Raw genomic sequence first — 119,811 nt, 5'->3', positions numbered from 1 at the left:
GTTCAGGCGGAGAATAAAGGCACCATTTTCCTCTGCAGCGATGGAATTTATGGAGCAAGTTGAGGTTTCAGATTGATGCGAGTTTCTGGTTCACACGCAGGGATGTGGATATGGATCCTGTGCATTACTGTATGAATTGGATTCCTTAGGGGGACGCACTGTTTGGCACTTTGAAAGAATCACTAGGAGGTCAGGGAAGGCAGATGTGGATGTTTCTGTAAGGGATGAACAATAACTGCTGCATGCAGGAAGCTGGGAGTTTCAGACAGCTGGATGATTTTTCACTGTGACATGAGGCACGCTGGTGTTGTAGTTCCCAGACTGCAGTGGAGACGGGAGAAAATTGTGCAGTCAACAGTTGGAGAAAAAATGAAACATACTGCTGACCAGAATGTACAGCATTTTTTTTATCCCACACCCCTAATCTGTTTTTCATTCTGCTCTACAAAGCCAGGAACTGCAGATCTATCATTTTCATTACAGTCTATTCAGATGACTAGATCAGGATTTAATCTCCCCGTGTCTTACTGTGATCGCAATCAATGTGGTGATCGATACTGCTCACAGAGACATACAGGCCTAAAAGAACTGCCACCTGGTTATTGTAAGAGGCACTCTCATTTTGTGGCAAAGCTAAAAGAAGGCATTTGTAACCAGTGAAAGTGCCGCTGTGCACTGACAGTGCGACGATGCTCGGAAGCACTGATAACATTCGAACTGCGCCACCTGGTGACGCGAGCATGCAACTGCAAGACAATTCAAGAACAAACACCATTGCGGACTAAAGGGGTCATTTGATTAAATTTCAGAAACGGTCTGCAGGAATATAGGAATTGCAATGAAAATATTTTATTTTAAAATAAAGACAAAACGTCTAGATTGTTACCGCTTGAAATCTGTAAGTTTTGATTACTGCAATTGAAGAACTAAATACACACCGTAAATACCCAACAAAGGTCGCATATATTTAAGCGTTATATTTCAACCCACCCAGTTTCTCACTGCTGTATCTGGTACAGTGTCGCAGGGGAGCAGGGAGCACCCTGGACGGGACACTAGTCCACCTCAGGGCAGGCAGGCAGACAGAGCAGGGCCAATTTCGAACTCAGTGACCCAGTGCTGCAACACAGCAACGCCAACCACTGCGCCACCATGCTGCTTTGCTTTTTCATTGAGGTCATTTGTATTTGAATAGAGGTTGGAGACAACTGCAATGCACATGCTGGACTCCTACCATACTGTAGCTGGAACTTACTTGCACATACTGTATGTAGAGCAACCGCGTCGCTGCGTGCGTGAACCTGGTGGGGATGTGGCTCCAACAACGCAACTCCCAGCTGTCGGGGTACACATTCGAAGCCCTAACCCCTAGTAATGACCACACTAAACTCCAGCGCTGCAGCCCTGAGCAGCGCAGTATTAAAAAGAAAGGAATAAGTGACGCTGCCCACTGACCATGAATCCGAGAAAAGCTGTCGTCTCGGCTGTTCTCGCCCTGTCTTCTGACAGACGAACCCCATGCACTAAAAACACACGACCTGCCCTTTTCACTGTATTGCAACGCTACAGTATTTACAGTACACTTCATCCAGCAATCAGTTTAATCGGGAACGGAATTTTGTGGTGAAAACTCAATAGTTGACATGACACAAGAGCTCATATGGGCATCTATACCAAGACAGAACACTGAGGGAATGCCCTGTTTGAGAAAAGGGCAGGAACAGGGGGCGTGCACAGCTTTTCCAGCCCATCACAGCTACCTGCCACTCTTCTTTGCGGGAATCGATGCTCCCCCTGCAGCGCCACCCTGTGGGCTCTGGAGCAAAGCGCTGGAAAGCATCAAGATGCTGGAGTGCGGCATTGCCTGGGTGTTTGGTGTGTCGTACACAACCCGGCCATACGTGCCCTGGTGGGCCGCAGAGGGCCAGGAAGTGGGCTGCAGTGCTCCAGGACGTGGGCTGCCGTGGGCCAGGAAGTAAGCTGCAGAGCCCCAGGAAGTGGGCTGCAGTGCTCCAGGACGTGGGCTGCCATGGGCCAGGAAGTAAGCTGCAGAGCCCCAGGAAGTGGGCTGCAGTGCTCCAGGAAGTGGGCTGCAGCCATTTAGTGTTTCGATAACAAATACTGTCCCCCATCGGCAAGATTATACAAGACAACATCTTGCCCCCGGACCCTTCTGGCACTGAATCCAAGGGTCTCACCTCCTCACCAGACAAGACCCGCAGCGATGCACTCCAGGTAACGAGGGGAAAGGCTGCGCTCCTCTGCTCTGCTCCATCCCATCGGAGTGCAGCTGCAGCCGCCTCCTGGACCACAGGGCTGTGAGCTTGCTTCTCCTTTTCATGGAAAGGCAAGGCTAGCAGGAGCAGTAAAGGATGTGCGCTTGAAGAATCGCAAAGGTCAAAACTTGTCCTTGAGCGCTCAGATGCACATGCAATATATATATATATTTGATTGCCGTATGTATGCATGTACACATATAGAAGTGCCCATGTCTGAGAGAGTGTTGCTCACTATACACTACTGCAAAACACAAACAGCTCTAAGTCTACGAAAAAGGACTTTATGTTTGCGTCCAGTGCAGTGTACTGGAAAGGTGTGGATTGCAAGCCTGCCTTTTGCCTCTTTGCCTCCGCTGACCCCTGTAAGCAAATTGCTCACAAGGGAAGTGATCATCTTCTGTGACGCCCCGTAACAGTTCCATTTTCACAGCGACGCACGAGACTTCGTACTGAACTTGCCAAAAAAAAAAAACACATATTGCATGGGTCTGTACGTGCTGTGTATTGTGAGTCTACTTAGTGAACTGCGTTGTGCTTTGAATGTATATTTCAAATTATTCTATATTTCAAAAATTCTGCTGAAGGAACAACATTTTAACACACCAAGTCTGGCTGGGAAGAAATGGTGCAGGTTGTACCTCCAAAGATATCTTCCCGAGGAAACAAAAACAGAGCACAGACCAAATTAAATGAACATCCGTTTACAGCTAATGGCGAAGCCATAAATAAGAAAAACTGGGACAGCCTGCTTAGCATGGCGTTGTATCAGGAGGCCAGCTTGTTACATCAGCACTGCTGAGGGGATGTGCAGAGTCACCCTGATTGGGAGGTTCACCCGAGACAAAAACAGTTGTCTTAGTATTCACAGACATTTGGTCATATTCCTGGCAGGAGATAGATCTTTATTTTAAGGTTTGTGTATGGGAGAGCATATTTATTACAGGAAACATACTTTTATAGGGCATCTTTATTGGAAACTGCTCCCCATGGTGCCCACAGTCCATCTGTAGTGGTACCCAAAGCCACTGCATTTTGGAGCTTTGCAGCTTGGCAAAAGCCCTGTATGTTTAAGAAAAACAGCCCTGCTGACACCCAAATACAACATCCTCTCTCATATTCTAGAGTCTTGTGACAGTGCTCGCCGGATGAGGGGAATAAAACCTGCTTTTGCTGTTAGTGCACACACATCTTATTTCCCAGGAAGAAACAAAGGCGTCTTGCAAGCAACAGTACTGTTTTACCGGCATTATGTGAGCTCCATTCTGGACAAGCCAGCCCCAGGTCTGAATCCGACCGTGCAAATCACACGGCACAAATTGGTTGGATTCCCAATGTTGTTCAGGAAAGGGTCATTGTGGTTCAATCACACCAAATTTTTGGGGGTGTTTTTTAAAAAAAGGTAGGCACCTTAGCAGGGGAGACAGGCCGGTTTCTGCTGAAGAGGAACTTTGCTGCCGGAATGAAGTGCAGCGCAGCACTTTGGGTAAAAAACGCAGAGCCGCTTGCAGCTGCAGTCTGCAGGGGGGGGGAGGGGGGAGAAATATTCTCCTGACCTTCCCTTTTAGTGAGAAGTACAGTACGAACCCTTTATTGCTTCCAAGGGGTACAACTGCCTAATTTAGAGAGATGAAGAGGTCCACTGCACTGCGCCTCCAGCTCAGAGCAATCGAGCAGGAGCAGGAGGCTCACTCTGTCAGGACGTCCCGTGTAAATGCACACCTTTACGCTGTTCTGCATTGCTTGTCACCCCCCGCGGCGGCCATGCCGAGAGCTGAGAGCTGGCCGAGATCCTGCACTGAAGGAAAATAAACTCTTCACTGTCAAGACTGTCTGCCAACGTCTGCTGCAGGAATCACTGTAACCAAGGCGAAAACGCTTTGTTTTTTTTTCAAAGAAAAACGGGAAGGCTCCTTATTACAAGAAAAAAAAAGTTTTACATTTTAAAATAAATGTTTTAAATTTAATTCATATGAATAATTATGTGGAGTTATTTAACTATCTGAGTTTTCCCATCTCTGCGTTTCACCTGCACCCTCCAAAATCACATTTTCCGGACAATTAGAAATCGCACTAAAAAAAAAAAACATCACTTGAAAAAAAAATGGTTCCGTTAATTATGCGCTGCTATTTTGGCCAAAGTAAAAGTTAATTAAAGCGGAGTTGTTATTAAAAATAAATAAATGATGAGACGGTAAAAATGCAGTTTGATCCATTTCGCTCCTGATGGATAGATGCGATCGCAGCACAATTTGCTTAACTGACCCCTTCCTGGCCAAGCCCCCCCCCCCCCTCCCAGAGCCCCCAACCAGCAGACAGTTCATCCATCATCACTGTCTCAGGTTTGCGGAGTACTGGGCCAGAGGAGACGGAACAGAAAAAAACTGGTGAAAAGATCCCAGAACACTGGAAAGTTCAGAATCTGCTGCAATGCTTGCATCATTGCGTCTCAACAACAGAGTGTGACAATGCACCACTGGCGCAAAAAAAAAAACCCTACTGCTAATGTGCCCCCTGTCAGCTCCCCCTTTACAGATGGAGGGCACTTTGGACTGCCAGGCTAATTGAAGTGCCCAGGACGTCTGGAGTCGGAATGATTTTTTATGTGATTGAAGTTTTGCAAGACCGTACCTTGGGATCTCTATGCGAGCCCAATGACCACAGACTGAACTGCGCTGCAGAAACTTTGCTAGCTCGCCACTGTCCTCTCTGGCCTTCACTACACAAGATGGATTTTCAAGCAATGCGGTGTGTGCTGCGTGGTTGTATATTGAGCAAACGCACGTACTAGGCATGCACACAACACACTACCACAACAGCTTTCTCTCTCACACACACATCTGTATGTCCACACAATATACTGCACTTGTTCTCTTGAGAGTTCAAGGGAACTGCAATGCAAGTCAGGTGAGTGCTGAGCTGCAGCAGTTTGCTCTCAGCCATTAGCTGGATCTCTTTTGCGATTTAAAGAGCCCGTTAAAACACGGGCTGTCCAGCTCTCAACTCACTTGCAGGCTGCAGTTCTGCTACATTCATGATTTAGCAATTGAGAGAGCACCTGACCTTATAAAATAAAAATGTCTTTTACAATCCTACAAGGATGTCAAAAGCACTTGGAGCACAGTCTTTTTTTAAAGACAGCACCTGAAATAAAATAGTTCCGCCTGGTCAGATTACAATCCGACTGGATTTATTAATGAAATCGTTAAAAATCTCTATATATAGTATACCATGCAGCTTTGTTGAACTGGCTGCACTCAAAGTGTCATTTCATCATGCATACCTTCTGGATTCTGCTTTCATTTCTACATGGCTTTGCAGAAACTCCAGAAATCAATTAGACACTAGAAACTCATATCGATGGGTTTCCCATGCAGTAGGTAATTGGATCATACTAACCCATTTTCAAATGCCGCTGCTGGAATAATTGTGTTAAAGAACTCAGGAATAAAAGCTGGCAAAACTCTTTTTTTTAAACATCATTCCCTGGCTCGGAATTTGCACCGACATGCGATTTAAGGTTTAGAAACGTCTGAGCAGAAAGTGTGACATGCACCTAAAGGGGTTCCTCGCTCACAGATCATGGCAAGAAAGGTAAAAAAAGACAGAAGCGAGTCCCGCAGCAATGAGGAAACTGAGCTTTCTGACCCTGTTACGTCAGACAGAAGTAGAAATTCTGAGGCCTATGCTGGTCTGACAGAGGAAGGCGCCGCATTATTAGAAAGATGTCAGTGTCCCCACTGCTGAGTGAGCATGCTGCGGTTTGTACTTCACGGCCAGGAGGCTGGGCAGTCAAGAGAGGCCACCCTGTATCCCCATCTTCACTTCTGAAGTCAAAGCGTTTAGCTCTTCCCTTGCACACGGTTATTAGCCGGTACAGTGAGGCTCAACTGCACACTCTGACCCTTTGCTAATGTGACAATCCACACAGCTCTTTAAGAATTAGTTTATGCTTTCTTCAGTCACACATGTGTATGTAATTTAAAGTAATCTGGAAAGACTGTCCTCCTCTAGAACTGACTCTTAAAGGTCAGTTTAAGTCGTCTATATTGTTGCTATGTCTAAAAACAGTGCACAGTGTAAAGCATACTTTTTTCACAATTCAATTATTTTTCATTTTCTCAACAGCTTACATGGGACATGCTGCTGCAACTTACAACCATGCTCTAAATCGAACCATGGCCAACACAGCAGTTTAGCAGCACACCGACAAGACACTGGCGCAAAGATAAGGTCATTGATGTTAACACTTGTGATGTGCAAGCTCGGTGTGGCACAGGGACAATAACAATAAAATAAACACCACGCCACTTTAAGACTTCTCATCCTGCCCCGGATAAGTATAAAATAATAATAATAATAACAACAACAACGCGTTCTCCAAAGTCTCAGCATCCATTACAGGATGAGATGAGGGACAGCCCTGCAGAGAAAAGTTGCAAATGATTTCCAGAAGACAAAGGAAAAAACTTCCGTATACTTACAGCAATCCGGGACGATCTCTGAAATCGTAACGAGTGCTCATCGCACAATAAAGTTGACTGCAGCACTGCCTCCTGAACAGAATGACATTGTTAGCTCTCTCGCTCTCTCTTGTCTCCCTCGCTCCCCCCCCCCCCTCTCCTCTCCCTCTCTCTCTCGCTCACTCACTCTGGCAGCACAAACTGCACAGCTCAGCAGTGCTCCTCACTGCCGCAGCATCGACTGCATGGGCTCTGCATATCTGTGTGTGCCGTGACTTTTAAAGGGGAATGCAGCGGAGCCCAGCTCCAGCGTTTCCACGCAAGCGACGGAGAGGGGAACAGGAAGGGCCGAGGGGTCGCCCCGGACCACGTTTCGGGTAGCTGGAGAAGAATTTCAGAAATAGCTGGATTTTCCCCATGGAGGTGAAGGAAAAAACCCCCAAGTCCTTCCTGAAGGAGGCACGGCGCACCGTGCCACTGTCATCTGGAACAGTGAAAGCGCCGAGTCGGAAAATTCTATATTTAGGGTTTTCTCAAATTTTCAGGGGCACCTCATCACAGTTCCCCATCCCAAAAAACACCACATGACAGCACCTGGATGGAAAAATCAGTGCGTTCCTCTAAAATCCTTGTTAAAAAAAAAAACACAGGCAAAGTTTATTTGAACCAAAAGAACAAAAAGTGATAACTTACAGTAAATTCATTGTGACCGGATTATCATGTGGCTCTCTGTGCAGTCACAGCTTGCCACAAACAGCCCGACTGATGTACACAAGGATCACAGTGTCTGATATCACCAGAGACATCCGTCTGCTTGCAGACAGTTTGCTCTTCTGGGGATTGGTCTAGTCATGACAGCACTAGACCCATCCAAAAATTGTCTTAAAAATATTTGGTTTTCTTGTGCAGTGTGTCTGGGATATTCTCAATGACCACGATTCCCCTTCCCACAGCCTATAGACTTTTTCTACATCTTTACACAAGGAGTTGTGAGGGTCTGGATCAAGTGACCCAGCCATGCTGTTGAAGCCGATACCCTGGCTTCTTTTAAGAAATGGCTGGGTGAGACACTGGTAATAATCAGCTACTAAAAAACACAAAACCCTTCAGAAAGGCCAGATGGGACGAATTGCTTCCTCTCATTGGCAACTGTTCTTATGCAATGCTTTTGAGCCAAGTGAAGCTTCTTCCAGGACGATCTACCTTGAAGAACGTCCTACGTGCCCACCATCGTGCACAAGCTCCACCGGTCTACTCTGAACTGGAAAACGCCATGGGGAAAAACAAAATACACTCCCTGTCTCAGTCCAAACAGGCCCAGAAAACGGACACGTACTGTACCCGAGACCCAGGAACTAGAAATGCCACTTGGAAAGGAAAACTTGTTAGCCCTCCATCCCTGAGAAACCGGTACACATGGGACTGAGTAAATACACAAATCACTGGGACTATGTAGAAATAGGCATAATGGGGCACTTTAATAACAACAATTGCTCTGTTTTCCCCTGTGGCTCTAGAGCTGCTCCGTATCTCTTTTTTGATCTCTGCAGCAATGTCAAAGTGTTCAGGAACTGCTTGGGAATTACGCTTCCCGAGAAAGATTTCACCAACAAGGAAAAGACGGCTCCAATGTCACACCACTCTCTATTCAAAGGCAAATTCAGCTCGGCAGCCCAAGAAGGTTTTGTCCTGTGACAGGTCCAGCCCGGCAGTGTAGCTGGGCGCTACGAGGGGTGGAGGGAGCCGTGCAGGGAGATCAGAGTCAATACCTCGCAGGGCTGTGGTGCAGATTCCCTGGCCCTTCAAGCCCAGCTTCTGCAGAAACTGCTGACCCCTTTAAAAACATTAAATTAGAAAGAGCAATTTCACTCTCCTGATATTTCCCATTTAAAAAAAAACAACCTTTCTTTATCTTTCAGATTCTTTCATTTGGCTAATCCCCTATTAACAGCGGGGTTTTAATAAAATTAATTCTCTTCATTATTGGGAGAGCAAGCTCCGGTATGAAGAGCATTTTTTTTTTTTAAAGTTTTGTCGCCTGGGCAGATTTTCTTTTGCAATCTGATGGGATGACTGGGTGGCTGGGGCAGGAGTGGAAAAAGGAATTTAGTGGGAACTCACAAAGCAATGGCGTCAGTTGTAAACGAAGAAAAATGTTCATTTCTGGTTGAGAGAAAAAAAAAACGATCTTAAGTGTCGGGCCTGCAAGTCTTACATTAGCCTCCTACGTTACAAGAGTAAAATGAGATGTGATCCTTAAAAGCAGAACCTTGACTAGATGCTTTTGGTTAAAGTTTTTCTGAGAGCTTGGCACCCTGTTGGAAGTTCTTTTCAAGCTGCACAAATGCACAGTGTTGGATCCTAGTTAGAGCCCAGCCAGAAGTAGTAAAGCACACTAAAATCGCAGTAAATGTATGGTAAATCATAGTGTAAAATACAGAAACCGTGGTTAAGCAAGCCTATGCATAGGCAATGATGCCTGTAGTCTTGGCAAAATATCATGCACAATACTTGACAAACTTTCATAAGGGATGAAGAGAAAACATGAGCACAACACGAGCTTTCAGGACATGCAAAGAAGAAAAAATACAAAATGAAAAACTTGTAGTGAAGCTGTGCTTTACATCTCTCTACACGTATGGTATATCTTAAGCTCAGAAAAGGGATTATTACACTAAACCGCATTCTTATCTGTCCCATTAGCTCAAATATTCCTAAGGGAACTAAAACAAACAAGCTTCTTCTTCTTCAGAACCTGCAACTGTATGGAGATGAAAATAAACCACAACAATAATCTCGGACACTGCTCACATGATCTGCTTTAATAAATGAACCATGTGGCGGAAGAGATCAGGGAACAGCTGGATATAACCTCTGCCTCCCTTCCGAGTCTGCTGTTCATTCAAACTCCGACGAAGATGAAGGCATGTAGCCCAGGCAAGGCCCCCTCATCTTCAGTCACGCACCCCGAATTTCACTTCCGTGCAGGCAACTGTAAAATCGCCACCCCTCAATCCTCTTTCAACAAGTGCCTCTCAATGGCACTTTTAAAGGATGTAGACAGGCATTAAAAGAAGAAAGAAATCTATAATTATATAATTTTGCCCTTAAGGGCAGAGCGTGGGGTCTATTAAAAAAATTTACTCTAGGGGAGACGTCTGGACTGGTGCTTTTTTAAAGTAGCGCAGTGCTACACCATACGTTAAACAGCTTTTGCAGTGGTATACAATGGTAAGTTAAGTGCTGTAAAACAGCCAAATTGTGCAGAAAAATGATGAGACAACAAAGTGTGACAGACTGCAGAAAAGCATAGCAAGGCTCAGTTAACACACAGTGCAACCATGACAAAGCCATGGAAAACTGCAGAGATTCTGTACGATTTTACTGGGGTAAACTGCTATTCAATAGTCCAGTCAAACCACAATTAAGGCAGAGAAGAGGCGTTTTTCAAATTGTGATCAGTTTTGGGGTAACCTGTCTGTCTGAGGAAACAACAACTTGCCCATAAGATCTCCCACTTTAATAAACGATGAGCTGCAAAGGTTTATTTCAACATGAATTTGAAGCTCTCTGTAAAGTACACAAGGTGCAGGCTGAAATCATCTGTTACCGCAGGCCACCCGTACTGCACTGAGCAGCGGACACTGACCGGACAGAATGCGTAAGTCTTAACGAGTCTTGTGAAAGTTTACTGTGAAATCAGCTCGGTACAGTGAGGTAAAACCGGGGGAAAGAGCAGGTGAAAACATGCTCAAGCAGTGGAAAGCAAACTGCTACTGTGAAAAGAAGGTCAATGTGTTGCACAACCATATAAGCATAAACACGTCAAGTGTGAAACCTCATCGAGGACGTCGACTATGGGAATCACTCCGAAAGGCTTGGCCATCACAGTTTATTAAACCCGGGGAACTTCAGATTTCGACAGGGTGCTGGCGACGCCCACACTGAGTCACACCGATACAATGAAACTTCTGACACAATCTAAGCCATCTGTTCTCCATTATTCTAGTCCCCTTTTCCTTCTTCCTTTCTGTCAGCACATGGATGGTGCAGCAAGATGATGAATATTAATTGATTTTGAGAGCCAAGAGGGCAAAGATATTAACATCACAATACAATGTAAAGAAGGGGTAAGTACAGTGCAGTTCACATGGCGATGAACCAACCAGATCAAGAAATGACCTTTTTTCAAGCCATCACTTTCAACTGGGACAGCCTTAAGTTTAATATGAACAAACCAGATAACGATAAGCTGTTCTGGTTTGCTTGCTATGGAGTGAACTGACTAAGCTTTTTTGGGAAACTTTTGAATGTTCTCTTAATCCCCCAATATATCTTTGGAACCCAGTATGGGAGCCATTGGCCTATGATCATATTTGATTGCTTTTGTGTGGGATTTTTCAACTGAATGGATCCCTAGGTGCTTGACTTACAGGGGAGGATCCACTACATCCACTACTGAAGAGCTGCCCCCACCTGGGTGACAAACGGCAGCCCCACTGCACAGCAGACCAGCTGGAGAGGTGAGAGACTGCTTCACTAACTGCATTACAGAACTTCACACAGGGCTAGATTGAGTGTGGAAGTCCGAAGTGTTCTATCTATAGCCCATTTAGTACTTAAAGTATGGAAATTAAAGAATTTGTGGATTTTGCCAGCTGGAAGAGTGCCCCCTGCAGGTCCACCAACACCACATACAGCTGTAACCTTGCTTTCACTGGAGGTCTCCTGTCCCAGTACTGACAAGACCCAAGACCCAGTCTTGGTGTGGTTCTACAGAGGTTGTAACACTGCCATCAATAACACTTTGGGCTACAGCTGCAATTTATCAATGATTATGGACTGTAACGCTGTATAATACTTATCTAGAATGCACTGTACTGAAAAGGCAATTCCGCAGTAATTATGGTCACTAAATACTGTTCGTTAGAATTCAGGAATATTAGTCTCTTAGTTGGAGCATTTAAATGTAATTCAGTAATCTACGTTGTTTCAGTATAATTTATAAATCCTGATCTTTATCAGGTCAGTTGTGTAATGCACTATAACTGGATTTCAGTTAAAACCAGTGACCTCTGAATGTACTATACTGTAGTCCTAGTTTAGCAGCAGTGTACTTCAGTGGTGACACTGGTCTATGGTATACTGTACAGCAGCTGCCATACAGTAATGACACTCTGTTATGTAGAGTACTGCAGTTGAAACTCATTAGTGGTAATGGTCTGCACACAAATACTGTACTGCAATGTATAACTGAGAGAACACCAACACTTCAGCTTTGTAAATTGTCACATTAAGACTATTTACCAAGTATGCACTGATGTACTGCAGAAACATACATTAGTTCTTAACTGTGCGTGTACTGAATAATGCATGTCTTTTGATGTGCCTTTAAATAAAGGTCTGAGAGAAGCCCTTACAGTCAGTCTGAGGTCAAAGCCTTTTAAAGCCAGCTCCAGTGCGGTCTGCTCCAGGCCTGTTCCCGCACTGCATTAATCTGCAGGGAAGAGATAATCGACCAATTGATTTTCTTCTTCAGCAGACTGCTTGCTTTAATTATCAGCCGAGCTAATTCTCTATTTCAATCAATCAGTGGAGGATGAAACCAAGGTAAGTTTGCTGAGCTGCAGCTTCTCCACCCGGGGCCACGGCTCCCAGCCCCTGACCCCCACCCTGCCGACTGCAGGCATCAGGACGGGGCAAGTCAGCAAACCCCGAGCTCTCCCGAGCGAAAGAAAAAAAAATGAGGGACGTCAACAAGTGGTTAAAGAGCAGTGGGAATGCCGTCTAAACTGGGGAAAATTCCAATTACGTCTAAAGGATTCAGTGATTTGTTTCTGGGAAGTTCCCTGATGTAGGCCCTTGCTTTTTCTCACGCAGCTCCATTTCTTCAGTCCCTCCACTGGCTTTGTAGTGCTGCACGCGATTCAGGAACCTCACTCTCGCAGACACCCCTGTTCTCGACTGCCTGTCCGTCTTGAGTTCTGGATCTCTCATGCCCCCCACTCGGCCATCTCCGCTACTCCTCTACCACCAGATCTCCTCCTGCGACCCCCCCCCTCCTCTACCACCAGATCCCCTCCTGCGACCCCCCCCCTCCTCTACCACCAGATCCCCTCCTGTGACCCCCCCCCTCCTCTACCACCAGATCTCCTCCTGCACCCCCTCACCCCTCTCTGATCTCTTGTGCTCCCTCTCCTCTCCTGGGCTGCTACTGTACAACTCCAGAAACGCTGCCCTTGCCCTTGCCTGCTCAGTGGTCTTCAGCACAAAAGGGAAACTCTCTAGTTGAACTGCCAGTCAGTGACCAAGATGAAATCTTCAAATGTGGGTTTGGTGACGAGCCTGTCTTTCCCCAAACCAGAATTGGTGCTGCATCTTACAATACTTTTATTCTTCTATACATTTGAAAGGAAGAGGCACTGTCCTGGCTTTGATAACAATCAGAGTGCTCTATTAAAACAGCTGCATTAGCTTCTGATTCTCTGCAAAAGAAAACGCAAAATAGGATCATTTTTACCACCAGAATTAATCTCACACACTCTATAATTAAATAACAAGCTTTTCCAATAAACATTTAACACCCTTTCTGCAGGGAAAGAAACACCTTTAAAAACGAGACAGCAATCATAAATACAGATGAAAAATTGCTCAGCATAAATAGCGTTCATTTTAGGTCAACGTTTTATTAAGTGGGGAAAAAAGGCATTTTACTGCTTGTTGTGGGAAATGAGCCATTTGCCTGCGATTTCATTAGAAGCACACTGCAGCTACCTGGGGAAGGAACACACTCTGCCCCACATAACACACACTGTAAACAGATCATTACTCAGCCCACTTCCACTGCGTGTTTGTCTGGCGTACTGATATACAGGTGTGCATTTTAATCTAATCCTGCTTTGAGCTCAAAATATGCATTAACGTCCTGTATGAGTCCCGAACAAGCAGAACAGTAATAAAGCTGTAAAGGCACAAGGTACAGTACAATCAAACACACTGTATTTGGGCTGAAGTTTCTGTGTCTTGGGTGCTTCGAATACCTGAGATAAATTTAAAGAAAATGACCTGGATAGAAATGTTTGACATCAGTATCGAAAGTCGAACAACTGTCTTTGCGAGAGTAATAATACGTGAACTAAACCTAGGCCCAGTTGCCTTAAATGACTCAATGCAATTGTATGAAAATTGAGTTCTTTTAACAGGAGCTACTAAAATACAGAAATGTTAAATAAACATAAATACTCTGGAAGATTTTGCCTTTTTAAACATATTATTGTTTCCAAAGTAATACATAAAAAATTATTTATCTTACTTAGACTTAAATTATATCCCACGTGGGCTACTGCTGTTGTACCCTTGAGCAAGGAATTTGTTCTCAACTGATTTGGTTAAAACACGATTAAATATACAGTATAGTGACGCCCTAACACGGTCTACTGTCTCCACCTGCTGGACGAAGCTGGAACTGCACAAGGATGTAAATTGAGGACACGCATATGAACTAAAAGAGAGACGTGATCTGGCCGGTGCTGGCTCTCTATAGGGTGTCGTATGAAGTCCAAGGGATCATCTGAAAATTCTGGAACGTTTTCACTCAAACTTTCAAACAACACATTCCTTTTCATAATTAGTGCTATTATAGTGGACAGAAAGCATCAAGAAAAGCTGCTAATTCTTTCTTCCAGTGCCAGTACCTGGTGCTGCATGGGCTCAGTCATAAAAACAGTCACTACTAAAAATCTCTCTATTTGTAATTTGCCTTTTGCATTATGAAAAATCTGGAATTTCTTGTGGTAGTCCTTTTTACGTCTTACTGTACTTTAAAATGTTTTCCTGAGGTTATTTTAGAGTGCATGTAGTCTAACACGTGCACGTGTAAACAACACATTCACGAAGCAGGGACACCAGTGCATAAAACACACACGTGGAAACACAGCAACAGTTAACGTGCAGAAACTTGCTCACCTCCTGGAAAAGCTACAGCCATACAGAATACCCAGTTTTCCCTGAAACATTTATAATTTCATCAATAATGCCATTAACAGCATTGCAATACAAACTGAACAGAGGAAGAAGAAAGCACGACAGACTGCACACTTGCACAGTTGTGCCAAAGTGAAGGACTGTGTGATGTTCTGCTTTTTCATTCAGTGCTTTTCCTTCTTTACACAGAATCACAGTTCTGTTTGACCTGTTGGCTGAAATTTTATCTCATTCTGATTTAATCTCATTTAGTCGTAACAGAGCTGTATTTGTTGCAACAGATATTTTTATTTTAACTTTGCCGGTGTGCAGGAAATGATGTCAACGATGAGGTCCCCCCTGAGAATGAGTCAGTAAGATCTGTTAGATAACTGCAACAGCCAGGGCTGGATTTTGGTGTCCGTAGGCCCTCGGCACTTTCACTCCGAAATGTGCAAAAAGAAGGGTGAACGCCAATTGGATGACGTCTATTGACACGATGCTCTTTAAACTATTCTAATGCTAAAGCCTGTAATTGATGGAGCGAGTCAAGTGACCATCACTTCGATCTTTCTGGTTTCTAGAACAGCTGCTAGATAGCGCAGGATTATTGATTTGGAGCACCTGGGGTCGATCGCAAGCGTGTTGTTCCAGCGCGTTTTTCGTCAGTCACGTTTCCCTCCTTCGTAGGCCCTAAAACTTTCGTAAGCCCTGGGCGCTGTGCCTACACTGCCTCATGGGAAATCCGGCATGGGCAACAGATTAGCTACTCCACCACTTCATATCAACAGCTCATTTACCATAACCTGCAGATGAGTTTTGAAACCGAAGATTTCAAATTGAAATAAAGATTAACTTTCTAAATGTCATGCTGGTCTGCCTTCAGATAAAAAAAAACAAACACAATTTAAACATTTTCAAAAGAGCTTTCAAAAAAGGAACAGTTACCATTAGTGCTTTGATGCTGTGTTACTGTGCTAAGGACCCATGATCCTGTATGAAGGTGACAAACTACACCTTGTGATTAAGGAGAGGGGGAAAAAAAATGCATTTTGTGCTAAAGGTGCTGGTGTCAACAAAATATCCTAAGAGCATTCTGGGAAGACTCAAGGGCAGTGGAAAGGCAGCAGCAGATGAAATAAACACCACCAATCCGTACTGGCCTCACACCGCGGGACAGGTACCGTGCGTCTGGAGAACTAGAGGAGATGTCTCGGACGTATACAGTGTTGTCTCTCCTTCACACACAAGCATGCGGGTTTGTCAGGAAGGTTACTGCAGTGTGATGAACTCATGTATTCTACAGCGCATCTCGGGGGGGCAGCACCTGGTCCTGGATACTGGCAGGCCAGCTGCTTTTAAGATGTTTAAAGATCTGGAGCACAGGGTGTCGGATCAATTCAGCAAGCTGAGCTGCTTAAGAGCGGCCAGATGCGAGTGTCGCTTTCACAGAAAAACTGGCTGCTTCAGTAGTCAATTTGAAAGCATCCCAAGTGGGCAGATGTTTCTGAGTTTACTGTGGAAAAACAGAAGAAAAATATAGTAATATATTAACTCCGTCAATCCTGCTGGAATGTGGCTGACCAAGACCAGGGTCACCTGATCTTGGTATATATCAGGGATGTCGGATTCCTGGAGCGCCTGGCGTCTAAGATAATTGCTTTAGTGGTCTAAACTCAGGTCAAAAACAGAAAACATCAGTCCCTGCAGGAGCTGCGCTTGAGAACGTTAACGCTTCCTTCTACAATCTCTTTCAACAGTCTGATCCTCCTGCTCCCTATAAATCCTCTCTGTCCCGATCTCCTGACTTCACTGGGAAGACGCGCTATTCCGAAGATCCTGGTTACAATCTGGATACTTTTTTATTCCCACAACAGCGTGGAAGGTGTTCCGCTCAGACGGGACAGGTGAAATCAGCCAGTTTTATGACTTCAATCAAGTCCAGGATCTGAGTTCAGGGGTGTTTGTTCAAAGAACCCTTCCGGGGAGCTTGCTCGACTTGTGACGTTTCTCACGAGACTCTTTCCCTTGGCCTTTATAAGTGTGTTTCTACATTTATAGCAATGTACATTAATAGAGTTGCAGTTTAAAAAATAAACATCACGTCAGCCTTCAGCGAAAAAAAATCTTAATATCCGCAGTATAATACAGAGAAAAAGTGTATTATAATCATGTACAGTAGTGTCTGTTTGGACACAGGCTGGTGCATGACTTTTATAATACTTATTAACAACAATAATAAAACACTATCACTATTAATCAGAAAACCGTGATCTAACCGTCAAAGGGACGTACCACCAGTGACTTTTTTTTTTAATGAGACAAGAGAAAAAGTCATATAGCCTTTGATCTTTCAGGTGCGTTTTTACGGGATATAAAGACAAAAATAGCGTTCCTGCACGTTTGCGGAACTTCAGAACCAATTAGCTGCGTTGAGGAACAAGCAGGGGTGATATTTCACATTACTGCACTGTTAAAGGAGCCGCGCGCCGTCTCCTCCATTCACATTCCAAGAAATTACCACGCTTAAAAAGAAATACGTTTTCTCTTCCCTCCCCCCCTCCGCATACGATAAACGTAACCACTGATCATAAAGATAAGGAAATACGCTTTAACTGTCATGACACGAACGGTCTGACAATGAAATACAACAGGGATGATCAGAAACATGACTATACCAGAGGGTATATAGATTGCTCTCCTGCGGGTCTTGGTTAATTGCTGCACGAGAGCCGAGTTTTCTTTTCGCGAGGAAACTCAATGACCAGGCTCTTGGACAGCGACTCGTCCCTGCCGGAGACCCGTCCTTTTGTGTTTGAATTAACTATGCAGCGGCTGACCAAGGTTCCAGCCAGTGGCGTTATAACGCAACCAGTAATGAACCGTCTTTGAGCTTTTCCCAGTGCAAAAGCCCCAGTCTGTTTAATCCCCCCCCTCAGGCCACAGCAGTGCTCCCTCTTCACTGAAAAAGCAGATGACTTACCTTCCTGTGTCTGGACATTGAGGCTCTCAGCAAACCCCCTGCAACACAGCGCCACCCGAAAGTCGTCTAAACTTTAAAGAAACAGCCGTCCGGTTTGAACCCCTTCTGAATGCTGCAAATGACGTGGTGTGTAAAAGACACGAGTGTTAAAAACGGCGAGTTTTTCCAGACACTCGTCCGTCCGTGGACATTCTTCAATTGAAATAAATCTGGTGTGTGTGTGTGTGGGGAGGGTTGGCAGTGTTTCTTAATTCAAAGGTTATAGAAGGTTACAAGATAGCGCCGCAGAACATGTTGGAACTTGTTCAAGAACTCCGACACTTGCATGTTCAGGCAGAGACCCGACTGTCCGAGAGCCCTCTTCGCGTTCCGGGTCTGCATCTTTCAGATCGCTTAACATCGGACGTCGCTGGCGAATGCAGTTTTCTTAGTTATTATTTTAAAATCAAGAAAATCAGCTGTATTCTTCACGAAGGAGTTGAGCTCAGAAAACAGCGATGATACTTAGTTTCTGTAGTGGTATAATTCATTAAAAACAACAACAACATTATGGCTCCACTGCTACCCAAAATAAGCCCACCAATAAGAACACGGAAAAAAAAATCGATTGAATAAGGAATCAGTTGATCCGTCACGATTATATGCTTATGGACAGTATTTTAACGCCAGAATTTCTCTCGGCGTTCGCAGATGACCGTGTTTTGATATTAAAAAAACTGGAAGGACACGATCTCTTGAACCACAACCCGCACAGTACAGCCTGGCCAACCCGTCACAGCAGTCAGCCTAAAACTCGCTCCACTGCGTGATTAAAAACTCGGGCGGAAAGAAACGCTGCTGATAAATAACTGTTAAATATGTTAAAAAATGTTCTTAAATATTTTAAAAATTAACATTTTCCAATTTAACCCTGATAACGAGTAATGAATTGATTGAAAATGACGATCACCTGCAGGTTTTACAGGTGCCTGTCAATTAGCACCTGATTAAGACAGCTGATTTCACTTTCAATTAACTGGTTCAATTAAATCTTTAAGGCCTGAGGTGGAGAAGGGTGTCTCTCCAGGACCCAGGTTGTCCACCTGTGGGCTTCTACTACACCTCGAACTGACAGTTCAAGAATAGCTTCCCTCCAGCTGCTGTGATCAGATAACAATCAATGAGATTGGTTACTTCTTACTCAAACACAGATGTATTAATAAAATCCAATGTTGTTATAATAGAAAATAAAAGTGGAGACTTTGCTGATGCCCTTTACATACCTATATTGTAACTCCTGATTGTGTCTAAGACTTGTGCAGCGGTGTAGTTACTGAACTACACAACTCTTTACGCTGTTCTAAGAGTGATATGTTGTCATTTTAAATGCTAATTACATTCGAGTTTTGAGAAATAATTCAAAAGATTGAAACTAGGAACTGCAGTTAGCTGTGCCATGCTCTGTGTGTAGTAAACTCAGAAGTAAAAGCAGCCTGCAGTGTCACCGAAAAAACTTCAGATTTCATCTGGCACTTTAACTTCAGTCTCCAATTAGAAAAAAAATAGGATACTTCAGTATCAAATGCACAGCCTAGACTGGGTGAAAAGTGGAAAAAAGCGCAGTCTTCAGATGTAAGGTTTTTAAGGAGAGTCTAGTGAGAAGGGATCGCTTCACCATGATTATTTTGCAGTGTTTAGAAGAGCTCTGCTGCTGAAAGACCCCCTATCCAGGGAACACCCCCCAGACAGTGGAGACAAAGACTTCAACAACAGCTTGATCTCATCACGTGTTCACAATAATCCACAATGTATATTCATAAATTAAAGCTGACTCTCACCACACGCAGACTTTAAAGCCTTTTGATCAGACTTTAAAACCTTTTGCAGATACACGATGACATTTCCCTGTTTTCCAGGAGTTCTGGTAACATTTTAAACCCTAGCCCACAGGAGCAGCTGGTTAGACACGAACTCAGTTAAAGTTTTGCTTTAACTGATGCTCCTCGTTCTCACAATCAGTAATCCAATGCAAGGAATGTGCACAATCTTGGTGCCAGTGTTTAAATATTTTGCTGCCTTGGAAATGGCAGCATCCCATTTGTAATTGAATGGTGCTTTGTATGGATTTTCCAAATGAACGTGTCTGCTTATGGATTTCCATTTTCTCTTGTCTAGTCTTTGTATTTGGAAATGATTTTAAAAGGTCATTGGTTACAGTGATAAATAAACTGTTTGTAGAATTAGTTACTATGTAAATACATTACCTCTTAAAAATAATTTTCCCCAAAGCTCTTATTTCTTTAAAAGGTAATCCCCCACACAATAAGTAAGATTATTTCTTAAAAGTAATGTAAAGTAAAATGGAAATAGTTCCTTGCTATCTACACACATTAGGATATTCTATATTTGGGTTTTCTCTTGCTCTTCTTTATTCTAGACTGATGAGATTCGGCTAACATTTTAAATAAACACCTCTATAGAAATGCAGTGACAAAATGTAAAAAAGAGACCTACTGTATTTGTGTCTTTATTTACCTTATTATAAGTTAATACAGGAGTGACCCAACACTGAAGATCTCAAGCCTGCAGGTTTCCCATGCTGAGCTGGTGGTGAAGCCCTTTGCCTACAGTGGAAACAATCTCACTCTCAGCCATGTGAGGAGCTGTATCCAGCACCTCCCCAGTGCCTGTATCCTGGACGACAGTGGGAATCCAGTCTCCTGGTGTCTCTCTGATGAGCTGTGTGAAATGAGAAGGGCTTTCACCTTACCTGAGTATCGAAGGGCTAAGTACATGCGATGGGCTTCCCAGTCTATGCCCATGTTTCAGAAGAGAATACTGCTGCAATTAACATGTTTACATTTTTGGCTTCTGTAATTATTATGGTGTGACAGAACCCTTTTTGTTTATAGTCAAACCTGGGGGGATCTGTATACATTAATCTCTGTTTAATCTCGGTTAAGGTGCTGACTGGGCCATTGTGTTGCATTTAACCTTTTCACCTTGCATCTGGTCCATCACTTGTATGCCTTACTTGTCAGACCTTGAAGTAGTAACAGTGCAAACTTCCTCAACTGGGTGATTTCTGTCTGGCTGGACTGGCATTTCTTTGTCTTTAGAGTGCCCTCTGGTGACTTAACTACACTTTACACTTCAGATCTAACTAAGAGAAGATCACTTTATTGGCCATATACAGTTTCTTGTATTAGGAATCTGTCTTTTTGCATACCCCAGCTTGCTCTCCATGAGACACACAGACAGGGAGAGAAGCTGGGGGTCAGAGCGCAGGGTCAGCCATTTATACAGCACCCCTGGAGCAGTTGGGGTTAAGGGCCTTACTCAGGGGCCCAACTGAGTAGGATTCCTCTGCCGGCCTTAGGATACGAACCGGCAACCTTCCAGCCACAGGCGCAGATCCTGAGCCACAGTGCCAACAACTAGCAGCACGTCTGAGGTAGGACACACGCAGACATTGACACGTTCACAAGGGCCGATTTTTTTAACTTACCTGTATGTCTTTGAACTATTCCTTTACCCCTCAATGGTCCTGAGTTTGATTCCAGGGTTCCTGTCTGTGTGGAGTTTATATGTTCTCCTTGCGTTTGTGTAGGATTTCTCTGCTGTCCTAAACACACGCAGGTGGGGTTTAGAGACCAGTGGTTTTATGGCTCTGACCCCAATTGCTGAATTGAACTAATCAGTTGGATAAAAACTCAAATCACCTGTTGTTTTCTATTTGCTAATTGGGAGTTTTATTGTATACCAAAAATTCATGGATAACTGTGTTGTGATGTGCAACAGTAATTGCTCTGTGGGAAACCACGAAGGTGTGTGATCAGAAACAGTTCATGGAGGTAGCAGTGCTGATTCCAAACATGAGATTAGATCCCCTCAGACGAAGGGACATTTTTGGATGGAGTAACGATCACATCTGGGCTCTTTTACTATAGCTTGTGTGTATATTTATCCATCTGTAAATCATTAAACACCAATGTTATCAAAACCACTGATATGGTGAAAAGGGACACTGTGCTGTAGAATGTACTGTTCTTGTGATGGAACATTAAACCAAATTCCTTACTATTATTTATTAAATATCCAAATGCAACAACGTGTAACACCGGTATCCTTCCTAAATTCCACCTTGGGTTTGCTAATCCGGTCAACCTAACTTTTCCCCCAAAATTCACTGGGTGATGAAATTCCTCACTTCCCCCTGATCTGTACCTGTCAGGCAGGTGCGTGATGAACTTAATGGGGGATAAAGTGGGTCCCTCCTGTATGTCCAGAGCTTTGGGATCCTTTGGGATGTTAAGCGTCTTATGAAGACAAGGAATGAATTGTAGGAATGAATCGTTAAGGACTGTGAAACATAAATAATCTGTATAAGATATACAGTATACGTTGATTTTTTTTACCTTAAATGTTAATTTCTAGGCTTCATAGATAGACCTCATAGTAAGTGCATTAGCACTGCTGTCCCACAGTTCAGGGATCATGAGCTCAAGACCTGGACAGGTGTATCTGTCTATGAGGAGACTGCTTGACTTGGCTGTGTTTAGCTTTAAATGTTTTTTTTAGAATCTGGGGGGCATAAGTACTTATTACTCATGCGTACAGCATATTGCTTGATTGCAGAGAAAAATGGTAAATATGAGAAATTTCTATTCAGATTATTTTTGAGGATAGGATTTTTGAAAATTTAATATTTTTTTCCTATGATAAAATACATTTTAAATGTCTGTTGTTTAATGGTGACATCTTTGTCAATAATATTTGTAATTATTTTGTGATAAAATTTTTCTTTTAAGACTACATTCAAAAGCTGTAATACATTATTTTAAATTAAATGACTGTAATAGTTAAGACTTCATCCATCAGTCTGCTTTATCCAACACAGGATAATGGAGGGTCGTGTCAAGCAACAGCTGCAGGGCAGGATACACCCTGGATGGGACACCAGTCCATCGCAGAGCACACACAATACACACAAATACACACACACTCACACCAGGGCCAATTTTCCAAAAAGGTATTTAACTTACCAACATGTCTTTGGATTGTGGGATGGAAGAGGAGCACCGAGGGGAAACCCACAAACACAGGAAGAACATGCAAACTCCACACAGACAGCACCCCAGAAATTACACCCAGGGCCCCAGGGCTTTGAGGCAGCAATGCTAACCTCTGCACTACCATACTTTTTTAATCCATATCTTAACATTTTATTTACCAGTTTTTGTTTCCATACATTGTCCAGAAGGGGTATATGTGTCATCACAAACACTAACGCCTATTTATTAGTAGCCTCTTAGAAACGTCTAAGAGGCTACTTATCCAACATTAAATATTAAGCCGTACCAGAATCCAGATCCAGGCAGGGAACTCTTCAGGTGGAGACAAAGTCTTCTGGCTCAGACTCGCTAGTGGGGCTGGACTTCAGAGGTTCCAGGTGTGCCCGGTGCACAGAGATTGGCAGTGAGAGCAGACGGGTCAGAGTGACGTTGCAGGGGACCCTTACCAAACCAGGTCTGAGCAGAAGGCAGAGCAGTGAGAGGACCTTAGAGATTCAGGACATACTGTAGAGTTCCAGTCCAGTTAGCAATAGAGATGTTTATTCTAAAATCATTAAAAGATCTTTCAACCTTGAAAAACATCCTTCTCAAGCAGATTCCTCAACCGATCACAGTAACGTATTTTATATTTACGTCTGATGGGTATTGCTTCTGATCTGAATTTTTTATTATGAAAGATGGCATTTTAGTGCTTGAGAGGTTATTATATTAACATGCTATAGCAATAATATTGACAGTTTTATAGAATGAAAATGCCATGGATGTACACTTATTACAAAAGTTACAAAGTTAGATAACTTTTGTAGTCTTATTGTATCTTAGTTACAATTTGATTTTATCTTATTTTATTTCATAATTGTTGAAAGGTGTTTGTTTAGATAAACAGGTGTTCTCCACAGGGAAATTATGTCAACATCTGGGAATGCAGTTAAGACACCTTTTGTTCATATACTTACTGTCCATGGAAGGGATTACTGTGTCTGTTGTGTTCCTGGAGCTCCAGAATGAGCAGTGTGAGAACACCTTGTACCTGCTGCATGATGATGTGCTCTGTATTATTCAGGTGTATGGGGGTCTCCTCCACATCATGAACAGTAACAGGTGCAGCCTTGAGATCTGTGTGGACTCTTGGCCAAACTTCAACACTGTCATCTGTAGACGTCAAAACAAGGTACAGGATGACAAGAGAGATCTGAAAATCTGCAAAGAGCAAAGACTAAAAATAACCTAAATAACAGAGAATAATTCAGTTCTTTTTGCAAAAACCTGTCTGATCCATAAACCAGTTTGGGAAGGAGAAATGCCAGATGCAAAATTAGTCAAAGTCGATATGCAGTAAAGCCCTTTAGTGTCTGCTGAGGTGGCATGATGATTTGAATTTTTCTTCTACACCTTCATGGTCCTGAGTTTGATTCCTGTTTGTGTGGAGTTTGCATGCTCTTCTTATGTATGTGTGGGGTTTAATCAGGGTCTCCTGTTTTCCCTCTAAGTGCATGCAGGTTAGGTTTAGAGACCACTGGGTTTAATCACTCAGAAACTAATTGCTGAATTGAACTGATTCTTCAGAAATTCTTCAGTTTTTCATGGATACCTGTGCTTTGGTGTGCTGTCCAACGTGTGGAAAACCATGAAGTGTCCAATAAGCACCAGTTCATGGTTGCAGCAGTGCTGATTCAAAAGGTGAGGTGAGATCTGGGGTAATCATCACGGATGATCTCTTGCTCTCTAACTACTGTCATGCCCGCGCTGGACAGCACACCTCCCGGCGCTGTTAGAACAGCTCAGACAGACTTTCACAGCGGTCTTCTAATTAGTTTATTATTTCATTATTAGTTTCATTTCCTTTAAACTCTTCCCTCGCTGAGTTGCTGTGCTCCTGTTACCTCGTCGTTTTTTCACCCGTTATCTTTTTCACTGTGTTTTGCGCCTGCTTTGTTCTTTAAGCGCTTCCCTTATTCGTAGCCTCTACCGCTTTCAGACCTGAGTGTGGGGTTTATTTTGTGTGCCTTTATTTCATTTTTTGCCACCTCTTTGTTGCGGCGCTCCGCACCTCGCCGCTGCCCGAGACGTGCTTGTCAGCTCTCAGTCACACGCTGCTATTTTCCATCTCGCCGCGTCATTACAGCTGCAGCCTGTATACAGGCTGTGTATTGAATATGTTCTACAGCTTTAATTCATTAAATATCAATGTTAGCAAAATCTCATTGTATTAGTATACAGGATATTTTCAAATACTTTGCTTTTGACAGGCAGTACTGCCTTCTTTCCTAATCTCATCAGATCTCGGATGCTATGTAAGGCTGTGACCAGTCAGTACTGGGCTGGGAGACCAGGTTGCTGCTGTAAGTGGTGTTGCTGACCATTAGGGGGTGCTCTTCTCTTTACCATTAGAATTTCCAAACCAGTGCCACAGTAGTCTGCTGTAAGAGGCATTGTCCTTCTGCTGAAATATTAAATCAGGTTTCTGACAACTTGGTCTTTAAAGGTCCCATGGAACACTTTGTATACTGTTTTATGTATTTGTAGGATTTGCATAATCTGTCCCATTTATAACACATAAAATTACTTTGGTGATGTAATTCTTCATTTTCACCATGATCTACATGTGCTATTAATGAAGGTGATGACCTTCATAGGGGATAAAGAGCTTCTGGATTCTTTCAGATGAAAAGCATTGTAAACATGCAAGGGTTAAAGTTGACTGTAGTGAATCAAGACTTCTATAAAGCTGGAAATATCTGGAAGACACAAGATTCAACAAGAAACTTGGGCCACCTGCTTTCTGCTCCTCCTCCTTGTAAACGATTGTACATGTATCTGACTGGACATTGTGATGATCACAAACTAGAAGTGTCCACACTCATGTCCTACTGATCACAGAGAAACTCAGGACTGACGAAGGGTGAGACTGGTGGAGTTTGGAGTTGGGGAGTACCTGGATCACTGTGGTATAAACAGGCAGCAAGTTTAATTATGTAAGAAATTATGTGAATTTGAGTTTTGAAACTGATGTCTTTTTTCCAAGGCCCTGAGAAGCCATCCAGTTCAGTTCCCTAATCTGTGCACGATGTTCACCAAGGATCTTGAGAATCTGCGGGCGATGCTGATGGATGACAGGGTGATAGACTGGACACAAGACACCATTGTGAGAGGTTCTGTATCTCATTAAGTGATCATAATGATCCATAATGTATAGTAATGAACTGAAATGGACTTCAACTGACTCACCTGGCACTGCAACTGTACTGCCCAGTCCTCCCACAGAAACAGAACATTCATCGCACTTTTAAACCTTGTTTAAATGTTCCATGTTTTTCCAGAAGGTCTGTTATCATTTTGAACATACATGAATAGCTGGTGACACATTAATTAAAAGTTTTGTGGAACTCCTCATGCACAGAATCTCTAATCCACTGCAAGGAACGTGCACAACCATTTGTAAATGAAAATGTTTGCCTTCTCAAGAAGCTTTTTGTCTTTTTCATGAATAGTGTCAACCAGAAAATAGCTGGTTTTAATGTTCATGTGAAAAGGATTCACATAATTAGTTTTTCTTTTTCTTTTACCTGTCAGAATTTGGAAGGTCGGTCAGTTTCAGCACACATTTGTATGTATTTGAACAAATATGGAATTAAAAAAACAAATATAGAAACTGATACTAAATGTGTTTTTGAGGATTGTAATGATAGCAGCTTTTCTCATTTTTCAAAATTACATAGATATTTCCTATGATAACATGAATTTTAAAGGTGGCACCTCTTTGTCATGAATGTTTGCAGTGATAACAATGTACAATCTTTCTTTGAAAAAGGTATTCCAGGCGCTTACCGTGACTTAATAAAAGAATTTGCTACCAGCAGTGGAATGGATGTGAAAGAACTCACAAACTGCAATCTGATGGTTCATCACAATCCGGAGAGTATTCTATACAATGAGTGAGTGCAAGATTAATTACAAAGAGAATAAAGTCTCGTTTAATTATTAAGGTAACCTTTGTAGGTGTAAAGGAAAAATTAAGCTTTTTTCTGAAACTTGAGAAACTTGAGGTAATGAGTTTGAGATACATACTGTAGGGGAAAGGGAAAAGTATTTTGGATTTCTACAGAAAGTGTTACACAGCTTTAACTCTGCAACTATTAATATTGGATACCACATTTATTTGGAGATAGTCTAATTTGTTTGTTCTATTATTCTCTTCAGAAATGCAAAGGCATAATGTAAAATCAGTGATATAATGTGTTATGTACTTTTTTTTGCTTACTTATTACTTGTTATAGTGACCCAGCACTGAAGATCTCAAGCCTGCAGGTTTCCCATGCTGAGCTGGTGTTGAAGCCCTTTGCCTACAGTGGAAGTGATCTCACTCTCCGCCATGTGAGGAGCTGTATCCAGCACCTCCCCAGTGCCTGTATCCTGGACGACAGTGGGAATCCAGTGTCCTGGTGTCTCTCTGATGAGCTGTGTGAAATGAGAATGGCTTTCACCTTCCCGAAATATCGAAAGGCTGGGTACATGAAGGCAGTCTTGAATGCTTTTATGAAACAGATACATGTTATGGGTTTCCCAGTCTATGCCCATGTTTTAGCAGAGAATGCACCTGCATTGAACATACTTAAATCTTTTGGCTTCTGTAACTACCCTGGTGTGACAGACCCCTTTGTGTTGATATTTAAGAGTGGACCAATCTGTGCACATTAACCCCTGTTTAGTCTCAGTTAAGGTGCTGACTGGGCCACTGTATTATATTTAACCTTTGTCACCTTGCATTTGGAGCTTCACTTGCTCGCCTTACTTATTGACCCTGAATTAGCAGCAGTGGAAACTCTCTACCTTACCGGCAGGCTGACATGGGACAAGCGAGGCTGCTCGTCTGCGACAGTCTCTTCACTGCTGAGGCTCAGGAGTCTTCGCATGGTGGCAACTCCTAAACTGGAGGGGTGTGAAGGCTCAGATGGCGATTTGAAGGATCTTAAGAAAAGCAAAAAGATTTCTCCAAGTAGATCACTTCTTCAAAATAAACATAATACAACTTTACCTATGCTGCTACTGTCATCTTTGCAAAACTGAATTTAAACTAAAATGTTTTCTTTGACTCTACCAACATCTTGGGTTTTACCACACTTGGCACAAAGAGGCACAAACACACTTATATGCACATACATACAACATCATAAGAAAATCATATTTCCATCAGTTAATTTAGCAATTATTCTATAAGACAGATGTTGCGTTTACCAGAATGTTAATTCACGTTCAGGTGGCCTCTAGTGGCCGAAATACTTCATTACAGCCTCATCCAGGGGCGGTCTGCCTCAGACTGGTAATCAGCCAGACAAAACCCACACGAATACAGGGAGAACATACAAACTCCACGCAGACAATAGCCCAGGAATTGAACCCAGGGCCGCTGTACTGTGAGGCAGCAATGCTCACCACTGAGGCACCTTGCTGCCCTACTTTTCAATCCATATCCTAACATTTTATTATATACCTGTACTGCTTCCCCGCATTGTCCAGAAGAGGTAAATGTAAGAACACAAACATCAACACCAAGAAACATCAAAATCTATTTAATTAGTAGCCTCTTAGCAGTTTTTAATATGAACTTTTCAGCTCTACACTAGAGTACATTCAGCACCCCTGTTACTACGATCCAGATTCAGACACAGAGGCCTCCAGGTGGAGACAAAGTCTTCTGGCTCCGACTCGCTAGTGGGGCTGGACTTCAGAGTTTCCAGGTGTGCCAGGAGCACAGAGATTGGCAGTGAGAGCAGACGGGTCAGAGTGACGTTGCAGGGGACCCTTACCAAACCAGGTCTGAGCAGAAGGCAGAGCAGTGAGAGGACCTCAGAGATTCAGGACATACTGTAGAGTTCCAGTCCAGTTAGCAATAGAGATGTTAATTCTAAAATCATTTAAAGATCTTTCTACCTTGAAAAACATCCTTCTCAAGCAGATTCCTCAATCAATCACGGTAACGTATTTTATATACACTTCTGATGGGTATTGCTTCTGATCTGAATTTTTTATTATGAAAGGTGGCATTTTAGTGCTTGAGAGGTTATTATATTAACATGCTATAGCAATAATATTGACAGTTTTATAGAATGAAAATGCCATGGATGTACACTTGTTACAAAAGTCACAAAGTTAGATAACTTTTTGTAGTCTTATTGTATCTTAGTTACAATTTGATTTTATCTTATTTTATTTCATAATTGTCGAAAGGTGTTTGTTTAGATAAACAGGTGTTCTCCACAGGGAAATTATGTCAACATCTGGGAATGCAGTTAAGACACCTTTTTTCATATACTTACTGTGTATGGAAGGGATTATTGTGTCTGTGTTGTGTTCCTGTAGCTCCAGAATGCGCAGTGTGAGAACACCTTGTACTTGCTGCATGATGATGTGCTCTGTATTATTCAGGTTTATGGGGGTCTCCTCCACATCATGAACAGTAACAGGTGCAGCCTTGAGATCTGTGTGGACTCTTGGCCAAACTTCAACACTGTCATCTGTAGACGTCAAAACAAGGTACAGGATGACAAGAGGGATCTGAAAATCTGCAAAGAGCGAAGACTACAAATAACCTAAATAAATAATTCAGCTCAAACTAGAACTGTTTTCATTATTCCTGCTAGGAGGTTTTGTAACAGTACAGTAAGTGTACTGTGAAATACAGTCAAGTATGGAGCTTTTAATAGTCGTGTGCTGATACATAAACCAGTTTGGGAAATGTTTGATTAATATTAGATGCAAATTTAGTCAAAGCAAAAAGCACTTTAACAGCTATTTTGATGTAGGAATGTAAAACAATGGACTTGGTGCATAGAAACAAAGACAGGAAGATGAGGCAGGTATTAACACTATGTAGAAACACCTGAAAGTAATTTGTGCTGTATAGATACAATATAGACATATATTAAAACACTTCAGTGACTACTGAGGCAGCTTGATGATTTGAATTATTCCTCTACACCTCCATGATCCCATGTTTGAGTCCGGGGTTTCTGTCTGTGTGGAGTTTGCATGTTCCCCATGTGTTTGTGTAGGTTCTTCTCAGAGACTCTGCATTCCTCCCAAACTCTCAGGGTTAGGTTAGGTTTATAAACCAATGGCTTTCATTCCCCTGACCTGAATTTGCAGTACTGAACTAATTAGTTGGATAAGAATCACTTGTTTTCTGGTACATGTGAAGTACAGTGCTGGGGCTGGACACCTCTGATGTGCAAATTGAAAAGAAGGATCATGCACACATGACAAGTGCTCTGCCCAGAAAATTACAAATTAATGTGACTAGAAAAATAAAATTACTATTTCAGAGAACTGTTTATGTGCATTTGTGCTTACTTGATGTATCGTAGCAGAAAAACAACCCCCCCCCAAAAAAAAAACAAAACAACAGCAGTGTGTAATAATATTGTTAGGTTAAACTCAATTTGCCTCTTCCAGTTTTTTTATTCCAGGAAAATGTTCCATATTGTACAGATCCACACCAGAACCTGAGGTCAGAGCCGAAAGGCATCAGAGCCAATCGTGATCGAGACAGTGAGAGAGATGCAAACTCCACACACAACAGGATGTGCAGTCTGAATGGGAAACCAGTTGATCCATTTTAAGTAACATTTTGGTAACAACTTGCTGCTGTAAGTGGTGTGTTGACCACTAGGTGGTGCTCTTCTCTTTAGCACCAAAATTGCCAAACCCGTTTTATAGTAGTCTGACTCTGTGCTGTAGGAGGAACCATCCTTCTGATGACACATTAAATCAGGTTTCTGACTAATTGGTCATTAACAATCCCATGGAACACTATGTATTTTTAGAGCTTGAATAAACTGGCCAACCTTTATTTTCCCATAAGATTACTTTGGTTTCATAATTCCACAATTGAATGTGATTTTGACAGTTTTGAAACTGATGTCTCTTTTCCCAGGTCCTGAGAAGCCATCCAGTTCAGTTCCCTAATCTGTGCACGATGTTCACGAAGGATCTTGAGAATCTGCGGGCGATGCTGATGGATGACAGGGTGATAGACTGGACACAAGACACCATTGTGAGAGGTTCTGTAGCTCATTAAGTGATCATAATGATCCACAATGTATATTAATGAACTGAAACCAACCACACTCACACATTCACACAAGACTCATGAACAGAGTGCAACTGTACTGTCCAGTCCTTCTTCAGAAACAAAACATTGCTCAGACTTTAAAACCTAGATTCATTTCGTGTTGTCCATTTTTTTCACTTTTATATTTTTTAACCATGAGCATTACCTTCTAGGCTTCATGTCTCTGAGGTTTGATTCCCCCTCCTCATTAATCCATCCTGTCTGGAGTGGTACAGTGTTGACCAGTAAATAGCTGGTTTAAAGTTCTTGTGAAAAGGATTCCCGTAATTGTTTTTTTTTCTTTTACTTAGCTGTCAGAATTTGGAGTTTTAGCCAGATTCAGCACAAACGTATCTGTATTTAAACATGAATATGGCAATAAAAAAATAAATATAGAAATTGATATTAAATGAGTTTAAGAATTGTAATGATAGCAGCTTTTGAAAATGTTCCAAACTTCCATAGATATTTCCTATGATGACATGAATTTTAAATGTTTGTTGTTGAAAGGTGGCATCTCCTTGTCATTAAAATGTTTGCAGTGATAACACTGTACACTCTTTCTTTAAAAAAGGTATTCCACACACTTACCGTGACTTAATAAAAGAGGTTGCTACCAGCAGTGGAATGAATATGAAGGAATTCGAAGTCTGCAGCCTGATGGTTAATCACAACCCGGAGAGTCTTCAACACAATAAGTGAGTGCAAGACTAGTTACACAGAGAATGAACTCTTGTTTAACTATTAAAGTAATATTTGTAGATGTTAAGATAATATCTAAAGGCCTTTTAAACCATTAGCTTTACTTGCAGTATATTATAAAGACTTTACTACAAAAATTGTTTGTTATAAAAAGTCACATGTAAATTTGCAACTATTTGTTTTAGATGCCACATGTATTTGGATATGTTAACGCATTGAATACATCTTCAAATAAATTAATTATTATTTTCTGCAGAAATTCAATGACAAAATGGCATTAGCAGAAAGCAAATTAATTTTCTTCCTTATTTACTTACTTATAACTTACAGGAGTGACCTAGCACTGAAGATCTCAAGCCTGCAGGTTTCCCATGCTGAGCTGGTGGTGAAGCACACTGCCTTCAGAGGAAGTGACCTCACTCTCAGCCATGTGAGGAGCTGTATCCAGCACCTCCCCAGTGCCTGTATCCTGGACGACAGTGGGAATCCAGTCTCCTGGTGTATTTCTGATGAGCTGTGTGAAATGAGAATGTCTTCCACCTTACCTGAGTATCGAAGGACTGGACACATGAAGACAGTCTTGATTGCCCTTAGTAAACAAATGCATGCGATGGGTTTCCCAGTCTATGGCCATGTTGTAGAAGAGAATACTACTGCAATTAACATGTTTAAATCTTTGAACAACACTTTTGTCCCTGAGAAGTATGCTGTACAAATCCTTGTGTTAAAAAAGGCCAGTTAAGGAATCCCTATATTATCCTCTTATGGATATATGTATTTATATCTTATGGTGATGTTTTTTGTGAAATAATCGTTCTACAGAAAATGTCAAATTTGCTGTATGCAGTATAGGGTTTACAAGATGCTCACCCTGTTTTAAAGCTTAACTAACAGCTACTAATGATGTGTGTACTCTCTATATATAGTAATATAGTAAATTTTTAAAGAATTTTGACAAAACTGCATAATGGTTATCCATTTTTATTGTTGTAGTTGATGAGGTCATAAAATTCATAACATTTGCTGATAACATTTGGAAAGTTTGTGTCACAGTGAACCCTACGGGCGAGGAATGTTCCTGCCTCGTGTACGACTACGCCACCTAGCATTACCAATGGGGTGCTAGGCCCCTCTACTTTACCACAGGTTCTGTTTAACTCCCAGAATCATTAATGCCCACACAGACCAGCGACAAGCATTTGTATTGTATAAGTGCCCTTTTTATTTTCCAACTACATTCACATTCACTGTCAACCAAAAACACAACGAAAACAGCATTCACAGCAGCAAAAGGACCTTCCCAGGGTCATAATGAATACAGAGGAGCAGCAGTCTTTCCTGTAAAATACTGAAGAGAGGCCACTCGAACGTTTCTACTTAGTACTTGTAGTCTCCGATGGCCCAATTGGAGGAGAGGGGTATCGCCCAGTCCTATTTCCCCAGTCTCTGTTCAGGTAACAATAGGAATCCTCTGTGGGCTGTATTACATTCCCCTCAGTTTGAATCGGCTAGCTGTGCCAGTTTCCTTGTTCCTCGCCTTCAGGTGTTAAAGGTCTCTGTACAGTACCTCTGTTCCAATGCCAATGTCTCCCGTGGTCGTCAGTTACTGAACCAGTAGTTCCTTGCCTTCAGGTATTAGAAGTCTCTGCGCAGTACCTCCGTGGTCTCGCACTCTGCAGCTTCCCTTGTGCTGCCTGTGTCATCTCAAGGGTCCGGTGGGAATCGGGAGCCCCCTCTGTCCTGTCTCAGGTTCTGTCTTCTCTTTTATCTTTCCCCTTAGCCAATCCCTCTAAGGGGATTGTCCACTGTCCCTGTCAGAATCGGGTTTGCCCAGTATTTTTCCAGGAGGAAGCTTTTGTTGTTTGAGGGGTGTGTGGGTGCCGAGCTAGGTGTTATGGTCCCTTATCACCTGTTCACTCTCCAGCTCTCCCTCATCCTCCCTTGGTCTGGATAATTACCTAACTGCTTCCTGAAACTTGGGTTTGTCCATTGTTACTGACTGTTCCTGCTGGACTATATTTATTAGAACAACTGCAGTTGCCACCATTGAGTGAGAGGAAATCAACATAACCTTATCAATCCCAGCCTGCTACTGCCTCACGGGAGAGGAGTCAGAAGGATGATGAAGGAAGAGAGTTATAGAGACGGACAGAAGAAGAAACACCATCATCCTCCTCTTCCTCTGAGCTTGTGCCTGGCGAGAGGACCTTGTTCTGCTCAGTCTGGGAGACCAGATTCTGGCTCAGTACTCTGAACCTTGTTATAGAGAGCTCAGTGTCCTATATATTTTTAGGAAATGCTGATTTCTTTTATTGTGAAATCCACAGACTAAAGACTTTTCTCTCCTTATTTGGTGATGCATGTTTAGAATGGGACAGCAGAGTCCCATTGGCAGCAATGTTGTAAGAAGGGAGTATTAGTCTTGGGTTGTTTTCTTTCATATATTACTTAGTGCTTTAGATTAGAGGGTTAGAATTTTGTGTTTCTGGGTCTGCAGGACTTCGGCTTCTGAAATAGTCTTGTATGAAGAGTAACATTTTGTGTTCTTTAGTTATTTGATTGTTAATAAATATTCATTTTGTTTGTACACATTCTGACTCTGATTTTATGACTATTCCACCAGAGCTGTGTCAGAGAATAAAAAGAATTCATGTTCCTCAAATTACAGTACACTAACTTCTCAGCCTTATTTATTTACATTTTTATTTCTCTAACCCCCCAATATATAGTAGCAATATATTTCTTTAATTCTAGGCTTTAATTTATATTTTTCATTCAGGATCCTGAGTATTGTCTGTTTTTTGTTCCGCAATGAATCTACTGTCCCTTAAAAAAATTCCAATTAAAAGAATAGGCTGGCTGTACAATACATCTGATGTAACCATATCCATAAAACTTTAACACTGAATAAGAAGCACAACAAAAACGTCTTAAATACCAAAAAAATAGATTGACAAGTTTAATTACTATGTCATAAGAAGGAGAGGTACAGAATTTCATGAAGGTCTCAACAAAATCTTTAACTTTTTTATTAAAGATTTAAGTCATGATACCACACAACAGGGCAGCATAGTGGTGCTGAGGTTAACATTGATGCTTAAGAATTTCATGGTAGTTTAACTGGCCTTTTTGAATACAAGGATTTTTACAGCATACTTCCCAGGGACAAAATTGTTGTTCAAAGGTGTAAACATGTTATTTGCAGCAGTATTCTCTTCTGCAACATGGCCATAGACTGGGAAGCCCATCGTGTGCATTTGTTTACTAAGAGCAGTAAAGACAGTCTTCATGTATCCAGTCCTTCGATATTCAGGTAAGGTGGAAGACATTCTCATTTCACACAGCTCATCAGAGAGACTCCAGGAGACTGGATTCCCACTGTCGTCCAGGATACAGGCACTGGGGAGGTGCTGGATACAGCTCCTCACATGGCTGAGAGTGAGGTCACTTCCTCTGAAGGCAGTGTGCTTCACCACCAGCTCAGCATGGGAAACCTGCAGGCTTGAGATCTTCAGTGTAGGGTCACTCCTGTAAGTTATAAGTAAGTAAATAAGGAAGAACATTAATTTACTTTCTGCTAATGCCATTTTGTCATTGAATTTCTGCAGAAAATAATAATTAATTTATTTGACGATGTATTAAATGCATTAACATATCCAAATACATGTGGCATCTAAAACAAATAGTTCCAAATTTACATGTGACTTTTTATAACAAACAATTTTGTAGTAAAGTCTTTATAATATACTGCAAGTAAAGCTAATGGTTTAAAAGGCCTTTAAATTGTATCTTAACATCTACAAAGATTACCTAAATAGTTAAACAAGAGTTCATTCTCTGTGTAACTAGTCTTGCACTCACTCATTGTGTTGAATACTCTCCGGATTGTGATTAACCATCAGTCTGTAGTCTTTGAATTCCTTCACATTCATTCCACTGCTGGTAGCAACCTCTTTTATTAAGTCACAGTAAGTGTGTGGAATACCTTTTTAAAAGAAAGATTGTACAATGTTATCACTGCAAACATTTTAATGGCAAAGAGATGCTACTTTAAGCAACAAACATTTAAAATTCGTGTCATCATAGGAAATATCTATGGAGTTTTGGAAAATTAGAAAGCTGCTATCATTACAATTCTTAAACACATTTTATATCAATTTCTATATTTATGTTTTATTGCCATATACATGTTTAAATACATATACAGTACATTTGTGCTTAATCTGACTAACCCTCCAAATTCTGACAGCTAAGTAAAAGAAACACAAAAACCAATTATGCAAATCCTTTTCACAAGAACTTTAAACCAGCTATTTACTGGTCACCACTGTACCACTCCAGACAGGATGGATTAATGAGGAGAGGGAATCAAACCTCAGAGACATGAAGCCTAGAAGGTAATGCTCATGGTTAAAAAATATAAAAGTGAAAAAAATGGACAACACAAAATTAATCTAGATGCTGTTTTTTTGGCTTTGTAAATGAAATGAAATCGAAGTATTTAATAGTTCCTAGGCCAAAAGAATGTGCACGTTCCTTGAAGTGGAATCCTATTACTGAGAAAAACGTTTTAGTACATATAACAGAACAGGAAAACCTGAAACAATGTCACCTTTTGTATTCAAAGTAAAAGCCACTGTAGATTATAGAAGTCATTGTTTTTTAAGTTTTTCAATGTTTTTTAAAGTTCAAGGTCAAAACTTTAAAACAATTAAAGTCTAACCAGCTGATCATGTGCGTTAGTGTTTAAAACATCAGCAAAACTCCTCAAAAAATGGAAATGTAATCATGTACAGTATATGTAAAAGGTTTTAGAGTCTGATCAATGTTCTGTTTCTGAAGAAGGACTGGGCAGTACAGTTGCAGTCTGTTCATGAGTCTTGTGTGAATGTGTGCGAGTGGTTGGTTTCAGTTCATTAATATACATTGTGGATCATTATGATCACTTAATGAGCTACAGAACCTCTCACAATGGTGTCTTGTGTCCAGTCTATCACCCTGTCATCCATCAGCGTCGCCCGCAGATTCTCAAGATCCTTCGTGAACATCGTGCACAGATTAGGGAACTGAACTGGATGGCCTGTCAGGTCCTGGGAAAAGAGACATCAGTTTCAAAACTCCAATTCACATTCAATTTCTTACGTAATTAAACTTGCTGCCTGTTTATAACACAGTGATCCAGGTACTAACCAACTCCAAACTCCACCAGTGTCACCCTTCGTCAGTCCTGAACTGTCAGAGTTTCTCTGTGATCAGTAGGACATGAGTGTGGACACTTCTAGTTTGTGATCACAATGTCTGGTCAGATAGATGTACAATCATTTACAGGGAGGAGGAGAGAGCTGGTGATCCTGGCCACTACAATTAATTTAAACCCTTACCTATTTACAATGCTTTTAATCTGAAAGAATCCAGAAGCTCTTTATCCCCTATAAAGGTCATCAGCTACATTGGTAACATGCAGATCAAGAAAATTAGAAAATATATCACCAAAGTAATTTTATGGGAAAAAGTAGGCCAAATTATGCAAACCTTACAAAGTGTTCCATGGGACCTTTAAAGACCAATTTGTCAGAAACCTGATTTAATGTTTCATCAGAAGGACGATGCCTCTTACAACAGTCTACTGTGGCACTGGTTTGGAAATTCCAGTGGTAAAGAGAAGAGCACCGCAACAAAGAGGTGGCAAAAAATGAAATAAAGGCACACAAAATAAACCCCACACTCAGGTCTGAAAGTGGTCGAGGCTACGAAGGAGACGCTTAAAGAACAAAGCAGGCGCAAAACACACTGAGAAAGATAACAGGTGAATAAACTACGAGGTAACAGGAGCACAGCAACTCAGCGAGGGAAGAGTTTAAAGGAAATGAAACTAATAATGAAATAATAAACTAATTAGAAGACCGCTGTGAAAGTCTGCCTGAGCTGTTCTAACAGCGCCGGGAGGTGTGCTGTCCAGCGCGGGCATGACAGTAGTTAGAGAGCAAGAGGTCATCCGTGAGGATTACCCCAGATCTCACCTCACCTTTTGAATCAGCACTGCTACAACCCTGAACTGGTGCTTATTGGACACTTCATGGTTTTCCACATGCTGGACAGCACACCAAAGCACAGGTATCCATGAAAAACTGAAGAATTTCTGAAGAATTAGTTCAATTCAGCAATTAGGGTCAGAAGGATTAAACCCAGTGGTCTCTAAACCTAACCTGCATGCACTTAGAGGGAAAACAGGAGACCCTGATTAAACCCCACACATACATAAGAAGAGCACGCAAACTCCACACAGACAGAATCAAACCCAGGACCATGACGGTGTAGAAGAATAATTCAAATCATCATGCCACTTCAGCAGACTGTCGCGATTGTAGTGCCTCCTCCTTAGGGGCGCTCCGGCTCTTCCTTGTTTGTCTTATTCCCCGCACCTGGCCCTTGTTCCAGTCTCCTTCCTGTCCCCCCTTAAAAGCCAGACGCAGTCGCCAATCGTGGCTCTGCATCTGATTTCCATATCGTGCGAGCCCGGGTTCTGATGAGTCTGGCTCCGTCATGGTTTTAAGTCTCGGTTCCTGTTCCCCCTGCCGGTTTCCACCCGGTTCCTGGTTTAATCTCCTGGATGGATCGCCTGGCTATGGATTTATGCTTGTGTTTTTAGATTGTTTGCCTCGGCCACACCTCCCCCGTGCACCAGCGCACTTTGGACACGCCCCCCTGTTTTCATCCCCGTCTTCCTGCATGACCTTTTTCCCTAGTGTTTCCCCACTTCTTCGGATTGTGTCGTCCGCATAGGGTCCAGAAAGAACTGTTCGTTTCACAGACACTAAAGGGCTTTACTGCATATCTACTTTGACTAATTTAGCATCTGGCATTTCTCTTTTCCAAACTGGTTTATCGATCAGACTTATAAAAACTTGTTTTTTACAGTAAGTAGACAGGTTTTTGCAAAAAGAACTGAATTCTCTGTTATTTAGGTTATTTGTAGTCTTTGCTCTTTGCAGATTTTCAGATCTCTCTTGTCATCCTGTACCTTGTTTTGACGTCTACAGATGACAGTGTTGAAGTTTGGCCAAGAGTCCACACAGATCTCAAGGCTGCACCTGTTACTGTTCATGATGTGGACGAGACCCCCATACACCTGAATAATACAGAGCACATCATCATGCAGCAGGTACAAGGTGTTCTCACACTGCTCATTCTGGAGCTACAGGAACACAACACAGACACAGTAATCCCTTCCATGGACAGTTAGTATGTTTGTCTTGTGAGAAACTTTTCATTGATTTTCTTAACAAATTGTTTTCTCATTTCCCTGTAGAATAAATCACCTTCTAACACTACTTCTTATTAACACTTCCCAAGAAAATAAGATAAAGTCAAATTCATACAATATGAAAAGATACAATAAGAGTCTCTGAAGCTTTGTAACTGAACAATTTTGTGAATTTCCATGGCACATTCACATGTGACACACCTGAAGAAGGCTTCACAGCCAAAACGTTTTCTTTCTTCTCTTGTCAGCAGGAATAAACGTTTACTTGTTCCTTTGCAGCCTACGCATGCTGACGCAGCTACCCACCTGAACTATGTTAGGACAATAACCACTCAAGCACTAAAATGCCACTTTTCATAATAAAACAACTTGGAGAAGAAGCAATACCCATCAGAAGTGTCTATAAAATATGTTACCGTGATCGGTTGAGGAATCTGCTTGAGAAGGATGTTTTTCAAGGTAGAAAGATCTTTAAATGATTTTAAAATAAACATCTCTATTGCTAACTGGCCTGGTACTGTATGTCCTGAATCTCTGAGGTCCTCTCACTGATCTGCCTCCTGCTCAGACCTGGTTTGGTAAGGCTTACCTGCTAAATCATCTATATATGCTCTCACTGCCAATCATGGGGCACCTGGAGCATTTTAAAGTTCACACCCAGCAGCTCTCTGTCCCCACCTGAAGGCTTCTGTTCCTGGACTTGGAATGGTATGCATCCAAAACATGCTGTACTAGTATGTTAATTGGCTTCTGGGAAATTATCTCTGGCGTAAGTTATGAGTGTATGTGTCTGTGTGTTCTGATGGATTGACGTCCTGCTCAGACTGTACCCTGTCTTACGCACACTGCATGCCAGGACAGGCTCTGGCACCTCTGTGATCCTGTACTGGATAAAGGGGCTAGTAAATAGAGGGGTGGACTTAAACCTGTAAGATTTACACCAGGGAAAGTTTTGTTCAAATTTAGAACGCACTAGTAAGAGCACATTTTGAATATTGTGTACAGTTTGGGCAGAGCATTGAAAAAATATTGCTGATGTAGAATCAGGGCAGTGAAGAGCAACCTGTTACATTCTCAAACTGGAAGGAATGTCCTGCACTGACTGAAAGAACTAGACCTCTTTAGTCTTGGAATAAAAGACTGCAAAGGGACCTGACATGGCCAAATCAACAGTGAAACGCAGACCTCAGGTCACAAGTGGAAACTACAAGGAAGTTCATTTAAAACCAAGAACAGGGATCAAATGTTGGGGAGTCTGGAAGACGCTACTCATGTAGCTACCAAGCTATAAGACCTGGAAATATTTCCTGAATTCAATTAACACAGTGTTTCTGCCATGGAAAAATTAGACTCAAAAGTAGAGAGTTCTTTAACAACAATTATGATGTTGGAATTCAAAGCAATGTAATCCAGTAGGTTCACAGAACTAAGACACAATGTAAATGAAGAAGTAATGTATAGCAGGTCTTAACACGATGTAATAACACCTGAAAATGAATGGTGATTGTATAAAGATATAATATAGATATGCAGTAAAGCCCTTTAGTGTCTGCTGAGGTGGCATGATGATTTGAATTTTTCTTCTACACCTTCATGGTCCTGGGTTTGATTCCTGTCTGTGTGGAGTTTGCGTGCTCTTCTTATGTATGTGTGGGGTTTAATCAGGGTCTCCTGTTTTCCCTCTAAGTGCATGCAGGTTAGGTTTAGAGACCACTGGGTTTAATCCTTCTGACCCTAATTGCTGAATTGAACTGATTCTTCAGAAATTCTTCAGTTTTTCATGGATACCTGTGCTTTGATGTGCTGTCCAACGTGTGGAAAACCATGAAGTGTACAATAAGCACCAGTTCATGGTTGTAGCAGTGCTGATTCAAAAGGTGAGGTGAGATCTGGGGTAATCCTCACGGATGATCTCTTGCTCTCTAACTACTGTCATGCCCGCGCTGGACAGCACACCTCCCGGCGCTGTTAGAACAGCTCAGGCAGACTTTCACAGCGGTCTTCTAATTAGTAAGGATCAAGGTAGGAAAAAAAGTTATATCGAGGGAACGATTTATAATCCGTGCACACTAAATAGTTATATCGAGGGAACGATTCACAATTTGTGCGCACAAAATAGGTAAATCGTTCCCTCATTTTCTTTAATTAATGCGCACGAAATAATGTTCTTACTTTAGTGATGTAATTTCTAATTTTCAACATGATCTGCACGTACTCCCAATGTAGATGATGACCTTTATAGGGGACAAAGAGCTTCTGGATTCTTTCAGATGAAAAGCACTGTAAACATGCAAGGGTTTAAATTGACTGTTGTGAATCAAGACTTCTATAAAGCTGGGAATATCTGGAAGACACAAGATTCAACAAGAAACTAGGGCCACCTGCTTTCTGCTCCTCCTCCTTGTAAATGATTGTACATGTATCTGACTGGACATTGTGATGATCACAAACTAGAAGTGTCCACACTCATGTCCTACTGATCACAGAGAGAAACTCTGACAGTTCAGGACTGATGAAGGGTGAGACTGGTGGAGTTTGAAGTTGGGGAGTACCTGGATCACTGTGTTATAAACAGACAGCAAGTTTAATTATGTAAGAAATTGAATGTGAATTTGAGTTTTGAAACTGATGTCTCTTTTCCCAGGTCCTGACAAGCCATCCAGTTCAGTTCCCTAATCTGTGCACGATGTTCACGAAGGATCTTGAGAATCTGCGGGCGATGCTGATGGATGACAGGGTGATAGACTGGACACAAGACACCATTGTGAGAGGTTCTGTATCTCATTAAGTGTTCATAATGATCCACAATGTATATTAATGAACTGAAACCAACCACATTTACACATTCACACACAAGCCCATGAACTGATTGGAACTGTACTGTCCAGTCCTTCTTCAGAAACAGAACACTGATCAGACTTTAAAACCTTTTACATACAAACCATGAAATGTCCATGTTTTCCAGAAGTTCTGTTAACGTTTTTAACAGAAATGCTGGTCATTCTCAGAATCTGTGATCCACTTCAAGGAATGTGCGGAATTCTTTGTAAAAGAAAATGTTAGTATTTTCATGAAGTCTTCCTCATGAAGAATAGGTACAACTTTGAAAAACAGACTTAAACTCAGTAGTCTCCAGCCACTTTTAATTAATAACATTAACATTAATAGCATTATGTCAGGTTAAAATTGTTCCTGTTCTATTGACATTTTAAACACTAACACAAGTTAACAGCTGGTAGGACATACTAAAAAGTTTGGTGTTTTTTAGTAGAAAGATTCCCCTGCAATGAATGTGCAGAGACTTGACAACCAGGAACTATTAAATGTTCTGCTTTCAATCCATTAACTAAGGGAAAAAGCAGCATTCAGGTTCAACTGCTGTTGTTGTGGATGTCCAAGTAGTTCCTATATGTTTCCTATCCGTAAAAGTTAACTTTGTTATTCCAACCTGTCTGGAGTGCTACAGTGTCAACCAGAAATTGGTTGGTTTAAAATTTATGCGATAAGAATTCACATCTTTAGTTTTTGTGTTTCTTTTACTTACCTAACAGAATTTGGAGTGTCAGTCATTTCCAGCATAAATCTATATGTATTTAAATGTGCATAAAATGTGTATAAAAATAAATATATACATATATTAAACTATATTAAATGTGTTTAAGGATTTATTGATAAAGGTTTTTGTAATTTCCTGAAATTCCTTTGATATTTCCTACGACAATGTGAATTTTAAATGTTGTTTAAAGATGGCATCTCATTGTCATTAATACTTGCTCCGATAACACTGTACAATCTTTCTTTTAAAAAGGTATTCCAGGCTCTTACTGTGACTTAATAAAAGAGGTTTCTACCAGCAGTGGAATGGAAGTGAAGGAATTCAAAGGCTACAGTCTGATGGTTCATCACAATCCAGAGAGTCTTCAACACAATAAGTGAGTGCAAGACTAGTTACACAGAGAATAAAGTCTAGTTAAATTATTTAAGTAACCTTGTAGATGTTTAGACAATGTTTTAAAGCTTTTTTTTCTGTGACACTTTTACGTTTTACACACTCACTCAGTTTGCGTTACATAGGGGAAGAGCGCTAGTGTTTTGAATTTCTACAAAAAGTATTACACACGTTTTACTGTAACCATTAATTTTAGATACCACCTGTATTTAACAAATTTGATTAAATACATCTCCAAATACGTGTCTTATTATTTTCTACAAAAATTCAAAGACATAATGTAAAATCGGAGATATAATGTTGTTGTTCATATGTTGTTTATTTACTTGCCTATTACTTACAGGAGTGACCCAACACTGAAGATCTCAAGCCTGCAGGTTTCCCATGCTGAGCTGGTGTTGAAGCCCTTTGCCTACATTGGAAACGATCTCACTCTCAGCCATGTGAGGAGCTGTATCCAGCACCTCCCCAGTGCCTGTATCCTGGACGACAGTGGGAATCCAGTTTCCTGGTGTTTCTCTGATGAGCTGTGTGAAATGAGAAGGGCTTTCACCTTACCTGAGTATCGAAGGACTGGACACATGAAGACAGTCTTCACTGCTCTTATAAAACAAATGCATGTGATGGGCTTCCCAGTCTATGCCTATGTTTCAGAAGAGAATACTGCTGCAATTAACATGTTTACATCTTTTGGCTTCTGTAATTATTATGGTGTGACAGAACCCATTTTGTTTATAGTCAAACCTGGGGGGATCTGTACACACTAACCTCTGTTTAATCTCAGTTAAGGTGCTGACTGGGCCATTGTGTTGCATTTAACCTTTTCACCTTGCATCTGGTTCATCACTTGTATGCCTTACTTGTCAGTCCTTGAAGTAGTAACAGTGCAAACTTCCTCACATGGGTGATTTCTGTCTGGCTGGACTGGCATTTCTTTGTCTTTAGAGTGCCCTCTTGTGACTTAACTACACTTTACACTTCAGATCTAACTAAGAGAAGATCACTTTATTGGCCATATACAGTTTCTTGTATTAGGAATCTGTCTTTTCACATACCCCAGCTTGCTTTCCATGAGACACACAGGCAGGGAGAGAAGCTTGGGGTCAGAGCACAGGGTCAGTCATTTATACAACACCCCTGGAGCAGTTGGGGTTAAGGGCCTTACTCAGGAGCCCAACAGAGTAGGATTCCTCTGTCGGCCTCAGGATACGAACCGGCAACCCTCCAGCCACAGGCGCAGATCGGAGCCACAGTGCACGTGTTGATACTGTATCTGACTGCTGCTGAAGCAAGTTTATAAACTAACAATGAACAAGTAACAGGTTTATTCCATGCTGAAAAGAGAATAAAGAGAACACAATGCTTCGGTGTCACCTGAAGAAGGCTCCACGGCCGAAACATTGTGTTTTCTTTCTTCACTTTTCAGCATGGAATAAACCTATTACTTGTTTCTTTGCAGCCTACGCATGCTGACACAGCTACCCACCTGCACTACTATAAACTAACAAGACAAGTGAGGGCGTACCTGTGCAATGTCAGTTGTCCTAGCTGCCCCAGTGAGGGTCCATATAACAGTACCACTCTCGGAGGAGTATGAGCACAAGTTCAGGAAAAGTGCAAAGAAGTTAAACAAAAAGCCATGATGGGTGTGTCAGGCACTGTGGTCCATAAAGTAACGGTCGTGTCCTGTGGAGCCACATTATTCCTAATCCGTTAATCTCCTAAAACTGCATCTCGCCACGCACACATTCACACTCTCAAGACTAGATTGCAAATGTACTGTCCTTCTACAGAAGAAGGAAACATTTACATGGTTTCCATGTTTTCTTTTAACATTTTAAACACTAACGCACATGAACAGCTAGTAAGGTACTGTATGGAGTGTTGTGGCATCCTCGTTTTAACAATCAGTAATCATCATCTGATTGATTTTCACTTTTTAATACTGTATCAATGTGATTGAACACATGATGTAATTGTGCCACAGAAAAAGTCACATATAGTGTACATGTGGTTAGTAATGTTTTCTTTTAATTTGATTAATTAACTACTATTATAGAAGTGCGTGACTTTCTAAGAAGTTTGAAGACGTTTATTGATTAAGATTCTTATAATTGAATACGTCCTAAAACATATTACATTTGCTGCTCACGTTTGGAGATTTCACATCACAAAAAATGTAAAAAATGGGTACCTGTTATTTGCCTGGTTTTTGGTAGGCTGAGAAACAGGTTAATATCGATGTTCATAGGCAATGTCTGGGTTTAGTCTAGTTAATTTACTTCTCGATAAATCATTAGAGGTTTCAAACTAAAATATATAAATACATCTGGGATTTCCAGTAGCACATCTCTCTCAAACTTCTCCCATCACCCCATCTACACCCCTGCATGTTGTGTTATTGTAGTCCTATAATGAGCAGTGTGAGAACACCTTGTACCTGCTGCATGATGATGTGCTCTGTATTATTCAGGTGTATGGGGGTCTCCTCCACATCATGAACAGTAACAGGTGCAGCCTTGAGATCTGTGTGGACTCTTGGCCAAACTTCAACACAGTCATCTGTAGAAGTCAAAACAAGGTACAGGATGAAGAGATAAGTCAAAAAGTGAAAATCTGCATAATACAAAGACTAAATAACTTAACTAACAGAGAAATGAAGTCTTACTAAACTTGTTTTTAATTTTTTTGCAAAACCTTTATTTACATATACAGTAGATGCTGAACGGAATTTTGTAACAGTGCAGTACTGTAAAATACAGTAAAGTATAGAGCATTTATTCGAGCCATCAGCCAGTTTGGCAAGTAGAAATACCAGAACAGATTTATTCAAAGCAGATATTAAACAGCAGTTGATCCACAACCCCTGCGTTGTGTGGATGTCCAGATGGTGGACCTGGCTTATTTCAAAGATTTTAACAAAAAGATTTCTGCAGGTACATCATTTCAAGAAATATACATACTTTAGCTATGCTACTACAGTATACCCATCTTTATCAAACTGAATTACATGTGTAACTTGCTACTCTTACTTGGACTCTATAGACATCTTGGGTTTTCACACCCTGGGCTACTCACCAAACATAAACATAAACACAGATACAGTTTACGCAAACACCAGAAACATCACGAGAAAATGATCATGCTTCAGTCAATTAATTACTGTAAGTACATACAGTATTGTCCTAGTGTGCCACTCATACCACCCATACAAGGGCTAGATTTGTGAAGGTGAAACAGGTTATTTTTAAGCAGGTTATGGAGCTTTAATGTACAAAGCATGGTGCTGACACTTTTTCATAAGAGCTTAATTCAGAGCATTCTAACCTCATGTGCTCAGAGGTGCCATGGCCTTGCAGCAAAAACAGGTTGAACGAGTTAAATGTTTCAAGTAGGCAGCTGTGTCAGCATGCGTAGGCTGCAGAGGAACAAGTAAAGGTTTATTCCCTGCTGAAAAGAGAAGAAAAGAAACACAGCGTTTCGGCTGCGGAGCCTTCTTCGGGTGAGAGAGAGAGTTTAAATGGCAGCCGATAAAGCAGGGGAGTGGAGAGAGGTGTGAAGTCAAGGTGTGAACTCTCTTCACGTCTCTCTCTGGACTTGACCCCACCTGAGTGTCCACTCTGCTTCTCTCCTACTCCCGCCTCCTCTCCACTCTTGGCTTTTGCTCTCTCATGTAGTACAGCAGTTTATTGTCATGTGTACTGTACAGGTACAGTGGAATTCTTAATCACACTATTCTAATGGGACATACACAGTACAACAGACAACACCACACGATGTACACAACGGGAACAATAAATACTGTATGTTGTGGAACAATAACAAAGCAGTAATGAGACAAAGAAAACATGGAAGACCGTGCAAAAAACTGCATAGTGCAGATGTATATTTAGGCACTGCAGCTAGCTGTTGAGGATGCGAACTGCAGTGGGATAGAAGCTGTTCTTGTCTGCTTGCCAGAGCGGAGGGGGGTGGACAGTTTGTGGCCGGGATGGGTTGAGAATGATGGATTATTGCGGCAGTGGATGGTGTGGATCTCACCGATTGATGGTAATCACATATTTTGCTATAGCCTTTGTAGTGCATCTCGGTCATGTATGGTAGTACTGCTGCACCACACAGTGAGGACACTAGTGAGGACACTTTCTATGGTGCTGCGGTAAAAGTTCATGAGGAGCTGCTTCCCCAAACCGCATTTCTTTAAGCACCGCAGAAAGTGCAGGCGTTGTTGTGCCTTTTTCAGACTGGCTACAGTGATGTGAGTCCAGTCCAGGTTGGTGGAGATCTGCAGGCTGAGGAACCTGAAGCAGCTGACAGTTTGCACTGCTGTGCCATTGATGCAGATTGGGTCGTGACTCCCTCTGTGTCTCCGGAAGTTGTTTTCATCATCGTTGTTTGTCAGCTCAATAATAGTGGTGTGATCTGAAAACTTAATGACGTGGTTCCTGCTGTAAGTGGTTGTACAGTCATAGGTGACCAACGAACTCATGCTTTATCAGTTGTTAAGTGTTGTTTTGTATCACAGTATTGTACTGTTGTTTTATTGTCACATTTATTGTATTATTGTCATATATGGGAGGGAATTATTCTTAATTCATTGTCTGATAAGTCTTTTATATTTTAAACACTTGTATCTTGTAACTTTCCGCTCCAATGGTTGTGAAAGTATTCCGATGCTTTTGACTATATATGCTGAATTGTCAACATATGTCATGTTGCAAGGCATAATTCCCATATGTTCCTGGCAAAGTTACAAAAACAATAAGGAACTTGCTTGACTGCTCTTCATGTGCACAGCCAATGTCAAATCCCTTTTAGGGACAAGTTTTACAGACCTTACTGTATAAAAAGACCACTCTTTGAGTCTGGCCTGCAAGAGCTATGGATATGCATAAATAATAAAGAAGACTTCCGCTACACGGACTCGAATTGCTGTCTTTTGTATGACAGAACATCTGTTACAAGTTTATTATCTCTTGATGCAATTTCTCTTGCAGTAAAAATTAATTAACAAAGGTAAAGGGTTAAGGGTCCACCCCTCTATTTACTAGCCCCTTTATCCAGTACAGGATCACAGAGGTGCCAGAGCCTGTCCTGGCAAGCAGTGTGCGTAAGACAGGGTACAGTCTGAGCAGGACGTCAATCCATCAGAACACACAGGCACAGACACTCATAACTTACGCCAGAGATAATTTCTTAGAAGTTAATTAACATAATAGTACAGCATGTTTTGGATGCATACAATTCCAGGTTCAGGATCAGAAACCTTCAGGTGGATACCGAGACTTCTAACTGCTGGGTGTGAACTTTAAAATGTTTCTGGTTCACAATGGCTGACAGTGAGAGCATGTACTGTATATATATGGGTGACGTTGCAGGGAACCCTTATAAAACCAGGTCTGAGCAGAAGTCAGATCAGTGAGAGGACCTCAGAGATTCAGGACATACAGTTCCAGTCCAGTTAGCAATAGAGATGTTTATTCTAAAATCATTTAAAGATCTTTCTACCTTGAAAAACATCCTTCTCAAGCAGATTCCTCAATCAGTCATGGTAATGTACTTTATAAACACTTCTGATGAGTTTTTATTATTAATAGGGACATTTTAGTGTTTTTATAGTTATTGTATTAACATGCTAAGACAATGATATCTACAGTTTTATAACGTGAATGTGCCAAAACCAGTTCAAAGTTATAAATTTATAAAGCTTTTTTGTATTGTAATGTAGAACTTTGAATTGATCTTTAATTCTATGTATCTAGGTGTGTTAGATAAATATGTTTTCTTCACAGGTAAATGATAACACAATTACTGTGTATGGAGAGGATTACTGTGTCTGTGTTGTGTTCCTGTAGCTCCAGAATGAGCAGTGTGAGAACACCTTGTACCTGCTGCATGATGATGTGCTCTGTATTATTCAGGTGTATGGGGGTCTCCTCCACATCATGAACAGTAACAGGTGCAGCCTTGAGATCTGTGTGGACTCTTGGCCAAACTTCAACACTGTCATCTGTAGACGTCAAAACAAGGTACAGGATGACAAGAAAGATGTGAAAATCTACAAAGAGCAAAGACTAAAAATAACCTAAATAACAGAGAATTCAGTTATTGTATACAGACTGTGTATTGTATATGTTCTACAGCTTTAATTAATTAAATATCGATGTTAGCAAAATCTCATTGTAATAGTATACAAAATATTTTCCAAATACTTTGCTTTTGATACGCAGTAGTGCCTTCTATCCTAATCTCATCAGATCTCAGATGCTATCTAAGGCTGTGACTAGTCAGCACTGGGCTGGGAGACCAGGTTGCTGCTGTAAGTGGTGTTGCTGACCATTAGGGGGTGCTCTTCTCTTTACCACTAGAATTTCCAAACCAGTGCCACAGTAGTCTGCTTTAAGAGGCATTGGCCTTCTGATGAAATATTAAATCAGGTTTCTGACAACTTGGTCTTTAAAGGTCCCATTGAACACTTTGTATTTGTAAATTTGTAAAGTTTGCATAATGTGGCCTACTTTTTCCCATAAAATTAATTTGGTGATATATTTTCTCATTTCCTTGATCTGTATTTTAACAATGTAGATGATGACCTTTATAAGGGATAAAGAGCTTCTGGATTCTTTCAGATGAAAAACACTTTTAATACGCAAGGTTTAAATTAACTGTAGTGAATCAAGACTTCTATAAAGCTGGGAATCTCTGGAAGACTCAAGACACAGAGAGAGGCCAGGGCCACCAGCTCTCTCCTCCTCCCTGTAAATGATTGTACATGTATCTGACTGGACATTGTGATGATCACAAACTAGAAGTGTCCACACTCATGTCCTACTGATCACAGAGAAACTCTGACAGTTCAGGACTGACGAAGGATGAGACTGGTGGAGTTTGGAGTTGGGGAGTACCTGGATAACTGTGGTATAAACAGACAGCAAGTTTAATTACAGTATGTAACAAATTAATTTGACAGTTTTGAAACTGATGTCTCTTTTCCCAGGACCTGACAAGCCATCCAGTTCAGTTCCCTAATCTGTGCACGATGTTCACGAAGGATCTTGGGAATCTGCGGGCGATGCTGATGGATGACAGGGTGATAGACTGGAAACAAGACACCATTGTGAGAGGTTCTGTAGCTCATTAAGTGACTGACTACACGCACACATTCACACAAGACTCATGAAGAGACTGCAACTGCACTGTCCAGTCCTTCTTCAGAAACAAAACATTGATCAGACTTTAAAACCTTTTACATATACAGGATGACATTTCCATTTTTTCTGGAGTTTTGGTGACTAACGCACATGAACAGCTGGTTAGACTTGAATTGTATTAAAGTTTTGTACTAAAACATTTTTCTCAGTAATAGGATTCCACTGCAAGAACGTACACATTCTTGTGGCCTAGGAACTATTAAATACTTTTGATTTCATTTCATTAACAAAGGCAAAAAAACAGCATCTAGAGTCATTTTGTATTGTTTATTTTTTTTCACTTTTATATTTTTTAACCATGAGTATTACCTTCTAGGCTTCATGTCTCTGAGGTTTGATTCCCCCTCCTCATTAATCCATCCTGTCTGGAGTGGTACAGTGTTGACCAGTAAATAGCTGGTTTAAAGTTTTTGTGAGGAGGATTCACAGAATTGGTTGTTGGGTTTCTTTTACTTAGCTGTCAGAATTTGGAGGGTTAGTCAGATTAAGCACAAATGTATATGTATTTAAACATGTATATGGCAATAAAAAATAAATATAGAAATTGATATTAAATGTGTTTAAGAATTGTAATGATAGCAGCTTTTGAAATTTTCCAAAATTCCATAAATATTTCCTATGATGACATGAATTTTAAATGTTTGTTGTTGAAAGTTGGCATCTCTTTGCCATTAAAATGTTTGCAGTGATAACACTGTACACTCTTTCTTTAAAAAAGGTATTCCACACACTTACCGTGACTTAATAAAAGAGGTTGCTACCAGCAGTGGAATGAATATGAAGGAATTCGAAGTCTGCAGCCTGATGGTTAATCACAACCCGGAGAGTCTTCAACACAACAAGTGAGTGCAAGACTAGTTACACAGAGAATGAACTCTTGTTTAACTATTAAAGTAATATTTGTAGATGTTAAGATAATATCTAAAGGCCTTTTAAACCATTAGCTTTACTTGCAGTATATTATAAAGACTTTACTACAAAAATTGTTTGTTATAAAACGTCACATGTAAATTTGAAACTATTTGTTTTAGATGCCACATGTATGTGGATATGTTAACGCATTGAATACTTCTTCAAATAAATTATTATTTTCTGCAGAAATTCAATGTCAAAATGGCATTAGCAGAAAGCAAATTAATTTTCTTTCTTATGTACTTGTGTATTACTTACAGGAGTGACCCAGCACTGAAGATCTCAAGCCTGCAGGTCTCCCATGCTGAGTTGGTGGTGAGGCAGTTTAACTTCAAAGGAAGTGACCTCATTCTTAGCCATGTGAGGAGCTGTATCCAGCACCTCCCCAGTGCCTGTATCCTGGACGACAGTGGGAATCCAGTCTCCTGGTGCTTCTCTGATGAGCTGTGTGAAATGAGAATGGCTTTCACCTTACCTGAGTATCGAAGGACTGGATACATGAAGACAGTCTTGATTGCTCTTAGTAAACAAATGCATGTGATGGGCTTCCCAGTCTATGGCCATGTTGCAGAAGAGAATACTACTGCAATTAAAATGTTTACATCTTTGAACAACACTTTTGTCCCTGGGAAGTATGCTGTAAAAATCCTTGTGTTAAAAAAGGCCAGTTAAGGAAGCCCTATATTATCCTCTTATGGATATATTGTATGGATATATATATATCCTACATATCTTATGGAGATGTTGTGAGGTAATTGTGCTACAGAAAATGTCACATTTGCTGTATGCAGTATAGGGCTCACAAGATGTTCACTCTCTTTTAAAGCTTAACTAACAGCTACAGTATTAACGATGTGTATACTCTATAGTAAATATTTAAAGAAGTTTGACAAAACTGCATAACGGTTATCCATTTTTATTGTTGTAGTTGATGAGGTCATAAAATTCATAACATTTGCTGATAACATTTGGAAAGTTTGTGTCACAGTGAACCCTACGGGCGAGGAATGTTCCTGCCTCGTGTACGACTACGCCACCTAGCATCACCAATGGGGTGCTAGGCCCCTCTACTTTACCACAGGTTCTGTTTAACTCCCAGAATCACCAATGCCCACACAGACCAGCGACAAGCATTTGTATTGTATAAGTGCCCTTTTTATTTTCCAACTACATTCACATTCACTGTCAACCAAAAACACAACGAAAACAGCATTCACAGCAGCAAAAGGACCTTCCCAGGGTCATAATGAATACAGAGGAGCAGCAGTCTTTCCTGTAAAATACTGAAGAGAGGCCACTCGAACGTTTCTACTTAGTACTTGTAGTCTCCGATGGCCCACTTGGAGGAGAGGGGTATCGCCCAGTCCTATTTCCCCAGTCTCTGTTCAGATAACAATAGAAATCCTCTGTGGGCTGTATTACATTCCCCTCAGTTTGAATCGGCTAGCTGTGTCAGTTTCCTTGTTCCTCGCTGTGTTAAAGGTCTCTGTACAGTACCTCTGTTCCAATGCCAATGTCTCCCGTGGTCGTCAGTTACTGAACCAGTAGTTCCTTGCCTTCAGGTATTAGAAGTCTCTGCGCAGTACCTCCGTGGTCTCGCACTCTGCAGCTTCCCTTGTGCTGCCTGTGTCGTCTCCAGGGTCCGGTGGGAATCGGGAGCCCCCTCTGTTCTGTCTCAGGTTCTGTCTCTCTTTTATCTTTCCCCTTAGCCAATCCCTCTCAGGGGATTTTCCACTGTCCCTGTCAGAATCGGGTTTGCCCAGTATTTTTCCAGGAGGAAGCTTGTGTTGTTTGAGGGGTGTGTGGGTGCCGAGCTAGGTGTTATGGTCACTTATCACCTGTTCACTCTCCAGCTCTCCCTCCTCCTCCCTTGGTCTGGATAAATACCTAACTGCTTCCTGAAACTTGGGTTTGTCCATTGTTACTGACTGTTCCTGCTGGACTGTATTTATTAGAACAACTGCAGTTGCCACCATTGAGTGAGAGGAAATCAACATAACCTAATCAATCCCAGCCTGCTACTGCCTCACGGGAGAGGAGTCAGAAGGATGATGAAGGAAGAGAGTTATAGAGACGGACAGAAGAAGAAACACCATCATCCTCCTCTTCCTCTGAGCTTGTGCCTGGCGAGAGGACCTTGTTCTGCTCAGTCTGGGAGACCAGATTCTGGCTCAGTACTCTGAACCTTGTTATAGAGAGCTCACTGTCCTATACAGTATATTTTTAGGAAATGCTGATTTCTTTTATTGTGGAATCCACAGACTAAAGACTTTTCTCTCCTTATTTGGTGATGCATGTTTAGAATGGGACAGCAGAGTCCCATTGGCAGCAATGTTGTAAGAAGGGAGTATTAGTCTTGGGTTGTTTTCTTTCATATAAGATGCAGGATGTTTCTCTTGTTTATCTGTCAAGGTGTTGCACAATGTTTCAGATTACAGAATTAGAATTTCGTGTTCTTGGGTCTGTCAAGGAGTTACTTAGTGCTTTAGATTAGAGGGTTAGAATTTTGTGTTTCTGGGTCTGCAGGACTTCGGCTTCTGAAATAATCTTGTATGAAGAGTAACATTTTGTGTTCTTTAGTTATTTGATTGTTAATAAATATTCATTTTGTTTGTACACATTCTGACTCTGATTTTATGACTATTCCACCAGAGCTGTGTCAGAGAATAAAAAGAATTCATGTTCCTCAAATTACAGTACACTAACTTCTCAGGCTTATTTATTTACATTTTTATTTCTCTAACCCCCCAATATATAGTAGCAATATATTTCTTTAATTCTAGGCTTTAATTTATATTTTTCATTCAGGCTCCTGAGTATTGTCTGTTTTTTGTTCCGCAATGAATCTACTGTCCCTTAAAAAATTCCGCATCAAAAGAATAGGCTGGCTGTACAATACATCTGATGTAACCATATCCATAAAACTTTAACACTGAATAAGAAGCACAACAAAAACGTCTTAAATACCAAAAAAATAGATTGACAAGTTTAATTACTATGTCATAAGAAGGAGAGGTACAGAATTTCATGAAGGTCTCAACAAAATCTTTAACTTTTTTATTAAAGATTTAAGTCATGATACCACACAACAGGGCAGCATAGTGGTGCTGAGGTTAACATTGATGCTTAAGAATTTCATGGTAGTTTAACTGGCCTTTTTGAATACAAGGATTTTTACAGCATACTTCCCAGGGACAAAATTGTTGTTCAAAGGTGTAAACATGTTATTTGCAGCAGTATTCTCTTCTGCAACATGGCCATAGACTGGGAAGCCCATCGTGTGCATTTGTTTACTAAGAGCAGTAAAGACAGTCTTCATGTATCCAGTCCTTCGATATTCAGGTAAGGTGGAAGACATTCTCATTTCACACAGCTCATCAGAGAGACTCCAGGAGACTGGATTCCCACTGTCGTCCAGGATACAGGCACTGGGGAGGTGCTGGATACAGCTCCTCACATGGCTGAGAGTGAGGTCACTTCCTCTGAAGGCAGTGTGCTTCACCACCAGCTCAGCATGGGAAACCTGCAGGCTTGAGATCTTCAGTGTAGGGTCACTCCTGTAAGTTATAAGTAAGTAAATAAGGAAGAACATTAATTTACTTTCTGCTAATGCCATTTTGTCATTGAATTTCTGCAGAAAATAATAATTAATTTATTTGACGATGTATTAAATGCATTAACATATCCAAATACATGTGGCATCTAAAACAAATAGTTCCAAATTTACATGTGACTTTTTATAACAAACAATTTTGTAGTAAAGTCTTTATAATATACTGCAAGTAAAGCTAATGGTTTAAAAGGCCTTTAAATTGTATCTTAACATCTACAAAGATTACCTAAATAGTTAAACAAGAGTTCATTCTCTGTGTAACTAGTCTTGCACTCACTCATTGTGTTGAATACTCTCCGGATTGTGATTAACCATCAGTCTGTAGTCTTTGAATTCCTTCACATTCATTCCACTGCTGGTAGCAACCTCTTTTATTAAGTCACAGTAAGTGTGTGGAATACCTTTTTAAAAGAAAGATTGTACAATGTTATCACTGCAAACATTTTAATGGCAAAGAGATGCTACTTTAAGCAACAAACATTTAAAATTCGTGTCATCATAGGAAATATCTATGGAGTTTTGGAAAATTAGAAAGCTGCTATCATTACAATTCTTAAACACATTTTATATCAATTTCTATATTTATGTTTTATTGCCATATACATGTTTAAATACATATACAGTACATTTGTGCTTAATCTGACTAACCCTCCAAATTCTGACAGCTAAGTAAAAGAAACACAAAAACCAATTATGCAAATCCTTTTCACAAGAACTTTAAACCAGCTATTTACTGTTTAACACTGTACCACTCCAGACAGGATGGATTAATGAGGAGAGGGAATCAAACCTCAGAGACATGAAGCCTAGAAGGTAATGCTCATGGTTAAAAAATATAAAAGTGAAAAAAATGGACAACACAAAATTAATCTAGATGCTGTTTTTTTGGCTTTGTAAATGAAATGAAATCGAAGTATTTAATAGTTCCTAGGCCAAAAGAATGTGCACGTTCCTTGAAGTGGAATCCTATTACTGAGAAAAACGTTTTAGTACATATAACAGAACAGGAAAACCTGAAACAATGTCACCTTTTGTATTCAAAGTAAAAGCCACTGTAGATTATAGAAGTCATTGTTTTTTAAGTTTTTCAATGTTTTTTAAAGTTCAAGGTCAAAACTTTAAAACAATTAAAGTCTAACCAGCTGATCATGTGCGTTAGTGTTTAAAACATCAGCAAAACTCCTCAAAAAATGGAAATGTAATCATGTACAGTATATGTAAAAGGTTTTAGAGTCTGATCAATGTTCTGTTTCTGAAGAAGGACTGGGCAGTACAGTTGCAGTCTGTTCATGAGTCTTGTGTGAATGTGTGCGAGTGGTTGGTTTCAGTTCATTAATATACATTGTGGATCATTATGATCACTTAATGAGCTACAGAACCTCTCACAATGGTGTCTTGTGTCCAGTCTATCACCCTGTCATCCATCAGCGTCGCCCGCAGATTCTCAAGATCCTTCGTGAACATCGTGCACAGATTAGGGAACTGAACTGGATGGCCTGTCAGGTCCTGGGAAAAGAGACATCAGTTTCAAAACTCCAATTCACATTCAATTTCTTACGTAATTAAACTTGCTGCCTGTTTATAACACAGTGATCCAGGTACTAACCAACTCCAAACTCCACCAGTGTCACCCTTCGTCAGTCCTGAACTGTCAGAGTTTCTCTGTGATCAGTAGGACATGAGTGTGGACACTTCTAGTTTGTGATCACAATGTCTGGTCAGATAGATGTACAATCATTTACAGGGAGGAGGAGAGAGCTGGTGATCCTGGCCACTACAATTAATTTAAACCCTTACCTATTTACAATGCTTTTAATCTGAAAGAATCCAGAAGCTCTTTATCCCCTATAAAGGTCATCAGCTACATTGGTAACATGCAGATCAAGAAAATTAGAAAATATATCACCAAAGTAATTTTATGGGAAAAAGTAGGCCAAATTATGCAAACCTTACAAAGTGTTCCATGGGACCTTTAAAGACCAATTTGTCAGAAACCTGATTTAATGTTTCATCAGAAGGACGATGCCTCTTACAACAGTCTACTGTGGCACTGGTTTGGAAATTCCAGTGGTAAAGAGAAGAGCACCGCAACAAAGAGGTGGCAAAAAATGAAATAAAGGCACACAAAATAAACCCCACACTCAGGTCTGAAAGTGGTCGAGGCTACGAAGGAGACGCTTAAAGAACAAAGCAGGCGCAAAACACACTGAGAAAGATAACAGGTGAATAAACTACGAGGTAACAGGAGCACAGCAACTCAGCGAGGGAAGAGTTTAAAGGAAATGAAACTAATAATGAAATAATAAACTAATTAGAAGACCGCTGTGAAAGTCTGCCTGAGCTGTTCTAACAGCGCCGGGAGGTGTGCTGTCCAGCGCGGGCATGACAGTAGTTAGAGAGCAAGAGGTCATCCGTGAGGATTACCCCAGATCTCACCTCACCTTTTGAATCAGCACTGCTACAACCCTGAACTGGTGCTTATTGGACACTTCATGGTTTTCCACATGCTGGACAGCACACCAAAGCACAGGTATCCATGAAAAACTGAAGAATTTCTGAAGAATTAGTTCAATTCAGCAATTAGGGTCAGAAGGATTAAACCCAGTGGTCTCTAAACCTAACCTGCATGCACTTAGAGGGAAAACAGGAGACCCTGATTAAACCCCACACATACATAAGAAGAGCACGCAAACTCCACACAGACAGAATCAAACCCAGGACCATGACGGTGTAGAAGAATAATTCAAATCATCATGCCACTTCAGCAGACTGTCGCGATTGTAGTGCCTCCTCCTTAGGGGCGCTCCGGCTCTTCCTTGTTTGTCTTATTCCCCGCACCTGGCCCTTGTTCCAGTCTCCTTCCTGTCCCCCCTTAAAAGCCAGACGCAGTCGCCAATCGTGGCTCTGCATCTGATTTCCATATCGTGCGAGCCCGGGTTCTGATGAGTCTGGCTCCGTCATGGTTTTAAGTCTCGGTTCCTGTTCCCCCTGCCGGTTTCCACCCGGTTCCTGGTTTAATCTCCTGGATGGATCGCCTGGCTATGGATTTATGCTTGTGTTTTTAGATTGTTTGCCTCGGCCACACCTCCCCCGTGCACCAGCGCACTTTGGACACGCCCCCCTGTTTTCATCCCCGTCTTCCTGCATGACCTTTTTCCCTAGTGTTTCCCCACTTCTTCGGATTGTGTCGTCCGCATAGGGTCCAGAAAGAACTGTTCGTTTCACAGACACTAAAGGGCTTTACTGCATATCTACTTTGACTAATTTAGCATCTGGCATTTCTCTTTTCCAAACTGGTTTATGGATCAGACTTATAAAAACTTGTTTTTTACAGTAAGTAGACAGGTTTTTGCAAAAAGAACTGAATTCTCTGTTATTTAGGTTATTTGTAGTCTTTGCTCTTTGCAGATTTTCAGATCTCTCTTGTCATCCTGTACCTTGTTTTGACGTCTACAGATGACAGTGTTGAAGTTTGGCCAAGAGTCCACACAGATCTCAAGGCTGCACCTGTTACTGTTCATGATGTGGACGAGACCCCCATACACCTGAATAATACAGAGCACATCATCATGCAGCAGGTACAAGGTGTTCTCACACTGCTCATTCTGGAGCTACAGGAACACAACACAGACACAGTAATCCCTTCCATGGACAGTTAGTATGTTTGTCTTGTGAGAAACTTTTCATTGATTTTCTTAACAAATTGTTTTCTCATTTCCCTGTAGAATAAATCACCTTCTAACACTACTTCTTATTAACACTTCCCAAGAAAATAAGATAAAGTCAAATTCATACAATATGAAAAGATACAATAAGAGTCTCTGAAGCTTTGTAACTGAACAATTTTGTGAATTTCCATGGCACATTCACATGTGACACACCTGAAGAAGGCTTCACAGCCAAAACATTTTCTTTCTTCTCTTGTCAGCAGGAATAAACGTTTACTTGTTCCTTTGCAGCCTACGCATGCTGACGCAGCTACCCACCTGAACTATGTTAGGACAATAACCACTCAAGCACTAAAATGCCACTTTTCATAATAAAACAACTTGGAGAAGAAGCAATACCCATCAGAAGTGTCTATAAAATATGTTACCGTGATCGGTTGAGGAATCTGCTTGAGAAGGATGTTTTTTAAGGTAGAAAGATCTTTAAATGATTTTAAAATAAACATCTCTATTGCTAACTGGCCTGGTACTGTATGTCCTGAATCTCTGAGGTCCTCTCACTGATCTGCCTCCTGCTCAGACCTGGTTTGGTAAGGCTTACCTGCTAAATCATCTATATATGCTCTCACTGCCAATCATGGGGCACCTGGAGCATTTTAAAGTTCACACCCAGCAGCTCTCTGTCCCCACCTGAAGGCTTCTGTTCCTGGACTTGGAATGGTATGCATCCAAAACATGCTGTACTAGTATGTTAATTGGCTTCTGGGAAATTATCTCTGGCGTAAGTTATGAGTGTATGTGTCTGTGTGTTCTGATGGATTGACGTCCTGCTCAGACTGTACCCTGTCTTACGCACACTGCATGCCAGGACAGGCTCTGGCACCTCTGTGATCCTGTACTGGATAAAGGGGCTAGTAAATAGAGGGGTGGACTTAAACCTGTAAGATTTACACCAGGGAAAGTTTTGTTCAAATTTAGAACGCACTAGTAAGAGCACATTTTGAATATTGTGTACAGTTTGGGCAGAGCATTGAAAAAATATTGCTGATGTAGAATCAGGGCAGTGAAGAGCAACCTGTTACATTCTCAAACTGGAAGGAATGTCCTGCACTGACTGAAAGAACTAGACCTCTTTAGTCTTGGAATAAAAGACTGCAAAGGGACCTGACATGGCCAAATCAACAGTGAAACGCAGACCTCAGGTCACAAGTGGAAACTACAAGGAAGTTCATTTAAAACCAAGAACAGGGATCAAATGTTGGGGAGTCTGGAAGACGCTACTCATGTAGCTACCAAGCTATAAGACCTGGAAATATTTCCTGAATTCAATTAACACAGTGTTTCTTCCCTTTCCGGTCTATTTTTAAGAAAAGACTTTAAGTTACTCCTGTGAGGTAAAAATGCTGAAGCAGAAATGAGACATTAGCTATTCTGAATGACATCCCTTTTCTGTGACACTTTTACGTTTTACACACTCACTCAGTTTGCGTTACATAGGGGAAGGGCACTAGTGTTTTGAATTTCTACAAAAAGTATTACACACGTTTAACTGTAACCATTAATTTTAGATACCACCTGTATTTAACAAATTTGATTAAATACATCTCCAAATACGTGTCTTATTATTTTCTACAAAAATTCAAAGACATAATGTAAAATCGGAGATATAATGTTGTTGTTCATATGTTGTTTATTTACTTGCCTATTACTCACAGGAGTGACCCAACACTGAAGATCTCAAGCCTGCAGGTTTCCCATGCTGAGCTGGTGGTGAAGCACACTGCCTACAGTGGAAACAATCTCACTCTCAGCCATGTGAGGAGCTGTATCCAGCACCTCCCCAGTGCCTGTATCCTGGACAACAGTGGGAATCCAGTCTCCTGGTGTTTCTCTGATGAGCTGTGTGAAATGAGAAGGGCTTTCACCTTACCTGAGTATCGAAGGACTGGACACATGAAGACAGTCTTCACTGCTCTTATAAAACAGATACATGTGATGGGCTTCCCAGTCTATGCCCATGTTTCAGAAGAGAATACTGCTGCAATTAACATGTTTACATCTTTTGGCTTCTGTAATTATTATGGTGTGACAGAACCCTTTTTGTTTATAGTCAAACCTGGGGGGATCTGTATACATTAATCTCTGTTTAATCTCAGTTAAGGTGCTGACTGGGCCATTGTGTTGCATTTAACCTTTTCACCTTGCATCTGGTCCATCACTTGTATGCCTTACTTGTCAGACCTTGAAGTAGTAACAGTGCAAACTTCCTCAACTGGGTGATTTCTGTCTGGCTGGACTGGCATTTCTTTGTCTTTAGAGTGCCCTCTGGTGACTTAACTACACTTTACACTTCAGATCAAACTAAGAGAGGAATCTGTCTTTTTGCATACCCCAGCTTGCTCTCCATTAGACACACAGACAGGGAGAGAATCTTGGGGTCAGAGCACAGGGTCAGCCATTTATCCAGCACCCTTGGAGCAGTTGGGGTTAAGGGCCTTACTCAGGGGCCCAACTGAGTAGGATTCCTCTGCCGACCGCGGGATACGAACTGGCAACCTTCCGGCCACAGGCACAGATCCTGAGCCACAAAGCCACCGACTAGCAGCACGTCTGAGGTAGGACACATGCAGACATTGACACGTTCACAAGGGCCGATTTCTTAACTTACTTGTACGTCTTTGAACTATTCCTTTACCCCTCCTGGTCCTGTCTTTGATTCCAGGGTTCCTGTCTGTGTGGAGTTTATATGTTCTCCTTGTTTGTGTAGGATTTCTCCACTGTCCTCCTAAACACACGCAGGTGGAGTTTAGAGACCAGTGGTTTTATGGCTCTGACCCCAATTGCTGAATTGAACTAATGAGTTGGATAAAAAATCAAATCACCTGTTGTTTTGCTAATTGGGAGTTTTATTGTATACCAAAAATTCATGAATAACTGTGTTGTGATGTGCAACAGTAATTGCTCTGTGGAAAACCACGAAGGTGTGCGATCAGAAACAGTTCATGGAGGTAGCAGTGCTGATTCCAAACATGAGATTAGATCCCCTCAGACGAAGGGACATTTTTGGATGGAGTAACGATCACATCTGGGCTCTTTTACTATAGCTTGTGTGTATATTTCTCCATCTGTAAATCATTAAACACCAATGTTATCAAAACCACTGATATGGTGAAAAGGGACACTGTGCTGTAGAATGTACTGTTCTTGTGATGGAACATTAAACCAAATTCCTTACTATTATTTATTAAATATCCAAATGCAACAACGTGTAACACCAGTATCCTTCTTAAATTCCACCTTGGGTTTGCTAATCCGGTCAACCTAACTTTTCCCCCAAAATTCACTGGGTGATGAAATTCCTCACTTCCCCCTGATCTGTACCTGTCAGGCAGGTATGTGATGAACTTAATGGGGGATAAAGTGGGTCCCTCCTGTATGTCCAGAGCTTTGGGATGCTTTGGGATGTTAAGCATCTTATGAAGACAAGGAATGAATTGTAGGAATGAATCGTTAAGGACTGTGAAACATAAATAATCTGTATAAAATATACAGTATACGTTGATTTTTTTACCTTAAATGTTAACTTCTTGGCTTCATAGATAGACCTCATAGTAGGTGCATTAGCACTGCTGTCCCACAGTTCAGGGATCATGAGCTCAAGACCTGGACAGGTGTATCTGTCTATGAGGAGACTGCATGACCTGGCTGTGTTTAGCTTTAAATGTTTTTTTTAGAATCTGGGGGGCATAAGTACTTATTACTCATGCGTACAGCATATTGCTTGATTGCAGAGAAAAATTGTAAATATGAGAAATTTCTATTCAGATTATTTTTGAGGATAGGATTTTTGAAAATTTAATATTTTATTTCCTATGATAAAATACATTTTAAATGTCTGTTGTTTAATGGTGACATCTTTGTCAATAATATTTGTAATTATTTTGTGATTAAAATGTTTCTTTTAAGACTACAGTCAAAAGCTGTAATACATTATTTTAAATTAAATGACTGTAATAGTTAAGACTTCATCCATCAGTCTGCTTTATCCAACACAGGATCATGGAGGGTCGTGTCAAGCAACAGGTGCAGGGCAGGATACACCCTGGATGGGACACCAGTCCATCGCAGAGCACACATAATACACACAAATACACACACACTCACACCAGGGCCAATTTTCCAAAAATGTATTTAACTCACCAACATGTCTTTGGATTGTGGGATGGAAGAGGAGCACCGAGGGGAAACCAACAAACGCAGGGAGAACATGCAAGCTCCACACAGACAGCACCCCAGAAATTACACCCAGGGCCCCAGGGCTTTGAGGCAGCAATGCTAACCTCTGCACTATCATACTTTTTTAATCCATATATTAACATATTTACCAGTTTTTGTGTCCATACATTGTCCAGAAGGAGTATACGTGTCAACACAAACACCAACGCCTATTAATTAGTAGCCTCTTAGAAACGTCTAAGAGGCTACTTATCCAACATTAAATATTAAGCCGTACCAGAATCCAGATCCAGGCAGGGAACTCTTCAGGTGGAGACAAAGTCTTGTGGCTCCGACTCGCTAGTGGGGCTGGACTTCAGAGGTTCCAGGTGTGGCAGGAGCACAGAGATTGGCAGTGAGAGCAGACGGGTCAGAGTGACGTTGCAGGGGACCCTTACCAAACCAGGTCTGAGCAGAAGGCAGAACAGTGAGAGGACCTCAGAGATTCAGGACATACAGTACAGTACCAGGCCTGTTAGCAATAGAGATGTTAATTCTAAAATCATTTAAAGACCTTTCAACCTTGAAAAACATCCTTCTCAAGCAGATTCCTCAACCGATCACGGTAACGTATTTTATATACACTTCTGATGGGTATTGCTTCTGATCTGAATTTTTTATTATGAAAGGTGGCATTTTAGTGCTTGAGAGGTAATTATATTAACATGCTATAGCAATAATATTGACAGTTTTATAGAATGAAAAGGCCATGGATGTACACTTGTTACAAAAGTTACAAAGTTAGATAACTTTTTGTAGTCTTATTGTATCCTAGTTACAATTTGATTTTATCTTATTTTATTTCATAATTGTTGAAAGGTGTTTGTTTAGATAAACAGGTGTTCTCCACAGGGAAATTATGTCAACATCTGGGAATGCAGTTAAGACACCTTTTTTTCATATACTTACTGTGTATAGAAGGGATTATTGTGTCTGTGTTGTGTTCCTGTAGCTCCAGAATGAGCAGTGTGAGAACACCTTGTACCTGCTGCATGATGATGTGCTCTGTATTATTCAGGTGTATGGGGGTCTCCTCCACATCATGAACAGTAACAGGTGCAGCCTTGAGATCTGTGTGGACTCTTGGCCAAACTTCAACACTGTCATCTGTAGACGTCAAAACAAGGTACAGGATGACAAGAGAGAGCTGAAAATCTGCAAAGAGCAAAGACTACAAATAACCTAAATAACACATAATTCATTTCTTTTTGCAAAAAACCTGTCTTCTTACTGTAAAATACCAGTTTTTAAAAGTCTGATCCATAAACCAGTTTGGGAAGGAGAAATGCCAGATGCAAAATTAGTCAAAGTAGATATACAGTAAAGGTGAGGTGGCAGTATGCTGAGGTGACATGATGATTTGAATTTTTCTTCTACACCTTCATGGTCCTGGGCTTGATTCCTGTCTGTGTGGAGTTTGCATGCTCTTCTTATGTATGTGTGGGGTTTAATAGAGAGATCTGAAAATCTGCAAAGTGCAAAGACTAAAAATAACCTAAATAAATAATTCAGCTCAAACTAGACCTGTTTTCATTATTCCCGCTAGGAGGTTTTGTAACAGTACAGTAAGTGTACTGTGAAATACAGTCAAGTATGGAGCTTTTAATAGTCGTGTGCTGATACATAAACCAGTTTGGGAAATGTTTGATTAATATTAGATGCAAATTTAGTCAAAGCAAAAAGCACTTTAACAGCTATTTTGATGTAGGAATATAAAACAATGGACTTGGTGCATAGAAACAAAGACAGGAAGATGAGGCAGGTATTAACACTATGTAGAAACACCTGAAAGTAATTTGTGCTGTATAGATACAATATAGATATATATTAAAACACTTCAGTGACTACTGAGGCAGCCTGATGATTTGAATTATTCCTCTACACCTCCATGATCCCATGTTTGAGTCCAGGGTTTGTCTGTGTGGAGTTTGCACGTTCCCCATGTGTTTGTGTAGGTTTTTTTCAGAGTCTCTGCATTCCTCCAAAACTCTCAGGGTTAGGTTAGGTTTAGAAACCAATGGCTTTCATTCCCCTGACCTGATTTTGGAGTACTGAACTTATTAGTTGGATCAGAATTCAAATCACTTGTTTTCTGGTACATGTGAAGTACAGTTCTGGAGCTGGACACCCCTGATGTGCAAATTGAAAAGAAGGATCATGCACACATGACAAGTGCTCTGCACAGAAAATTACAAATTAATGTGACTGGAAAAATAAAATTACTATTTCAGAGAACTGTTTATGTGCATTTGTGCTTACCTGATGTATCGTGGCAGAAAAACAAACCCTCCCCAAAAAAACAGCAGTGTGTAATAATATTGTTAGGTTAAACTCAATTTGCCTCTTCCAGTTTTTTTATTCCAGGAAAATGTTCCATATTGTACAGATCCACACCAGAACCTGATGTCAGAGCCGAAAGGCATCAGAGCCAATCGTGATCGAGACAGTGAGAGAGATGCAAACTCCACACACAACAGGATGTGCAGTCTGAATAGGAAACCAGTTGATCCATTTTAAGTAACATTTTGGCAACAACTTGCAGCTGTAAGTGGTGTGTTGACCACTAGGTGGTGCTCTTCTCTTCAGCACCAGAATTGCCAAACCCGTTTTATAGTAGTCTGACTCTGTGCTGTAGGAGGAACCATCCTTCTGATGACACATTAAATCAGGTTTCTGACTAATTGGTCATTAACAATCCCATGGAACACTTTGCATTTTTAGGGCTTGAATAAACTGGCCAACCTTTATTTTCCCATAAGATTACTTTGGTTTCATAACTCCACAATTGAATGTGATTTTGACAGCTTTCAATCTGATGTCTCTTTTCCCAGGTCCTGAGAAGCCATCCAGTTCAGTTCCCTAATCTGTGGACGATGTTCACAAAGGATCTTGAGAATCTGCGGGCGATGCTGATGGATGACAGGGTGATAGACTGGACACAAGACACCATTGTGAGAGGTTCTGTATCTCATTAAGAGTTCATAATGATCCATAATGTATATTATATATGTGTATATGAACTGAAACCAACCACACGCACACATTCACACAAGACTCATGAACAGACGGCAACTGTACTGTCCAGTCCTTCTTCAGAAACAAAACATTGATCAGACTTTAAAACCTAGATTCATTTTGTGTTGTCCATTTTTTTCACTTTTATTACCTTCTAGGCTTCATGTCTCTGAGGTTTGATTCCCTCTCCTCATTAATCCATCTTTTCTGGAGTGGTACAGTGTTGACCAGTAAATAGCTGGTTTAAAGTTTTTGTGAAAAGGATTTGCATAATCGGTTTTTGTGTTTCTTTTACTTAGCTGTCAGAATTTGGAGGGTTTGTCAGATTAAGCACAAATGTACTGTATATGTATTTAAACATGTATATGGCAATAAAACATAAATATAGAAATTGATATTAAATGTGATTAAGAATTGTAATGATAGCAGCTTTCTAATTTTCCAAAACTCCATAGATATTTCCAATGATGACATGGATTTTAAATGTTTGTTGTTTAAAGATAGCATCTCTTTGCCATTAAAATGTTTGCAGTGATAACACTGTACAATCTTTCTTTTAAAAAGGTATTCCACACACTTACTGCGACTTAATAAAAGAGGTTGCTACCAGCAATGGAATGAATGTGAAGGAATTCAAAGACTACAGACTGATGGTTAATCACAATCCGGAGAGTATTCAACACAATGAGTGAGTGCAAGAGTAGTTACACAGAGAATGAACTCTTGTTTAACTATTTAGGTAATCTTTGTAGATGTTAAGATACAAATTAAAGGCCTTTTAAACCATTAGCTTTACTTGAAGTATATTATAAAGACTTTACTACAAAAAATGTTTGTTACAAAAAGTCACATGTAAGTTTGAAACTATTTGTTATAAATGCCAGATGTATTTGGATACGTTAACACATTTAATACATCTTCAAATAAATTAATTATTATTTTCTGCAGAAACGTAATGACAAAATGGCATTAGCAGAAAGCTATGAATTTTCTTTCTTATTTACTTACTTATAACTTACAGGAGTGACCCAACACTGAAGATCTTAAGCCTGCAGGTTTCCCATGCTGAGCTGCTGGTGAAGCACACTGCCAACAGAGGAAGTGATCTCACTCTCAGCCATGTGAGGAGCTGTATCCAGCACCTCCCCAGTGCCTGTATCCTGGACGACAGTGGGAATCCAGTCTCCTGGTGTCTCTTTGATGAGCTGTGCGAAATTAGAAGGGTTTTCACCTTACCTGAGTATCGAAGGACTGGACACATGAAGACAGTCTTCACTGCTCTTATAAAACAGATGCATGTGATGGGCTTACCTATCTATGGCCATGTTGCAGAAGGGAATACTACTGCAATTAACATGTTTCAATCTTTGAACAGCACTTTTGTCCCTGGGAAGTATGCTGTAAAAATCCTTGTATTCAAAAAGGCCAGTTAAGGAAGCCCTATATTATCCTCTTATGGATATATGGATATGCAGGTATAGGGCTTACCAAATGCTCACCCTGTTTTAAAGCTTAACTTACAGCTATTAACGATGTGTGTACTCTATAATAAATATTTAAGTTTGACAAAGCTACATAATGGTTATTGATTTTTATTGTTGTAGTTGATGAGGTCATAAAATTCATATTGGTCACATTTGGAAAGTTTGCATCACAAAAAAACGAAAAAGATGTTTTATTTAAATTATTTGCCTGGCATGTGGTGGGCTGAGAAACAGGTAAACACTGATGATCATAAGGAATTATCTGGTTTACACCAGATATTTAATTTCTTGATGAATCATTTGAGGTTTCAAATGCAGGAACATCGGATAAAAAGGCAAAGAAAAACCACACGGGAGAGGAGTCAGAAGGATGATGAAGGAAGAGAGTTATAGAGACGGACAGAAGAAGAAACACCATCATCCTCCTCTTCCTCTGAGCTTGTGCCTGGCGAGAGGACCTTGTTCTGCTCAGTCTGGGAGACCAGATTCTGGCTCAGTACTCTGAACCTTGTTATAAAGAGCTCACTGTCCTATATATTTGTAGGAAATGCTGATTTCTTTTATTGTGGAATCCTCAGGCTAAAGACTTTTCTCTCCTTATTTGGTGATGCGTGTTTAGAATGGGACAGCAGAGTCCCATTGGCAGCAATGTTGTAAGAAGGGAGTATTAGTCTTGGGTTGTTTTCTTTCATATAAGATGCAGGATGTTTCTCTTGTTTATCTGTCAAGGTGTTGCACAATGTTTCAGATTACAGAATTAGAATTTCGTGTTCCTGGGTCTGTCAAGGAGTTACTTAGTGCTTTAGATTAGAGGGTTAGAATTTTGTGTTTTTGGGTCTGCAGGACTTCGGCTTCTGAAATTGTCTTGTATGAAGAGTAACATTTTGTGTTCTTTAGTTATTTGATTGTTAATAAATATTCATTTTGTTTGTACACATTCTGACTCTGATTTTATGACTATGCCACCAGAGCTGTGTCAGAGAATAAAAAGAATTCATGTCCCTCAAATTACAGTACACTAACTTCTCAGCCTTATTTATTTACATTTTTATTTCTCCAATCCCCCAATATATAGTAGCAATATATTTCTTTAATTTTAGGCTTTTATTTATATTTTTATATTTACCTTTTTCATTCAGGCTCCTGAGTATTGTCTGTTTTTTGTTCCGCAATGAATCTACTGTCCCTTAAAAAATTCCCAATTAAAAGAATAGGCTTGCTGTACAATACATCTGATGTAACCATATCCATAAAACTTTAACACTGAATAAGAAGCACAACAAAAATGTCTTAAATACCAATAAACTAGATTGACAAGTTCAATTACTATGTCATAAGAAGGAGAGGTACAGAATTTCATGAAGGTCTCAACAAAATGTTTAACTTTTTTATTAAAGATTTAAGTCATGATACCACACAACAGGGCAGCATAGAGGTGCTGAGGTTAACATTGATGCTTAAGAATTTCATGGTAGTTTAATTTGCTTCTGAGAAAATTTGACAAAATGTGCAATCAGAGAGCTAATAGATTTGCTTTTTTAGTTACTTGCTTATTACTGACAGGATGAGTAAGGCATGGGCCTCCCAGTCTCTGCCCATGTTGCAGAAGAGAATACTGTTGCATTGAACATGCTTAAATCTTTTGGATTCTGTAACTACCCTGGTGTGACAGACCCCTTTGTGTTGATATTTAAGAGTGGGCCAATCTGTGCACATTAACCCCTGTTTAGTCTCGGTTAAGGTGCTGACTGGGCCACTGTATTATATTTAACCTTTGTCACCTTGCATTTGGAGCTTCACTTGCTCGCCTTACTTATTGACCCTGAATTAGCAGCAGTGGAAACTTCCTCAACTCAGAAGGCTCAGATGGTTATTTCAAGGATCTCAAGAAAAGCTCCAAGTAGATCACTTTTTCAAAATAATCTTATTAAAAAATAAATTTATTAAATAATCTATTTAATAAGTAGCCTCTTAGCAGTTTTTAATGTGAACTTTTCAGCTCTACACTAGAGTACATTCAGCACCCCTGTTACTACAATCCAGATTCAGACACAGAGGCCTCCAGGTGGAGACAAAGTCTTCTGGCTCCGACTCGCTAGTGGGGCTGGACTTCAGAGGTTCCAGGTGTGCCCGGTGCACAGAGATTGGCAGTGAGAGCAGACGGGTCAGAGTGACGTTGCAGGGGACCCTTACCAAACCAGGTCTGAGCAGAAGGCAGAGCAGTGAGAGGACCTTAGAGATTCAGGACATACTGTAGAGTTCCAGTCCAGTTAGCAATAGAGATGTTTATTCTAAAATCATTAAAAGACCTTTCAACCTTGAAAAACATCCTTCTCAAGCAGATTCCTCAATCAATCATGGTAATGTTCTTTATAAACACTTCTGATGAGTTCTTATTATTAAAAGAGGACATGTGTTTTTTGTATTAACATGCTAAGACAATGATATCTACAGTTTTATAACGTGAATGTGCCAAAACCAGTTCAAAGTTATACATTTATAAAGCTTTTTTGTATTGTAATGTAGACATTTGAATTGATCTTTAATTCTATGTATCTAGGTGTGTTAGATACATATGTTTTCTTCACAGGTAAATGATAACACACTTACTGTGTATGGAGAGGATTACTGTGTCTGTGTTGTGTTCCTGTGCCATTTTATAATATGAATGTGCCAATACACATTTGTTCAAAGTGATACATTTATTAAGCTTTTTGTATTGTAATGTAGAAATTGGAATTCAACTTTCTTTCTATGTATCTAGGTGTCTTAGATAAATGTGTTTTCTTCAACGGAAAATGATAACACAATCTGGAGATTCAGTTCAGAAATCAATCAGTGGTTTTTAATAAGAATAACACACTTACTGTCCATGGAAGGGATTACTGTGTCTGTTGTGTTCCTGGAGCTCCAGAATGAGCAGTGTGAGAACACCTTGTACCTGCTGCATGATGATGTGCTCTGTATTATTCAGGTGTATGGGGGTCTCCTCCACATCATGAACAGTAACAGGTGCAGCCTTGAGATCTGTGTGGACTCTTGGCCAAACTTCAACACTGTCATCTGTAGACGTCAAAACAAGGTACAGGATGACAAGAGAGATCTGAAAATCTGCAAAGAGCAAAGACTAAAAATAAGCTAACTAACAGAGAATTGTGCTCCTTTTAGAACTGTTTTCATTATTTTTTGCAAGATTTTGCATCTTATAGAGTTTTGCAACTGTGCAGTAAGTGTACCATGAAACAAAAACGTATGGAGCATTTAAAGGTCTCTGTAATTATATAATATAAATATAAATATATTATAGAAATATAGGAGGCATATTTAGTCCAAACACTTTTATATCAGCTTTTATAACATATGACACCTGAAAAAGATTTGTGATTTTATAAAGATGTAATATACTGTAGATATGCAGTCAGTCTCTTCAGTGTCTACTGTGGTGACATGGTGATTTGAACTATTCCTTTACACCTCCTTGGTCCTGGGTTTGATACCAGGTTTCCTGTCTGTGTGGAGTTTGCATGTTCTGCTTCCCAAACACATGCAGGTTAGCATAAGATGTGGAAAAGCATAGGGTATACTGTATGATCAGCAACAGTTCATAGGTGTAGCAGTGGAGATTCAAAAGGTGAGGTCAGATCCGAGGTAATCCTCACAGGTTCTGTGGTACTGCAAACTGTTCATGTTCTACAGCTTTAATTTAATCTTTTCCCAGGTCCTGACAAGCCATCCAGTTCAGTTCCCTAATCTGTGCACGATGTTCACGAAGGATCTTGAGAATCTGCGGGCGATGCTGATGGATGACAGGGTGATAGACTGGACACAAGACACCATTGTGAGAGGTTCTGTAGCTCATTAAGTGATCATAATGATCCACAATGTATATTAATGAACTGAAACCAACCACACGCACACATTCACACAAGACTCATGAACAGACTGCAACTGCACTGTCCTGTCCTTCCACAGACTTCAGACTTTTACAACTTTTACACATACACAATGATCCAATCTCCATGTTTTCCAGTAGTTTGGTTACATATTAAACACTGACGCACATGAGCAGATGGTTCGTCATGAGCCTTGTTAATATTGTAAGGCAAGCATTTTCTTTTGCAAATGATTTGTGGTGCTCCTCATTCTCAGGATCTTTAATCCACAGCCAGCAATGTGAACAATCATTTGCAAAAGAAAATGTTTGCCTTTTTAATGAAGCTCACGGTATTTCAACAACTATTGCTTTCAACAACAGTACCTTCTAGGCTTCATGTCTCTGAGGTTTGATTCCCTCTCCTCATTAATTCATCCTGTCTGGAGTGGTACAGTGGTAACCAGTAAATAGCTGGTTTAAAGTTTTTGTGAAAAGGATTTTGCATAATTGGTTGTTGTATTTCTTTTACTTAGCTGTCAGAATTTGGAGGGTAGGTCAGATTCAGCTCAGATTCATATGTATTTAATCCTGTATATCCCCTTATTGCACTGAAAAATAGGGAAATTGATATTAAATGTATTGTTAGGAATTTAAATGACAACTAGTAATTTATCCAAATTACTAGTTATGACTTATTTTCCCAAATTCCGTAGATATTTTGTCATGAACAACAGTAAACAGGGAGAAGCTGAAGGTGTTACAGACCCAAGCGAAGGAGCAGCAGACCTCAAGCACAGAACCAGGCAGAGCAAAGGCGATACCAGGCGCTGGAGAACAGCTAGGATGAGCGTAACATGTGTCCTAGGACAAGACACATGGTGAAATTGTGCTTGAAGGTGGCATCTCTTTGACATTAAAATGTTTGCAGTGATAACACTGTACACTCTTTCTTTTTAAAAGGTATACCAGACACCTACTGTGACTTAATAAAAGAGGCTGCTACCAGCAGTGGAATGGAAGTTAAGGAATTCAAAGACTACAGTCTGATGGTTCATCACAACCCTGAGAGTCTTCAACACAATGAGTGAGTGCAAGACTAATTACACAGAGAATGAAGTCTTTTGCACTATTTAGGTAATGTTTGTACATGACAAGATAATGTTTTCAGGCTTTTTAATTCATTACCCTTTCTTGCAGTCATTATAAAGTTAATTTTTTATGATACTTAGTCTGTGACATTTAATATTTCCAGAACAATTCAGTGAGGAAAAGAGTTTGAGTTACATAAGGGAAGAGGAATGTGTTCACGATTACCAAAAAGTGTAACAACTATTAATATTAGATACCACATATACTGTATTTGGAGATGTTAATGTGTTTAATACATCTCTAAACACATGCATTATTCAATTCAAATTCAAAGATAAAACTTTCAAACAGAGACATAATGAATTTTCTTTCTTATTTTCTTCCCTATGACTTACAGGAGTGACCCTACACTGAAGATCTCAAGCCTGCAGGTTTCCCATGCTGAGCTGGTGGTTAAGCCCTTTGCCTACAGTGGAAACGATCTCACTCTCAGCCATGTGAGGAGCTGTATCCAGCACCTCCCCAGTGCCTGTATCCTGGACGACAGTGGGAATCCAGTCTCCTGGTGTTTCTCTGATGAGCTATGTGAAATGAGAATGGCTTTCACCTTACCTGAGTATCGAAGGACTGGACACATGAAGACAGTCTTCACTGCTCTTATAAAACAGATACATGCGATGGGCTTACCTATCTATGCCCATGTTGCAGAAGAGAATACTGCTGCAATTAACATGTTTAAATCTTTCAACTACACTTTTGTTCAAGGAAAGCATGCTATTAAAATCCTTGTTTTCAAAAGGGTCAGTTAAGAAAGCCATGTTGAAAACTATATTATCCATATCTGGTGATGTTTTCATTTCTTAATACTTTATCAACATAATTAAACACATGTGAAGTAATTGTGCTACAGAAAAGGTCACATTTGCTGTATACAGTATAGCGTTAGCAAGATGGTCTTCTATTCTGATTGATTAACAGCTATTAATGATGTGTATAGTCTATGGCTTTCACAGACATTTGACAAAGTTGTATAATGGTTATCGATTCTTATTGTTGTAGCTGAATAGGTCATAAAATGTATAACATTTGCTGCTCACATTTGGAAAATGCATTTCACAAAAAAATGATTTAATTCAAGCTGTTGTCCTACGATATAGTGGGCTGAGAAACAGCTAAACATTGACGATCACAGGTTTTCTCTAATAACCCTTCTGTTTTATTTTAATAAATGAAAATCACTGTCCTATTTATTTTAGGAATTGCTGATTTCTTTTACTGTGGAATCCAGACACTAAAGACTTGATCTCCTTATTCGCATGTTCAGAATGAGAAGGCAGATGCCCAGCTGATATTGGCAGCAATGTTATAGGAAGGGAGAATTAGTCCTGGGCTGTATTCTTTTATTTAAGATGCAGGATATTACTCTTGTACATCTGTCAATGTGTCGCATATTGCTTATCATTACAGGGCTAACCCCTTTAGCTTGTTTATATATATTCAGATTTTATATATAGTAATAGATTTCTTTACTTTTATGCTATTATATATTTTTTATTCAAACAGTCTCTTCAGTATTGTCTCCTTTTTGTAACACAATGAATCCATTGTCCCTTAACTAAATTCCCCATTAAAAGAATAGGTTGGTTGTACTGTTCAATACGTCTGATGTTCCTCAACTCGGTCATTTCCGTTGGGACAGATTTGCTCCACCGTCCTGGAGGGCCGACATGGGAATGAGCTGCTGCTCCTCTGTGACAGGTTTTCTCACTGCTGTGGACACCTTCCCCAGCTGAGCCTCTCCTGCTCCTCTGCAGGAACAGTGCTTCCTCTGCGCAGCTGCAGTCGTGCTCTAGAGCCCACGGGGGAGGAGTGGAAGTTGCCCAGCTGTGCTCATGAGGCTCGGCTGCAAACCCCGGGTTGATGTGAATGTCCAGATGGGTGAGCTGGCTTATTACAAAGATTTTTAGAAAAAGTAAAAGATTTCTCCTATTAAATCACTTCTTCAAAATAAACACAATACAGCCTTTAGCTATGTTGCTACTGTCACCTTTGCTAAACTGAATTCAAACTAAAACTTTTACTTGTAATTTACAGAGATCTTGGATTTTTCTTCCCTTGGCTGGCAAACAGAGACCACATACAGTATGTAGTACGCACTGACCAAAAACATCACCAGAAAATCATTCGATTTCCATCAACTAAGCAATTAATTCTACTTCCACCTATTAATTAAGCAATTGTTGTCCAAGATCTATATCATGTTTAGCAGCTCTTGATGTGCAAGACAAATTCCTTTAGGGCAATAAAGGTTAATTCAACCATTGTATTTACCAGCGTGTGTCTTTTAATGCCATCTGGTGGCCTCTAGTGGCCAAAAATGCATCATTAAAGTCCCTTTTTAAGGCAATCTGCCCCAGACAATGGTAACCAGCCGCCTACTGACTCTCCTGGATTCATGTGAGAGCGGTAATGAATTAAGGATACAGATATTATTCTGTGAACAGGGATTCTATTAACCAGGAACTGGATTTAATTCAGACCTGTTAATGACTCTTTTATGGCTCAGTGTTTCTATATACTACTAAAGTATCGTAGAACATTCTTAAAAACACAAAGACAAGAAAGGGAAGAAACATTGTCATACCTGAATTCAAGAAAATATTTTCAGGTCTGGTAGTAATAGGAGCCTATCCAGGGAAACCCACAAGGCTTGTATTCAAATGAAATAAGTACTCACTGTCCTACGTCTATAAATAAAGCAAACTCCTCACTTCTGCGTGTGTCACTCTAAATGGGGGATAAAGTGGCTCCCCTCATGTATATCAAGAACTCTGGGGTGTTAAGCAGCTTATAAAGACAAGGAGTGAGTTGTATCTGATGTTAAGGACTGACAAACTGTGAGACTGCTGGAGCTGCAGTGGTGGCAATATCAACGAGTTAGAAACGGACAGTATCTTTTCACAACTTAAACTGAATGCACATTTGACAGTTTTCAATCTGATGTCTCTTTCCAGGGTCCACAAAGCCACCCAGTTGAGTTCCCTAATCTGTGCACGATGTTCCCGAAGGATCGTGTGAATTTGCAGGTGAATCTGATGGATGACAGGGTGATAGTGTCACGAAGCGTTTTTCAGGACCTTGTGCAGACGATAGAATCTGGAAGGGAGTGCAAAAACACGGGGGAGAGAGGACTAGGAACAGGGCTGCTAGACAAACACGGGGGCGTGTCGACGGTGCACTGGTGCTCGGGGGGGGGGGGGGGGGGGGGGGCGTGGCCAAGGCAAACAAGTCCAAAGGGAGTCCGAAGGGAAATCCAGAGTAGGCAAGAGTCCATAGCCAGGTAATCCATCCATGACAAAGACAACAAAAGTTAAAAGGGCTGCTGTCATTCACCTATTTCTTTGCCCCTTGATACAGTACGGGATCACAGAGAAGCCAGAGCCTGACCTGGCCAGCAACATGTGTAAGACAGGAGGTCAGTCCATCGACGGGGAACACACAGACACTGTCATTCATACACTCACATCAGACCAATTTCCCAGAGCCCAACTAACCTACCAGGATGTTTTTGGATGCATGTAATTCCAAACACCTGTTATCAGAATCCAAATCCAGGCACAGAAGCCCCCAGGTGGGGACAAAGACTTCTGGGTAAACTTTAAAATGTTCCAGGTGTACAGTGAGTGGCAGTGAGAGTGTGTATATATACAGCATGAGTGATACTGCAGGGAACTCTTACAAACCCAGGTCTGAGCAGGAGGCAGATCAGTGAGAGGACCTCAGAGATTCAGGACATACAGTTCCAGTCCAGTTAGCAACAGAGATGTTTATTTTAAAATCATTTAAAGAACTTTCTACCTTGAAAAACATCCTTCTCAAGCAGATTCCTCAATCAATCATGGTAATGTACTTTATAAACACTTGCGATAGGTATTGCTTCTTATCTGTGTTTTTTTAATTATAATGGTGGTATTTTAGTGCATGAGTGGTTATTGTCTTAACATAGTAAGACAATGATATCTACAGTTTTATCATGTGAATGTGCCATGGAAATTATTTTATTTTAAGACAGATATAATGAATTTGATTTTATCTTATTTTCTTTGGAAGTGTTAATTTTAATTTTAAATTACTGTCTGTTGTGTTCCTGTAGCTCCAGAATGAGCAGTGTGAGAACACCTTGTACCTGCTGCATGATGATGTGCTCTGTATTATTCAGGTGTATGGGGGTCTCCTCCACATCATGAACAGTAACAGGTGCAGCCTTGAGATCTGTGTGGACTCTTGGCCAAACTTCAACACTGTCATCTGTAGACGTCAAAACAAGGTACAGGATGACAAGAGAGATCTGAAAATCTGCAATGATAAAAGACTACTTAAATAACACAGAATTATGCTTTTACGAGAACCGTTTTCATTATTTTTGCAAAACCCGTGTTCATATTGAGTAAAGTAACAGTGCAGGACATGTCGTGTAAAATATGTAAAAACATTAAGCTTTTTAAAAGTCTAATCTAAAAACCATTTTGGAAAAGAGAAATATCAGATGCAAAGTTAGTCAAAGCACAAAGCTCTTTAAAAGCAATTATAACTGAGGAGTACAAAGCAATGTATAGCAGGTCTTACCACAATGTAAAAACACCTGAAAATGCTTTGCGCTAATGCAAAGTTAGTCAAAGCACAAAGCTCTTTAAAAGCAATTATAACCGAGGAGTACAAAGCAATGTATAGCAGGTCTTACCACAATGTAAAAACACCTGAAAATGCTTTGCACCAATTCATCAGAAATTCTTCAGTTTTTCTTGGATACCTGTGCTTTGATGTGCTTGTAACGGAGACGGACTGGAATCCGTGTCAGATCTTATAGAAGACCCTATGCGATGCGGTAAGAGCTGGAGAAAACAGGAGGCGTGGTAAAAAGGAACACACAGGGGTTTAATAGTGCACAAAATAATAGTGACAGTCCGTGAGACAGTGTACAGGGGAAGACAAAACGGCATCGAAATCCAAACGGGTCCAAGGGGAGGTCAAAGCACAGTCCAAGAGTCCATCAACTAGAAATCCATCCTGGGACGCGACAAAGTTAAAATCGCCGGGAGGGAGGAGCACACGGACAGACGAAACATGGAGGTCCAATGGTGACGGGGCGAGATCCTCCAGACCCCGGGCTCAGGAAACGGGAGGTGTCGGGGATGAGGCCTGTGCCCTCAGGAGACGGACGTAGGGTTTCCTGGTGCTCCCCGAGGACTGGAGGAGCTGGTCTTTAAATAATAACACTAAAAGGGTACACCTGGAGAGCTAAAACACACGAACAATAATGAGAGCAGTGGAGCGCCCTCTAGGGAGGGATGTCGGGCGTGACAGTGCTGTCCAATGGGTGGGGCTGGAATACAAAAAGACACATGCCAGTTTAAAGCTGGGAATCTCTGGAAGACTCAAGACACAGAGAGAGGCCAGGGCCACCTGCTCTCTCCTCCTCCCTGTAAATGATTGTACATGTATCTGACTGGACATTGTGATGATCACAAACTAGAAGTGTCCACACTCATGTCCTACTGATCACAGAGATACTCTGACAGTTCAGGACTGACGAAGGGTGAGACTGGTGGAGTTTGGAGTTGGGGAGTACCTGGATCACTGTGTTATAAACAGACAGCAGGTTTAATTATGTAACAAATTGAATGTTTGAGTTTTGAAACTGATGTTTTTTTCCCAGGACCTGAGAAGCCATCCAGTTCAGTTCCCTAATCTGTGCACGATGTTCACGAAGGATCTTGAGAATCTGCGGGCGATGCTGATGGATGACAGGGTGATAGACTGGACACAAGACACCATTGTGAGAGGTTCTGTATCTCATTAAGTATTGAGATCTGATACGAGGATGGAGTGTGAGGGACGCAGAGCTCTCATTAGAGAAGCATGTGTTGATATCTGACTGCTGCTGAAGCAAGTCTATAAACTAACAAGACAAGTGAGGGCGTACCTGTGCAATGTCAGTTGTCCTAGCTGCCCCAGTGAGGGTCCATATAACAGTACCACTCTCGGAGGAGTATGAGCACAAGTTCAGGAAAAGTGCAAAGAAGTTAACCAAAAGGCCATGATGGGTGTGTCAGGCACTGTGGTCCATAAAGTAACGGCTGTGTCCTGTGGAGCCACATAATTCCTAATCCGTTAATCTCCTAAAACTGCATCTCGCCACGCACACATTCACACTCTCAAGACTAGATTGCAAATCCGTCCTTCTACAGAATTCCGTTCTTCTACAGAAGAAGGAAACATTTACATGGTTTCCATGTTTTCCAGGAGTTCTTTTAACATTGTAAACACTAACGCACATGAACAGGTAGCTAGTAAGGTACTGTATGGAGTGTTGTGTCATAATTATGACAACATCTAGACATTTTCCAAAACTCCATAGTTATATGCCATGATAAAATGAATTTGAAAAAGTCTGTTGTTTAAAGGTGGCATCTGTTGTAAAAGAAGAATTTGTTTTAAAAACAGTTTAAAACCTTTTTTTTAAAAAGGTATTCCAGGCTCTTACTGTGACTTAATAAAAGAATTTGCTACCAGCGGAGGAATGGATGTTGAAGAATTCAGCGACTTCAAACTGATTTTTCATCAGAATCCACAGAGTATTCTACACATGGAGTGAGTGCAAGACTAGAGAGAGGATAAAGGCTTGACTGGGAGGGCATGGTGGCACAGTGGTTGGCATTGCTAATTATTTGTATTACAGTATGTGAAATGTATAGAACCATTCAGTGAGGGAATCAGTAACAAAGGGGAAGGGGAAAAGGTTTTGACTTGTAGAAAGTGTTATACTTTTAACTCATGTGTTTAATACTTACAAAAATACACATATTATAATCCTCTGAAGAAATTCAATGACAAAATGTACAAACAGAGAGCTGGTGTATTTTCTTCTTTATTTTCTTGCCTGTTACTTACAGGAGTGACCCTACACTGAAGATCTCAAGCCTGCAGGTTTCCCATGCTGAGCTGGTGGTGAAGCACACTGCCTACAGAGGAAGTGACCTCACTCTCAGCCATGTGAGGAGCTGTATCCAGCACCTCCCCAGTGCCTGTATCCTGGACGACAGTGGGAATCCAGTCTCCTGGAGTTTCTCTGATGAGCTGTGTGAAATGAGAATGGCTTTCACCTTACCTGAGTATCGAAGGACTGGACACATGAAGACAGTCTTTACTGCTCTGCTAAAACAGATGCATGCAATGGGCTTACCTATCTATGCCCACATAGCAGAAGAGAATACTGCTGCAATTAACATGTTTAAATCTATCAACTACACTTTTGTCCCTGGGAAATGTGCTGCCAAAATTCTTGTATTCAAAAGGCCAGTTAATGGAGTCATGTTGAAACCTACATCATCCTCATCTGATTGATCACTTTTTAATAAAAACATAATGTTTGGGTTTACTCTAGTTAATTAACTTCTTGATTTATTATTAGAGGTTACTAAATAAAATACATACAGTAAATACATCTTGGATTTCAGTAGCACATCTCTCTGAAAGCTCTCCCACCACCCCATCTACACACCTGCATGTTGTGTTACTGTGGCTCTGGAATGAGCAAAACAAGGTACAGGATGACAAGAGAAGTCGAAAAGTGCAAGTCTGCAAAATACAAAGACTAAATAACATAAATAAGAGAATTAAATTCTGTTTCTATTGTTTTTGCAAAACCCATTTTCACATATGCAGTAGAGTGCTGAAAGGAATTTTGTAATAGTGGAGTATAGAGCATTTATTTGAACCATAAACCAATTTGGTAAGGAGAAATATCAGAATAAATGTATTCAAAGCAGATATTAACAGCTGTTGTCATAAAGGAATCTGAACGTAGGTGCATAGAAAGTCCACTGAGGTGGCTTGGGGATTTTAATTAATACTTTACACCTAGAGTCCCGTCTGTGTGGAGTTTGCATGTTCTCTTTGTGTGGGATTTTCTCAGGGTCCCTGCTTTCTTCCCAGACACATGCAGGTGAGGTTTAGAAACCTATGTTTTTTACTGCTCTGACCCCATTTGCTGAATTAAACAAATTAATTGGATAAAAATCCAAATCACCTGTTGTTTTCTAGTTGCACATTGCAAAGCACATAGCAGGGCATGGGCATTTGGGAAATTCCTGATTTACAAATTGGGAAGACAGACACCACACACACACACACACACACACACACACACAATTAGTGTTCTGCTCAGACAATTACATTTAAAAAGTAAATTATTCAAACAGTAGAATCTTTGATGTGACCAGAAAAAGAAAACTTTTATTTTTCCATCTATCTTTAGGTGCATTTTTGATTCAACAAATACAAAAATTGTCAATGTGTGTCATTCCGTACATTCTGCACTGTCCCACAAATTCAACATGAAAATATTGCTTATAGTCTGGCAGGTAAGATAAATCAATTTAACCAGGCATGTAAATATCGAATGTTGTGTGATGATTAATTTACTTCCACTCCGTGTATATCGTTTAGTAAGAAAAAGAAGGGAAAGAGGTGTATTAAGGAAATTAAAAGCTGAGAAAAATGTATTAAAAATAAAGATGTCCTCCAATTTGTCGGAGGGGGATGGAGGGGAAAAAAAGAGACCATCAGTGGCAGTGTTGTCCAAACTCAAAAAGGAGAGAAAAAAGATTCTACATTTTCCGCAACTCCTACAATTTGTCAATAGGGGCGCTGTCGCAAGCACCAACAGGCAGAAGATAAAGTTAAATAACACGTAGTTCGTTTTGAGCTCTACCTCACCGAGGTTGTCCAAGTATCAGGGGTAGCTAGTCCGCCTCCAGTATTCCTTCTAAAAAATTAACAATAAGGACATTCTTTCCAATTCAAAAATAAAAGAGAAAAGGAAAGCTTTTCAAACCTGAAGATTTGTGACACTTCTCAACCCCAGTAACACTAAGCCACTGCAAGGAATGTGCACCATCTTGCACAACAAAGATCAGTATGTACCTGCCCTGTAGCCTTGTATAAGGCAAAGCAACACGTCTTGTTTACGTCTTTTCATCATATTGTAACGCTTACGGCCGACAGGCACTGTGTAAGAGCCGGCGTACCAGAGCGGTGACGTCGCCGCCCTTCCCTGTGATAGCAGGACCACAGCCCCTGGGCTGTAGAGAGATCTCTCTTTAGCTCACCGGGATGGGTCCCTGCTGAGTGACGCGGAAGTCCCGGGTTCGAGCCCCCGACGGTGGGGGGCCGACCTAATGCGGCAAGGGCGCCCGCCTGAGCCCCCGTTGCGTTACAATATATCTGTTTGAATTTATTAAAGCCAAGAAAGTGAACATTTACACTGAGAGAGTTGGATGCCTGTGTGGAGTTTGCATGTTCTGTCCAGGTTTATCCGGGTTTTCTCCAGTTAGTCTCCACTCAACTCAATCATGGACATGTTGAATACCAATACACAGACATGCAAAACTGTCTGTCTTCTGTGGAGCAGGAGGTAAATGTATTATTCAGCATTTCTTTTCCTTACCTGTAAGTACATGGAGAATCCTTTGTTTCAGTGCAATGTTGTTTCTGTTCACAGGTGCATATTCTCTTATTAAAGTGGAAAATATAAATATCAGAGATTTAATAAATTTGTTAAAAATAATTCTGAAATGTTCTAGTAACTTCTGAAATTCCACAGTTATTTTCTAAGAACAAAAAGGTAAGTGTTGTGTACATTTAAAGTTGCCATCACCTTGTCCTTAAGAAATGCCATGATAGCAGAAAATAATTTCTCTAATCTTAAAATATCCCAAGATCATACTGTGACCCGATAAAAGAAGTTGTCTCCATTAATGGAGTAAATGTCAGAACTCCAAGACCACAATCTGATGGTTCACCACAATCAAGACAGCGTTCTTGCGATAAGGGAGTACAAGCTGTACAGTACATTACAACCGAAGAGCATTCTCCGTGACCAGTGATTGAAGATGTGCATTGTGTAGTGATTTATAATGACAACAAAGAGTCAGGACTTCAGTTTTATGTCTCTGTCCATCCAAAGGTAGGTGCCTTTATACAGTTTAGTGTCCCCTTTACTATACTGGGGTATTAAGACCCACACACACCACAGGGTGAGAACCCCTTACTGGCCCCACTAACACCTCTTCCAGCAGCAACCTTAGCTTTCCCAAAAGGTCTCATACACTCACATCGGACCAATTTCACAGAACCCATCTAACCTACCAGGATGTTTTTGGATGCATGTAATTCCACACACCTGTTATCAGAATCCAAATCCAGGCACAGAAGCCCTCAGGTGGGGACAAAGAGTTCTAGCTGCTGGGTGTGAACTTTTAATTGTTCCTGGTTCACCATGGCTGACAGTGAGAGCGTGTATAAATATCCGTGATATTGCAGGTAACCCTTACAAAAGTAGGTCTGAGCAGAAGGCAGATCAGTGAAAGGACCTCAGAGATTCAGGACATACAGTACCAGGCCAGTTAGCAACAGAGATGTTTATTTTAAAATCATTTAAAGATCTTTCTACCTTGAAAAACATCCTTCTCAAGCAGATTCCTCAACCGATCACGGTAACGTATTTTATATACACTTCTGATGGGTATTGCTTCTGATCTGAATGATGCTGCATGATGATGTGCTCTGTATTATTCAGGTGTATGGGGGTCTCCTCCACATCATGAACAGTAACAGGTGCAGCCTTGAGATCTGTGTGGACTCTTGGCCAAACTTCAACACTGTCATCTGTAGACGTCAAAACAAGGTACAGGATGACAAGAGAGATCCCAAAATCTGCAAAGATCGAAGACTAAAAATAAGCTAAATAACAGAGAATTCAGTTCTTTTTGCAAAAACCTGTCTTCTTACTGTAAAATACAAGTTTTTAAAAGTCTGATCCGTAAACCAGTTTGGGAAGGAGAAATGCCAGATGCAAAATTAGTCAAAGTCGATATGCAGTAAAGCCCTTTAGTGTCTGCTGAGGTGGCATGATGATTTGAATTATTCTTCTACACCTTCATGGTCCTGCGTTTGATTCCTGTCTGTGTGGAGTTTGCGTGCTCTTCTTATGTATGTGTGGGGTTTAATCAGGGTCTCCTGTTTTCCCTCTAAGTGCATGCAGGTTAGGTTTAGGGACCACTGGGTTTAATCACTCCGAAACTAATTGCTGAATTGAACTGATTCTTCAGAAATTCTTCAGTTTTTCATGGATACCTGTGCTTTGATGTGCTGTCCAACGTGTGGAAAACCATGAAGTGTCCAATAAGCACCAGTTCATGGTTGTAGCAGTGCTGATTCAAAAGGTGAGGTGAGATCTGGGGTAATCCTCACGGATGATCTCTTGCTCTCTAACTACTGTCATGCCCGCGCTGGACAGCACACCTCCCGGCGCAGTTAGAACAGCTCAGACAGACTTTCACAGCGGTCTTCTAATTAGTTAATTATTTCATTATTAGTTTCATTTCCTTTAAACTCTTCCCTCGCTGAGTTGCTGTGCTCCTGTTACCTCATCATTTTTTCACCTGTTATCTTTCTCACTGTGTTTTGCGCTTGCTTTGTTCTTTAAGTGTCTCCTTCGTAGCCTCTACCGCTTTCAGACCTGAGTGTGGGGTTTATTTTGTGCGCCTTTTCTTCATTTTTTGCCACCTCTTTGTTGCGGCGCTCCGCCCCTCGCCTCTGCCCGAGACGTGCTTGTCAGCTCTCAGCCAGACGCGGCTATTTTCCATCTCGCCACGTCATTACAGCTACAGGATATTTTCAAATACTTTGCTTTTGACACGCAGTACTGCCTTCTTTCCTAATCTCATCAGACCTCAGATGCTATGTAAGGCTGTGACTAGTCAGTACTGGGCTGGGAGACCAGGTTGCTGCTGTAAGTGGTGTTGCTGACCATTAGGGAGTGCTCTTCCCTTTACCACTGGAATTTCCAAACCAGTGCCACAGTAGTCTGCTGTAAGAGGCATGGTCCTTCTGAGGAAATATTAAATCAGGTTTCTGCCTACTTGGTCTTTAAAGGTCCAATGGAACACTTTGTATACTGTTTTATATATTTGTAGGATTTACATAATTTGTCCTATTTATAACCCTTAAAATTACTTTGGTGATGTAATTCTTAATTTTCACCATCATGTGCTACTAATGAAGATTGACCTTTATAGGGGATAAAGAGCTTTTGGATTCTTTCAGTTGAGAAGCACTGTAAATAAGTAAGGGTTTAAATTGTCTGTAGTGATTCAAGACTCTTATAAAGCAGGGAATCTCTGGAAAACACAGAGCTACCAGCCCTCTCCTCCTCCCTGTAAATGATTGTACATGTATCTGACTGGACATTGTGATGATCACAAACTAGAAGTGTCCACACTCATGTCCTACTGATCACAGAGAAACTCTGACAGTTCAGGACTGACGAAGGGTGAGACTGGTGGAGTTTGGAGTTGGGGAGTACCTGGATCACTGTACGTTATAAGACAGTACGTTTAATTATGTAACAAATCGAATGTGAATTTGAGTTTTTCAAACTTTTTTCCAAGGTCCTGACAAGCCATCCAGTTCAGTTCCCTAATCTGTGCACGATGTTCACGAAGGATCTTGAGAATCTGCGGGCGATGCTGATGGATGACAGGGTGATAGACTGGACACAAGACACCATTGTGAGAGGTTCTGTATCTCATTAAGTGTTCATAATGATCCACAATGTATATTAATGAACTGAAACCAACCACACGCACACATTCACACAACCTCATGAACTGATTGGAACTGTACTGTCCAGTCCTTCTTCAGAAACAGAACATTGATCAGACTTTAAAACCTTTTACATACAAACCATGTCATTTCCATGTTTTCCAGAAGTTCTGTTCATGTTTTAAACACAAACACAGATGAGCAGCTGGTAACACATTAGCTTTTGTGGGTTTTGTGGTGCTGGTCATTCTCAGAATCTGTAATCCACTTCAAGGAAAGTGCGCAATTCTTTGCAAAAGAAAATGTTAGTATTTTCATGGTCTTTCTCATGAAGAATAGGTACAACTTTGAAAAACAGACTCAAACACTGCAGTCTCCAGCCACTTTTGCTTTGAACACAAAGGATAACATTATGTCAGGTTAAAATTGTTCCTGTTCTATTGACATTTTAAACACTTACACAACTTAACAGCTGGTAAGACATTCTATAATATTTTGTGTTTTTCAGTAGAAAGATTCCCCTGAATGGAAATATGCACAACCAGAAATTATTAAACAACAACCAGGAACTATTAAATGTTCTGCTTTCATTCCATTAACTAAGGCAAAAAGCAGCATTCAGGTTCAACTGCTGTTGTTGTGGATGTCCACATAGTTTCTATATGTTTTCCTAACCATAAATGTTAACTTAATTATTCCAACCTGTCTGGAGTGGCATCTCATTGTCATTAATACAATACATTGTCTGATAACACTGTTTTCTTTTAAAAAGGTATTCCAGGCTCTTACTGTGACTTAATAAAAGAGGTTTCTACCAGCAGTGGAATGGATGTGAAGGAAATCAAACACTACAGCCTGATGGTTCATCACAATCCAGAGAGTCTTCTACACAATGAGTGAGTGCAAGACTAATTACACAGAGAATAAAGTCTAGTTAAATTATTTAAGTAATCCTTGTAGATGTTAAGATAATGCTTCAAAGCTTTCTTTTCTGTGATACTTTTACATTTTACACACTCTCTCAGTTTGCGTTACATAGGGGAAGGGCGCTAGTCTTTTGAATTTCTACAAAAAGTATTACACACTTTTAACTGTAACTATTCATTTAAGATACCATTTAACACGTTGGATTAAATACATCTCCAAATACGTGTCTTATTATTTTCTACAAAAATGCAAAGACATAATGTCTAATCGGGGATATAAAGTTGTTGTTCATATGTTGTTTATTTACTTGTCTATTACTTACAGGAGTGACCCTACAATGAAGATCTCAAGCCTGAAGGTTTCCCATGCTGAGCTGGTGGCAAAGCAGTTTGCCTACAGTGGAAACGATCTCACTCTCAGCCATGTGAGGAGCTGTATCCAGCACCTCCCCAGTGCCTGTATCCTGGACGACAGTGGGAATCCAGTCTCCTGGTGTCTCTCTGATGAGCTGTGTGAAATGAGAATGGGTTTCACCTTACCTGAGTATCGAAGGACTGGGTACATGAAGACTGTCTTCACTGCTCTTATAAAACAGATGCATGCAATGGGCTTCCCAGTCTATGCCCATGTTGCAGAAGAGAATACTGCTGCAATTAACATGTTTAAATCTTTCAACTACACTTTTGTTCCAGGAAAGCATGCTATTAAAATCCTTGTTTTCAAAAGGGTCAGTTAAGGAAGCCATGTTGAAAACTATATTATCCATATCTGGTGATGTTTTCATTTCTTAATACTTTATCAACATAATTAAACACATGTGAAGTAATTGTGCTACAGAAAAGGTCACATTTGCTGTATACAGTATAGCAAGATGGTCTTCTATTCTGATTGATTAACAGCTATTAATGATGTGTATAGTCTATGGCTTTAACAGACATTTGACAAAGTTGTATAATGGTTATCGATTCTTATTGTTGTAGTTGAATAGGTCATAAAATGTATAACATTTGCTGCTCACATTTGGAAAATGCATTTCACAAAAAAATGGATTTAATTCAAGCTATTGTCCTATGATGTAGTGGGCTGAGAAACAGCTAAACATTGACGATCACAGGTTTTCTCTAATAACCCTTCTGTTTTATTTTAATAAACAAAACTCACTGTCCTATTTATTTTAGGAAATGCTGATTTCTTTTACTGTGGAATCCAGACACTAAAGACTTGATCTCCTTATTCGCATGTTCAGAATGAGAAGGCAGATGCTCAGCTGATATTGGCAGCAATGTTACAGGAAGGGAGAATTAGTCCTGGATTGTATTCTTTTATTTAAGATGCAGGATATTTCTCTTGTACATCTGTCAATGTGTCGCACATTGCTTATCATTACAGGGCTAACCCCTTTAGCTTGTTTATATATATATTCATATTTTATATACTGTATAGTAATAGATTTCTTTACTTTTATGCTATTATATATTTTTTATTCAAACAGTCTCTTCAGTATTGTCTCCTTTTTGTAACACAATGAATCCATTGTCCCTTAACAAAATTCCCCATTAAAAGAATAGGCTGGTTGCACTGTACAATACATCTGATGTTCCTCAACTCGGTCATTTCCGTTGGGCCAGATTTGCTCCATTCACTGTCCTATGTCTATAAATAAAGCAAACTCCTCACTTCTGCGTGTGTCACTCTAAATGGGGGATAAAGTGGCTCCCCTCATGTATATCAAGAACTCTGGGGTGTTAAGCAGCTTATAAAGAAGGAGTGAGTTGTATCTGATGTTAAGGACTGACAAACTGTGAGACTGCTGGAGCTGCAGTGGTGGCAATATCAATGAGTTAGAAACGGACAGTATCTTTTCACAACTTAAACTGAATGCACATTTGACAGTTTTCAATCTGATGTCTCTTTCCAGGGTCCACAAAGCCACCCAGTTGAGTTCCCTAATCTGTGCACGATGTTCCCGAAGGATCGTGTGAATTTGCAGGTGAATCTGATGGATGACAGGGTGATAGTGTCACAAAGCGTTTTTCAGGACCCTGTGCAGACGATAGAATCTGGAAGGGAGTGCAAAAACACGGGGGAGAGAGGACTAGGAACAGGGCTGCTAGACAAACACGGGGGCGTGTCGACGGTGCACTGGTGCTCGGGGGGGGGGGGGCGTGGCCAAGGCAAACAAGTCCAAAGGGAGTCCGAAGGGAAATCCAGAGTAGGCAAGAGTCCATAGCCAGGTAATCCATCCATGACAAAGACGACAAAAGTTAAAAGGGGTGCTGTCTGTGTGGAGTTTGTATGTTCTCCCCCGTTGTGTAGACTGATGTGATGGCAGTCAGAGTGCACCAGTACACTCCGCACAGACCAGGAGAGCAGAGTGATGAAGATGAGATGGGGATTATTAGGAGGCCATGACTGGTAAAGGCCAGGATGACAGGGTAAACACCCTTACTCTTTTCGCAATGTTTTTCTTCAAGACTAAAGAGGTCTTGTTTTTCAAAACGAGTCTTTCAAAATGTGCTCTTACTTGTTCATTGTACATTTTAACAAAACATCCCCAGGTGCAAATCTTACAGTTCTCAATCCACCCACCTATTTCCTTGTCCCTTGATCCAGTACGGGATCACAGAGAAGCTGGAGCCTGACCTGGCCAGCAACATGTGTAAGACAGGAGGTCAGTCCATCGCAGGGAACACACAGACACTGCCACTCATACACTCACATCGGACCAATTTCACAGAACCCAACTAACCTACCAGTATGTTTACTGCTATGACCCCATTTGCTGAATTAAACAAATTAATTGGATAAAAATCGAAATTACCTGTTGTTTTCTAGTTGCCAGTTGCAAAGCACATACCTGTAGCAGGGCAGTTGGGAAATTCCTGATTTACAAATTGGACAGACAACACACATATACATAATTAGTGCTCTGCTCAGACAATTAAATTCAAAAAATAAATTATTCAAAAGTCTGTCAGGGGTAGCCAGTCAACATTACAAATAAACAATAAGGACACTATTTCCAATTTTAAAAAAAGAGAAAAATAAAGCTTTTCAAACCTGAATATTTGTGACACTTCTCAATCTCAGTAACACTAAGCCACTGCAAGAAATGTGCACTATCTTGCAAAACAAAGATCAGTATGTACCTGCCCTGTAGCCTTAGATAAGGCAAAGCAACACGTCTTGTTTATATCTTTTAATCATATATTTGTTTGAATTTATTTAAGCCAAGAAAGTGAACATTTACACTGAGAGAGTTGGATGCCTGTGTGGAGTTTGCATGTTCTGTCCAGGTTTATCCGGGTTTTCTCCAGTTAGTCTCCACTCAACTCAATCATGGACATGTTGAATACCAATACACAGACATGCAAAACTGTCTGTCTTCTGTGGAGCAGGAGGTAAATGTATTATTCAGCATTTCTTTTCCTTACCTGTAAGTACATGGAGAATCCTTTGTTTCAGTGCAATGTTGTTTCTGTTCACAGGTGCATATTCTCTTATTAAAGTGGAAAATATAAATATCAGAGATTTAATAAATTTGTTAAAAATAATTCTGAAATGTTCTAGTAACTTCTGAAATTCCACAGTTATTTTCTAAGAACAAAAAGGTAAGTGTTGTGTACATTTAAAGTTGCCATCACCTTGTCCTTAAGAAATGCCATGATAGCAGAAAATAATTTCTCTAATCTTAAAATATCCCAAGATCATACTGTGACCCGATAAAAGAAGTTGTCTCCATTAATGGAGTAAATGTCAGAACTCCAAGACCACAATCTGATGGTTCACCACAATCAAGACAGCGTTCTTGCGATAAGGGAGTACAAGCTGTACAGTACATTACAACCGAAGAGCATTCTCCGTGACCAGTGATTGAAGATGTGCATTGTGTAGTGATTTATAATGACAACAAAGAGTCAGGACTTCAGTTTTATGTCTCTGTCCATCCAAAGGTAGGTGCCTTTATACAGTTTAGTGTCCCCTTTACTATACTGGGGTATTAAGACCCACACACACCACAGGGTGAGAACCCCTTACTGGCCCCACTAACACCTCTTCCAGCAGCAACCTTAGCTTTCCCAGGAGTCTCCCATCCAGGTACTGGCCAGGTTCACACCCGCTGAGCTTCAGTGGGCTGCCAGCTGTGAGCTATAGGGGCATATGGCTGCTGGCCTCTGGTTTTCATTTTACTGTTGATTCTGAAGAGCTTTGACCTTGGCTGACTGGTTTGCCTGGTTTATCTTTATCATCTCCCCTGGTTGTTTTAAATACAAAAAATGTCTAGTTTTTTCAGTCAGTGCAGGACATTCCTTTAAAGTCTGAAAATGTAACTTGTGGCTCTTCACTGGACTGAATCCACATCAGCAATATCTTTTCAATGTTGTGCCCCAGACTGTACTCAATATTCAAAATGTGCTCTTACTTGTGCATTGTACATTTTAACAAAACATCCCCAGGTGCAAATCTTACAGTTCTCAATCCACCCACCTATTACCTTGTCCCTTGATCCAGTACGGGATCACAGAGAAGCTGGAGCCTGACCTGACCAGCAACATGTGTAAGACAGGAGGTCAGTCCATCACAGGGAACACACAGACACTGTCATTCATACACTCACATCGGACCAATTTCACAGAACCCAACTAACCTACCAGGATATTTTTGGATGCATGTAATTCCACACACCTGTTATCAGAATCCAAATCCAGGCACAGAAGCCCTCAGGTGGGGACAAAGAGTTCTAGCTGCTGGGTGTGAACTTTTAATTGTTCCTGGTTCACCATGGCTGACAGTGAGAGCGTGTATATATATCCGTGATATTGCAGGTAACCCTTACAAAAGTAGGTCTGAGCAGAAGGCAGATCAGTGAGAGGACCTCAGAGATTCAGGACATACAGTACCAGGCCAGTTAGCAATAGATATGTTTATTTTAAAATCATTTAAAGATCTTTCTACCTTGAAAAACATCCTTCTCAAGCAGATTCCTCAATCGATCACGGTAACGTATTTTATATACACTTCTGATGGGTATTGCTTCTGATCTGAATTTTTTATTATGAAAAGTGGCATTTTAATACTTGAGTGGTTATTGACATAACATTCTAAGACAATGTTATAATGAATTTGATTTTATCTTAAAAATTAAAAAGTGTCTGTGTTCTGTAGCTCCAGAATGAGCAGTGTGTGAACACCTTGTACCTGCTGCATGATGATGTGCTCTGTATTATTCAGGTGTATGGGGGTCTCGCCCACATCATGAACAGTAACAGGTGCAACCTTGAGATCTGTGTGGACTCTTGGCCAAACTTCAACACTGTCATCTGTAGACGTCAAAACAAGGTACAGAATGACAAGGGAGATCCCAAAATACTGTACTATAATACTATACTTGACTGTAAATAACTTAAATAACAGGGAATTATGCTTTTACTAGAATCATTTTAATTATTTTTGCAAAACCTGTCTTCATATTGAGTGCTAATAGGAGTTTTGTAACAGTGCTGGACGTGTAGTGTAAAATATGAAAAAACATTAATCTTTTTAAAAGTCTGATCTAAAAACCATTTTGGGAAAGAGAAATATCAGATGCAAAGTTAGTCAAAGCACAAAGCTCTTTAAAAGCAATTATGATTGAGGAGTACAAGGCAATGTATAGCAGGTCTTACCACAATGTAAAAACACCTGAAAATGATTTGCGCTAATTCTTCAGAACTTCTTCAGTTTTTCATGGATACCTCTGCTTTGAGGTGCTGTCCAATGGGTGGGGGTGGAATACAAAAAGACAAATGCCAGTTTAAAGCTGGGAATCTCTGGAAGACTCAAGACACAGAGAGAGGTCAGGGCCACCAGCTCTCTCCTAATCCCTGTAAATGATTGTACATCTACTGTATCTGACTGGACATTGTGATGATCACAAACTAGAAGTGTCCACACTCATGTCCTACTGATCACAGAGAAACACTGAAGGGTGAGACTGGTGGAGTTTGGAGTTGGGGAGTACCTGGATCACGGTGTTATACACAGACAGCAAGTTTAATTACGTAAGAAATTGAATGTGAATTTGACAGTTTTGAAACTGATGTCTCTTTTCCCAGGTCCTGAGAAGCCATCCAGTTCAGTTCCCTAATCTGTGCACGATGTTCACGAAGGATCTTGAGAATCTGCGGGCGACGCTGATGGATGACAGGGTGATAGACTGGACACAAGACACCATTGTGAGAGGTTCTGTAGCTCATTAAGTGTTCATAATGATCCACAATGTATATTAATGAACTGAAACCAACCACACCCACATTCACACACAAGCCCATGAACTGATTGGAACTGTACTGTCCAGTCCTTCTTCAGAAACAGAACACTGATCAGACTTTAAAACCTTTTACATACAAACCATGACATTTCCATGTTTTCCAGAAGTTCTGTTAATGTTTTAAACAGAAATGCTGGTCATTCTCAGAATCTGTGATCCACTTCAAGGAATGTGCACAATTCTTTGCAAAAGAAAATGTTAGTATTTTCATGAAGTCTTTCTCATGAAGAATAGGTACAACTTTGAAAAACAGACTCAAACACTGTAGTCTCCAGCCACTTTTTCTTTGAACACAAAGGATAACATTATGTCAGTTCAAAATTGTTCCTGTTCTATTGACATTTTAAACACTAACACAAATTGACAGCTGGTAAGAACTACTAAAACGTGTTGTATTTTTTAGTAGAAAGATTCCACTGCAAAGAATGTGCACAGACTTGACTACTTGACAAATAGGAACTATTAAATGTTCTGCTTTCATTCCATTAACTAAGGCAAAAAGCAGCATTCAGGTTCAACTGCTGTTGTTGTGGATGTCCAAGTAGTTTCTATATGTTTCCTTTCCATAAAAGTTGACTTCCAACCTGTCTGGAGTGCTGCAGTGTCAACCAGAAATTGGTTGGTTTAAAATTTATGCGATAAGAATTCACATCCTTTTTGTGTTTCTTTTACTTGACAGAATTTGGAGGGTCGGTCATTTCAGCATAAATTTATATGTACTGTATTTAAATGTGCATAAAATGTGTATAAAAATGAATATAGATATTAATTATATTAAATGTGTTTAAGGATTGTAATGATAAAGGTTTTTGTAATTTCCCCAAATTCCTTTGATATTTCCTATGACAACATGAATTTTAAATGTTGTTTAAAGATGGCATCTCATTGTCATTAATACTTGCTGTGATAACACTGTACAATCTTTCTTTTAAAAAGGTATTCCAAGTTCTTACTGTGACTTAATAAAAGAGGTTGCTACCAGCAGTGGAATGGATGTGAAGGAATTCAAAGACCACAGTCTGATGGTTAATCACAATCCGGAGAGTCTTCAACACAATGAGTGAGTGCAAGATTAATTACACAGAGAATTAAGTCTTGTTTAACTATTAAGGTAATATTTGTACATGTTAAGATAATATCTAAAGGCCTTTTAAACCATTAGCTTTACTTGCAGTATATTATAAAGACTTAACTACAAAAATTGTTTGTTATAAAAAGTCACATGTAAATTTGAAACTATTTGTTTTAGATGCCACATGTATTTGGATATGTTAACGCATTGAATACAAAATTAATGTTCTTCCTTATTTACTTACTTATAACTTACAGGAGTGACCTAGCACTGAAGATCTCAAGCCTGCAGGTTTCCCATGCTGAGCTGGTGGTGAAGCACACTGCCTTCAGAGGAAGTGACCTCACTCTCAGCCATGTGAGGAGCTGTATCCAGCACCTCCCCAGTGCCTGTATCCTGGACGACAGTGGGAATCCAGTCTCCTGGAGTCTCTCTGATGAGCTGTGTGAAATGAGAATGGCTTTCACCTTCCCTGAGTATCGAAGGACTGGACACATGAAGACAGTCTTGATTGCCCTTAGTAAACAAATGCATGCGATGGGCTTCCCAGTCTATGGCCATGTTGTAGAAGAGAATACTGCTGCAATTAACATGTTTAAATCTTTGAACAACACTTTTGTCCCTGGGAAGTATGCTGTACAAATCCTTGTGTTAAAAAAGGCCAGTTAAGGAATCCCTACATTATCCTCTTATGGATATATGTATATATATATATCTTATGGTGATGTTTTTTGTGAAATAATCGTTCTACAGAAAATGTCAAATTTGCTGTATGCAGTATAGGGTTTACAAGATGCTCACCCTGTTTTAAAGCTTAACTAACAGCTACTAATGATGTGTGTACTCTCTATATATAGTAATATAGTAAATATTTAAAGAAGTTTGACAAAACTGCATAACGGTTATCCATTTTTATTGTTGTAGTTGATGAGGTCATACAATTCATAACATTTGCTGATAACATTTGGAAAGTGTGTGTCACAGTGAACCCTATGGGCGAGGAATGTTCCTGCTTCGTGTACGAATACGCCACCTAGCATTTCCAATGGGGTGCTAGGGCCCCTCTACTTTACCACAGGTTCTGTTTAACTCCCAGAATCACCAATGCCCACACAGACCAGCGACAAGCATTTGTATTGTATAAGTGCCCTTTTTATTTTCCAACTACATTCACATTCACTGTCAACCAAAAACACAATGAAAACAGCATTCACAGCAGCAAAAGGACCTTCCTAGGGTCATAATGAATACAGAGGAGCAGCAGTCTTTCCTGTAAAATACTGAAGAGAGGCCACTCGAACGTTTCTACTTAGTACTTGTAGTCTCCGATGGCCCAATTGGAGGAGAGGGGTATCGCCCAGTCCTATTTCCCCAGTCTCTGTTCAGATAACAATAGAAATCCTCTGTGGGCTGTATTACATTCCCCTCAGTTTGAATCGGCTAGCTGTGTCAGTTTCCTTGTTCCTCGCTGTGTTAAAGGTCTCTGTACAGTACCTCTGTTCCAATGCCAATGTCTCCCGTGGTCATCAGTTACTGAACCAGTAGTTCCTTGCCTTCAGGTATTAGAAGTCTCTGCGCAGTACCTCCGTGGTCTCGCACTCTGCAGCTTCCCTTGTGCTGCCTGTGTCGTCTCCAGGGTCCGGTGGGAATCGGGAGCCCCCTCTGTTCTGTCTCATGTTCTGTCTCTCTTTTATCTTTCCTCTTAGCCAATCCCTCTCAGGGGTTTTCCACTGTCCCTGTCAGAATCGGGTTTGCCCAGTATTTTTCCAGGAGGAAGCTTGTGTTGTTTGAGGGGTGTGTGAGTGCCGAGCTAGGTGTTATGGTCACTTATCACCTGTTCACTCTCCAGCTCTCCCTCCTCCTCCCTTGGTCTGGATAAAACTGGCTCAGCGACTCCTCACACCTCCAAGTATCAATACCTAATTGCTTCCTGAAACAGTATATTTTTAGGAAATGCTGATTTCTTTTATTGTGGAATCCACAGGCTAAAGACTTTTCTCTCCTTATTTGGTGATGCATGTTTAGAATGGGACAGCAGAGTCCCATTGGCAGCAATGTTGTAAGAAGGGAGTATTAGTCTTGGGTTGTTTTCTTTCATATAAGATGCAGGATGTTTCTCTTGTTTATCTGTCAAGGTGTTGCACAATGTTCAGATTACAGAGTTAGAATTTCGTGTTCCTGGGTCTGTCAAGGAGTTACTTAGTGCTTTAGATTAGAGGGTTAGAATTTTGTGTTTCTGGGTCTGCAGGGCTTCGGCTTCTGAAATAGTCTTGTATGAAGAGAATTAATGTTCCTCAAATTACAGTACACTAACTCCTCAGCCTTATTTATTTAAATTTTATTTCTCCAATCCCCCAATATATAGTAGCAAAATATTTCTTTAATTTTAGGCTTTTATTTATATTTTTATATTTACCTTTTTCATTCAGTCTCCTGAGTATTGTCTGTTTTTTGTTCCGCAATGAATCTACTGTCCCTTAAAAAATTCCCCATTAAAAGAATAGGCTGGCTGTACAATACATCTGAAGCACAACAAAAATGTCTGAAATACCAATAAACTAGATTGACAAGTTCAATTACTATGTCATAAGAAGGAGAGGTACAGAATTTAATGAAGGTCTCAACAAAATGTTTAACTTTTTTATTAAAGATTTAAGTCATGATACCACACAACAGGGCAGCATAGTGGTGCTGAGGTTAACATTGATGCTAAAGAATTTAATGGTAGTTTAATTTGCTTCTGGGAAAATTTGACAAAATGTGCAATCAGAGAGCTAATAGATTTGCTTTTTTAGTTACTTGCTTATTACTTACAGGATGAGTAAGGAATGGGCCTCCCAGTCTATGCCCATGTTGCAGAAGAGAATACTGTTGCATTGAACATACTTAAATCTTTTGGCTTCTGTAACTACCCTGGTGTGACAGACCCCTTTGTGTTGATATTAAAGAGTGGGCCAATCTGTGCACATTAACCCCTGTTTAGTCTCAGTTAAGGTGCTGACTGGGCCACTGTATTATATTTAACCTTTGTCACCTTGCATTTGGAGCTTCACTTGCTCGCCTTACTTATTGACCCTGAATTAGCAGCAGTGGAAACTTCCTCAACTCAGAAGGCTCAGATGGTTATTTCAAGGATCGTAAGAAAAGCAAAAAGATTTCTCCAAGTAGATCACTTCTTCAAAATAATCTTATTAAATAATAAACTTATTAAATAATCTATTTAATAAGTACAAGTAATAGGTTTATTCCATGCTGAAAAAAAGAAGAAAGAGAACACAACGTTTCGGCCGTGGAGCCTTCTTCAGGTGTGGAAGACCTGAAGAAGGCTCCACGGTCGAAACGTTGTGTTCTCTTTCTTCTTTTTTTCAGCATGGAATAAACCTATTACTTGTTCCTTTGCAGCCTACGCATGCTGACGCAGCTACCCACCTGAACTATTTAATAAGTAGCCTCTTAGCAGTTTTTTAATATTAACTTTTCAGCTGTACACTAGAGTACATTCAGCACCCCTGTTACTACAGTCCAGATTCAGACACAGAGGCCTCCAGGTGGAGACAAAGTCTTCTGGCTCCGACTCGCTAGTGGGGCTGGACTTCAGAGGTTCCAGGTGTGCCAGGAGCACAGAGATTGGCAGTGAGAGCAGACGGGTCAGAGTGACGTTGCAGGGGACCCTTACCAAACCAGGTCTGAGCAGAAGGCAGAGCAGTGAGAGGACCTCAGAGATTCAGGACATACTGTAGAGTTCCAGTCCAGTTAGCAATAGAGATGTTTATTCTAAAATCATTTAAAGATCTTTCAACCTTGAAAAACATCCTTCTCAAGCAGATTCCTCAACCGATCACGGTAATGTACAGTACTTTATAAACACTTCTGATGTGTTCTTATTATTAAAAGAGGACATGTGTTTTTGTGGTTATTGTATTAACACGCTAAGACAATGATATCTACAGTTTTATAATATGAATGTGCCAAAACACATTTGTTCAAAGTTATACATTTATAAAGCTTTTTGTATTGTAATGTAGAAATTTGAATTGAACTTTCTTTCTACATATCTAGGTGTCTTAGATAAACATGTTTTCTTCAACGGAATGATAACACAATCTGGAGATTCTGTTCAGAAATCAATCAGTGGTTTTTAATAAGAATAACACACTTACTGTCCATGGAAGGGAGTACTGTGTCTGTGTTGTGTTATTGTAGTCCTATAATGAGCAGTGTGAGAACACCTTGTACCTGCTGCATGATGATGTGCTCTGTATTATTCAGGTGTATGGGGGTCTCCTCCACATCATGAACAGTAACAGGTGCAGCCTTGAGATCTGTGTGGACTCTTGGCCAAACTTCAACACTGTCATCTGTAGACGTCAAAACAAGGTACAGTACAGAATGACAAGGAAGATGTGAAAATCTTTGAAGAGCAAATACTAAACGAATTGTGCTCTTATTAGAACTGTTTTCATTATTTTTTGCAAGATTTTGCATCTTATAGAGTTTTGCAACTGTGCAGTAAGTGTACCATGAAACAAAAACATATGGAGCATTTAAAGGTGCTGATATAATATAAATATAAATATATTATAGAAATATAGGAGGCATAATTAGTCCAAACACATTTATATCAGCTTTTATAACATAAGAATGCAAAACAATTAAGTAGGTGTGTAGAAGCAAGATTAAATATAAATGAAACAGTAATGCAAAAACACCTGAAAAAGATTTGTGATTATATAAAGATATAATTATACTGTAGATATGCAGTCAGTCTCTTCAGTGTCTACTGTGGTGGCATGGTGATTTGAACTATTCCTTTACACCTCCTTGGTCCTGGGTTTGATACCAGGTTTCCTGTCTGTGTGGAGTTTGCATGTTCTGCTTCCCAAACACATGCAGGTTAGCATAAGATGTGGAAAAGCATAGGATATACTGTATGATCAGCAACAGTTCATAGGTGTAGCAGTGGAGATTCAAAAGGTGAGGTCAGATCTGGGGTAATCCTCACAGGTTCTGTGGTACTGTATACTGTTCATGTTCTACAGCTTTAATTTAATCTTTTCCCAGGTCCTGACAAGCCATCCAGTACAGTTCCCTAATCTGTGCACGATGTTCACGAAGGATCTTGAGAATCTGCGGGCGACGCTGATGGATGACAGGGTGATAGACTGGACACAAGACACCATTGTGAGAGGTTCTGTAGCTCATTAAGTGTTCATAATGATCCACAATGTATATTAATGAACTGAAACCAACCACACGCACACATTCACACAAGACTCATGAACAAACTGTAATTGTGCTGTCCAGTTCTTCCACAGACTTTAGACTTTAAAAGACTTCAGACATTAAAACCTTTTACACATACACAATGATCCAATCTCCATGTTTTATGGGGGGTTTGGTAACATATTAAACACTGACGCACATGAACAGATGGTTCGTCATGAGCCTTGTTAATATTGTAAGGCAAGCATTTTCTTTTGCAAATGATTTGTGGTGCTCCTCATTCTCATGATCTTTAATCCACTGCCAACAATGTGAACAATCATTTGCAACAGAAAATGTTTGCCTTTTTAATGAAGCTCATGGTATTTCAACAACTATTGCTATGAATGTCCATTTTTAACCATGAGCATTACCTTCTAGGCTTCATGTCTCTGAGGTTTGATTCCCCCTCCTCATTAATCCATCCTGTCTGGAGTGGTACAGTGGTGACCAGTAAATAGCTGGTTTAAAGTTTTTGTGAAAAGGATTCACATAATTGGTTGTTGTGTTTCTTTTACTTAGCTGTCAGAATTTGGAGGGTCGGTCAGGGTCAGCTCAGATTCATACTGTATGTATTTAATCCTGTATATCCCCTGATTGCACTGAAAAATAGGGAAATTGATATTAAATGTATTGTTAAGATTTTTAATGACAACTAGTAATTTATCCAAATTACTAGTTACGACTAATTATCATAATTTTCCCAAATTCCGTTGATATTTTGTCATGAACAACAGTAAACAGGGAGAAGCTGAAGGCGTTACAGACCCGAGGGAAGGAGCAGCAGTCCTCGTGCACAGAACCGGGCAGAGGGCAAACTGTCTGCAAAGTCCTGCGAGCAGGAGCCCGGAGCAGGGCCCGCCGGGGGTCGCTCTCTTCTGGCCAGGGGCAGACTGCTGCGGCCAGGCTCCCGGTCCAGCAGGTGGCAGGGCTGTAGAGCAGGAAGGCCAGTGCAGGGGAGATGTGTTTATTTCGGGGTCCGGTCCAGTCAGGCAGCCAGTTCCGCCCTGGCGCTTCAGCGCGTAGGCCACGTCCATGGTGGGCTTCACGGAGAGGAAGTGTCCGATCTTCCAGGCCGGGAAGGGAACTCCGAGCCGGGGCGGGCCGGCCCACGAGGGCTCCAGGAGACAGGCCGGCCGAGGCATTTGGATGAGTCAGGTCCCCTCTTCAGACTCGACCCCCGGCCTCCTCTCAGCCACTGGAAAGATTGGGGCAGCACAGCTGTGGGCAGAAGCTCCCAGCTGGAGCCGGAGGAAACCGGAAACCAGGAGCAGGAAGGGCTCCTCCGGAAAGCTGGACCGGAGGCTCAGGAGAGATGTATTCGTCAACGCCGGCTCGCCGAGGAGAGGCTGAACAGGTTTAAATACCCTCAGAGCACTGCTGCAGTCCAGGCGCTCGCTACAGCCAGCTGCACTGCATCGTTGTCGCTGTGGTGGTGAAGGCAGAGCAAAGGCAACACCAGGCGCTGGAGAACAGCTAGGATGAGCGTAACATGTGTCCTAGGACAAGACACACTGTGAAATTGTGCTTGAAGGTGGCATCTCTTTGTCATTACAATGTTTGCAGTGATAACACTGTACACTCTTTCTTTTTAAAAGGTATTCCACACACTTACTGTGACTTAATAAAAGAGGCTGCTACCAGCAGTGGAATGGAAGTTAAGGAATTCAAAGACTACAGCCAGATGGTTCATCACAATCCAGAGAGTATTCTACACAATGAGTGAGTGCAAGACTAATTACACAGAGAATGAAGTCTTTTGAACTATTTAGGTCATCTTTGTACATGTCAAGATAATGTTTTAAGGCTTTTCAATTCATGTGTTGTGTATTACTTACAGGAGTGACCCTACACTGAAGATCTCAAGCCTGAAGGTTTCCCATGCTGAGCTGGTGGTGAAGCCCTTTACCTACAGTGGAAGTGATCTCACTCTCAGCCATGTGAGGAGCTGTATCCAGCACCTCCCCAGTGCCTGTATCCTGGACGACAGTGGGAATCCAGTCTCCTGGTGTTTCTCTGATGAGCTATGTGAAATGAGAATGGCTTTCACCTTACCTGAGTATCGAAGGACTGGACACATGAAGACAGTCTTCACTGCTCTTATAAAACAGATACATGCGATGGGCTTCCCAGTCTATGGCCATGTTGCAGAAGAGAATACTACTGCAATTAACATGTTTAAATCTTTCAACTACACTTTTGTTCCAGGAAAGCATGCTATTAAAATTCTTGTTTTCAAAAGGGCAAGTTAAGGAAGCCATGTTGAAAACTATATTATCCATATATGGTGACATTTTCATTTCTTAATACTTTATCAACAGTTTAGGAATAATTACAAATAAAAGATTTGACCCTGATTCAATGAGCAGTAGTGGAATTTGGTAAAAAAAAAAACAGGAATGTGCCCTAGAAACTGCATTGAAGCCTAGCTTACTACAAGATAAACAGATTTTCAACGGTTTATGTAACAGTAGTTAATGAATTAAGGAAGGCCAAAACAAAGTTTTTCATTGATATAATTAACAAAGTTAAAGGAAATAGCAAACTGGTATGGAAACAGCTTGGCAAGTTATCTAAGAAAAGGGAAATGAGATTGAAAGTTCATGGAATTTTTGTCAAGGATGTTACTCTTGTTTTAAATAACTTTTTCATTCATTCTGTTGGGAGACAGACTCATAATTTTGGAAGGAGAGACAAAAGTTTATCATACATATTTTGTTGTTAATGTCGGTCTCAGAACAAAGTCAGTAAAATAATTAAAAAAACTCAAAAGGTAAAGAGGATTTAATTGGGATTCCAAATTTATAAAGAAGAAATTTCCCCTGTTCAATAAACTAAACTTTAACGTTTGCCATTAAATGAATAGGCTGGTTGTACAATACAACTGACAATACAACTGATGTAAACATAGTCATAAAGCTTTAGATACCCAACACATAGATCAAAGCTTTCTAAAATCAGAAGGATTGAGCAAGGACCCACATGTAGATGGAGAGAGTCTTCATATGGATGCCTGCCCAGACAGCTGCTCAGTTAAACATGTCTTTAACAGGAGAGGTACTGTACCGGATCGCACGAAGAATTCGAGATCATGTTTAACTTGTTTATCAAGATGTAAAAGTGTTGATACCACACACACATTCTTCATGACAGAGGACAAGCCCTGCCCATCTTCTCATACAGTACTTCAAGAGCAAACAAAAGTACTTCAACATCAATAATCTTTAAAAGAAATGTCCCATCTTTTTTTAAACCAGTGTTTGGGGAGCTTCTTCTCTATAATGGGGAGGACTTCTGGAGGGCTGCTTCCTGGAGGTGTGATCGCATCTCCAGCACCTCCGCACCTGGATGAGGTATCTCACTGGTCCGGTGCAGGTGGAATGAGAGCCTGCAGACGCTGTGGCTCTACCCGGTTATCATTGATCAATCGATGGTAGAACACGTATTGGGCTGCAGAACTGTGGTCTCTCCCCTTGCCTTATGCACCACCGAAACTGAGAGGCGCTGCCAGGAACAGGCCAATCCTACAACTTTGGGACGCAATGTTTTAAACCTTTTTTTGTGTTACATACTGTACTGTAAAAGGCAGAACCCCAAATTCCCACCTGTCCGCTTGTTAGAAAGCGCGAATGGCTTTTACTCAACAAGGAAGTACTAAGGCTATATTTTCCAAAACGCCTGATTATTATGAACGGTGCATACGGTAAAACGGTACTTATTTCCCTCTCTCTAGGAGATATTCTCAGATTCTATTATATTAAACAAAGATAGCGGTCTTAGTTCTGACCAGGTAGGAAATTACGACCTAGAGGAGAGCTGGAGTTTTTTGTTTCTCGACATCGCCAGCATTATTCTTCCCCTTTCAGGTTTTTAAGCAAATGTGTTTTTTTCACCCCCCCAGCGCATCGTGTCCGGAATACTTTGTTAGTACTTGAATTATGAAACAGAGGAACACTTGTCCTCTTTCCGCACTCGTCCGGCACCGAAACCTTGGCCTAAGGTTAGCCGGGGCCGTGCGTGAACCTAGAGATTTATCTCCGGATGTGCGGGTCACGTGTGTCCGCACACGGAAGCAAGCGCTCCCAGCTCGGAGCCGTGCATGTCACTTCGGGCAACGTTGCAGCTAGAGAGGTGAGGCGTGTAGGTGTGTTGTACAATTTCACTGTCTGTTAAGTCTGGGGTCTTTTCACTCAGCCTGTAGACAGGTAAATCGTGTGCTTGTACAGTACGTGCAAAGCAGAGGTCGCAGACGCTGCGCTCAAAGAAGGAAGGTGCGTAATTTTAAGGTATTGCGTTTGTGACCATTGCCTGTCAGCCGACCATAAATGTCTTGTACTTATTTAGGAAACTACATTACGAGTTATGGAAGGTGTGCATTCAACGTTTTTTTTTTGGTCCGGTGCGTTTTAAAGTTGTTCGATGGATTTGGTTCACACAATTCTGCGTGTTGATAAGAATGGACAGGTTTTGCATGTGCTTTTACGTGTAGATATAGTGGATGTCTTCCGATATTACGTATTTGTAGTCTTGCAGAAATGATGGTTAATCAGTAAGCAGTTACAAAAGGTTATACTGAGCTACATATTCAGTAAACTTTCTTCCTATCAGCGGTAACTTTTAGTATAACATACATTTAGTTTTTTAATCGTTTACATTTTTACCTTAAACATTTTCTTAGACTATTAAAAAGTAGAATAGATTTATATAACTGGTCTAGACATTAATATACTTTTAATGTGTGTTTACAACGTAACATTACAGACATTTTTGGAAAATTGATAAACGCTACTGTATTGAATTAAATTAATCTGAATATTTTAGTGCTTTAATCCTACTCCGGAAGCACGATATTTATACTGTATCCGAGCACACACACTTGAATATTTCGAGTCCATAGTCCAGTGTATAATTTCTAGCACCTGTTTTATAGTCATAAACGTTAAAATTTAAAAAACATAAAATGCTGCAGTTAAAAAAAAATGAGCTCGAGAAAAGACGAGTGAAAACTTTCAATTTGTCCCAATACGGTTCTGAGGGGGCAGATTGCACAAGCCTTCACCGAGCCTGTTTTTTTTTGTTTCTTTGCACATGGATTTTTGCGATGCGCTTTTTATCTCTTAGTATAAATATTTGATGACGTTAATAATTTACAAGTTCAGCACAGCGGGATCGGAACAGGCTACAACCCTCTCTCTCTCTCCTCTGGGGCTGCCCGAGGGATGAGCAGTCTGCAGCTGTGGACTGGCAACCCTGTGCAATTGCATTTAAAACCGACAACAGGTGGATCGTCTTGACGCAAAAAAAAAAAAGTTGTGGGAGTATGGAGCAATGTGGTTGAAGTTGGCTTCCTTCAAGAAACGGCTGGATAGGTTCCTGAGATGAAGTACTGTAGCTACTAACAATCAAACCAGCTAAAAGCCTCCTCGTTTGTAACCCTTCTCTGTTTAACGTTGCCAGTTTGAACCGTCGCCTGCGAGATGGAAATTTTGGCTCAGGTTTTCGATGCTGGAGTCTGATACAGCTTTTACTCCTGTGGGTGACAACAGACAGCCAGTGTCCCAGGGGAGATTATCACATTTCACGCTCTTAAACAGTTAAATTACACCGATAACAGTAATTTCAGTGAACGAGTGCACTGTTCTTGGTGGCTGTCCATACACACGCTGTCAGCAGAGCTGCACTCTGAATGCTGCTGTGCTCAGTGCCCAGATAAAGGAGGATTTGTCCAAGCTGTGAATGGCTCTGCAGCTCTGTGGAGCTCACAGGCGTTCAAGATCTGCTGCTGTTTGCTGTCTTCCTTTGCTTTCTGTAAGTAGACACAATTATTTAGTGATTGTGTGGCCTTTGTTATTTCATCCCCATTCAGATTTGAATTAATTGTTAGTGTGAAGCTGCCATAGTTTGATGTAGTTGGTGGGACATTTTTAAAGCTCCAGGGCCTTTTTATCAGGGCTCTTAATGTTGAATTCTGTTTTGAAATTGGTATTGGTGCCTGCATTCTTTCACAGTGCTTTGAATATGTCAGAAGCATTTTTGAATGGTGATACAATGTTCTACCTAGGTGTAGACCTTTTAATCACTTATGATTTATGATCTTTTGCTCTTGTTGGGAATTGCAGAGTTCCAGTTACATTTTTTTAAAAGTAGAATCACCAATTATACTTGTTCTACCCACCCATTGTGAATTGTCAGTGTGTTTTTTAGGCCTCACCTCTCTGCTACAAACCCTATAACCGCACATGGGAGAATGAGGAAGTGTGGGTGAACTCTGACCCTCTGATCCGCTCCGCTTCAAGCCAGCCATCTTTCAGCATGTCGCTTCGTGCTCAGGGGCTGGTGTTGACTGGCTTATTAGCCTCTCTTAATGGACCCTGTGTGTGGGTCCCTTGCTTGTGCACAACCCTGCTTCTAGGCTTGGCTCCAGATTTCCACGCCCCTGTCAGGAGTGTCAGAGTGGCTCTCTGTTGATGGATGGTGTGCTGTATATATACTGTATGCAAAGATTGACCCCTGCTGCTTTGACTGTAGTGGCACTGTTGTCCTTCATGCCAGACTGTGTCCATCCCTTGTGCAACACAGCATTGCCACTCAGGATGCGGGGTCACTGTGTAAATTATGTTGCAATAACTGTCCCGTCAGGAGCTGCGGCGCTGGCAGAGCGCCACATGACGAATGGCTCTGTAGGCGTGAGTGGGGCACATCTGCCCATCGTAGTGTCTCCCCAGGTGGGTCCAGGACTCCCTGACGGAGAGCTGGGTCCTAAAACAATTGAGAATTCAGAACTGCGCCGGTACTGAACAGAAAAGAAATGAGTAATTCTGATTCTGCGTATACCCAGTTTACATGGAAATATACCAAATATTTTGACCAAAAGCAAAGGGTTCTGGGAGTATAGAAGAGGCTACCTAGGCATTTGTTGAAATCGATACCCTGACTTCTTTCAAGAAAAAGTTGGATGACATACTTGGATAAATTATCTACTATCAAATAGGAGAGGGACAAAATTTAATGCCACCTGAATTTTGACTTATATAACACATTACATTTGCAGAGTTTCACAGTCTGTTAGCTGTTCAATAATAGACTGTTTTGTAATTCTTTACTCTAAAACAGCTCCTTTAGAGCTTTAGACAGGCATCAAAAAAGATGCGTATCTTCAGATTTTCACATTAGAAGACTGAACATGACATGCATTTCTCAGTTCATGGACAAATAAACAGTACATCTTTTGAGGATTCCAAGTATAATTATGACTATTATTTCCGGTGCTTGTGATTTGCTCTAGTTTGTTGCGGTTTATTTCCTGAATGCTGTTATCAAAGCTGTAGAGGTCTGAAGGTTAGGTTGCTAGCCAGGACTGCAAGAGCTATTTCCAATTTTAGAAGATCTGTCCTGTGACAAATTGCCTCCTGTTAATAGAAAACATTTTGAAATGCTTGAGTTCACCCTTTTGATTGGGGTTTGTGAATACGGAACTACAACATGAGCGATGTCCACTATAATGTATTTTAAACTAAATGGAAGTGTTTTATCTAATTCATCTGGATTACTTGGAGACTAGTAGTTGCAGTGATGTCAGTGGTCAGTTATGCAGAGGTGAAATATCAAAGGTTGAGCACACACTACTGAATATGGGTTTGATTTTACCCTTTGTTGCAGTCCTGCTAAATTCCTTCAGTTTGTGTATCCAGGAAACAAGACTGGGTCCGTGCCAGTTGCATGGTGGTGGATAAACTCTACCCTTGAACCTGTTGCGCCTCCAGTGATGATATGAGCAAGGTAGCATTGTTTTTGCATAAAGTGGTGAAAGGTCTACAATTTTTACAGAGATGTAACAGAAAGTTAGGACTTATGGGTTGCTACTGTGTGTGGTATTAACATTGCAAATTCTGCTACATGTTGCTCCATCTCGGGATTTTTCCCTTTATCACTGTGCGGCGAGCCCCCACCCAGTCACCCCCCCTCCGGAGTCTCGTGTTAGAGATCAGAATTGGCTGCAGACCAGAGAAGGCCATTTGGCCTGTCTGGAAAAAAAATGTGATGATTAACTCTGTCTAATTAATTTTTTTCGGATTGCGCATACATCTTTATTTGTGATCTGTAATCGGTGCCTGGCTGTGATATTTATGGAGCCAGCACTAATGCTCCTGCCTCCGGGCTGGGCTGGGCTGGGCTGGGCTCGTCCTTCCCACAGTTCCTGGAGCTGTCCTCCTCGCCCTGGATCCACGCTGGCGTTCCCCAGAGCGCGGTACCGTCCGTGCTGCGGGGGGACCGCTTTCGGGGTGAAAACAAGAAAACCCTTCCTGTGCCGCAGTCGTCTGTGAACACTGCCAGGGCCTTTTCGCGAATCCCCATCGCTCTCGTGTGCCCACCTGTTGCCCGCGGGTGCCGTCTGCTCCGACGGCCTGCCGGTTTGCCCGATCGGCTGCCTGCAGATTCCCAGCCGCTCTCGCTGGGCGAACCGAAGGTGGCGTGACGCTGTTACCGGCTTCACCCCCCCTCCTCTGACCCGTCGCCCCTCTGTTCCCAGGTCCCCCCCCCGTGAGAGGCGATGATGTGGCCGGCGCTGTGGGCTCTGCTGCTCGTGGGCGGCACGCGCCCGGGACGGGGCTGGGCGAAGGAGGCGGACGGAGGCAGGGAGGACAGGGGCCACATCTCGGTTGTGGTCGTGGGGGCCACGGGAGACCTGGCCAGGAAGTACCTGTGGCAGGGCTTCTTCCAGCTGTACGCGGATGAGGTGGGCGGCGGCCACAGCTTCTCCTTCTACGGCGCTGCCCTGTCGGACCCGGAGAAGGGCAGCCCGGCCCTGTTTGCGATCCTCAGGGGCCTGGCGTGTCCCGCCCTGGTGTCGCCCGAGAGGTGCGCCGCGCTGAGGGACCAGTTCCTGAAGCTGGCCCGCTACCGGCAGCTGAAGAGCGAGCAGGACTACGCGGGGCTGCACGCCGAGATCGGGCAGGGCCTGCAGCCGGAGGGCCCGAGGGAGGCCGGCCGGCTGTTCTACCTGTCCGTCCCCGCCTTCGCCTACGCCGACATCGCCGGCAAGATCAACGGCAGCTGCCGGCCCCCCGCGGGGGCCTGGCTCCGGGTGGTGCTGGAGAAGCCCTTCGGCCACGACTCCGACAGCGCCAGCCTGCTCTCCTCGCAGCTGGAGAAGTTCCTGAAGGAGGAGGAGACCTACAGGATCGACCACTACCTGGGGAAGCAGGTACCGCATCCGAGCGCTGCTCCGGGCCCTGATTGCACCAGGCCCAGGCGGGGGGGCGACCGCAGTCGAGGGCAGCAGAGCGAAAGAACACGGGGGGATCATGGGAGGAGCCTGGGGATGTCTGCAAAGGCAGGATGTACATAAGTGTGGGGAAAAATGTGGTACAGGGCAATGTTTTTGTGCAAATCGACCGTAGTAAATGCTAGAGGCTCTGGACACAAGTGGTGAGATCTTTGGAGCCTAGCCCCCATCCACATTTATTAGCAACACTTCAGAAGTAATTTTAGGGTCTGAAAGGCATAACTGCTGAAATGTCCTCCGGGCAGGCTGCACAAGGCATGGTTTTGAGACTTCTTTGGTACTTTGATAGGCCTGTCCCCCCCGTGGAATTCGCAGCGAAGATTTTTTTTAGATGCATTTGCCAACGACTAACACGTATCGTTTCTTCCCGTTTTGCAACTCGTTCCTCGTTCTGAAGGTCGTTGCGCAGATCCTGCCGTTCAGGATGCAGAACCGGAAGCTCTTGAGCCCGATCTGGAACAGGCACCACGTGGAGAGGGTGGAGATCGTGCTGAAGGAGACCCTGGATGTGAAAGGTGCAGAATGGGGGGCTCTTACTGGGGGAGCGGCCGGGGGTCGTACTGGCCCTGGCGGTGCCTGCTGACGCAGACAGGGGGCGCTGGCTGTGCCATTCTCCAGTTTCACCCCATAAGCTGAGTCCAGCTGCGCCGGGGGGGAAAAGCCCAGCTGCCAGGAGACGGAGGGATACGGGAGTTGTGCTGAAGTCCGATTTAGGACATCTTATGCTCAAGTCATTTCATTCTGGATTTGCCTTTGTAGCCGACAAAGCGAAATGTACTATATTACCCTGAAACGATGTGAGCACGCTTATTTCATTCAAAGTTCCTGCATCTGAAACTTAGATCAAATCAGAACTCGTGAAGGTGGAGCTTTGATAACTGAAGAATACAAGATACTGTGAGTGAGTGAGTCTGTGCTTGTATTACAGAATGAAATTAAATACTGAATAATAGCATAGTGAAAATCAAAAGCACCTTCTTAAGCTTCTGCTAGCTTTAATTTTATTTTTCATATACAAGTAATCATAGGAAGCTGTTTGTAATAATATTTTTTTTAAATCAGCAAGAATGCAGGCAAGGTCTGCAGACCCTGCAACACTGTCTACCAGCCACTAGAGGGCAGCATAATGTCTCACATGCTGTGTTTCATTAGAGCTGCAGTAGGTGCAACACTCTAGTTACTTTGCATAATCTCTGACAGCACAGGAGTTCTGTTCAGGCAGCAGAATTGCTGCGTGGATGGAGTCATCCACTGCGTGCTTTCTGTGCCTGTCGATTGTAAAATAAGTACCAGCTGCAGATTAAGAAAAGCCATGGCCTCCAAGACTGTTGTGTGAGAGTGACCATGCTGCGCTCATCATCCATCTTTCTTCCTGCCTCGGCCCAGGGCGCACGGAGTTCTACAACCAGTACGGCGTCATTCGCGACGTCATCCAGAACCACCTGACCGAGGTCCTCACCCTCCTGACCACGGAGATTCCCGTCAACCTGAGCAGCTCGGGAGAGATCCTGAGGAACAAGCTGAGGGTCTTCAGCTCGCTGCTGCCTCTGGACAGGGGAAGCGCCGTGATTGGGCAGTACCAGGCGTACAGCGCCGAGGTCCGCGAGGAGCTGAACAAAACCAAAGACTTCGTCAGCGCCATGCCCACTTTCGCCGGTAGGGGCTGAGCAAAGGTTTCTTTCGAGGCCCATACTGCTCTTTTCTGAGGTTTAAAGCAGGGCTATCCAGTTGTTGGCCTGAAGGGATGGTTCCTCTGCAGATTTTCATTCCAGCTCAGCATTTGATGAGCTAAATCAGATGACGACTGGCTAAAGTGGACCAGTTTCATCGCTTTTCCCAGCTCTTCAGGTTCTGCTGCTTTGAAGAGACCTTGAAAACCTGCAGACATTGACCGGCCCTCGTCCCAGTGATTTTGTTTTTTCAATGCAGGAATTAATAATTTTCTTTAAAAAATAATACAGATTGGAAAGTCCTTGCTGGGTGTTAAAAAAAGGCAGAGTGAGGGATGACTTGAGTGACTCACTGTTTTCACAGTCTTTCTGGAAGCCAGCCTGCCCCCACAGTTTAACTCCCTAGCGAGAAATGAATCTGAAATATATATATATAAAGTACTTTTTGAAGATGTAAATATGTAAAACCAGGTCTTGTTTCTGTGCCTTTTTTTCCACTGAAAAACACTCTGTACGAGAACAGCTTCAGAGATCACATGGGAACTTGGTCCAAACCAGTATGAGTCACAATCCCTGAGTCTGCCAGGCTGACACAGACCCCATGTAGTGTCCTGTCCGGTGCCAGAGAGGCTCAGATTACATGCAGCAGCCTAATGCTTCAGTGGGTGATAGGTTTCAGTGACAAATTGTTTTGATCACGGCCTTATTTTCTTTTTCGGAAGCTTATCGTGCAGTTTCTCAAGGCACCAAAAAAAAAAAAAAAAAAAGGACTGCTCACCACTTGCATGTTCTGTCTTGCACTTCATTCTCAAACCCAGCAGTCTGGTTTCTGTGTGGGCATGCCGGCGGGTGCCTGTCTGGAGCCCTGCTTCGCCGTGCACAAAGGCTGCTTTCAGTATTAGCCAGCCCAAATACACTGCCTTACGGAAACGAGCTGCATCGGAGTGGTGGCCCTCTCCCCCTTTCTCTGTCGGAGTCAGTCTCCCCCTCCGGCCGTGGCCCCTTTTAAACCCGAGCTTGTAATGGGACCTGGCCTATAGCAACACCGAGAGTCATGATTGCATTAGACGTCTTTATGGGTCAGTACAAGGGACGAGCTTAGGCACCTTGACGCGATTCTGTTGCCGTCTGAAGTCTTCAGTGCCAGCTTGAAAGCCGATACCTTCCTCTGCTTTCTGTGCAGCTGGCCTGTTCGTGTGCTGTTTTTCTGAGTTATGGCAATCCTCAGCCTTTCTCTTCCCTCCCTCGTCTACTGATTGGTGTCATCTACAAGACCTGGTGGACAGGACCACGCTGGGGGTGGAGTAGGGGGGACCAAAGCGATTTCTGCGATGCAAATTCCTCCACAAAAACAAACTCGTGTTTGCTGCCCTTTCAGGTGTGGCGGTGCACATCGGTAATTCCCAGTTCGACGGCGTCCCTTTCATACTGACGTCGGGGAAGCTGCTGGACGAAAGAGTTGGTTACGCCCGGGTCCTCTTCAAGAACGGAGTCTTCTGCGTTCAGAACGTCGGCGACGTCCACTGCCAGCCCCGGCAGATCGTGTTTTACTTCGGTCACGGCAGCCTGCAGTACCCAGCCATTTTGGTGAGCAAGAACCTGTTCAAGCCCGTGCTGCCGGAGGACAGCTGGCAGGAGGTCACGGAGCACAAGGACATCAGCCTGTTCGGCTTGCCCCTGTCGCAGTACTATGTGCAGACCCCCCGGGTGCAGAAGGAGGCCTACGCAGTGCTGATCTCGCACATCTTTCACGCCAAGAAGGACAGTTTCATCAGCACGGAGAACCTGCTGGCCTCCTGGCAGTTCTGGACCCCGCTTCTGGACAGTCTGGCGCAGGAGTTTCCCAGGCTCTACCCTGGAGGGGAGGACAATAAAAACCTCCTGGATTTCAAGCTCCAGGGGCGCGAGGTTTCGTTCACAAACGAGGCCGTGGTGCTGATCCCCCAGAGTCCCGGGGGCTCGACGGCCCAGAGCTTCCAGGTCACTCAGGGCAAGTACAGGACCTGGGACATGGTTTCGGCCTGGGCGGAGGAGCTCATCCACCGGCTGGCCTCCGACCTGCAGGGGGCGGCAGAGAGGGCCGTGAGACGGAGAGGGCAGTTCCACCTGGCCCTCTCGGGGGGGTCCAGCCCCCTGGCCTTGTTCCAGAGGCTGGCGCTGCATCACTACGCCTTCCCCTGGGAGCGCACGCACGTCTGGATGGTGGACGAGCGCTGCGTGCCCCTCTGGGAGCAGGGCTCCAACTTCAGGACGGTGCACGACCACCTGCTGCAGCACGTCCGCATGCCCTACTTCAACATCCACCCCATGCCGGTCCACCTGAACCAGCGGCTGTGCGTGGAGGAGGACGGCGGCCCGCAGGCCTACGAGAAGGAGATCGCCCGGTTTGTCAACGACTCCAGCTTCGATTACGTCCTGCTGGGCGTCGGCTACGACGGCCACACGGCCTCGCTCTTCAAGGACACCAAGGCCGAGGCCCTGAAGGACAAGCTGGTGGCCTTGACGGAGAGCCCGGTCAAGCCCCACCAGCGGATGAGCCTGACCTTCTCCGCCATCAACAGAGCCAGGGCCATAGGCGTGCTGGCGATGGGCAAGGGGAAGCACGAGATGATAACCCAGCTGAGCAGGGTGAAGGACGACCCAAGGAGGTGGCCGATCACGGGCGTCAAGCCTGTCAAAGGCAGACTGGTGTGGTACATCGACTACGAAGCACTGCTGGGGTGATGGGTGCGTGCCAGGTGTGCCATGCTCTCTTCCTTCCACCCCAAGCGTGAGCCTCACAACCTCAGAAAGCCTCACCGACGAAGGCAGGCAGTTCCAGCTCAGCCCTCGTCAGTGTGCATGAACTTGACTTCTTGTCTTATGAAGGAAATGTATTGCAAGAGCCCTTATCAGTGGTGCACGGCTCCAATCCTGCACGACTGCAGCACCTTCTGGTTATCGTTCTTCAGTTCTTAATTGCATATTTTAATTCCTGGGCTAATTGGATGTCTGTATTTTTAAATAGAAAATGCAGATTTATGGGACTTTAAATTTAGTCGGGGCAAATCATTTTCTACAAAGCGCGATGAAACTTTCTTTTGGTTTGTATCAATGTCTACTGATTTTCTTTTAATCATGAAAAGTGGGTTGATGAAAAATTCAGCAGATTTTCAAAAGGGCTTGAATATGGTTCACTGTAATTGCAGTTCCTGCTTCTACCAGCGTCAACTTTTAAATAGCACTTCTCTTTCAAGACCGGTTTACACCAATTTCTGAATGTGAATTAAGTTCAGGGGCCATGAAGAAGGACCAAAATGACGGTTTCTCTGCTGATCCCTTTGTGAGTAAAGATTTGAGAAATCTACAGCAGTCACTGCCAGATCCCAACGGATCATCTTCTTGCTTTTGTTTCTGTTTCAAGAGGGCTTGAAATCCTCTTGAAATCCTCAACTGGGCCTTCATCACCAGTGCTAAATAGTGTCTGGAACTGATCTGCCTGCTGGTTTAGGCTTATTTCTGCACTCAGTCCTTGGTTTTGCAATGCTGCAGTTAAAGCACTTCTTTAAATGATTATTTCAAACAACTTAAGCATACAGAAATATATGTAGTCTCACCTCAACTTGCTAATTAAGTCTCCGGGGAGAATGGCACTGTGTCAGACACAGTGAGTCAGTGTTTTTCCCTTCAGCTGGTTGCATTTCAGCTCACACACCTGAATGAGGGCAGTCCTGAAGCTAATTGGCAATGACTAGCTAATTAGCATAGAATTCATTCCAATTAGAAACCTCTTCTAGCTTCTTTAAACTTAAAATCAGTTTTTTGGAGAGAAAATTTGAATAAATTAACCTGTGATTAGGAATGCAGCTGGAGCATCGAAACTGAGAGAGGATACCTTTCCAGGAGAAGGACTGAGAATTACTTTACGGGACATGAGTGGAGGAGAACAGCCCAGAACAGCAAGCAGGTCAGTTAGTTAAGGGTGCAGTTAGCCCTGGTGATGAAGGGCCCAGCTGGGACAAACAGGAGCACACACAGGGGTTCCTCAGGGACCAGAACTGAGAACCAATCGGGTGCAGGTTCAGGCCTCTTCTTGAGGCACTGGGCTTTGCAGAACTGAAGACAAAAATTGGCTGCCTCTGCGTTTTCTGACTTTTTTTTTCCTAGTGTGATCTGTACACTGGTACAGAAGAGCCCATTTTCAGGACCGCTGCTAATGTCATCTAAGTGCCTTTAATAGATCCAAGAGAAATAATCCCTCCATGCTCTTCAAACCCTCTGAATGTATTTCCCTCTCAGGGGTTAAAATAGGATGGAGAGTCTTAACTACCTCTCAGTTAAAGTGACCAGTTCCTAGGTAGCAAAGGCAGAGTCCTGTATAGTCCAATAGATTTGATGTTTTCCACCTTAATATGCAAATTCAAAGCTGCAACAAATCTCTGTTTTTGCATGGATGTTTGCAAGTTGTTTTTTATATCATGAAGTTTAAAATCAACAGATTCTCTTGCACTGTTGTCGTGTCTTTAACACTGGTTTGCTTCTTTTGGTCGTCTGTCCCTGTTCGATTTCCTGTTGTATATTTTTTAAGGACACAACAAGCAACCGAGGAACAAGAAATTGATTTTTTTTTAGTTTATTTTTAATTTTTAAGGCACTGAACTGAACACACTGGAATGTCTTGAAGGATCAAAAGAGCTTACCTTCTGCACATTTGTACAAAAGTATTTTCAATGCTTAGAATAAATTCTAAGTTGTAAAAAAATGTAGTTGTCTTGTCCTTTGATAATGTTGCCTGTATCGCCGCCTGGGCGTCTCATTACAGACCAGAAGGATATTCAGTACAGGCACCGAAGAGAAATGCTGGACTTCAAGGTGTTGCATTGGATCATTCAGGTTAAATTGCAGTGAGTTTGAGTGTCTTGGTTCAAAGAAGCGTCCCAGATACCGCTGGGGGCTGTACAGGTAGAGTCACAGAAGGTGACCCTGTGACTCCTCTCATTTCTGAGGGGACTGTTCATGTGAATCCTCCAGGCACAGTAACACATTGCCTTAATGTTCATATACTGTATCTGCTATTTTCTATCTCTTTTTTGATGCTGTTTTCTATCTCATACTATTCATTATTAAACTAATGAAATTCTTGCTCTTTTTGGCTGCTTTTATGCAGCATTTTCATTGATAGTCTTTTTCCCATCAGTGAAGTCACTGGTGATGTCAGTCCTCCTGGTCTCATTTCAGAACTGCTGAACTTGTGGTGGAGAACAGACTGGGGACTTCTGACTGTCAGATCTCATTTGATCATTTCAATATTGTTACTTTCTCACTCTTGACAGAAAAGGGGGGCAGTTGGTTGTGGCGAATGTTAGTATTGAATCAAATCTTTTTTTTTTTAAATAAAAAGTCATTTTGTTTTTTGGACAGGAACCCTAGAAAAGGGAATTTACACCTGGGTGGCCACAGTCATCTTGTTTCACTACCCATTTGACTTTTAAAGTTCAGCCGTAGCAGCTGGTGGAATACTGTAACTGTTAAGTGGCTTGACATTTTTGAAAACAACCTGTGCTTTTTTCAAACCGGTGGGACATCATGTGTTCTGGCGGACTGCTTTGTGCAAGAATGCCAAGCCATGTTGAAAACGTCTGTGCAAACTAGCAGAGCAGACAAATATCGGATCGTACAGCGACACTGTTGCACGTCTGCCCATGTCTAGGGGCCATCTGAAACCTACTGGATGTAGTACTGAGTTCGACTGTTTCGTGTTGGTGAGATGTTCTGAATATTTTAGGAGACGTTTCCTCTTCTAATGTTCAGCAGCTCTGTGAGCTCCAGGGAAAGGTGAAGGGAAAACAAAAGTTTTTTTTTACTTGAGTTGTTTGTTGAATCTAGCAGCAGTTCCCACGTTGTATGGCAGTGAAAGGTTTGGGAAAGGTGTGAGGTTAAGTGCCCTGGGCTGGATTAAAGCTTGCTGTGGCCATTCTAAGAGGTGCAGGACTCCCACAGCATAAACAGACCAAAACGCTGAAGGCCTTTCTGAACTTCTGCTTCTAAATCGGTGAAGTCCGAACTCAGGTCCAAGCACACAGCTGACCTTTTTTATTAAAAAATGTAATGCCCTCATGACCATGATTTGTACTTTTAATTTTGCAGTGTACAGTAATCTTGTCATTCTTTTGCATAATACATCAGGCTCTACGTGCAAAATAAGGCCAAATTCAATTAAGTGTTCAGATTTGCAATTGTGTATAACACATCTGAAATTGCTGGCAGGGATGGAATCGAGACTCCTAAACGTCTGCCAATCGTTACTCACAGTCCCAGTATTTGATGCTGGATTTCTGCTGAGGAGAACCAAGAACCCTCTAGGCACTGGTTTTGTGACTTACACAGCAAGTGTCAGGTAGGTCTACATGTAAAAACAGTGGAAAGGCTGCAGATGAGAGGAAGTATTTGGCTATTTCCGCTTGTTGGATTGTAAGTAGCTAATTGATCCAAGGGTCTTCTCCAGTGCCTCTTGTTCTTGGCGAATGCACACTACGTCCACTAGTAGTTAAGTACCTAAGGTTCGCTCGTGGTCCTGAAAGCACTGGGCTCTGCTGTTGCCCTTCAGGGTTTGACAGTCTTCTTTTCTCAGAAGTGAGTCAGTGTCTCAGTGTCAAGGCCCTTCATTTTGAGCTCATTTTTATAGCTCTTCTTGCTGTTGGCCACCTGCTGCAGCTGTGCTTTTAGCAGACGAGGTCGTGGTGCCAGGAAGTGGAGGAACTTTGTGTTGGGTAATGATGTCACCCAGTCTGCAGCGATAGGTGCTGCAGTCCCAGGTGACTCACCTCAACAACGGCCTGACCGCATGCCAGTCCGACGCTTTTCCGCTGCAGAATCCAGGGTGCCGAAGCGTCTGAGTGACCACAAGATCCTGAGTAATGCGTGAGGTGGTGTGGAGCAGACGCTGCTTTTGAAATTATGGAGCTTGAGCAAGAATTCGTAAGTGTCTCTTTGTCTCTCTCTCTCTTTTTTTTTTTTTAAAATAACTTCATTGCATGCAGGAAGCTCCACCCCAGGGTGTGAAAAACCACAAGAAGGAGTCTGATATTTCAGAGCTGCGTGAGCAAGTGCTTTTTCTCGCAAAGGATCTCGGCCGGCTCTTTGTTGGCAAAGTGTTCACCACGGAGTGGAGCTTTCCAGCCGTCCCTTGCCGGGCTGATGTGCTCTGCAGTGCATACAGAGCCTTCCAGGACTATCCCCCCCCCCCCTCCCCACCGCTATTGTCACATTTTGATAACTTTAAAGTAATGTCTATAATGTCTTTTCAGATAGACATTTTTTTTTTATTCAGGGCAGCATGGAAGCGCAGAGGTGAGTGTTGCTGTCGTGTAGCGCTGGGGCCCCTAGTTCAGGACCTCGTGGTGCTGTCTGTGTGGAGTTGATATGTTCCCTGTGTTTGCATGGGTTTCCCCTCAGAGTCCCAAAGACATGCCGGTGGGTTAACTGGCTTCAGAGAAAATCGGCCCTGGTGTGAGTGTGTGTGTGCCCTGCGATGGACTGGCGGGCCGTCCAGAGTGTATCCTGCCTTGTGTCGGTGCTTGTCGTGGCCCTGATTCGGACAAGTAGTTTTAGAAAATGATGAGACGATGATGTTTTTTTACTCAGAAGTTGAATGTACTTGATTGTACCTGGTAAAAGCACCTATGGCAGCAATGGGTGCTGTCAGTATTTCTGGATAAGTGGGATATCTCAGTATGAATGGCTCTGTATAAAATTCCATTTTGTTCTATTGCATAAAACAAAAACCACATTGTTAAGTTTTGACTGTGACCACATTTTGCCTGTAGTGTGTAGAGACTAAAGAGATGATACTCTCAAGCTTGGGCCTCTGTTTTTTTTACCGATCTTTATAGATGCTAATTTAACAAAGCCTAAATACTGTATGTACAACAAATGTTTCTCGTTATCTGTGGGGTTAATAGACAGGAGGCTGAAGTGAAATTATAACCCACTATAAGATGCAGATCTGTTGACTCAACTGTTGTGCCCACAGTTAGGATGATGAACTTTTCCCGGAAGGTAGGAATGTTTCCAAGCTGTAGCCAAACGCATGTTCATCCTGCTGCTGTGAGTGAATCTCTCGTCTGTGACAGAATTGCCTCTCATTAGCTGGCCGGGCTCTCTGCAGTAAAAAAGACAAGCATTCTCATTCATAGGAAAAAAAAACATTTCTTAATCTTTCTTTTCACACTCCTCTTCTTGTAACTTCACTTGGTGAAAATAAGACGTCTCTGCCAAAAAGGGATGCCTTCATTTTCTATTCCTCATCGCGAAACGAAAGAGGTTGTTGGTGATGGCCAGTGCTGGCTCACTTAACGAGTAGTGATTTTTTCCCTCATACGTGATGAGAAAAAACGCCCAAGGTTTCTTGGAAAAAAAAATGCATGTTAATGAAGAATTTGATTTTTCTGGCCATATGTGGCACTTGAAGACATTCGTTTTATCTATGCTTTTTGAGGAAGGAATGTAATCTCGGATGAGACGTAAAACCGAGGTCCTGACTCTCTGTGGTCATTAAAAATCCCAGGGCGCTTCTCGAAAAGAGTAGGGGTGTAACCCCGGTGTCCTGGCCAAATTTCCCCCCTGGCCTTTACCCCATCATGGCCTCCTAATAATCCCCCTCTATGAATTGGCTACATTACTCTGCTCTCCTCCCCACTGATAGCTGATGTGTGGTGAGCGTTCTGGCGCACTATGGCTGCCGTCGCATCATCCAGGTGGATGCTGCACATTGGTGGTGGCGGAAGGGAGTCCCCATTACCTGTAAAGCGCTTTGAGTGGAGTGTCCAGAAAAGCGCTATATAAGTGTAAGCAATTATTATTATTATTATTAATCTAAAACAAGTCGGAGCCATTCAACCTGATGAGATGAGGAGATGTGCCCAACTCCAATAAATCATGTAGACAGGTAACTCAAAAGGGAAAAAAGCCTGCTAGTCACTCTCTGTGTTGTGGATTCTGCGCTGTGTGAGAGTGAGCATGTAGGTATTTGATTTGCTAGTACTCTGGACTAGCCTGAACACCAAACACTGTTGCATTGTTTTCTCATTCCATGGCCCACATCCTTAGATTTTCCAGGTGCGGATGATTTCATGCTCCTGAGCTGTTTGTCAGCAGCATGCCAGAGATCGGAATTCTGACTGCCAGATCGTTGGTGTGCTGTTGCCGTGCTCTGGATTCTGCACAGTGCCGGGACTGAGAAGCTGTTGTTCACATTACCACCCCCCACCTCCATCCCCACTCTCAAGCAGGGCTGTTTCCGCAGAAGAGGATTGGGTATCTCGTAGCAATGCAGCACTGCAGACTCAAGGATCTCCTCACCTCTGTCACAGTGCTGCAGTGTCTTTGTCAGAGGGTGGACAGGCCAGCCTGCACTGACCCCTGCTCCTCTCCTGCTTAAAGGAAACAAAATTCTTATGCACTTACTGTGGCTGGTTTTCAAAGACCTGCTTTGATTTAGGAGGAAGGTTTGCTCACTATGGGTCTGAAAGTAATTGTAAAACACTTTAACAATACAAATCTAGCAATCCTAGATATACATTAAGAGAGAAAGTAAATGAACCGGTATTTTAAAATGGGTAAGGAAAAAAATGTTTTTTTGTGAGAAAATAAAAGATTTAGGAAACTGAAGGTCTCTGAGGAAAATACAAAATAAGGTGTTGTGAGGTTTTTTTCATTAGCTGAACACGACCAATTCCCAGATTCAGATGTTGCATTTATTAAAAGCAGTCAGCGGCATTTTCTGCTGCCAAGAGAGGATCTGTTCATCCCAGTGAATGGAGAGCGTCCCACTTCCTGGATCAACAACAGAGTTTCTGAGCAAGACCTCAGCCTTGCAGTCTGTGCTGAGTTAATTTTAAATATGGAACCGTCATTAATAATTATTATAGCTCTTTTGTGGCAAGATGAGATGCTATCGCTTTTGTTCTCCCTTGAGGACGGCAGAAAAGCGCCGAAGATTTACTTTTTTTAAAAAAAGTGAAAATACTGTTAGAGGTGGCTTTGTCAAATCCTGGGCAGTTCCTAAACATACGGGTGTAAGATTTTTAATTTCACATTTCCAGTTGTTCGCAGTTTAAACCTTTTTAAAACAATATTTGCTCGTCTAAATTAGTAAAGATAAATTGCGGGTTGCCTGTATAATTTCCTAAATGAAGTTTCTCGTGTCTAATTAACACCAATGTAAAATTCATGAAACGCAAATTACACGTCCCCCTCGATTTTAAGAAATTCACAGAGCACATACTGTAGAAATGACAAAACTCGTAGCTGCGGAATATATTATCAGTTACCTAGTAACCGTTGCTGCAGTTTTTCAATGAAAATTTTGATAACTTCTAATTGGATACAAAAGACTAATTAGATACTAATCATTTATCTAATGAATTAACTAATGAGATACTGAGACTCACTAATTAGTACTAAACGACCAGTTGACATGAAATATTTGAATTAGATTGCCTGTCCTTTCTAATTGTTCATGCAAGAGCTTCTTGAAAAGAGTCTTCACTGGGGCTCACTCAGGCAGAGCTGCAAGCTTGTTCTTATAAAAAATACATTTTAAGGCTTCTAAGCCTGTAAAAAATGTTACTGAGATCATCAAGGTATGCAGCATTTATCGCAGCTCATTATGTTTTGTATTTTTTCACCTCTGGCATAGTAAACAAATTCAGTGAACATAGAACAATGCTTGATT

At 41.6% G+C, this 119,811-nt stretch overlaps 12 protein-coding genes across 16 annotated transcripts; 10 read left to right on the top strand and 2 right to left on the bottom strand.

Annotated features, from left to right (window-relative positions):
• The first annotated feature begins 23,229 nt into the window (after positions 1-23,229).
• On the top strand, positions 23,230-27,766 carry LOC148642203 (glycine N-acyltransferase-like protein 3). The gene is made up of 5 exons (XM_088617048.1): positions 23,230-23,351; positions 23,802-23,909; positions 25,764-25,890; positions 26,550-26,673; positions 27,016-27,766. The coding sequence occupies exons 1-5, from the start codon at positions 23,274-23,276 to the stop codon at positions 27,434-27,436; spliced, it is 858 nt and encodes a 285-aa protein (XP_088473174.1). The 5' UTR covers positions 23,230-23,273; the 3' UTR covers positions 27,437-27,766.
• A 309-nt stretch (positions 27,767-28,075) lies between these two features.
• On the top strand, positions 28,076-43,607 carry LOC148642201 (glycine N-acyltransferase-like protein 3). 2 transcript variants are annotated; one of them, XM_088617067.1, is made up of 5 exons: positions 28,076-28,712; positions 29,165-29,272; positions 41,459-41,585; positions 42,623-42,746; positions 43,107-43,607. In XM_088617067.1, exons 1-5 carry the CDS (start codon positions 28,635-28,637, stop codon positions 43,528-43,530), a joined length of 861 nt encoding a protein of 286 aa, XP_088473193.1. In that variant the 5' UTR covers positions 28,076-28,634; the 3' UTR covers positions 43,531-43,607. The 2 variants fall into 2 exon arrangements, with proteins under 2 accessions (XP_088473193.1, XP_088473194.1); XM_088617068.1 differs by lacking the exons at positions 41,459-41,585; positions 42,623-42,746; positions 43,107-43,607 and adding exons at positions 30,672-30,798; positions 31,423-31,546; positions 31,881-32,574.
• Positions 34,558-39,384, bottom strand: LOC148642202 (glycine N-acyltransferase-like protein 3). Its single transcript, XM_088617015.1, has 5 exons — positions 39,231-39,384; positions 38,572-38,679; positions 36,514-36,640; positions 35,412-35,535; positions 34,558-35,078 (listed from the first exon to the last, which is right to left on the bottom strand). Exons 1-5 carry the CDS (start codon positions 39,306-39,308, stop codon positions 34,667-34,669), a joined length of 849 nt encoding a protein of 282 aa, XP_088473141.1. The 5' UTR covers positions 39,309-39,384; the 3' UTR covers positions 34,558-34,666.
• Positions 43,608-48,191: 4,584 nt separating the features above from the next.
• On the top strand, positions 48,192-60,520 carry LOC148642199 (glycine N-acyltransferase-like protein 3). The gene is made up of 7 exons (XM_088617069.1): positions 48,192-48,314; positions 48,685-48,792; positions 49,761-49,887; positions 50,693-50,816; positions 51,147-51,365; position 52,126; positions 60,103-60,520. The coding sequence occupies exons 1-7, from the start codon at positions 48,237-48,239 to the stop codon at positions 60,304-60,306; spliced, it is 861 nt and encodes a 286-aa protein (XP_088473195.1). The 5' UTR covers positions 48,192-48,236; the 3' UTR covers positions 60,307-60,520.
• On the bottom strand, positions 53,846-58,741 carry LOC148642200 (glycine N-acyltransferase-like protein 3). The gene is made up of 5 exons (XM_088616994.1): positions 58,596-58,741; positions 57,937-58,044; positions 55,879-56,005; positions 54,777-54,900; positions 53,846-54,443 (listed from the first exon to the last, which is right to left on the bottom strand). The coding sequence occupies exons 1-5, from the start codon at positions 58,671-58,673 to the stop codon at positions 54,032-54,034; spliced, it is 849 nt and encodes a 282-aa protein (XP_088473120.1). The 5' UTR covers positions 58,674-58,741; the 3' UTR covers positions 53,846-54,031.
• Positions 60,521-62,683: 2,163 nt separating the features above from the next.
• Positions 62,684-68,766, top strand: LOC148642198 (glycine N-acyltransferase-like protein 3). The gene is made up of 6 exons (XM_088617021.1): positions 62,684-63,007; positions 63,461-63,568; positions 65,274-65,400; positions 66,022-66,145; positions 66,479-66,812; positions 68,571-68,766. The coding sequence occupies exons 1-6, from the start codon at positions 62,930-62,932 to the stop codon at positions 68,658-68,660; spliced, it is 861 nt and encodes a 286-aa protein (XP_088473147.1). The 5' UTR covers positions 62,684-62,929; the 3' UTR covers positions 68,661-68,766.
• A 170-nt stretch (positions 68,767-68,936) lies between these two features.
• Positions 68,937-74,234, top strand: LOC148642197 (glycine N-acyltransferase-like protein 3). Its single transcript, XM_088617020.1, has 5 exons — positions 68,937-69,301; positions 69,916-70,023; positions 70,660-70,786; positions 71,776-71,899; positions 72,302-74,234. The coding sequence occupies exons 1-5, from the start codon at positions 69,224-69,226 to the stop codon at positions 72,711-72,713; spliced, it is 849 nt and encodes a 282-aa protein (XP_088473146.1). The 5' UTR covers positions 68,937-69,223; the 3' UTR covers positions 72,714-74,234.
• Positions 74,235-75,215: 981 nt separating this feature from the next.
• On the top strand, positions 75,216-79,656 carry LOC148642196 (glycine N-acyltransferase-like protein 3). The gene is made up of 5 exons (XM_088617019.1): positions 75,216-75,805; positions 76,124-76,231; positions 77,621-77,747; positions 78,432-78,555; positions 78,858-79,656. Exons 1-5 carry the CDS (start codon positions 75,728-75,730, stop codon positions 79,306-79,308), a joined length of 888 nt encoding a protein of 295 aa, XP_088473145.1. The 5' UTR covers positions 75,216-75,727; the 3' UTR covers positions 79,309-79,656.
• A 2,619-nt stretch (positions 79,657-82,275) lies between these two features.
• On the top strand, positions 82,276-86,669 carry LOC148642195 (glycine N-acyltransferase-like protein 3). Its single transcript, XM_088616729.1, has 5 exons — positions 82,276-82,460; positions 82,544-82,651; positions 84,417-84,543; positions 85,343-85,466; positions 85,822-86,669. The coding sequence occupies exons 1-5, from the start codon at positions 82,383-82,385 to the stop codon at positions 86,231-86,233; spliced, it is 849 nt and encodes a 282-aa protein (XP_088472855.1). The 5' UTR covers positions 82,276-82,382; the 3' UTR covers positions 86,234-86,669.
• A 3,616-nt stretch (positions 86,670-90,285) lies between these two features.
• Positions 90,286-95,960, top strand: LOC148642194 (glycine N-acyltransferase-like). Its single transcript, XM_088616730.1, has 7 exons — positions 90,286-90,496; positions 90,730-90,837; positions 91,593-91,719; positions 92,744-92,867; positions 93,137-93,428; position 93,663; positions 95,721-95,960. Exons 1-7 carry the CDS (start codon positions 90,419-90,421, stop codon positions 95,849-95,851), a joined length of 861 nt encoding a protein of 286 aa, XP_088472856.1. The 5' UTR covers positions 90,286-90,418; the 3' UTR covers positions 95,852-95,960.
• Positions 95,961-96,363: 403 nt separating this feature from the next.
• On the top strand, positions 96,364-100,498 carry LOC148642193 (glycine N-acyltransferase-like protein 3). Its single transcript, XM_088616728.1, has 5 exons — positions 96,364-96,722; positions 97,149-97,256; positions 97,941-98,067; positions 99,740-99,863; positions 99,982-100,498. The coding sequence occupies exons 1-5, from the start codon at positions 96,645-96,647 to the stop codon at positions 100,391-100,393; spliced, it is 849 nt and encodes a 282-aa protein (XP_088472854.1). The 5' UTR covers positions 96,364-96,644; the 3' UTR covers positions 100,394-100,498.
• Positions 100,499-102,173: 1,675 nt separating this feature from the next.
• On the top strand, positions 102,174-114,218 carry h6pd (hexose-6-phosphate dehydrogenase (glucose 1-dehydrogenase)). 4 transcript variants are annotated; one of them, XM_088616726.1, is made up of 5 exons: positions 102,174-102,272; positions 106,672-107,346; positions 107,825-107,942; positions 108,814-109,083; positions 110,476-114,218. In XM_088616726.1, exons 2-5 carry the CDS (start codon positions 106,693-106,695, stop codon positions 111,819-111,821), a joined length of 2,388 nt encoding a protein of 795 aa, XP_088472852.1. In that variant the 5' UTR covers positions 102,174-102,272; positions 106,672-106,692; the 3' UTR covers positions 111,822-114,218. The 4 variants fall into 4 exon arrangements, with proteins under 4 accessions (XP_088472852.1, XP_088472850.1, XP_088472851.1 ...); XM_088616724.1 differs by having other exon boundaries at positions 102,210-102,412; XM_088616725.1 differs by having other exon boundaries at positions 102,210-102,427.
• Positions 114,219-119,811: the final 5,593 nt, after the last annotated feature.

This window comes from Lepisosteus platostomus, chromosome 23 (genome assembly GCF_059453375.1).
Source record: "Lepisosteus platostomus isolate fLepPlt1 chromosome 23, fLepPlt1.hap1, whole genome shotgun sequence".
NCBI lineage: Eukaryota > Metazoa > Chordata > Actinopteri > Semionotiformes > Lepisosteidae > Lepisosteus > Lepisosteus platostomus.
The sequence above is the reverse complement of the archived record's forward strand: the minus strand, read 5'-3'. Positions and strand labels throughout refer to the sequence as shown.

What these genes read in the sequence shown, in the direction of transcription:
- LOC148642193 (XM_088616728.1), top strand. Translation starts at nt 96,645, where the DNA reads ATGTTTATTCTAAAATCATTTAAAGATCTTTCAACCTTGAAAAACATC. An exon ending in AGATTCCTCAACCGATCACG is followed by an intron (nt 96,723 to 97,148) that starts GTAATGTACAGT and finishes TGTATTATTCAG; the next exon opens with GTGTATGGGGGTCTCCTCCA. An exon ending in ACAAGACACCATTGTGAGAG is followed by an intron (nt 98,068 to 99,739) that starts GTTCTGTAGCTC and finishes TCTTTTTAAAAG; the next exon opens with GTATTCCACACACTTACTGT.
- h6pd (XM_088616726.1), top strand. Translation starts at nt 106,693, where the DNA reads ATGATGTGGCCGGCGCTGTGGGCTCTGCTGCTCGTGGGCGGCACGCGC. An exon ending in ACCACTACCTGGGGAAGCAG is followed by an intron (nt 107,347 to 107,824) that starts GTACCGCATCCG and finishes CTCGTTCTGAAG; the next exon opens with GTCGTTGCGCAGATCCTGCC. An exon ending in CGCCATGCCCACTTTCGCCG is followed by an intron (nt 109,084 to 110,475) that starts GTAGGGGCTGAG and finishes CTGCCCTTTCAG; the next exon opens with GTGTGGCGGTGCACATCGGT.
- LOC148642197 (XM_088617020.1), top strand. Translation starts at nt 69,224, where the DNA reads ATGTTTATTCTAAAATCATTAAAAGACCTTTCAACCTTGAAAAACATC. An exon ending in ACAAGACACCATTGTGAGAG is followed by an intron (nt 70,787 to 71,775) that starts GTTCTGTAGCTC and finishes TCTTTTTAAAAG; the next exon opens with GTATACCAGACACCTACTGT. An exon ending in GAGAGTCTTCAACACAATGA is followed by an intron (nt 71,900 to 72,301) that starts GTGAGTGCAAGA and finishes TATGACTTACAG; the next exon opens with GAGTGACCCTACACTGAAGA.
- LOC148642195 (XM_088616729.1), top strand. Translation starts at nt 82,383, where the DNA reads ATGTTTATTTTAAAATCATTTAAAGATCTTTCTACCTTGAAAAACATC. An exon ending in AGATTCCTCAACCGATCACG is followed by an intron (nt 82,461 to 82,543) that starts GTAACGTATTTT and finishes TGTATTATTCAG; the next exon opens with GTGTATGGGGGTCTCCTCCA. An exon ending in GAGAGTCTTCTACACAATGA is followed by an intron (nt 85,467 to 85,821) that starts GTGAGTGCAAGA and finishes TATTACTTACAG; the next exon opens with GAGTGACCCTACAATGAAGA.
- LOC148642199 (XM_088617069.1), top strand. Translation starts at nt 48,237, where the DNA reads ATGTTTATTCTAAAATCATTTAAAGATCTTTCTACCTTGAAAAACATC. An exon ending in TCTGTAGACGTCAAAACAAG is followed by an intron (nt 48,793 to 49,760) that starts GTACAGGATGAC and finishes CTCTTTTCCCAG; the next exon opens with GACCTGACAAGCCATCCAGT. An exon ending in GAGAGTCTTCAACACAACAA is followed by an intron (nt 50,817 to 51,146) that starts GTGAGTGCAAGA and finishes TATTACTTACAG; the next exon opens with GAGTGACCCAGCACTGAAGA.
- LOC148642198 (XM_088617021.1), top strand. Translation starts at nt 62,930, where the DNA reads ATGTTAATTCTAAAATCATTTAAAGACCTTTCAACCTTGAAAAACATC. An exon ending in AGATTCCTCAACCGATCACG is followed by an intron (nt 63,008 to 63,460) that starts GTAACGTATTTT and finishes TGTATTATTCAG; the next exon opens with GTGTATGGGGGTCTCCTCCA. An exon ending in TCTGTAGACGTCAAAACAAG is followed by an intron (nt 63,569 to 65,273) that starts GTACAGGATGAC and finishes CTCTTTTCCCAG; the next exon opens with GTCCTGAGAAGCCATCCAGT.
- LOC148642200 (XM_088616994.1), bottom strand. Translation starts at nt 58,673, where the DNA reads ATGTTTATTTTAAAATCATTTAAAGATCTTTCTACCTTAAAAAACATC. An exon ending in TCTGTAGACGTCAAAACAAG is followed by an intron (nt 56,006 to 57,936) that starts GTACAGGATGAC and finishes CTCTTTTCCCAG; the next exon opens with GACCTGACAGGCCATCCAGT. An exon ending in ACAAGACACCATTGTGAGAG is followed by an intron (nt 54,901 to 55,878) that starts GTTCTGTAGCTC and finishes TCTTTTAAAAAG; the next exon opens with GTATTCCACACACTTACTGT.
- LOC148642201 (XM_088617067.1), top strand. Translation starts at nt 28,635, where the DNA reads ATGTTAATTCTAAAATCATTTAAAGATCTTTCTACCTTGAAAAACATC. An exon ending in AGATTCCTCAATCAATCACG is followed by an intron (nt 28,713 to 29,164) that starts GTAACGTATTTT and finishes TGTATTATTCAG; the next exon opens with GTTTATGGGGGTCTCCTCCA. An exon ending in GAGAGTCTTCAACACAATAA is followed by an intron (nt 42,747 to 43,106) that starts GTGAGTGCAAGA and finishes TATTACTTACAG; the next exon opens with GAGTGACCCAACACTGAAGA.
- LOC148642202 (XM_088617015.1), bottom strand. Translation starts at nt 39,308, where the DNA reads ATGTTTATTTTAAAATCATTTAAAGATCTTTCTACCTTGAAAAACATC. An exon ending in AGATTCCTCAACCGATCACG is followed by an intron (nt 38,680 to 39,230) that starts GTAACATATTTT and finishes TGTATTATTCAG; the next exon opens with GTGTATGGGGGTCTCGTCCA. An exon ending in ACAAGACACCATTGTGAGAG is followed by an intron (nt 35,536 to 36,513) that starts GTTCTGTAGCTC and finishes TCTTTTAAAAAG; the next exon opens with GTATTCCACACACTTACTGT.
- LOC148642194 (XM_088616730.1), top strand. Translation starts at nt 90,419, where the DNA reads ATGTTTATTTTAAAATCATTTAAAGATCTTTCTACCTTGAAAAACATC. An exon ending in AGATTCCTCAATCGATCACG is followed by an intron (nt 90,497 to 90,729) that starts GTAACGTATTTT and finishes TGTATTATTCAG; the next exon opens with GTGTATGGGGGTCTCGCCCA. An exon ending in ACAAGACACCATTGTGAGAG is followed by an intron (nt 91,720 to 92,743) that starts GTTCTGTAGCTC and finishes TCTTTTAAAAAG; the next exon opens with GTATTCCAAGTTCTTACTGT.
- LOC148642196 (XM_088617019.1), top strand. Translation starts at nt 75,728, where the DNA reads ATGTTTATTTTAAAATCATTTAAAGAACTTTCTACCTTGAAAAACATC. An exon ending in AGATTCCTCAATCAATCATG is followed by an intron (nt 75,806 to 76,123) that starts GTAATGTACTTT and finishes TGTATTATTCAG; the next exon opens with GTGTATGGGGGTCTCCTCCA. An exon ending in ACAAGACACCATTGTGAGAG is followed by an intron (nt 77,748 to 78,431) that starts GTTCTGTATCTC and finishes TTTTTTAAAAAG; the next exon opens with GTATTCCAGGCTCTTACTGT.
- LOC148642203 (XM_088617048.1), top strand. Translation starts at nt 23,274, where the DNA reads ATGTTTATTCTAAAATCATTAAAAGATCTTTCAACCTTGAAAAACATC. An exon ending in AGATTCCTCAACCGATCACA is followed by an intron (nt 23,352 to 23,801) that starts GTAACGTATTTT and finishes TGTATTATTCAG; the next exon opens with GTGTATGGGGGTCTCCTCCA. An exon ending in GAGAGTATTCTATACAATGA is followed by an intron (nt 26,674 to 27,015) that starts GTGAGTGCAAGA and finishes TACTTGTTATAG; the next exon opens with TGACCCAGCACTGAAGATCT.